Source organism: Oncorhynchus kisutch, linkage group LG6, assembly GCF_002021735.2.
Source record: "Oncorhynchus kisutch isolate 150728-3 linkage group LG6, Okis_V2, whole genome shotgun sequence".
Classification (NCBI taxonomy): domain Eukaryota; kingdom Metazoa; phylum Chordata; class Actinopteri; order Salmoniformes; family Salmonidae; genus Oncorhynchus; species Oncorhynchus kisutch.
In genome coordinates this window covers 76,591,452-76,715,390 of record NC_034179.2, presented here as the reverse complement: position 1 = coordinate 76,715,390, position 123,939 = coordinate 76,591,452, and the positions used below count along the sequence as shown (strand labels likewise).

At 42.4% G+C, this 123,939-nt stretch overlaps 9 protein-coding genes, 1 long non-coding RNA gene and 1 pseudogene across 21 annotated transcripts in view; 9 read left to right on the top strand and 2 right to left on the bottom strand.

The window, feature by feature from the left end:
• LOC109897369 (phospholipid phosphatase-related protein type 5) overlaps positions 1-9,915 on the top strand; it is a 52,322-nt gene extending 42,407 nt beyond the window's left edge. For 2 of the 5 annotated variants that reach the window (XM_031827655.1, XM_031827658.1), the window contains 4 exons: positions 1,855-2,105; positions 2,254-2,430; positions 5,387-5,514; positions 6,265-9,915. In XM_031827655.1, the coding sequence (XP_031683515.1) occupies positions 1,855-2,105; positions 2,254-2,430; positions 5,387-5,514; positions 6,265-6,373 (665 nt within the window). In that variant the 3' untranslated portion in view covers positions 6,374-9,915. Of the gene's footprint in view, positions 1-1,854; positions 2,106-2,253; positions 2,431-5,386; positions 5,531-6,053 lie in introns of all 5 variants that reach the window. The other 3 variants (XM_031827656.1, XM_031827659.1, XM_031827657.1) reach the window with 2 other exon arrangements.
• A 29,862-nt stretch (positions 9,916-39,777) lies between these two features.
• Positions 39,778-57,127, top strand: LOC109898645 (TLC domain-containing protein 4-B). Of its 2 annotated transcripts, none has more exons than XM_020493688.2 (7): positions 39,778-40,146; positions 42,809-42,961; positions 46,647-46,736; positions 49,551-49,609; positions 49,722-49,816; positions 49,988-50,061; positions 50,162-57,127. In XM_020493688.2, the coding sequence occupies exons 2-7, from the start codon at positions 42,816-42,818 to the stop codon at positions 50,496-50,498; spliced, it is 801 nt and encodes a 266-aa protein (XP_020349277.2). In that variant the 5' UTR covers positions 39,778-40,146; positions 42,809-42,815; the 3' UTR covers positions 50,499-57,127. The 2 variants fall into 2 exon arrangements, with proteins under 2 accessions (XP_020349277.2, XP_020349278.2); XM_020493689.2 differs by having other exon boundaries at positions 39,782-39,841.
• A 1,208-nt stretch (positions 57,128-58,335) lies between these two features.
• LOC109898641 (calponin-1) lies at positions 58,336-67,580 on the top strand. Its single transcript, XM_031827653.1, has 7 exons — positions 58,336-58,608; positions 63,273-63,394; positions 63,586-63,652; positions 64,272-64,409; positions 64,552-64,668; positions 64,858-65,004; positions 65,195-67,580. Exons 1-7 carry the CDS (start codon positions 58,549-58,551, stop codon positions 65,432-65,434), a joined length of 891 nt encoding a protein of 296 aa, XP_031683513.1. The 5' UTR covers positions 58,336-58,548; the 3' UTR covers positions 65,435-67,580.
• Positions 67,271-70,031, bottom strand: LOC109883308 (transcription elongation factor 1 homolog). Its single transcript, XM_020475330.2, has 4 exons — positions 69,926-70,031; positions 68,643-68,772; positions 68,459-68,529; positions 67,271-68,262 (listed from the first exon to the last, which is right to left on the bottom strand). Exons 2-4 carry the CDS (start codon positions 68,756-68,758, stop codon positions 68,198-68,200), a joined length of 252 nt encoding a protein of 83 aa, XP_020330919.1. The 5' UTR covers positions 68,759-68,772; positions 69,926-70,031; the 3' UTR covers positions 67,271-68,197.
• A 1,852-nt stretch (positions 70,032-71,883) lies between these two features.
• Positions 71,884-74,110, bottom strand: LOC116374469 (uncharacterized). Of its 5 annotated transcripts, none has more exons than XR_004210417.1 (6): positions 73,567-74,110; positions 73,171-73,380; positions 72,494-72,582; positions 72,308-72,381; positions 72,056-72,172; positions 71,884-71,929 (listed from the first exon to the last, which is right to left on the bottom strand). It is a non-coding gene; the product is annotated as an uncharacterized LOC116374469 (long non-coding RNA). The 5 variants fall into 5 exon arrangements; XR_004210419.1 differs by having other exon boundaries at positions 72,308-72,376; XR_004210416.1 differs by having other exon boundaries at positions 72,494-73,380.
• Positions 74,111-74,133: 23 nt separating this feature from the next.
• On the top strand, positions 74,134-76,813 carry LOC109883312 (transmembrane protein 205-like). 2 transcript variants are annotated; one of them, XM_020475335.2, is made up of 4 exons: positions 74,134-74,429; positions 74,932-75,040; positions 75,208-75,371; positions 75,550-76,813. In XM_020475335.2, exons 2-4 carry the CDS (start codon positions 74,941-74,943, stop codon positions 75,850-75,852), a joined length of 567 nt encoding a protein of 188 aa, XP_020330924.1. In that variant the 5' UTR covers positions 74,134-74,429; positions 74,932-74,940; the 3' UTR covers positions 75,853-76,813. The 2 variants fall into 2 exon arrangements, with proteins under 2 accessions (XP_020330924.1, XP_020330923.1); XM_020475334.2 differs by having other exon boundaries at positions 74,256-74,380.
• A 2,552-nt stretch (positions 76,814-79,365) lies between these two features.
• On the top strand, positions 79,366-89,879 carry LOC109883311 (ras-related protein Rab-3C-like). The gene is made up of 5 exons (XM_031827652.1): positions 79,366-79,634; positions 82,361-82,600; positions 86,867-86,985; positions 87,071-87,195; positions 87,408-89,879. Exons 2-5 carry the CDS (start codon positions 82,361-82,363, stop codon positions 87,593-87,595), a joined length of 672 nt encoding a protein of 223 aa, XP_031683512.1. The 5' UTR covers positions 79,366-79,634; the 3' UTR covers positions 87,596-89,879.
• Positions 89,880-90,807: 928 nt separating this feature from the next.
• On the top strand, positions 90,808-96,136 carry LOC109883307 (erythropoietin receptor). Its single transcript, XM_020475329.2, has 8 exons — positions 90,808-91,099; positions 91,472-91,607; positions 91,801-91,967; positions 92,070-92,221; positions 92,369-92,525; positions 92,665-92,752; positions 92,885-92,972; positions 93,141-96,136. The coding sequence occupies exons 1-8, from the start codon at positions 90,850-90,852 to the stop codon at positions 93,846-93,848; spliced, it is 1,746 nt and encodes a 581-aa protein (XP_020330918.1). The 5' UTR covers positions 90,808-90,849; the 3' UTR covers positions 93,849-96,136.
• Positions 96,137-99,416: 3,280 nt separating this feature from the next.
• Positions 99,417-104,439, top strand: LOC109883315 (zinc finger protein 653-like). 2 transcript variants are annotated; one of them, XM_020475338.2, is made up of 10 exons: positions 99,417-99,801; positions 100,034-100,071; positions 100,173-100,484; positions 100,626-101,179; positions 101,313-101,487; positions 101,648-101,738; positions 101,880-101,991; positions 102,164-102,278; positions 103,003-103,102; positions 103,323-104,439. In XM_020475338.2, the coding sequence occupies exons 1-10, from the start codon at positions 99,506-99,508 to the stop codon at positions 103,498-103,500; spliced, it is 1,971 nt and encodes a 656-aa protein (XP_020330927.1). In that variant the 5' UTR covers positions 99,417-99,505; the 3' UTR covers positions 103,501-104,439. The 2 variants fall into 2 exon arrangements, with proteins under 2 accessions (XP_020330927.1, XP_031683511.1); XM_031827651.1 differs by having other exon boundaries at positions 99,432-99,801; positions 101,633-101,738.
• Positions 104,440-105,664: 1,225 nt separating this feature from the next.
• On the top strand, positions 105,665-120,355 carry LOC109883310 (tetraspanin-1). Its single transcript, XM_020475331.2, has 8 exons — positions 105,665-105,909; positions 111,146-111,221; positions 116,107-116,322; positions 118,432-118,506; positions 118,807-118,914; positions 119,086-119,211; positions 119,573-119,665; positions 119,822-120,355. The coding sequence occupies exons 2-8, from the start codon at positions 111,165-111,167 to the stop codon at positions 119,879-119,881; spliced, it is 735 nt and encodes a 244-aa protein (XP_020330920.1). The 5' UTR covers positions 105,665-105,909; positions 111,146-111,164; the 3' UTR covers positions 119,882-120,355.
• A 243-nt stretch (positions 120,356-120,598) lies between these two features.
• Positions 120,599-122,344, top strand: LOC109883309 (WD repeat-containing protein 74 pseudogene; annotated as a pseudogene).
• Positions 122,345-123,939: the final 1,595 nt, after the last annotated feature.

Here is a 123,939-nt window from a genome sequence, read left to right as displayed (position 1 = left end):
TAAACAGCTTGGAACATTCCAGAAAAGTATGTCATGACTTAAGAAGCTTCTGAAAGGCTAATTGACATCATTTGAGTCAAATGGAGGTATACCTGTGGATGTATTTCAAGGCCTACCTTCAAACTCAGTGCCTCTTTGCTTGACATCATTGGAAAATCAAAAGAAATCAGCCAAGACCTCAGAAAGAAAATTGTAGACCTCCACAAGTCTGGTTCATCCTTGGGAGCAATTTCCAAACGCCTGAAGGTACCACATTCATCTATACAAACAATAGTACGCAAGTATAAACACCATGGGACCACGCAGCCATCATACCGCTCAGGAAGGAGGCGCGTTCTGTCTCCTAGAGATGAACGTACTTTGGTGTGAAAAGTGCAAATCAATCCCAGAACAACAGCAAAAGTCCTTGTGAAGATGCTGCAGGAAACAGGTACAAAAACATCTATATTCACAGTAATATTGACATATCCTGAAAGGCCGCTCAGCAAGGAAGAAGCCACTGCTCCAAAACCTCCATAAAAAAGTCAGACTACGGTTTGCAACTGCACATGGGGACAAAGATCATACTTTTTGGAGAAATGTCCTCTGGTCTGATGAAACAAAAATATAACTGTTTGGCCATAATGACCATCGTTATGTTTGGAGGAAAAAGGGGGAGGCTAGCAAGCCGAAGAACACCATCCCAACCGTGAAGCATGGGGGTGGCAGCATCATGTTGTAGGGGTGCTTTACTGCAGGACGGACTGGTGCTCTTCACAAAATAGATGGCATCATGAGGCAGGGAAAATTATGCTGGTCATTTATGAACATTGAACATCTTGACCATGTTCTGTTATAATCTCCACCCGGCACAGCCAGAAGAGGACTGGCCACCCCACATAGCCTGGTTCCTCTCTAGGTTTCTTCCTAGGTATTGGCCTTTCTAGGGAGTTTTTCCTAGCCACCGTGCTTCTCCACCTGCATTGCTTGCTGTTTGGGGTTTTAGGCTGGGTTTCTGTACAGCACTTTGAGATATCAGCTGATGTACGAAGGGCTATATAAATAAATTTGATTTGATTTGATGTGGATATATTGAAGCAACATCTCAAGACATCAGTCAGGAAGTTAAAGTTTGGTCGCAAATGGGTCTTCCAAATGGACAATGACCCCAAGCATACTTCCAAGGTTGTGGCAAAATGGCTTAAGGACAACAAAGTCAAGGTATTGGAGTGGTCAACACAAAGCCCTGATCTCAATCCTATTGAACATTTGTGGGCAGAACTGAAAAAGTTTGTGCGAGCAAGGAGGCCTACAAACCTGACTCTGTTACACCAGCTCTGTCAGGAAGAATGGGCCAATATTTGCCCAACTTATTGTGGGAAGCTTTAAATTGTTTAACCACGGTGAAATGTTTTGCGTAGCCTTACGCAAAACATTTCACCGTGGTTAAACAATTTAAAAGCAATGCTACCAAATACTAATTGAGTGTATGTAAACATCTGACCCACTGGGAATGTGATGAAAGAAATAAAATCTGAAATCAATCATTCTCTCTACTATTATTCTGACATTTCACTTTCTTAAAATATAGTGGTGATCCTAACTGATCTAAGACAGGGAATTTTTACTAGGATTAAATGTCAGGAATTGTGACAAACTGAGTTTAAATGTATTTGGCTAAGGTGTATGTAAACTTCCGACTTCAACTTTATTTGCATGTTCATCACTTCAGGTGATCATGAAGGCTTTTGCAATTTCACACCTCAGCTGATAACAGCGGCTCCCAGGTAGGCTGGGGGATAACTAAACTTCTCCTCTTTTAGTTGGCTGTCATTGCTCTCTCTCGCTCTTTCTCTCTTTCTCTCTCTCCCTCAGGGGTGTTCTCCTTCGGCCTGTTCACCACCACCATCTTTGCCAACGCGGGTCAGGCGGTTACAGGAAACCAGACGCCTCACTTCCTGTCTGCCTGCCGGCCTAACTACACGGCCCTGGGGTGCACATCCAACATGCAGTACATCACCCAGCCCCGTGCCTGCACTGGAAACCCCCTGGTAGTGGCATCCGCACGCAAATCCTTCCCCTCCAAGGACGCAGCCCTCAGTGTCTACTCTGCAGTCTACACTGTGGTAGGTTCTGGTCTGGGGAGTAGGAGTTTGGACAGTTTGATACACATGTTATGGTATACCACCCTATAGTATAGAGTTGATACCCAGCCTACAGTATTACAATTCCTGACAGTCCTCCTGGTCTCCTCCCCCTACCTTTCTGTCTCAGATGTATGTGACGCTGGTATTTCGGACCAAAGGCACTCGGCTGACCAAGCCTACGGTCAGCCTGACCCTGCTATGCCTGGCCATGCTGGTGGGAGTGGTCAAGGTGGCAGAGTACCGCAACCACTGGGCCGACGTCCTGGCCGGCTTCTTCACTGGAGGAGCCATCGCTGTGTTTCTGGTGAGAGGGAGCGAGGGGAGGGGAGGGGAGCATGGAGGGAGCTGAGGGAATGGTGAGGGAGAAGAGGTGGTTAGGGAAGTCATTATTCAGAGAGATGAGATGAGGGTGATAGAATGTAACAGTGATGTATATTGCTGACATTTTACGTTGATATTTAAGTTCATAAGCACAGGGGCTGTTAATCCTGGTACTTCTCACCATGGGATGAGAAATGTCACTCTCATTTCACTTACGGTGAGCTCCAAAAGTATAATAATGAGGAGTGAGAAATTTAGAGGCCTGAATTTCATACACCCCCCCCAAAAAATGCTACCCTTCCCTGTCATTGTAGTGGTACGAGGTTATTCATGATTCATTCTTGACTATCTTTAATCATGTTAGAATCCACATTAATGTAGAAGTGTTTAGAAACATATTCTATTCTTATTTACAATAAAAGTGACCCCAAAATGACATAATACATTATTTACCATTCATTTCTATAGGGCACAAAATAATGTGGAACACAAGCAAAACAAAGAGTAAATGCACCCAACAAGTTTGTAGAGTCACAAGCTTGATGCAATCATTGTGTGTTAGGAAAATGGGACCAAATACTAAACTTTTGACTACTTTATTACACCAGGCGGTGTCAGAGGAAGGCCTTAAAAACTGTCAAAGACTCCAGTCACCCAAGTCATAGACTGTCCTCTCTGCTACCGCACTGCAAGAGGCACCGGAGTACCAAGTCTGTGACCAAACTGAGCCATCGGTGGAGACGGGCCTTGGTCAGGGAGGTGAACAAGAACCCGAGTTCCTCTGTGGAGATAGGAGAACCTTCCAGAAGAACAACCATCTCTGCAGCACTCCATCAATCAGGCCTTTATGGTAGAGTGGCCAGACAGAAGCCACTCCTCAGTAAAAGGCACATGACAGCCCACTTGGATTTTGCCAAAAGGCACCTAAAGACTCACTCAGCATCACTGTCTAGAGGAAACCTGGCACCATCCCTACAGTGAAGGTGAAGGGATGTTTTTCAGCAGCAGGGACTGGGAGACTAGTCAGGATCGAGGCAAAGATGAACGTAGTAAAGTACAGACAGATCCTTGATGAAAACCTGCTCCAGAGCACTCAGAACCTCAGATTGGGGTGAAGGTTTGCATTCTAACAGGACAAAGCACACAGCCAAGACAACTCAGGAGTGGCTTTGTAACAAGTCTCTGAATGTCCTTGAGTGGCCCAGCCAGAGCCCGGACTTGAACCCGATTGAACATCTCTGGAGAGACCTGAAAATAGCTGTGCAGCAAAGCTCCCAATCCAACCTGACAGAGCTTGAGAGGATCTGCAGAGAAGAATGGGAGAAACTCCCCAAATACAGGTTTGCCAAGCTTGTAGCATCATACCCAAGAAGACTCAATGCTGTAGTCCCTGCCAAAGGTGCTTCAACAAAGTACTGAGTAAAGGGTCTAAATACTTATGTAAATGTGTTATTTCAGGTTTTTATTCTTTATACATTTGCAAAAATGTCTAAAAACCTGTTTTTGTTTGGCATTATAAGGTATTTTGTGTAGATTGACGAGGAAAATGTCATACATTTTTGATTAAGGCTGTAACGTAACAAAATGTGGAATAAGTCAAGGGGTCTGAATACTTTCCGAAGGCTCTGTACATACTGTATTACATACTGTAAGGAGTACTGGTACTCCTTGTATGTACAGTGGGGCAAAAAAGTATTTAGTCAGCCACCAATTGTGCAAGTTCTCCCACATAAAAAGATGAGAGAGGCCTGTAATTTTCATCATAGGTACACTTCAACTATGACAGACAAAATGAGAAAAAAAATCCAGAAAATGACATTGTATGATTTTTTATGAATTTATTTGCAAATTATGGTGGAAAATAAGTATTTGGTCACCTACAAACAAGCAAGATTTCTGGCTCTCACTGACCTGTAACTTCTTCTTTAAGAGGCTCCTCTGTCCTCCACTCGTTACTTGTATTAATGGCACCTGTTTGAACTTGTTATCAGTATAAAAGACACCTGTCCACAACCTCAAACAGTCACACTCCAAACTCCACTATGGCCAAGACCAAAAAGCTGTCAAGGGACACCAGAAACAAAACTGTAGACCTGCACCAGGCTGGGAAGACTGAATCTGCAATAGGTAAGTAGCTTGGTTTGAAGAAATCAACTGTGGGAGCAATTATTAGGAAATGGAAGACATACAAGACCACTGATAATCTCCCTCAATCTGGGGCTCCACGCAAGATCTCACCCCGTGGGGTCAAAATGATCACAAGAACGGTGAGCAAAAATCCCAGAACCACACGGGGGGACCTAGTGAATGACCTGCAGAGAGCTGGGACCAAAGTAACAAAGCCTACCGTCAGTAACACACTACGCAGCCAGGGACTCAAATCCTGCAGTGCCAAACGTGTCCCCCTGCTAAAGCCAGTACATGTCCAGGCCCGTCTGAAGTTTGCTAGAGAGCATTTGGATGATCCAGTAGAAGATTGGGATAATGTCATGTGGTCAGATGAAACCAAAATATAACTTTTTATAACTCAACTCGTCGTGTTTGGAGGACAAAGAATGCTGAGTTGCATCCAAAGAACACCATACCTACTGTGAAGCATGGGGGTGGAAACATCATGCTTCGGGGCTGTTTTTCTGCAAAGGGACCAGGACGACTGATCCATGTAAAGGAAAGAATGAATGGGGCCATGTATCGTGAGATTTTGAGTGAAAACCTCCTTCCATCAACAAGGGCATTGCAGATGAAACGTGGCTGGGTCTTTCAGCATGACAATGATCCCAAACACACCACCCGGGCAATGAAGTTTTTCCCTTTCTCTTTCCCTCTCTCTCTCTCTCTTCCGTTCTCTCTCTCTTTCTCACTCTCTCTCTCTCTCTCTCTCTCTCTCTCTCTCTTTTCCGTTCTCTCTCTCTTTCTCACTCTCACTCCTCTCTCTCCAGGTGACGTGTGTGATCAACAACTTCCAGCAGACGAGGCCCCCTCCCCCTCCCCCGCGGCCACAGCGCCCTGAGTCGGTGCTAGGCATGCCCATGGTGGCTCTGCCATGTGTGGAGAGTCCTCTCGAAAAGTTAAGTGGAACTCAGGTAAGGGGTGAGGGTGGGTGAGTGGCAGGGTTGCACACACAGGGGGGGGGCAGACATGCACCCCTTCTCTCCCCTTCTGTCGTCCCCCCAATCCCAAAGAGGATGTCCCCTCACAGCGCATCTCCCAGCACCACCCATAACCCTCAACCCCGACCAAAGCACAAGAACACCAAACCTTGTCTTTGAGCCAATAACCCTTTACTCAGAAAATGTGTGGCTCTTTAGAGGGAGCCGTTTGCAGTAGTCTCTTCCTCAGCATTCATTCACCCTCAGTGGTTGAAGCTCTGAAGGCCTCTTAGAACTTTGAAGTGAATGAGAAGTGCACTGTGAGCTCTTTAGATAAGGGAGAGCAGAAGGACAACCTGTTGGAAGTGTGATTCAAGGGAGTAGCTTTGAGATTGCTTGTGTCTCCTCTTGTCAGTCACCTACACTAACCCTCACCTGACCTCCTCTCCCCTGTCTCCCACCTTGCTCTTTTCCCTTATCCCTCACTTGATCTCTATCCTTCTATCTCTGTCACCAGCATCCTGCACTCTCCTCCTCCTGCCCTCCCTACCATCCCTACGTTCACCAGCCATTCTGACCAACCTTTGATCTGTTTCTCTTGCTCCTCACTCGTTTTTCTTTTTTTCATCACTCTTTCCGCCCCATCTTTCTCTCTCTGTCTCTTCTTCCTCCCTCTCTTCTCTCCTGTCCCTCCCTTTCTCTTTTTCACTCCTCTCTCTCCCCTGCAGACTCCGAGGGGGTCTCCTTTCACAGAGATCACATGACCATCAGCCGTATCGGTTCCCCGCCACCCCAGATGTCCTCATTCCGTCTCGCTCCATTTCCAGCGAAGTCTAGACCAGCCACACGAACATGAACACTCACACGAACACCACTGCGCCGCCCACCCGGCAGGCCGCTACTCCACCCTCTACAGATCCTACTCCACGCAGGTCTAAACTTTCAAAACACACGCACACAAACACAACACACACAGCATACTCAGACCTCTACAAACCTCCCCCTAACCTTGTCCAAGCCCAAACCCCTGGGGGAACTGAGAGCTCTCAAAGTGAGACTCACAAAGACTTAACAGCTGTCCAGCTGAACATTCAGTACAGTGTCAGGTACAGGTATGCCTCTTTCATTTTGTTGTTTTCAGAGGCTTCTTTTTTATTTGCAGACTTTTTAAAATTTGCTTCATTGTGTGAAGTACACATCTCACTGATATCACAAGATGATGTTTCATCTTCTACGTGCTTGTAAGGAGAAACTGTCAATCCATTTGACAACTGGGTTCCTTTGTGTTTTCAACTGTCTGCAATGCAGCCAGTCATCCTGAAACACTTCAGTTCATTTGTGTCTCTGTACACATTTAAGATGAACCCAAACAACCGCTGAATGAGCGCTCTCTGCTGGCTTTAGAGATCATTTTCAGTATCCTAGAATGCGCCAGTCATCAAATATCTGCACGAGTCAACAAACTCAAGTGAACAAATGTTTACGGACCAATTACTTTCTGTAGCAACTGTGGTACTTCATTACTGTACCTTCCAAATACAGCATAGAGACAACACACACAGATCAAGATCCTGGTAGGTCTACACGCACCGCATTAGCTCTCTGGCAGACCTCTCTTCAGCTCTGCATGACATTACCCAGATCAAAGGATACTGTTCATATCACTGAGAAGAAGACAATACAAGAACAAACAGGATGAAACTGCAGACGGTTTATTTTTCTCCGCTTTCGATTGGTTGCTTCTGCAGCAAGTCAGCATGAAATATATATATATATATACAGATTTGGTAAGACTGGATGAGACACATTTTGAAATACATCACAAGTGACAGGACATGAGCTTTGTACAGTACCAAACATTTTCTTTTACACTCAATGTATCTGGACAGGGAACCTTGGTTACCAAAGCTTTGTCATTGTGATGTCACTAAAATACTTGTTTACTTACACATCCCTTTTGCCTGGAATGGAACGGATCACATCGGAATGGAATGGATCACATCGGGTTCGAACGGATCACATCGGAATGGAACGGATCACATCGGAATGGAATGGATCACATCGGATTCGAACGGATCACATCGGAATGGAACGGATCACATCGGAATGGAACGGATCACATCGGAATGGAACGGATCACATCGGAATGGAACGGATCACATCGGAATGGAATGGATCACATCGGAATGGAACGGAACACATCGGCATGGAACGGATCACATCGGCATGGAACGGAACGCCACACTGGAAAATCAAGATTCCCTGTCTCTGGGCCGTAGAGAGATATTATTGGACTTTGCCTATTCATGTGATAATGTGATTTATTTATGAGGAGATTGATCGTAGATGTATTTATTTGATGTGTATATATGGTGTGGTTGCCACAAACAGTTTAATTTTGATTTGCACAGCCCTCACTCATATCCAGTGGTGTAAAGTACTTAAGTAAAAATACTTTAAAGTACTACTTAAGTAGTTTTTTGGGGTATCTGTACTCTACTGTTTATATTTTTGCCAACTTTTACATGTACTTGACTACATTCCTGAAGAAAATTATGTACTTTTTACTCCATACATTTTCCCTAACAGCCCAAAAAATGTTTATGCTTAGCAGAACAGAAAAATGGTCCAAATCATGCACTATTCAAGAGAACATCCCTGGTCATCCCTACTGCCTCTGATCTGGAGGAGTCACGAAACACAAATACTTTGTTTGTATGTGATTGTTGTAGTGTGGCCCTGGCTATCCGTAAATTAAAAAGATTTGCTTAATATAAGGAATTTGAAACGATTTCTACTTTTACGTCTAACTAAGTATATTTTAGCAATTGCATTTACTTTTGATACTTAAGTATATTTAAAACCAAATACTTTTAGACTTTTACTCATGTAGTATTTTACTGGGTGACTTTCACTTGAGTCATTTTCTATTAAGGTATCTTTACTTTTACTCAAGTATGATAATTGGGTACTTTTTCCACCACTGCTCATATCTCACCCTCCACTTTCCACTCCCTCCCACTGGCGTATGGTTTTCTTCCACTGTTTGGTTTTCTTCTTTGTGTTGTATCCTGACTATACTGTCACTGTGCTGTGGAATGTTTCCCTCTGCTGGACAACACACACACACACACACACACACACACACACACACACACACACACACACACACGAAAACGCTCATAAGAAAACATATATTTCATATTGACAAACTTACCAAAATACACACACTTTTGGACGAACATACACATGCTCACCCAACGAAACAAACAAACACACACACTCACTTACCTCTCCTAATCTCTAGCCTATACCTCCCCTCTTTTCCACTTTCTTACACTTAAACCTGTTAGTATGGTTTTGTAAATAGTTATTTTTTGTAATGAGAACGTGATTTTTACACAGACACCCCACTGCTCTCCTTACATTAAGTGGTTATGGAGAAATGGGAACATGAATCGTATCAACTGTATTACTAAAGACAAGAGTGTATGTAAAGGTCCTGGTCCACTCTAAATCAGGTCTGGATTGGACCTCTCCTCGTTCCAAACTGGCAGCCATTCTGCATCAAACCAGGTACCCTCCCGGTCCAAGGTTGGAGTCAACCGAAGATGGCCCGTGGTTTTATGCTAACAATAGAATCCCCTCATGGTTTAGTTTCTCTTGTAATAGTTCACCTGCCAGTCCATATTGGGCCAGTAACCGAAAGGTTGCTGGATCGAATCCCCAAATTGACAAGGTAAAAATCTGTTGTTCTGCCCCTAAGCAAGACAGTTAATCAATGTCATTGGCTCCCAGGGAACAGTGGGTTAAGGCAGCCCCCCATGCCTCTCTGATTCAGAGGGGTAGGATTGAATGCATTCAGTTGTACAGCTGACTAGGTATCCTCCTTTCCCTATACACCGAAGTCAGTGAATTAGGACAAAGTGCACGGTATACAACTATCACAATTTTGAGGGGGTCTGTTGCTTTTACATTTAAGTCATTTAGCAGACGCTTTTATCCAGAGCGACTTACAGAAGCAATTGTGGTTAAGTGCCTTGGTCTAGGGCACCTTGTCATCTCGGGGATTCGAACCAGCGACCTTTCAGTTACTGGCCCAGAGCTCTTAACTGCTAGGCCAAAACTGACAGCAGCTACAAAATACTACACAGATGGCTTGACTATGTTTGGGCCAGAATGTGTGTTCCTTGGTGCACATACAATACATCTGCAGTTTGATTTAGTTCTATTTTTAAAAAATAAGACGATAAATAATGCAGTAACAAAAGAAAAGTGTTCTAAGTTTTAACACTTCATTTCATCTTGTTACAACGTACCCTCTGTTTTGTAAAGATTTGTCGGATGAGAACAATAAATGAATATTGCAATAAAAAGGATGTTGAGTGTTTGCTCTTGCCTTTTATGAGGGCAGGACACATTCTGTTTTACTGTCATTGATTTTATCCTTTGACCAATCACAATGCTGATTGTTGCTCATATGTGGCCCAGAGTGTGGATCATAGCCAATAGGAATGTTTTATACTTTTTAATCAATGTTCTCTTTTTATTTTCTCTGTTGGACATAATATGGACTTCTGCCTTAGCAACAACCTCTAAAGGCTGGTGAGAGATACGTATTACATGTAAATCATTTATTTTATTAGTCAATGCAGATCTGCAAGTTCTGAGCTGAGCTCTAACCTCTGTGATATACAAGTTGTTTTGGATCGGTGTCCCGCTAGGGGAACAACTTCCGGTGAAACTGGAGGGCGCGTAATTCAAATAAATTCTAATAGTTCTTAAATTCTTAATTTTAAACATTTAGGTACATATGGGTCTTATATCGGCTGAAAGATTAAATTCTTGTTAATCTAACTGCACTGTCCCATTTACAGTAGCTATTACAGCGAAAACATGCCATGTGATTGTTTGAGGACGGCGCCCCACATCAAAATGTTTTTACATCGGCACAGGTTTCATAAATTCACATTGAAAGATTAAATATTCACTTACTTTTTGAAAATCGTCTACTGATTTGTCATCCAAAGGGTCCCAGCTATAACATGTAGTGTCGTTTTGTTAGATCAAATCCTTTTTTATTCCCAAAAAGTCTGTTTAGTTTTGAGTAATCCACTCGTTCAACTTGCAGAGAAAGAAATCCAAAAATCTACCCCTAACCTTTGATTCAACAAGTCAAATTACATTTATATTTACTCCTCAGACACCCTAAAATGTAATCAAACTATAATATTTATTTTGGAAAGAAGTATGTTCAATAGGAAACCGATTTTAGCAGTTGCGCAACTTTATCAAGATGCACAAAAACAAGACTGTGTAAAGACACAAGACTGTGTCCTCTTACAAAAACTGTTATTTCTTATTTGTGAGTCTGAAACCTTGAACATAGACTGCTGACACCCTGTGGAAGCCATAGGAATTGCATCCAGGGAGCTATTTTACAATATGACCTTTCTCTTGCATTTCTAAGAGGATGGTCCCTCTCAAAAAATAAATTCCGGTTGGTTTTTCTTTGGATTTTCTCCTACCATATCTATTGTGTTATATTCTCCTACACTATCTTAACATTTCTATAAACTTCAAAGTGTTTTCTTTCTAATGGTATCAATTATCAGCATATCCTGGCTTCAGGGCCTGAGCTACAGGCAGTTTACCTTGGGCACGTCATTCAGACAGGAAGTGGAGAAAAAAGTGGCCTAGCCCTAAGAAGTTTAAAAATGTCCTTATTTACCTCAGTACAATGTTGTTAATTACTCCCAGTAATGTCTAAAAACTAGCATACGTGCAAATTACTGAACAAGGAAACACTGTATTTTATGTTCTTAGCCTAATGGTTTCACAAATGGTAAATGTATGTTGGGATCAAATGTAGAATATATGTATTATGTGCAAGCTATCATGTGATAGTAATAACAAAGACCCTACAGACTGTCATAGCAAGGACTGGGCCTTATTGATTACGTCCGTTGACTATGCAGTGACAGTAGAAGGCCACAAGATGGCGACCTATATCAGATATTTCCACCGGTGCTATCACTGTGTTATTCAGAGGCAACGTACCTGTGTTAATAATGCAAGGTAAGCAATTATCAGAGTGCATCACTGATTACGAGGTTGTCATTCCTGTTTCTTCTAGGTGATGTTCCAATATCACAGCTGTGAACATTTTAAGGTATTCCAATGACACAGTAGCATTGGCTCTCTTAGGCTCGCCTCTTTTACTACAAATGTAGGTTTTAATTGAAATCTTAGAAAATAAACCTTTGACTCACAATGATTTCAGAAGCTTCAAGACCTTTTAGAATTGCACCTGCAATTTCTAAACCTGGGTGAGTTAATATAAAGAACCAAAGACTCCATGTAGAGAGGTTGAAAGACCCTATGAGGAGAAATGTTCCCCTCACAGCCGGACTCCATCTGCACTTCCTCTGGGGTTTATTCAGGATGATTTAAACCTGGACTGAGCGCTCTAAAGTGTGAACAATGTTCTGAATATCAGTTGAGAGTGTAATTCCATGTGTATATTCTGCTATTGATTTTTCTTATTTCTAAACCGTGCTAAATTCCTGACCTTTAACATACATAGAAGTTGTAAAACAGGTCAGATTCATATTTATTACGTTTAATAATGTCACACATTCCGGATACAACCCCAGACCCATACTGCTCAACCCTAAAGTCTCTCCAGGTGCAGTGACTTGAGGCAGCAGCAGATTCCCTTGTCAAAGAGGAAGTTATGTGTGATCAGATGAGTCACTCCATTGAGAAAGTCACACGTGTCATCATCATCATTAACTGAAGGGGGTGAGGCAGGCAGGATGAGTCATGATGGGGAAAGAGAGAGAGAGAGATGGTGTATAACACTCTACAGAGAGGAAGGGGAGAGAGTGACAGACAGTCCCGGATGTTCCGTGGTTGATAGATTAGGTGATAGGGGTATAGAGATATAGAAAGAGATGGAGGGAAGCTGATTGATGAGAGAAACCCAGGCAATGTTCTCTGACTTGTTCTTCAGTGCTCTCACTCTCTCTCTCTACACACACGCACACACACGCCAACTGAAGGTCAATATTGATTATAATTCTTTAGTTTGGCATATCAACAGCCTTACACTCTCCATTCTTGATACAATGAAATAGAAATGATACATTTAATCAATTCTGTACCTGCATGTAAAATGCAGAGAGTGAGAAGGAAATTGTAAGAGTATCATTATAGGCAGTGTGCAATGAAGTTGTCTCCAGAACATGACTAGCAATCACATTTACCCTTGGAAAAGCATGCGCACGTAATCAGGCTATGTTTAAACTCCTATCCAGTGGATGCACGAGGTTAATTAGTGTACATGGCTGAATCAGCCATGCAGGAAGCTCAAGAATCATGTTTGTTCAGATACATGACAGTGTAGTGTCCACGGATAATGCTCACATGAAGTATTTCAACATTTACACCGCCACCCTTTACACTGCTGTGATAAACAGAGTACACTCGCTACACCTCTCCTCACCACCCGCCTTTCTCTCTCTCTCCCTCTATTGTTTTCTAAATTTCTTTCTCTCTCACCATCCCCTCTCTCCCTCCCCTTCTCAAGCACAAGCACAAGGTACACACTTCCCCCCTCTCACTTGCGCATTATCTTTCCCGGAAATTGCATTTCCAGCACAGCTAGGGCCCATTATAAAGAGGGAGCGACATGCTGTAACCTTTTTAAAAAGCTATTAGTGATGCACCTGCCCCTCCCCCTTCCCAGCATCTCTCTCCACCCTTTTCTCCCATCAGCCCACTCTGCCCCCCCCCTCCCTTCCTTACAGTGTCAGTAATGTTATTAGCCTGTTTCTACACCCATTACCCTGATCTAACCAAACCCCTGGCCTGCAGCTGCTTAGGGAGCAGGGTACTGGGTGTACTGATAAAGTGGTTTTGGTGGAAAAGATGGGTAGAGAGAGCGAGAGAGAGAGGCTCCCTGGCAATCAATGAATGTAAACAATGAACTGTCTATCTCTCCATCCCCCCCAACCGATTTCTAGATATCTAAACACAAACAGCCAGTGTAACACCAGAGCACGCATCAAACATCACACAAAGGCTCCTAGAGGCAGCAGCAGGCGTACCGCGTCTCAGTACACAGCATCAGCACAAGTACATACGCATCTCTGCTGTTGTTGTTGCACAGTCATGTTGTAACAGACTGCAATGGACAACTGGCCAGTTACGAGAAAGATAAAAGGTAGGGCAGGGGGGAATGGAGAGCCATAGTGAGTGAAGAGGATGTTGAGACAAGCCAGACGCACCGACGGACAGAGACCAAATCCAATTGCATGGGCTGGTTCCAAGAAGTGGGAACAGAGAGTGGGATTGAAACTGCGAAGAAAGGAAGAGGAGGAGGATGGAAGGATAGTTTTGTGTATCAGGCGGAGCTACAGTCAAGAGCCCAGCAGCCCTTAGAGACAGTGTCACTGTTCTGTCCCATACCACCCTGGAGGGCATGATGCTGCACTCACTTCACCCCACTCACTGTCTGTGTGATGGAAACACAACAGTTTTACAGTTAACATATTGACCCACCCATGGATGAGAATGAGCAGTAGCTGGAAGTAATGTGTGGATTCATCCTCCTCACATTTCCCCAGTGTCTCTTAAAGTTGGCTAAAAGGCTTGAGTCACTCTCAGCCAGTGAGGCACTCTGCTGTCCCTACCCCCCACTCCTCCATCTCTCCCTCCCTCCTCTATCCCAGCCAGCGCCGCTGACACCCAACCCCACAACAGACGCCCTGCTGATCTATACCATGACATCATCAGCGTGAGCCACCATCAGAGCCTGTGGGAGAGACGGTGACCTGAGGGAATGAGATGCCTCTCTCTGCCTGCTGTTAATCTGACTGATGGCAGGATCAGGACCTCATCTCACACACACACACAGAGAGAGAAAGACAGAGGGAGAGGGAGAACACAGTAAGGTAATGGCCCATGAGCACATGCTGTCAGAGGAATCTTCTGGGTGTGATTCGTTATGTCCTAAAACTGAACATGCATCCACTAAGGACTAGAGATTGTTAAGGTGAAAGTCCACCACATTGGTACTATCAATGCAATACTCTTACAGAACAGGAAAGAGAGTCTTATGTATTTGGTGAAAAGCAAAAGTGTTTGATGGGATGACAGGTGGGAACAAAGGTGCCCTTGTGACTCTGCTTTACTGACGACAAACAGTGTCTGTTGTCTGAACTCTGAATGCAGGAGGAAGCATCGGAAGCATCAACCAACCAACCACAGACCCAGCTGGGGCTCTGCATAGGAACGTCCCTTGTCAGGCTACCAGCCAGTCAGGAAGTGAACTCAGGACAGAGGCCTGAGTTCCTTCCCTCCTTTTCTCTCTTCCTTGAAGTCATCTCTGATCCAATGCAGTTGGACCGGTGTAAACATGGATTGGTTGATATTTCCATGTCAAGAGACAGCAAGTAAATTGCAATGTGAGTCCATACCTCATGCTGTACCTCTAGCCGATCACAGACCAGACAGACTGTCAGGGTCTCTACGGGATCCACTTCCCATCTAGAGTCTTGGCATCTGGAACCAAGTAGTGGTGCTGGAAGCCTGGCCTACAGTGGGCGCAAAGGAGTCTGTCTCCCCAGGGGCTGGAGCTGGGAGTACTGGGGAGGCTCCTGTGGGAAAAAGGCTTCACAGTTGTAGTCAGAGCCAATGAGAGGAAGAGAGGAGGAGGTGAGCAGCAGCAAGCATCACACCTCATTCTCAACTGAACATTACACGTCTTTGCTCCTGTGTGTGTGCATGTCTTTCAATACAATTTCCTCTGTCATTTCAGCTGGGGGTTAATGTCAAGAAATACTCCAAGTAAGATGTTCCTGTAGGGGCCCTATGAAGACATTTCAGGGGAATGGTAGATGGCCAATAGGCTGCCTTATCCCTCTTCAATCTAACCATCCTACATTTGACTATGTGATAGAGCAAACTGAAGTGTTGCTTTGAGTTCAGTCCTCTCTGCTGATTGTGTTCAGAGTGAATGGGCTTGACTTTGAGTTCCCCCCAGAGCAGGTGGCGTCACTGGCAATGAGGCAAAGGGGGCTTTGATTTCTAAGCCAGTGGCTCAGTGCATATTCAAACTAGCCCTTTTGTTTGTGTTGCTCCCAGCCCTGAGTCAGACAGACATGCAAGGAATACAAATCAGACCTTTGACAGGAGCAGTTAACCTGGCTCTAAATATAGCTGCCCTGGTCGGTTCTGGGAGAGACGGAGCACAGGGAAGAGAGGGGGAGAGGAGTGGAGAGGAGGAGACAGAGAGCAGTGTGGAGCTCTCTGTGGGGCTGCTGCTCGTTGCTCTCTTTCTCTTTCTCTCTATCTCTCTTTCTCTCTTTCTCTCTCTTCTCTCCCTGAACTAGAATATGGAGGAAAGTGTAAGAGCAGAAACTACATGGAGAAATGACTGATGTGCTGTACTGATGTATCCAGCTCTGTGTGTGTGCAGGGACGTGCGCGTGCGTGAGTGAAAGAGAAAAATAGAGTGAAGGAGAGAGGAGGGAATGGGAAGCAGATTGACAAATGAAAGATAGGGAGAGTCTGTTTAATAAAGCAACAATCTGGAGGGAGCGAGGGAGCGGGAGAGAAGGATAGAAGGAATGAGAAATGTGCTCATTCCAACAGGGATCTGAGGAGACTGCAAAGGAGGAAAGAGAGGGGAGAGGGGGAGAGTCAGACAGAACACAACAGGACGGGCGGGCGGTTAGAGGCATACAGGACTCCTGTTCAGTACTCAGCTGTCCTCGCCAGGCCATTTGGAACTGCACACACCACAATGCCACATTGCCTATGTATATTTAGTCTCTTGGGTAGCAGATAAGAAAAGTGGAAAATCTCTTCACAAAAAAGGTCAAATATATGTTTTTAGGCATAGATTTGAAATAAAACATTTACTTTTTTCCTTCCATTGTGTAGGCAGATTTATTTGAGCCTCTGACAGTTTCACTTCAAAAATATTCATTTGTATCTCTAATAAATTGTGACAAACACACAATATCAACTGATTGACAGACAAAATCCATTGTTATATTTTTTAATGGCAGATCTACAGGCCAATGGGGAGCTGTGTAATAGCCAGATGCATAGAGAGCAGGCTATCCATGGTGCAGGCATGTGTTATCCCCCAGAGGATGAGGATGGTTTGGGGAGATTTGGTAAGCAGAGATCATAGAATTGAAGCTGTCTGTGTATAAATGCCACACCTGGAAATCATGTGAGATTAAATTAGAGTGTATACAACCCATCTATGAGATGTCACTGTCACTCACCACATAGCCTACTGTGTTCCTCAGACAACATGGAGTGGCCAATGCATAGGACTCTGCATGCACTAGCAAGACATATGCACTCATTGCAATGATATATCCATCATAGCCTCATATGTTCTGTATGTTATCCTTTATTAAAAATGATTGGGAGTTCCATAGAGCAGCGCACAATTGGCCCAGCGTCTTCAGGGTTTGGCCGGGGTAGGCTGTCATTGTAAATAAGAATTTGTTCTTAACTGACTTGCCTAGTTAAATAAAGGTTAAATACACATTTTAAAAATTAGGTCTTTATTAAGATATATTTAAATATTCTTTATTAGTCCTATAATTTATGTATATGTTTTAAAGTATAGTATACCCAGCATCTAGGTAACAGCCTTCATTTTATTTGGCCCCATGTTTTCTAAGCAAAAAGACCATCTTTATTTTTATTTTGTACATAGACTGTAAAATCACCAGGAAATCACCTCAAAGTGATTTTAATTTAGGAAGTCTTTTCCCAAGTATTCTCACGTATAAATAGAAAGGCATTTGTGATCGTATCCCACCAAAGGTAATCACGTTTTGAAATACTGTTTTATCTGTTTTGCATTCTTGCGGTCAATTTCCAGTGTATAAATTATTTACAACTATGTTCAGGCACCCCGACCATACGCTCAAGGAAAAATGGATGATCCCTGTTTTATAACCATGTTGTAGTGCAAGGGCGAGGTGGATCCTGAAATTATAACAGAAATGTCGATCAGTCTACCCTGAATCTAAATTCAGGACCATCTGTAATTTTAAGTTACAGGTAATTAACGCATACCACGGTCATGTTTAGGGCAAAACGGCTCAAAGAGGGAGGTCTCTTAGCAACATGGCACTAGTGTAATTAGTGTCCCTGGTGTGCAGTCTTATAATTCGACCACTTTTCTGAAGGTTACATTTGAATAATTGTCCTGCATTTTTAGCACCATTGTTTAATGTGGTTATTAATACAATGAAGGCAGTTGGTTGATTACAATAAAATGGTAGCCATTAGACTTCACTGGATTATTATTATTAGGCTATTATGACACAATCACAGTCATCACCAGCTCTTTTTGGCACTTATTACTCTCATTATCTTGATCCGTAGGCTATGCATCATGATGATGTGTGAGCGTGAATATATTTCTCTCCCAATCTCGAGTCGCCTCCGCCTCGCCCCTTTGACCACGTTTGAATCTCAACAATGGGAGGTTAGAAGCGAAATAGAATCAGAGAGAGAGAGAGAGAGAGAGAGAGAGAGAGAGAGAGAGAGAGAGAGAGAGAGACAGGGTGAGCGAGAAAGAAATGCAAGAGATAACGAAGGAAAAGGGTGTAAGCGTGTGGCTTCTGCCTTTCGGGTCTTTCTTCTTTTTTTCTGAAAGGGAGAGGCATTGGGATGGAGTATCTAGAGAGCGGGAGAGAGAGAGTTGGAGGGGGCGTTTCTCCTGGCTATGATTATCAGATATTTCCAATACATTGTCAACATCGTGTCGTCTACTTGAGTGGGGGAAACTGACAGGACTAAAAACAATTGGTGAGTATATGACATCTGAATGTAATATTTGGTAATGCTTTATATGTTCTCCTCTTGCCGACAAAATAACCAAATGGCTTACAATTACGAAATCACGAGGATTTAGATTGGTTGAAATGATCATATTCTTAACCAAACATTTGTGATCAATTGATCTTCATTGATACAGTAAGGAACAGTACTCTTAACTGGTTGCTATGTAGGCTACACGTGCAGGTAAATACTTGTTTGGCCATGGTAAAAGATAGCCCTCCATCATCAAGTGGGAAAAGCGCTGAGTGTTTGAAACGCATCACAAAGCCAACAGTGCTATGACTTCTCAAGCTATGTTATTCCATTTTACTTATCTGAAATGTAATTGTTTGATCTCAAATTCCCTTATAACAGGACCTGACTGTTTTTGTAAAGGCTAGTCTATGCATTCAGAGATAGACCTACGTGACTTGGTAGACTACCTTGTACTAAATTCGTATTCCTCAATAGACAGCTCAAGCTGTCACGAGCGACTTTATGAATGCATGTTGAGAGTGAGGCCCAGTGTATTGCCAATGATTTACTTTTACCATGTCTGTTTGTTTTTACAGTAGATTCAAGTTATTGTTTGTGAATAGAAGTTGATATCGATACAACACTCAATAACCTAAACCTTTGGAAAAGTTAAAGGCTTGCCAGTTGGTTTAAAATAATGCCACAAATGAAACAGGACTATCCATATTGAATATGTGTAGCAGGTGGCAATCCAATGCACAATTCAACACACCGATGAATGATATTCATTCACCTAAAACTTAACACTATATTTAGTCTTAAAGCTAGAATCCTTAATTGCTACATCATTTGTTTTTTTATTTTAAATGAATGATATATACCCATTGCACAGGAGGCTGCTAATAATGGCCAGAACAGAGCAAATGGAATGGCATCAGACACATGGAAAACACTCATTCTGCTTCAGCCATTAGCAAAAGTCTGTGCTCCCCAATTAAGGTGCCACCAGCCTCCTGTGACCCATTAATTATCTAAGAATGTAACTCATAAATGCCTCATGAGCTTCAACTGTAGTAGGGCCTACCCCATCAGAAACCAAAATATAAGCTTGTTTTACTCCATGTAAACAAACACCGTATAGCAACAAAAACACAAAACATGGTTAAAACTATCATTTTGATATCCTGGATGGTCAGCCCTTGCATCCATAGCTCTGACTATGAATTTGAGAGTGGTAACATTTCCCAAAGCACATCCCTCGACTTTTTACCAAAACTGAGGTGGGGTAGCTGCTTTGTTATTGTTTCAATTAGGTATTCAAGCTTTTAAAGAAATAAATATATTTTTTGCCACTACATGATTAACATAATTTCTTTAAAAAGAAAGGGATTGATGTGTCAGTTGTGTTCTTCCACAATCTTATTTAGAGTTGAATGATAATCTTTATAAACACTGTAACTATTTGCATTTGTCCTGCATACATTTTTTGGGTTGTGAATTGTCTATATCGCTTGATCACTATTTGTAAGTATCTCAGTCTCTATCTTGTATATTTCAATTCACTTTGAGGCAGGCAAGGTATTTTGTTTCTGTCAATCAATTTTTGCCCATTTAGCCCATAAAACTTCTAAGGTTTATCCTAGTGAGATACATAATTCAATAATGTGTGAATTATTACTCGAATGTCAGTAATATGAGCTTGGGACACATACTGCCTATAGACTAAATTGGATTGAATTAGTAGCATTTGCAGGGAACATTGTGAGTGTGTGTGTGAGCGTGCAAGTGTGTGTGTTTACGCATGTGTGTATATGCATGTGGACTGTGTGAGCGTGAGTGTGTGTGTCAGTCTCAGTGTGCAGTCAGTTTGCCCATAGGCACACCGGCCAGCATGAACTCCCTGAACTCAACCCTTGTCCATTAAATTCATATTGATTAAGGAGTAGAGAGAGACATAGAGTTCCGTCACATCTGTTTTTGGACTGGGCTTGAAACTGTGAGTGTACCTCCTCTAAGGAAGGAGATGAGAATAGAGATGAATAAAAGAAACCAAGGGAAAATAGAAAATGAGAGGGAAATTGACGAGTGTGTCTGTTTCTCTAAAAGCCAAACAAGCGGGACATCCATTCAGTAAACCAGCACAGATCTCTCCACTGGGAGCTGTCCTTGGTTCTGATCTGTGCTCCATCCCTCCTCCATCCCTTCCACCTTCCCCAACCTCCCCCCAACATCTCCCATCCCCCCTCCCCCTCTCCCACCCTGCTAATTGACAATCTCAGCCTCTCCATTTGGCAAGCAGTGTGTGTGTGGTGGAGGGAGGGGGGGCTAGGGATATCCTCAGAGGGCCCTGAACATACCATGTTGGGAAAAGGCAAGAGAGGGGAGGATCAAATCAAAATCATATCAAATTGTATTGGTTGCATACACAGATTTGCAGATGTTATTGTCGGTGCAGCAAAATGCTTGTGTTTCTAGCTCCAACAATGCAGTAACACCTAGCAATAAATAAATAAAAACAATCATCCAGAAAAAATTATTAAGAAATATCAGAACGAGCAATGTCAGAAACAGGAATATATACACTGCTCAAAAAAATAAAGGGAACACTTAAACAACACAATATAAATCCAAGTCAATCACACTTCTGTGAAATCAAACTGTCCACTTAGGAAGCAACACTGATTGACAGGAGACAGGCCAGTACATCAGGAGACGTGGAGGAGGACGTAGGAGGGCAACAACCCAGCAGCAGGACCGCTACCTCCGCCTTTGTGCAAGGAGGTGCAGGAGGAGCACTGCCAGAGCCCTGCAAAATGACCTCCAGCAGGCCACAAATGTGCATGTGTCTGCTCAAACGGTCAGAAACAGACTCCATGAGGGTGGTATGAGGGCCCGACGTCCACAGGTGGGGGTTGTGCTTACAGGCCAACACCGTGCAGGACGTTTGGCATTTGCCAGAGAACACCAAGATTGGCAAATTCGCTACTGGCTCCCTGTGCTCTTCACAGAAGAAAGCAGGTTCACACTGAGCACATGTAACAGACGTGACAGAGTCTGGAGACGCCGTGGAGAACGTTCTGCTGCCTGCAACATCCTCCAGCATGACCGGTTTGGCGGTGGGTCAGTCATGGTGTGGTGTGGCATTTCTTTGGGGGGGCCGCACAGCCCTCCATGTGCTCGCCAGAGGTAGCCTGACTGCCATTAGGTACCGAGATGAGATCCTCAGACCCCTTGTGAGACCATATGCTGGTGCGGTTGGCCCTGGGTTCCTCCTAATGCAAGACAATGCTAGACCTCATGTGGCTGGAGTGTGTCAGCAGTTCCTGCAAGAGGAAGGCATTGATGCTATGGACTGGCCCGCCCGTTCCCCAGACCTGAATCCAATTGAGCACATCTGGGACATCCTGTCTCGCTCCATCCACCAACACCACATTGCACCACAGACTGTCCAGGAGTTGGCGGATGCTTTAGTCCAGGTCTGGGAGGAGATCCCTCAGGAGACCATCCGCCACCTCATCAGGAGCATGCCCAGGCGTTGTAGGGAGGTCATACAGGCACGTGGAGGCCACACACACTACTGAGCCTCATTTTGACTTGTTTTAAGGACATTACATCAAAGTTGGATCAGCCTGTAGTGTGGTTTTCCACTTTAATTTTGAGTGTGACTCCAAATCCAGACCTCCATGGGTTGATAAATTTGATTTCCATTGATCATTTTTGTGTGATTTTGTTGTCAGCACATTCAACTATGTAAAGAAAAAAGTATTTAATAAGAATATTTCATTCACTCAGATCTAGGATGTGTTATTTTAGTGTTCCCTTTATTTTTTTGAGCAGTGTACATATTGTGTATGTATGTATGTATGTATGTATGTATGTATGTATGTATGTATGTATGTATGTATGTATGTATGTATGTATGTATGTATGTATGTATGTATGTATGTATGTATGTATGTATGTATGTATGTGTGTGTGTGTGTGTGTGTGTGTGTGTGTGTGTGTGTGTGTGTGTGTGTGTGTGTGTGTGTGTGTGTGTGTGTGTGTGTGTGTGTGTGTGTGTGTGTGTGTGTGTGTGTGTGTGTGTGTGTGTGTGTGTGTGTGTGTATATATATATATAACTGAACAAAAATGTAACGCAACATGAAACAATTTTAAAGGTTTTACTGAGTTAGAGTTCATATATGGAAATCAGTCAATTGAAATACATTCATTAGGCCCTAATCTATGGATTTCACATGACTGGGCAGGGGTGCAGCCATGGGTGGGCCTGAGAGGGCATAGTCTCACCCACAGGAGAGTCAGGCCCAGCCAATCAGAATGGGGTTTTCCCCACAGAAGGGCTTTATGACAGACAGAAATACTCCTCAGTTCCATCAGCTGTCCGGGTGGCAGGTCTCAGATGATCCCACAGGGGACGAAGCCGGATGTGGAGGTCCTGGGCTGGCGTGGTTATACGTGGTCTAGGGTTTTGAGGCCAGTTGGACGTACTTCCGAATTCTCAAAAAGGACGTTGGAAGCAGTTCAGGGTAAAGAAATGAACATTACATTCTCTGGCAACAGCTCTGTTGGACATTCCTGCAGTAAACATGATTAAAGTCAGATATACAGATATTACTAGCATCGAATAGTCCCCACGATATGCAACTTTTCAGGGAAGTCAGGAACCAATACACAGTTAGGAAAGCAAAGGCTAGCTATTTCAATAAGAAATTGGCATCCTGTAGCTCTAACTCCAAAAGGTTCTGGGACACTGTAAAGTCCATGGAGAATAAGAGCACCTCCTTCCAGCTGTCCACTGCACTGAGGCTAGGAAACACTGTCACCACCGATAACTCCACGTTAATCGAGAATTTCAATAAGCATTTCTCTACGGCTGGCCATGGTTTCCTCCTGGCTACCCCAACCCCGGCCAACAGCTCCGCACCCCCGCAGCTACTTGCCCAAGCCTCACCAGCTTCTCCTTCACCCAAATCCAGATAGCAGATGTTCTGAAAGAGCTGCAAAACCTGGACCCGTACAAATCATCTGGGCTAGACAATCTGGACCCTCACTTTCAAAAATTATCCGCCGCCATTGTTGCTACCCCATTACTAGTCTGTTCAACCTCTCTTTCATATCACCTCTCTTTCAGATTCCTAAAGATTGGAAATCTGCTGTGGTCATCCCCCTCTTCAAAGGGGGTGACACTCTAGACCCAAACTGTTACAGACCTATATCCATCCTGCCCTGCCTTTCTAAAGTCTTTGAAAGCCAAGTTATTAACAAACAGAATTCTGACCATTTTAAATCCCACCGTACCTTCTCCGCTGTGCAATCCGGTTTCCGTGCTGGTCACGGGTGCACCTCAGCCACACTCAAGGTACTAAACGATATCATAACCGCCATCGATAAAAGACAGTACGGTGCAGCCGTCTTCATCGACCTGGCCTAGGCTTTCGACTCTGTCAATCACCGTATTCTTATCGGCAGACTCAACAGCCTTGGATTCTCAAATGACTGCCTCGCTTGGTTCACCAACTACTTTTCAGATAGAGTTCAGTGTGTCAAATCAGAGGCCCTGTTGTCCGGACCTCTGGCAGTCTCTATGGGGGTACCACAGGGTTCAATTCTCGGGCCGACTCTTTTCTCTGTATATATCAATGATGTTGCTCTTGCTGCGGGTGATTCCTTGATCCACCTCTATGCAGACGACACCATTCTGTATACATCTGGCCCTTCTTTGGAGACTGTGTTAACAAACCTCAAAACAAGCTTCAATGCCATACAACACTCATTCCGTGGCCTCCAACTGCTCTTAAATGCTAGTAAAACTAAATGCATGCTCTTCAGCAGATCGACCCGCCCGCCAGACTAGCATCATTACTCTGGACGGTTCTGACTTAGAATATGTGGACAACTACAAATACCTAGCTGTCTGGCTAGACTGTAAACTCTCCTTCCAGAATCATATTAAGCATCTCCAATCCAAAATTAAATCTAGAATTGGCTTCCTATTTCGCAACCAAGCTTCCTTCACTCACGCTGCCAAACATATCCTCGTAAAACTGACTATCCTGCCGATCCTCGACTTCGGAGATGTCATTTACAAAATAGCCTCCAACACTCTACTCCGTAAACCGGATGCAGTCTATCACAGTGCCATCCGTTTTGTCACCGAAGCCCATATAACACCCACCACTGCGACCTCTATGAACTCGTCGGCTGGCTGCTACATATTTGTTCGCCAGACCTGTTTGGCTCCAGCTCATCTATAAGTATTTGCTAGGTAAAGCTCCACCTTATCTCAGCTCACTGGTCACCATAACAACACCCACCCGTAGCACGCGCTCCAGCAGGTATATCTCACTGGTCATCCCCAAAGCCAACATCTAATTTGGCCGCCTTTCCTTCCAGTTCTCTGCTGCCAATGACTGGAACGAATTGCAAAAATCGCTGAAGTTGGAGACTTATATCTCCCTCACTAACTTTAAGCATCAGCTATCTGAGCAGCTTACCGATCGCTGCAGCTGAACATAGCCCATCTGTAAATAGCCCATCCAACTACCTACCTCATCCCCATATTGTTTAGATTTTATTTTTTACTCTTTTGCACACCAGTATTTCTACTTCCACATCATCATCTGCATATCTATCACTCCAGTGTTCATTTGCTAAATTGTAATTACTTCGCTACTATGGCCTATTTATTGCCTTACCTCCATTTGCACACACTGTACAAAATTGTATATCGATTTTTCTATTGTGTTATTGACTGTACTTTTGTTTATCCCATGTGTAACTCTGTGTGGTAGTTTTTTTGTCACACTGCTTTGCTTTATCTTGGCCAGGTCGTAGTTGTAAATGAGAACTTGTTCTCAACTATTAAATAAAGGTGAAATAAAAAAAGTGACCAGTGTTCAACGATTGGGTAAAACAGTATGTAAACATGATTAAAGTGACCAGTGTTCAATGACTATGAACATATGGCAGAAGTCTCTAAGGTGCAAGTTAGAACAGTGAATAAGGTCAGTGGTGACAATTTAACAGTCTGATGGCCTGTTTTTCTGTCTCTTGGTCACAGCTTAATTTAGTATTTTTCTTTGGTACTTTTTACCCTTTTTTCTCCCCAATTTGTGTTTGCAGTTTTGTCCCATTGCTGTAACTCTGGAGAGGCGAAGGTCGAGAGCCATGCATCCTCCGAAACACGACCCTGCCAAGCCGCACTGCTTCTTGACACACTACTCGCTTAACCCGGAGGCTAGCCGCACCAACGTGTCGGAGGAAACACCGTCAAACTGGTGTCAGCATGCATGCACCCGGCCCGCCACAGGAGTCGCTAGAGTGCGATGGGACAAGAACATCCCGGCCGGCCAAACCCTCTCCTAACCCGGACGATGCTTGGCCAATTGAGCGCCACCTCATGGGTCTCACAGTCGCAGCCGGCTGGAACACAGCCCGGGATCGAACCCGGATCTGTAGTGATGCCTCTAGCACTGCAGTTCGGTACCTTAGACCGCTGCAACACTTGGGATGCCATCTTGGTCCCAGCTTTGATGCACCTGTACTGTCTCAGTCTTCCAAATCGTAGCGGGGTAAACAAGCCGTGGCTCGGGTGGCTGAGGTCCTTGATGATCTTCTTGGCCTTACTGTGACACCGGGTGCTGTAGATGTCCTGGAGGGCAGGCAGCGTGCCCCCGGTGATGCGTTGCGCTGACCGCACCACCCTCTGGAGAGCCTGTGGTTACGGACGGTGCAATTGCCATATCAGACAGTGATATAGCCCGACAGGATGCTCTCAATGGTGCATCTGTAGAAGTTTGTGAGGGTCTTAGGGGCCGAGTTTCTACAGCCTCCTGAAGTTCAAGAGGCGCTGTTGCGCCTTCTTCACCACGGTGTCTGTTTGAAGGGAACAATTCAGGTTGTCAGTGATGTGCATGCAGATGAACTTGAAGCTTTTAACCCTCTCAACTGTGGCCCTTTCAATGTGGATGGGGGTGTGCTCTCTGTGCTGTCTCCTGTAGTCCATGATCAGCTCCTTCGTTTTGTTGAAGTTGAGGGCAAAATTATTTTCCTGGCACCACTCCGCCAGGTCTCTCACCTTCTCCCTGTAGGCTGTCTTATCGTTTTGGCCACGCAGTCATGGTTGAACAGGGAGCATAGGAGGGAGCTGAGCACGCAACCCTGTTGGACCCCCGTGTTGAGGGTTAGCGTGGTGGAGGTGTTGTTGCCTACCTTCACCACTTGGCGTAGGCCCGTCGGGAAGTCCAGGACCCAGTGCCCTCCAAGCTTAGTGATGAGCTTGGAGGGCACTATGGTGTTGAAGGCTAAGCTGTAGACGATGAACAGCATTCTTGCATAGGTATATCTCTTGTCCAGTTGGGATAGGGCAGTGTGCAGTGCAATGGCGGTTGGATTTGTTGGAGCGATATGCTAATTGTAGTGGGTCTAGGGTGTCAGCTAAGGTAGAGGTGATATGGTTCTTACCTTAACTAGCCTCTCAAAGCACTTCATGATGACAGAACTGAGTGCTACAGGGTGATAATCATTTAGTTCAGTTATTTCACTTTCAAGGGTACAGAAACAGGGGTGGACATCTTGAAGAAATTGGGGACAACAGAATGGGATATGGAGAGATTAAATGTCCGTAAACACTTCAGCCAGCTGGTCTGCACATGCTCTGAGAATGCGGCTTGGGATGTCGTCTGGGCTGGCAGCCTTGTGATAGTTAACATGCTTAAATTGCTTACGTTGTCAACTGAGAACGAGAGCACACAGTCCTCGAAAGCGCCAGGGGCCCGTGTCGGCGACTCCATTTTGTTTGCCTTGAAGCGGGCAAAGAAGGTGTCTGCGATGTGGCTGGGTTTCCCTTTATAATCTGTGATTGTCTGGAGTCCCTGCCACGAGCCATTGAATTGCGACTCCACATTGTCCCTGTACTGTCATTTTGCCTCGTTGATTGCCTTACGGAGGTCATAGCTGGTCTGTGTTCCCAGTCACCTTGCCATGGTAAAATGCAGTGGTTTGCGCTTTAAGTTTTGTGGAAATGCTGCCATCTATCCACGGTTTTTGGTCTAGATAAGTTCTAATTGTCAGTGGGAATATCATCCTCTATGCACTTCCTGAAGAACCCCGTCAGTGAGTCAGTGTACACGTCGATACTATTCTCAGAGGCGACATTTCCCAGTCCACGTGATACAACAGCATAGAATCAGATTGGTCTGACCAACGTTGAACAGTCCTTACCACAGGAGCTTCCTGTTTAAGTTTCTGCCTATAGGTGGGGCGGAGCAGAATGGAGGCGTGATCTGATTTGCCGAAGCGAGGGCGGGGGAAGGGTCTTGCCGCCTCCTGAATGGGATAGTAACAATGATCCAGGGTCTGTGTTGCGCGTGTAGCACAGGATTTCCTTTATTAAAGTCCCCAGCTAATCTAAATGCGCCCTCAGGATATATGGTTTGCACATTCCAGTGTAGTTAGTTGAGAGCCGTCTCTGTGTTGGCTTGGGGGGGTATACACGGCAGTGACGATGTCCAAAACATTTCGGGAGGTAATGCGGTCCTCATTTGATGGTTAGGTATTCCAGATTGGGAGAACGAATCCCTGATGTCTCTCTGGAAGGAGATCCTCGCCCTGAGCTTACCTACCTTTTATTGTCCAGTGTATTGTCCAACAAGTAATATACTCGGAAGCAGTGGATGGTATGCATGCCGTCTGAGTCCGAGTAGGGCCCCACTCCTGACTAGGGCCCCATTCTTCTTTGACCTCAACATTTTGGTGCAGCCCCCAGGATGAATTGCGCCTGTCTCGGGAAGTTCAAACAAAGGATCCACGTTTCTGCTCAAATTTCTGGTGGGTGACTGCCGATCTAATATCCAAAAGTTATTTCCGGCTGTAGGTAATAATAAAATAAACGTTCTGAGCAAATAATGTAAGAAAAAATATTGCAAAGTTGGCTAGAAACAGGGCTACTGTATCTGTCCACACCATCTTGTCATGTGAAAATAAAACATCTGTGTGGTATTTGGGCTCCCCTTAGTATTGTAAAACATACATTGACATCTGTTTGATAATTGGCTTCCCTGGCTCCTCGGCTTCGGTCATGCTAAATGCAGGTTTGGTGGAGAGGAAAACAAAGGTGTGTTATTGTGCGTTTAAACTGATGGGGGAAGGGGCGCTAGGTTGACAAAAAAATGTTGTTTGGTAAAGGCTCCACAGGTTTCATATTTGCATACATACAGTACTATACTATTCATTGGTCGCATTGGTCAACAGTTATTATACTTCTTTACAAAGAAAGATCACTGTTGGTAGTCATATAAGAGACTACCCACTGGGAACACACTGGTTGAATCAATGTTGTTTCCACATAATGTCAATGTAATTATGTTGAACCAACGTGGAATACATGTTAAATTGACGTCTGTGCCCAGTGGGTATTGAATACTATCATACTGCCAAGCTAGCTTGTTACAGCCTTTCCACCATATTCTCTGAGCATTCTGTATGTTGTGTGGTGATTTGAGACAGAGACCCAGAAGCCATATTAGCAGCTTCCGCAATTTGTTAGGCGCTTTAGAGGGGAGCGGCCGTTAAATTGCATAGATAAATATGGTGAATAATTGATGTGATGCGTAGTGGGGAGCTGGTTTGGAGTGGCACTGATGCTCCTGGAATCCCACAGACTGTCAGTGGTAGATAGGTGTATAGCTGTATCTCCTCTTCTACTTTAGGTGTCCATACCCAGGATGTAGTCCTGTTAGACAGCCCTGTCATGTTCACAGTGTAGACATTATATTGTGTATATACCTCTATACAGTATAGGCATCAATGCAAATCATATAAACAGTTGCCTAGACTATATGTCATAAAGGGCCATATGTATACCTCATACAGTATGTTCCATGATCATGTACATGTTATAGATGGCATCTTTGGTTCAGGGCTACAGTACTAGCTACATCCCACTGGGGTTTGGGATATGGGAGACTGCCCCTCTCCATCCTTCCCTGTAATTCACTCTCCTGTGTGAGAGTCTAAGGCAGTTTTAAAGAGGGAGTGGAGCTAAAAAGACAGCTTTGAATTTCAGGCCTTGGAACCACAAGGATGCTATCAGACTCCTACCAAAATCCTCCCATTTAAACCCTTTCAGGGCTTTCTGTCTTCCTTCTTTCACTCCTCCTCCAAACGTGTGGTATGTCACATGCAGAGGTTTTTAGAATAATAGAGCTGGATTCATTCCTTTCATGTGCTCGCCTTTTAGCAGAGACGTGCAGAGCAGTGTTTTCTGGGTTTGATTCCCACTCCTTGAGGAAGCAAAGGCATGAGGATGTGAAGTCTCCTTATCTCCACTGACAGCCAATCACAGCTCATAATGCCAGTCCAAAGCCAGGCGATAGCAGGTCCTTTAAGTTTACAGTCTGCCTGTCCCAATAAACATATCTCTCACTCACTCCCTGCTCCCTCCTTTACACTCTCTCTCTTTTTCTCTCTCTCTCTCTCCACTTCTCTCATGTGTTCAGCGTGGGGGCCTGGGCTCCCGGCGCTGCGGGGGAAGCACACTCCTTCAGATGTGTGTGTGACTGTGGCTCTCACTGATAAACGCAGGGACAGGGATGGCAAGCCTCACAGTTTACACTCAGTCAGGGGCCGGGAATTCAAAAACTGCCAACTTTATTGTACCCTGGTGTGGTGTGACAAGGTGACAGCACACGTGAGCTTGCAGTTACATCACGTTCAACTGGCCTTTCAGTCACCCCACACTGTGGGATATGGATTAGATGTCAGATATGGACTAGATGTCAGATATGGACTAGATATGGGAGAGTTACTGTATTTGAATTCTATTGCAGGCATAGATACAGGTGATATAGAAGATATAGATACAGGATACTTATTCATTCATTGACTGTTAATTCCAAATTACTACTCCAAACTGAAAGACGATTCTTCCTTCCTTCTTCCAAGTTGTTTTTCTTTTTTTTCTCTAGGACCTGGACAATGTTAGCGGTAAATGAACCCCCGCCCACCCCTCCATCTCTTTTCCACTGTAATGGAGCATGGATGGGGAGAGGAGAGAGAGGAGAGACGATGGAGGGGAGGAAGTGGCCGGAATGTTTGCTCCCGTCTCGACCACGGGTATTCTTGGGTTGATAATACAGATGTCGATGTTATTGCTTGAGAATACGCGTAGCTGAGTGGAAGCCATTTTCCTCAACCAACCTTTCCTTCTGGAGTCATATAGACATACAGGAGCAACACCTTCCTCCAAAGATCAATCTTCACTTTTGTACTATCATTTGTTTTAAATGTTCTACATTATATGGACCCTTAGTGTTGATCCAAGCAGCCTCAACGCTGCCCAACACTCTCTCTCTCTGAGCTGTCTTGTGACCGGTACCTTGAGCCCCAACCAGACATTTTCTTCAGAAGGTAAGCGCCTCCCAGCCATACATCACATCCCTTTTTTGCTCTGATTATTCCTCCGCTTGACAGATGCCCTTATCAGAGGCAGTGCGTGGTGGATGGGGAATCCAATAAGAGTTTGTGAGGAAGTGGGCCTGGGCGACACCATACCACACATCAGAGGTCCAGCAGCAGCTCCTGTGGCTCGTGGCGAATAAGGTCACAGCCAAAGAGCAAATCCAATATCCAGACTGGCAGGTAGGAGCATGGACTGAATGCATTAGAGCACAAAGATAAATCTCAGCCTGGATGCTGTTTTCCAGGCTGGTTGGAGGTGGTACAGGGACAGTCAGACGGGCAGGTTGAGTCAGGGCAACAGGGAAGGACAGTCTAGGCTGAATGGTGTGGGAGATTTAACAAGCATTCCAACCAAAGATGTGTGTGTGAACTGGTGTATTTGTGATACAGTGATCTTGGTTAAACTACCTTTTTGTAACGCACATCCAAATGTCGACAGTATCATTGCCTTGCAAAATTACTCAATTTGTTCACATTTTGTTGTGTTACAAAGTGGGATAAAAATGGACTAAATTGTCATTTTTTTGTCAACAATCTACACAAAGTATTCTGTAATGTCAAAGTGGAAGAACATTTATTCTTCATTTATTCACCACTTCCACTTCTTCCACTTTCCCCTCCATCGTCTCTCCTCTCTCTCCTCTCCCCATCCATGCTCCATTACAGTGGAAAAGAGATGGAGGGGTGGGCGGGGGTTCATCAAAATGTGTTTATGAAAGGCTTAGTTAAATCACATAAAAAGTTACGTGGACTCTGTGTGAAATAATAGGGGTTGACATGATTTTTAAAGGACTGACCTTTTCTCTGTCCCCCATACGGTACATACAACATCTGTAAGGTCCCTCAGTCAAGTGTTGAATTTCAAGCACTTATTCAACTACAAAGACCAGGGAGCTTTTCACATTTTTATAAAAAACAAATTAGACGTTGAATGTCTCTTTAAGTATGGTCAAGTTAATAATTATGCTCTGGATGGATCAACAACATTGTAGTGACTCCACAATAATGGCCTAAATGACAGAATAAAAAGAAAAACACAAATATACAATATATTCCAAAATGTGCATCTTTTATGAAACAAGGCACAAAAGTAATACTGCAACAAAAAAAACATAGCAAAGAAATACACTTTTTGGCCTTAATGCAAAGCCCTATGTTTGGGGCAAATCCAACACAGCACCTCACTAAGTAATTGCCTCCTTATTTTCAAGCATGGTACTGGGGAGTTTTTAAGGATAAAGGGAAATAGGATAGGGCTAAGCACAGGCAAAATCCTAGAGCATAACCTGCTTCAGGAATTCACTTTTCAGCAGGACAATAACCTACAACATAAGGCCAAATCTACACGGGAGTAGCTTGTCAAGAAGACAGTGAATGTTTTTAAGTGGCCAAGTTACAGTTTTGACTTAAATCTGCTTGAAATACTATTGCAAGACTTGAGAATTGTTGTCAAGCTATGATCCCCAACATCTCGACAGAGCTTGAATAATTTTAAATAGAATAATAGGCACATATTGCACAATCCAGGTGTACAAAACTCTTAGACTTAACCAAGAAGACTCACAGCTGTTATTGCTGCCAAAGGTGTTTCTAACATGTATGGACTAAGGGAGCTGAATACTTGTGAATGACTATATTTCATTTATAACATTTGTATTCATCTTACATTTTTATATATTTTTTCAATCTTCCACTTTGACAGAGTATTTTGTGTAGATAGTTGACAAAAAAATGACAAATCAATTTTAATCTCACTTTGCAACACAATAAAATGTGAAGAAATCGAAGGGGTTTGAATACTTTTGCAAGGCACTGTACATGTACATTCATTTTCTGTTTCATTTTGTTATTAATACTTCCACTTGTTTAACTGCACCTGTACGTGGACAAGCAGAAGAGAACTAGTGGGGTTGTGTAGGGGGATCAAATGAATAACTTCCCTCCGTGGTGATTTTCATTTGAGTGTTTTTTTAATAGGGTATAATAAGATTATGTAAATACCTTGATTTCACAGTGGGAGGAGTCTGGGTCTCATCCATGTAAAGGGTCTTTGACAGCGTCTCTGTACTAAACACTGGAGACACTCAGCCAAGAGGATTCTCCACAGCAGCCCCTCGAGACAGCACTGACATGAGCTCCTCTCTCTCAGGGAGGTGTGTGTGTGTGTGTGTGTGTGGGTTCGCATGCACGTGTGATAGACAGTTGGCCTAAGGTTAGCACAAGCCTCCAGACTCTTTATTCCAGTCTCTTCCTTTATCCTTTAATTCATGATAGAACTTGATCTCTAAGCCCCCGCGCTCATTAACCATTTTAATAACTTAATTTGTCCCTAATAAACCAAATTCCATGTTGACCCCATGTAATGGAAAGCTAGAAAGTAAACTGCGGACTTGGCGGGTAAGATGCCCAAGATTTGGGTTTGTTTACTTAATTACATACAGTACTGTATGTATTCAGGATATAAATAAATGCTAAAGAGATTGCTCACACTGTTATTCCCTCCACTCCCATGGTCTTGCACTCAACAATGTTACAATGTCATATTTACTATTTATTTTTCTATTTTGGCTATATCAACTGACCATGTTTATTTTCTGTGCATCTTGCATGCTCTTGACACTAGCATATCACTAATGAGATCTACCGTGTCTACATCTGTGATGAAGCTGGTATGCTACTGTATATTGTTCACAACTAAAACAACACCGGACAAGTCTCACTGCAGCCTGTCTCTCTGTACACTTCTCCTAATAACCATCCCAGTGAGCAAATAGAACAGAGACTTCAGACTGGGAATAAATAAGGAGGTCTTGGATTTGCTGGGTGGGGATAGCTGTAATTTCCCCTGGATGGGTCACTCCATTACAATTACCCTGTAATATTTATCTAGACAAACAAAAGGCTGTGTGCGGGAGCAGCCGGCCGCAGGGAGGAAATCACTGTGCAATAAGAGCCCTCTCATTAGGACCCTGTCTTTATCATGGAGGAGCTCTTATGAGATGTGGCAGATTAGAGGAGGGAACAGAAGGCCAGGAGAGAGTAATGGAGATGATGACCGTTATTGCAATGATCATCACTATTTGTCATCTAACGACGCGCATGTTTGCACCTGTGGTAAATGAAAACTAACCGTGTGTGTGTGTGTGTGTGTGTGTGTGTGTGTGTGTGTGTGTGTGTGTGTGTGTGTATAAGAGAGTGGAAGAGTGGAAGAGAAAATAGTTTGCATCATTTCATGTATGTGTGTGAGAGTGATTGGATGCATTTAGAATGAACAAATAGATAAAGATAGAATTAAATAAATAAGATGCAATCACATGCATTGCTCTTGGTGCCTGGCAACCAGATCTCTTGGTTGCCGTGGCAACAGTTGCTACCAAATGTGAGGTGATTGGCAACCATGCCAACGAGGAGGGAATAACATTTGACCCCTTCTGCTGACGAGGAGAGGTGAGGGGGCAGAGGGGAGCTGAGAGAGAGAGCGAGAGGGGGGGATGGAAAAGAGTATATCAAATAAAAATGTAGATATTCATCTTCTGAAACCTCTTTCACACTCCTCCTTCTCAACCTCTCCCCTCTAGCACCAGCACACTTAACTACCACAGATACTAACACACACACGCTCCTGCTGCTCGCCTGCACACACACACACTCACACAAGCACAAACTCACACTCTCTCACTCAGTCATTCTATCACACCCCCACCTACAGACACACAAACACGTACATTATCTACTCAACACTATCTCTCACACATGCAAAAAACACACACACTCATACTCAGCACACCTGTATTCATCAGCAAGGCATTGTTTTGCTCCTGAAGCTATGTGAAACAGAAGGCAGTGTGAAATCATTATGTGAACTGCTCTGCCAAGAGGAGGGCCTCTCTCTTCCCTCTCCATCTCTCTATCTCTATCCTTGTTCTTCACTCTATCGCTCTTTCTCTTTATCTCTCCACTCTTTCCTCTGTCTGCATGGCTAAACTAATAAGTGAGTGAATAATGGTCTGCTAATTGCTGTGTAATCTCCGTTAATTAGCGTTGAGATTTTTCAGTGGCTGAGTGCAGTGAGAGAGAGACAAATCTAGAGTTACTGACAGTTGGACCCACAGACAGAAACACAGACACACAGAGAGAGAGAGAGAGAGAGAGAGAGAGAGAGAGACAGACAGACCAGGGAACAGATGAGTGAGTAATTTGATAAAGAGGTGAACATTACTATACATGTATATAGTTTTTGCTTGTTGGTCAGGAACCCTCATGAATATGTTCTTTATTCCTGGATAGTTTCCTCTTTGTTCACAGGTTATTCAACCAAGATGGGCAGAATATAGCACAGCAGTATGTCAGTCAGGTCAAACCTGCACATTCACCAGATACAGATAAAACAAATGAAAGTGCATAAACAGTACACAATGTCTGTTCACGATTCTCATTTAGATGTAAACCAAACACTGGCAGTGCTTTGAACTCTACACCTGACCCACATGCACCACAGTGTCTGGACTGGAGTATCTGCAGGTGTTTTGCACCAGTGTTTAGACTAGTAGATGTAGCTAGTGCCCCAGGGATGTAAATTAGCCTCTGGGAGTTGGGCTCCAGGTAAGCCAGGTGACAGGTGTGTGGGTGTCTTCAGGATGGAGAGCAGCCATCTCAGGCCAGATGTGCTGTCTGGCCTCATAACAGACCAGAGCCCAGCTGCTTAGATAACACATTGCGCCTTGTCTGATGGCTGCCCTTAAACTGGGCATGGCAGGCCTTGTGATAGACGGTAAACAGGGTTAAGTTCTGCTTGACATTCATTAGGGCAATAACAGGGTTAAGTTCTGCTTGACATTCATTAGGGCAAATGTATGGACTGAGATGTTGTTTGTGGTCATTGTGTGTGTGTCTGTGTCTATGTGACCTGTGTGCAATATTGGTGCTTTATATGAATGTGTGCTCTGCTTGGTTGTGTGTATGTGCATGTTTCTGTTAGTTAGTTGTGTGTGTGTGTAGGTGTTGCATGGATTAGATTGTGCATGGCACAGTACAATTTATGGCACCTTCTACTGCCCTCCCTTTCAGACGCCTCCACACACCCCCACACACAGAGACCTGGCAAAATCTGTACTGCTACACATCTCATTCCAACTGTTTTACATTAATAGCAGAATATTACATAATGTTGCATAAACTGAATATACACACAGAATGTATTCCTTTGAGATGAGGGCAAAGAGAGCAAAGGAGTTTGGTAAATATGGTTTATAATTTGTTTCTTTGCTATATTCACTTCTTACATCATGAAATATTGGTGCTCATAATGCCGAATTTCACAACCACAGGAGTCACTGACGACAATAAACACCTCGACTCCCTTCAGAGCTGCTGCCTGTTACTATAAGATAACAATAATGCCATCTTGTGTTCCTCTCCGGTACGACAAGGCCATATTTTGAAAGCTTTGTCTCGTTTTGGCCTTTGACCTTTATTTTTTAATATAAATTACAATAATAATACGGTAATATAGCATACAATTAGCATACATGTTCCTTATATACAGGTTTTGTGGACATTTTACTCACAATTTTGAGCTTGTCAAGCACTAAGCCCCAGGTTCAAACAACAGGGCCACTTTACTAAAACTGCTAATCTAATGTCATTATGGATGAAGTCAGCATATTCCAGGTTAGTTTGTCCTCGTTAAAATGCTATAATTGTTTCCATTTTTCTTTTACAAGTTAATTGGTACTTGCAATAAACTAAGGCTACTGATTAATACCCCGATGAGCTAATTAAACATACATAAGCTACGAACAGAACCTTTTATATTCAGACAGTAGGCTAACACAATTGAACATAGAGTTTGGTGTTGCATTGCTCACAAGTGACCCTTCCATTGTCTTTTCTGAACCACACACAAATCAGCTTCTTGACAAAAATGGCCATAAGAGAAAGCAGTGTTTACCCATCATTCTCTTATTTTGTCACGGTTGTTTCGTAAGTCCGTTTTTTCCCGTTTGTGATATATCGAGACAGTTATTTCAGAGCTATTATTATTTATATGTGTTGTTATCTGAGTTAGTTGGCAATGGGCATGTAATAATGTGTGTTTGAACTCTCCCGCTTCCTTCACACCTGCTTAACCTGCATGTCTTGTCACACATCCAGACACAATTGACACAGTTGCCTTCCAAAGGCATCATTATGCACTAACAAAGCTTTTCAAAATTCCCTCATGTTACCTAATTATGCCCATTAAGTGACCACTGACATTATGTGGTTATTTTCCATCAGCCACTATACCGACTTATTTTACTCCTTTCATCCCATCTCCTTTCATTCAGCCACATTGATACCCACTTACTTTCTTTGGCATAATTGAGTACCTTCTCCTCGCAAGATTGTGTCTATTGCAGAGAGATCTCATGGATCATCAATTCTGTCCCTACTGGGCAAAATAACCTGTCTCTTAGTCTCTACAGTACATATGATGCTCGTTGCACTATACTTTAATGATATAAAGTACTTTAGCTGGGAGGGGCCTTTTCTTTCTCAGCTGCTGACCTCCTCCTCTAGATGATCTTCCTGAAATCCAATCAAGTCCCAAACAGCTGTTTCCTTAGGCCACGGCCAAGGCTATGTATGTCTGTGTTTCTGTCATAGTTTTGACTCTCATCTCCTTTCTTCTTTTTCCTCTGAAAAATGTTCTCCTCAGCCTGCCGATCGACGACTTTCCCCTGGGCTGAATGACAACTATCCAGGACCTCTATCCTCTTTGCCAGTGACATCACACAATCCACTCTCTTTTCCCTATTCTTCCCCTGAACTTGACAGTGGTTCACTGTTCCTGTTGGCACACGCACAAAGATTCAGATAGTATCTTGAAATCTACTCTGCCCTCCAGCTAGTAGTGCTTAAGATTCATTGCTTATCATTACTGAGGAGGACACCCACAATTGACACAGCAGTAAGGTGACACATTCACTGGAGAATTTGGCTAGCATAAGCCTAGAATAGCTTCCTTAAAATAACTACTCTCATACACATATCATTATCATGATCTAATGGATTTAATTACGTTAAAGAAATATATGTTGCAAAAATAAGAGTGACAATGTGTGTAAAGAATGTGTTACTGGCAATTTGATTATGATTTTGTTAGAAATTACATGTGTTTGACAGCCTTGATTGTGGTAAACACAGCAACCTCCCATCATGCACCAGAAGAAAATGATTAGAATGGTTTTGACTAGATGATATACAGCTATGGATGAAAGTGACTTTTTTGTAGCAGGTTAGTAGAATTTAAGCTGCAGGTTAAGATAACTTAGAAGGTTAGGATAATTAGATGAAGTTTATGAAAAGGGTTAGGGTTAGCTAAAAATGCTCTCCTAACCTGTTACGAAAAGTGACTTACGTCCATAACTGTAGCCTATCTAGTCACAACTGATAAGAATTGACCTGTTAATACTACTGCTTAGTGCTGATAGAAACATGGTAAGACAACCAGGCAGCACTTTGGTGTCAATTATCTGCCAGTTATTCTACAGGCTATGTGCTCAGAGCAAGCATTGTGCATTTTAAATATAATTATAAAAACACATGCCCGGTAGAGACATCTGTGGTATGACCAAAGGTCAATGCGGCAATCTGAGGAATTCACATAGTTTAGCAGAAAGCAAACGTTATGGAATAAGCAATGTACTTTACCACTCTACTGTACCATAATGGAATGTATAGCATACTGTTTTCCTCATTTAGCTAAAAGCAGCCTTTATGGAATAAGTGGCTATATGTTAGAGGCCTGCCATAAGGATTTCCTTGATCTTTCTCTAGGCATACCGATAACAGTGGGCATGGCGAAGCACTGCCCTCACACAGTTTATGTAGGGCAAGTTTTTAATGTTGCCTGCACTCATGACCATGAAACCTCAGGAAGGGAAACCGTATTTCCCTTAAATTTGAAACTGAACATCAATAAAACACGTGCTACTCTGTGCAATATTTCACAATCAATAAAGTGTTAAATAACAAAAAAATTATACAAAATTATATAACTGTTTTTACAATCCTGAAGTAGTTTTAATTTCATATTTCCATTGCATATGATTGCATTATGTCTTCCAAGGATGTGATTGTTTGGAAGAATGAGTGGTGTTTAATCTGCTCTGATTAGCAGTTCATGTTTGGTTAATCTTTGAAGCCCTTGATTGTTAGCGATAGGATTACTTTCACCGGTGTCATCTGTCTCCATCCACTCTTTCAGCACTTCACTCTCTGTCACTGGATCTCTAGCCCAGGGCCTTCTATTTACAAGAAGGCTCTAATCTAGCCTACAATCAATGCCAAATACCTACGTGTCAACATGGGAAGTGCAAGGAACACAGGATGTTGGTGGCACCTTAATTGGGGAGGAGGAGCTCATGGTAATGGCTGGAGAGGAATGATTGGAATATCAAATACATCAATCACATGGTTTCCAGGTGTTTGATGCCATTCCATTTGCGCCATTCCTGGCATTATTATGAGCCGTCCTCCCCTTAGCAGCCTCCTGTGCTGGGGAAACCAGACAGACAACCTTGACTCAGGAGGATGACTCAGTAAGTGACAGCACAGAGCCATACAATGACAGAAATAACCCCTCCTTTCAAAATGCATTGGATTCATAATATCTCTGTCTGTAAAACCCTTTCAGTTTCCAATTATAATAAGTAAAATACACATGGAAATGTGCTAATATAAAAAATGTAGGCTTGATTTAATTGGCCTATGGCAAGTGTAAAAAATATGACCTAACTATTTGCGGTATATTCAATAGCTTGTCAAGCTGCCTGCAGTTCTTCGTGTTTTAGTTGTGGACATCTTACAAATGCAGGTTTCGTCATAGCAACGATGCTAACTAATTCTTTGTCATTGAAGAATATAACTCTGTAATGAATGTGGCCTTTGTTTATTGTGGGTGTGGCCAAGCCGAGGGGTGTGAGCTAAAGGGTGGGTGGTATCTGCGTGTACGCGTCACAGGTTAGTGCTAGCTGTCAATTGCTTAACAAAACGTCTACAACTTTATATTTTAGGCAAAACTTGAAACGCATGGTGGCAGGGAAATGAGCCTGGAATCCGCAATTATCTAGCTACTGTAATAGTTATGCATGAATGCCGCTGCTTTCGTCGTATATCCCTTTTCACGAGGACTTACACTAGAGAGCTAGCTAGTGGGCTACTGCTAGCTAGCTGACTTGCTAAGTTCGCTACCTAAGAAAGTGAAAGAAGACGGCAGCTGAACAGAAGCTATACCAACTTACTCAGACCTATGCGACTGATATCAGGTAGTTATTTATCTAGCTAGCATTTCACTTATTATTTTGTTCACAACACAGCGATACATTGAGCTAATGCACTGCAATTGGTATGTATTAAACATTTAGCTAGTGACCGCAATACGACCAATGAATACGACCCTGGTTGTGGCAATATTGCACTGCTTTCTAGTCAGTAGCTGTGCTCTCATAATTCGTGTAGCTCGCTTGGTTAGTCTACTTGTGGCTAAACTGGAAAGTGTGCTACTGGCGACAATTTTGCCGAAAATCGAAGGATTGTACACGTTTCTTGTCGTGCACACGTTTGCTGTGTCACTCGCGGCAGAGAATAAGGGACTGTGCTGACAAGTTATGCATGATGATGTAGCTATCTGCCTCTGCAAGAAAGAGCACTACACCAGACGGGGGAAGCTGTCCATTTACCAGTTATGATTTAATATCCTCATTATTTTTTAAACTCTAGGCCAGGGCAAGTAATTGTACTCAGTAGCACCATCGTTGGAGGATTTTTGTCTGCATCTCAAGATTTGCGTTATTAAAGTGGTACGGAAATCTCGTCACTTGTCAGTTGGCCTAGAATGCCAGTCGTAATGTTAGTCATGTGAGCTGCATTTAGACTAAAATAATATTACATTCATTGTATTTTTGCACATCCTGTCTTATAAAAACCTCAATTGCATATGCATTGCATGAGAGAGAGGGCGTTGTATATTTCCACTGGAACATGGGAACCGCTATTTGTGTTGGTCGATATACCAAAGGGTCATAGTTTGCTGACTACAGCATATAGTGCAGGAGAACAAGGTCAAAAGTGGATGGTGGTTTTCGGGTATGTGCGCCTTTGCCCTCATAGGCAGTCAGAACCAGCTTGCCATGTGAAGAATGCTAATGAATAATTGAAGCACATGCAGCATATGATCAGCATGCTCTGGAACAATGAGGCTTCTCTCAAACACTGCTATTTTATTGGTCAATGCTATCTGGATAATACTACAAATTCCTGATTGCTTACAGAGTTAGGCCTATTCCAGGGAGAGCTGGGGTTATTGTATGGGCCACTGCAGTAGCTAAACTACGGGTTTCCTGTGATGGTGTTGATCAGCTTGTCACAATGGCCTGTCCTCACATCCATAGACATGGAGATTGAAAAATTATTTTGCTCAGAGAACATGAAACTGTGGTTTGTAGTCGCCTATGTTAAACAGTACATGTGTTTGTATCAGGCTGAAGTGGCATTAGGCTGTACTGTACCAATGCTCCTTTGTACTAGAAACGTGTGTTGATTTTGACACTATAGACCCTGAGTGAACATGGGGTGTTCCCTATTGTCTGGCTGTCGCTCTGTGGGTCCAGTCCTATTTTCTATTCATTTAGGCCAGGGGTACTAATTTACCCTATGAGGTCCGGAGCCTGTTGGTTTTCTGTGCTACCTGATAATTAATTGTACACACCTGGTGTAACAGGTCTAAATTAGTCCCTGACTAGAGGGTAACAATGAAAAAATGTGGTGGAACTGTCTTTGAGGTCCAGAGTTGAGTTTGAGGGATGTAAGCCTATAGGGAGAGAGAACAGTTTGTAGTCATGACATGGTATCATGACATTGGATTTTGAGTATTAGAACCTACTGTACAAGTTTAAAGTGCCAGTTGGGGCAGAGGTTAAAGACTATTGGGCTTAGGTCTAGTGATATTGGAGAAAGGATAAACTTTCCAGTATCACTAGAATCTCCCTGTTGGTGACTAGTCATCGAATCAGTTGCCTTACCCAATTGTAATCGGCAGCACATTGTTTGTACTAGGATAAGCGGTTAGAACCTTAGAGACTATTGTTGTTGCTTCATCCAAGTAGCCAATTTCTCTGGATTTCAGATTCTTGTGGATTTAATGGTCCCAGATGCAGTTTTTTTGGAATGTTAGTATTGTAGTTCCTTGAGTACTCTGAGGGTCGAGGTGAGGACACATGACCAGCCATGGACCTCAGTCAAAGAGCCAGTAGCTCTGAGAACCTTTTGAGTTTACTGAAAATCCAATTCTTCATGAAACACAATCCCTCTTCTGGGAAAACGAGGTCAAGGGAGTGAGTGGCTGTTTCTTAGTACAGTGTAAACAAGGAGTGTGGACTCCAAGCTCTGTTGATACGATGTAATAGTGCTGCAGTTGATCCATGCCTGTCGTCAGGCTACTCAACTAGTCTCCAACGCTGGACACTGCAGGGCAATGACCCCTACACACAGATGCACATACACTGCTAGTTTCTAGACTTAGTCAGTCTTTCTACTTGTGTTTTTGCATCTCTCATCACAAATGTTCTTCCTCCTCTCAATAGCGTGCGTTCACCAACAGGAACCTCTAACTCCATCTTTACAATTCTCTTTTCTTTCAATTGTTAGCCATAATTGCACATTTAATCCCAGTGCAAAATATTTGTCCAATAATGAATTATATATTTTCTCTCGTTTCTGTTCTTTCTGCTCTGATCTCCTTTTCAATGGCTCTCTCCCTTGCCCTCCTGTCCCTCCTTTTCCACCCTGTTTTCCTCCCTTCCATCCTCCACTTCTTCTCTTCCGGCCCCCCTCTACATTCCCAGCTGCCAGTCTAGGGGTATTGTGTCTTCTGTACAGTAACGGTACATGCCTCTCACCCCGTCTCTCTCCTGGTGTGGTACACTGTAGGTGAGTGATGGAGACAAGAGAGTTGACTGTGGTGGCTGGCAGCTTCGTGGGGTTTCAGCTGCTCTTCTCCGTGGCCAGCCCGCTGTTCTCCTCAACCTTCACCCCTGGCTACGGCCGCCTGCCCTCCAACAAGCTCACTGAGTGGAACTCCAGGTACAATACCCTTCCAACAGGCCTCTTAAGAGGTTTCACATTATAGACTAGTACTGTACCGACTCTGCTGTAACACCTCTATCAGACATTAACCAAGGCACACTGATCTGAGGTCAGAAATGATAACTAGTTGAAAGGTAGGCTAACAAGTTAATGATTATGTAGATATTTATGTTCTACATTGCTCTTGTACTGGCTTTGCATTCAAATAGTTTTATTGTGCTGATACTTCATTAAGATTTGTCTGATTAGAGCTGATCTATTTACAATATTGTCATTTAGGTTGTCATGGGTCATCTTCTCAACTTTTCATAGTACACGTCAGGGGCTGGGCTTTGAATTCAAAGACCAGAAATGTGTAATTAGTTTGGGGTTAAGTTCAAAAGTTGCCAATTGGTGTTTGAAATGAGTTACTCCATGTACTGAATGGGATCTCTTCTCTGGTATCAGTTTGTCTTGAGCTGGTGGACTGTACTCACTATTACCACTGTTCCCTCAAAAAAATGTTGGCACTGAGCAAATTTCAGGTCTACTGAGTGGTAACTTGAACATTGTGAAAGTTCTGTGCAACCTCCAGCTCGTTTCTGTGAACTCTGAGGCTGTACCCACTAAGTTAAAGTTTTAACAATGGCCAAGTAGTCTACTGTGGCTATTTGATTGTAATGTAGAGCTACCAGAGTGGCCACCATCAAAAGCAATGGAGGAAATGCATCCCATAACATTTAAAAAATGGAAATGGCTGGTCTATCATTCAGCCTACATTAGCAGCCAATGTGTGGTGGTCAATGTAGGCCCACATTCCGTGAGACTTTTGAAAAAAAAAAAACTTGCAGGGCTTGACATTAACCTGTTAATCCACTTGTCCTTTGGACAAGGAGATTACTGAAAATGTTCTGGTGTTTGACGCAAGAAACCATTTTACAAAATAAAATGCTTTTCCATATCATTATGACAGAAAATCTGACAAATTATGCTACCCTCTGTCTATTGGCTAATTAACTCATTCAAGCCTGTCTCAAAATACAACACTGTCCCTTTAAGACAAAAAAAGCTCTTTACCTGACTCGCTTTTCAAAGATGTCTAGAAATGTACACGTTATGTGCTCTTATAGGAAGCAATCACTCCACCCATTATTGACTATAAATTCTCTATAACTAGGCTAATAACTAATTAACTAGCAAAGGATATGAACAAAATGTGCACACGTGGCTACATGCAGCTCTCGCTTTGATCTCAAAACAAGCGCATCTACTCACGAACGCTCATGCTGTAAACACGGTCCAGTTCAAAGTAAATACATGGCAATGGTCTATTTGCATATAGGCCTACAGCAGCTCTGATTGTTTATGCCGCACTGGTATTTGTAGAGTACGGGCTGAATAGTGCGTGTCAATGTAATAAAATCCTACTCCGATGTGTTCTGCCGACAACAAAATCTCTTGCATAGTTTGTTTTGGTATGTTGCATTGACAGTGGCTATTGTTGATTTGATCACAATTGCACAGTAAAGGGAAACTTTGATCATGTTAACAGGGAAAACTAGAACAGTGGTCACCCAACATTTTCCGAGTCAATATCACATTCTGAGTCAAAATGCAAGCCGAGATCTACTGCTCAGATTTGATTTTTTTACATGATTTAAAAAACGTAAGCCAATGTCAAGATCACTTTCTGAGTCAAAATGAAAGCTGAGATTTACCGCTCCATTTAAAAAAACATTACAAAATAAACTTGCGGCCCATGCTACATAGACCAATTAAAAACAGTACTGTAGCACTGAGGTTTGTGCAGTAATGTATTGTGCCTATAGCTTATCACCTCATATTGGCTTTGCTTGAATTGCCCATGCGTTGTTTTTTGGGCCATTTAAAAAATATATTTCAGAATTTGAGGAAGGCTATATGATCAGACTGGTAATAGATCCATTGTTGCATTACTTGTGAGGCACAGCTGAGTGAGCATAAATTTAAATAATTTGTCTTTTATTTTACTGGGCTGATGGTGCCCACATCTAATGGTCAATCTCTGTATAGGGAGAGAACAGCAGACTGATGGTCCACCTCTCAACATCCCTCCGCTCTCCCTTTCCTCCACTGACACTGACCAAAAAGGGACATAGTCTTCCAGCTGATGGCAACTCGAGTCGCACTGTTATTTCTGCCTTGTGCACAAATTCATGTTACTCCTATGAACAGAGAAAGTGAAATATTAAAAAGACCCAAGCTGCTAATAATAACAACAATGCAAGCCTATAGATACACTTTCCTACACATTCATTACTGCTGCAGTGCGTGTTGTAGCGCTGGGTGGAAATGGGAAGAACACATATAAAAGTGTTGAATACAAAGTGTTGACAGTGCTGAGTGAGAACTTTTAATGTGATCTCACTCATAAAACAGCAGCTCTTTGATATCTTTTTTGACAGTCTCTCTAGTCATGGGTTTTAAACATTTTGAAATCTCACAGTATCAAGTTTGCTTAGTATCAAAATAGCTTTCTTTTATGCCTGCTACCTTACTGCCATCACAGTAATCTGAGCCATCCGATTGGCTAGCGATAGGCCTATAATGCACTTGATTTGCTCTCCGGCCCCGCCGGGAAGGCAGTTTGTACGTTCAGCCACATGAAGTTCACTTACTTGGCACACAGGCAGCTGAATCGGGTGCACCTACCACCAACAGCCCGAGACAAATAAAATAGGAACACAAGGCTTTATTGTTGTTTTTTATAGAAAGGTTTGTCGACTAGGAATGCCTTGGAGATCGACCAGTGGATCGCAATTCACCTGTTGGTGACCACTGCTCTAGAAAGTTGAGAAAAGTTCAGTCTCGTGCTTCCCCCTGTGGGCTGATATTTCTTCTGCGTGGCAGTCCTGGGGGGGAGCTGCGCGGCAGTCCTGGGCCTCAGTTCATACAGGGGTCATGCACACTAAACACTGCTACAGGATGTGTGTACCATGGCATAACAAGCCAAAGGTGATGCACTGATAGTGGTTGAAGTTTGATTCAAAGTTACCCTTCATTGCATAACGGGTGTCAGTGTGTTATTTATTCAAGCTTTGCTTGTAAAGGTACACAGAGAATATCTACAGAAAGATGCACAGCAGAGATGTAACCCTGAGGCGTAGGCTAAGGAACACCTCACTAGCTAGAGGGAGGGAGGGGCAAGAGGAAGAGCAAATGCACTTGCCCCTTCTGCTTCATAAGAGACTGCCTCAAATTCCACTCTCCTCCTTGGTCATGGCAGTTATACGCTCTCAGATAGTCATGTTATAATGGTGACACTAAAAATAACAAGGTTCATTGTACAGTGGCTGGTTTGTGGAGCCAGCATTGCTAGGCCAGTGTGACTGCTGGTGTGCTCAGGGTCTGGGGACTGTGTGTGCGGATGAGGGGAGATAAGAGGCGTGGTAGCACTGGAGTTCTCTTCACTAGCCCAGATAAAGAGTCCCAGAGGTCAATGAAACCTGAGTAGTTTTACACACACGATTCTCCTTCAAATGAGTTCCATTGCCAAGGTTCCACACGGCCCCAATGAGGTTTCTTCATTGTGTTCTCAGTGCTATAAAGGATGTTATTGTTATGTTACTTGATCTGTTTATTAGTATTACTGCTGCCGTGGTGCTAGTCTTGCATCATTCTCTGCCATGGCGCTAACTGTCCCTGTTTCTGTGTGCTTGCCCAGATTGGTGTCCACTGTCCATGCTCTGATCGTGGGCCTCTTCTGTCTCTACATCCTGTGGTTTGATGATTCTGTCAACGCAGACCCCGTCTGGTAAGATGAACTGCATTACTGTCTGCTTTCTGTCACTCTAGCAGCCATGGCTACTAGCCTACCCCAAGAGGGTGGGAAGGATGATGCTGCCATTCCCCACTGTCAGAGAGAAATCTCGGTGGAGTCTCCAGAGGTGTAGATTCAGTGGATTTGTCCTTTCATTGTCTTTTCTATGTTCTCTCTCCTACTGCTGACTGTGTGATTACGTCATTGTATCCTGAAAGAGAGGAATGGTAATTTCCCCCTATCCCTCCCTCCCCTCTCCCTTCTGTTTCTGTCTTCTACTCTCCTCTCTCCTATTTCTCTGTCTTCTACTCTTGTTTCTCTCCTGTTTCTCTTCCTCTCTTGTTCTGATCAGACAGACCAGAGTCCTGCCAACAAGGCTCCTTTTCATAGCAAACAGCAGCCCAGTCTTCAGCCCCCCCTCCCCTTCTGGTGACTGTCTCCCCTGACTCCCCCCCCCACCCCCAGCAGCACCCTGCGTCTCTGGCTGTCTGATCAATACAGCACTTCCCTCGCTCTCATTGTCTGTCTGTCGCTGATGGAGCAGAGAAAGGGGGTTGTGAAGGGCCAATGGGGAGGAGTCCTGCCACCCCCCTTCATCTGCTCTGTGTCCAAATGTCTCACATTTAGACTACTCTCTTTTTCCTTCTTTCTTTGTTGTTCCTTTACTGTCATAGGGTTTGTTTAATAGGGGTGTAATTGTTGTACCCTCCCAGCCCAAGCCATGTTGTCTTGTTTTTTTCCTTTGTTTTGGTCTTTGTCTGTGTAGTATTGGTATTGGCATATTGTCCTTTTGTCTCTTATGTATTTGCTTTCCTGCCCATCTCTTTTAGTTTCTTAATTTTCCTCTATTTAGACTGGTAGCCATGTTATTTTGCTAGCGCAGTAGCTAGTTCCTCTTATTGCAACACTGAATGGCGTAAGCATTAAATCATCAGACAATCTGATTTGCATTACAGCATCATTTAGACATGCCACAGACTGGCATTGTGCTGGGCTTCACAGAACTAACCGCCCACAAAACCTGCATTGTGACAGATTCAGCTTCTCGCAACGTCACTCTGGCTACCTGGGTTTTGTCATCGTAATCCAATCAATCCAAATCGCTTTCCAAATCCGCCTACCTCAAATCGGTTTATCTGAGCTTTAAAAGTGCGATGTGAGCAGAATACAGACTCAATTGGTTTAAAACAATAGTGCTCAGTTGGTTGATCAGAGTTCAGTGATGTAACCCCAGGTGTGGTTTACTGTAACATTAAGATTCCTTTATTGGTCAAATGCACACAAGGTCCAACTGAACTGTGACTTCTGCTTTTTAACCCAACACCTCCAAAAGACCAATACATACACATAAATATAGAGGTTTTGGAGAGGTGCAGGGGACTACCACACTGGATGCCCGGGGAGCTGTTGCTGGGGGGGGTTAAGTGCCTCGCTCACGGACACAACGGCAGACAATGGAATCTAGGATTTGATACCAGCAACCCTCCGGTTAACAGCTCACTTCCCGACAGATTTTTCCCGGCACACCTGGGATTTAAACTGGCAAACGTCCGGTTGCTGGCTCGCCTCTAACCGCTAGGCTACCTGCTGCCCTGCCATACCTGGATCAGTCATGGAATCTGAGAACCTTTGAACCGATCCTGACCCCTCCTGTTGATCTATCTAAGTTCATCTCTTAGCTTTAACAGATACACAAGTTTATCTACGAATGTCTTTGATTCTCTATATGGGTAAATAGATTATTAGGCTTATGGGTGGGCTCCAGGATGTACAGTAAACATGAAGTGAAGAAACGATTGGCTGCATATGACATTGATCGTGGCTACATGAGTGGGGTTCAGAGAGGATGTTGCACTCAGACATACCCTGAACGGGTACGTTGGGGTGAAGGTCAGTAGAGGTGAGGGAGGGCGGTGTCACGTGGCGCCCCCCCTCTGATCCGGTGAGCTGTCACAGAGAGCCATGACCCTGCACTCAGCAACAGGATACCTGTGATGGAGAGAGGCCAAAATCAGATCCAATGTCACTTTACTGAGACGGACACACATTAGGACCACAGTCACTTAGCAGATGCTCTTGTCAAGAGCCTCTTGTGCTACAGTCCACTCACAGGCCTAGGCAGTAAATGTGGCCCATGTGATACAGTGATCTGATAACCATGGCGTTGCCAAAACCTTGTCCGAACAACTGAGTCGTACAATCCACTCCTACAGTCGAGAACCGTGGTACTCACTCTTACAGTATGAATGAATGCAGGCTACTGCTCACATGTACACACATCCTGACACGTATTTGTCCATGAGCACACAATCACACAAGGGTACAGCAGGCAAACGGAAACACACTCTCTGTGTGTGCGCACAATGCATTTGTCAACACAGTGCTGTTTAAACTGGACCTTCCCTGGACACGGGTATCTCAGTAGTAGCAAGACTATGACTCATGACATGGCCATGAGAAGAATGTGCCTATTTGAATGCTAGAGAAAATATTGTAGGTGAAGTTTCATTTTTTTATTAGCTCTCATTGGAGACCCCTGCAGTAGACTTCACTAATACAGTATGTAGAATGTTTTGTGGACTTCACTAATACAGTATGTAGAATGTTTTGTGGACTTCACTAATACAGTATGTAGAATGTTTTGTGGACTTCACTAATACAGTATGTAGAATGTTTTGTGGACTTCACTAGATTTCTGTGAAATCGTAAGTAGCTTTTGTTTCTGTTTTACTGTAGTTTTACTGCATTAATCTGTAATGTGGCAACTGTTATTCTGAAAGAACACTTTGTTTTGTTTTTGCTGTACAGGGGGGAGCCTGGACTAGTGAAACTTAATGTGGCCATAACATGTGGTTATTTGCTCTATGGTGAGTCTCATGTTTATCCTCTTGTATAACAATAAGCCATCCACATTTCCCTGTAGACAGTAGATGAAAATAATAAACTGTGTGCTAACTACCCACTTGTTGTTCTGTGTAGACCTTGTGCTTCTGGCCACTAACTGGAGCACAATGGGGGACAGCTTTTTTGTCTGCCACCACTTGGCGGCGCTCTATGCATATGGATATGTCTTGGTGAGTCTGGGGGAAAACCATGAGCACAATGGCTAATATTAGATGGCTCTTTGGGTTTTGTTATTGAAATACTCACGTCTTCTTTCTAAAGATGTGTTTCACATTTACTCTGTTTTTAGTTTATTTCTGCCCATGTCTGTTTGTGGTAATACGTCTTTACGCCCTCTGCAGTCTCGTGGCGTGCTTCCCTATTTCGCCAACTTCCGTCTCATTTCAGAGTTATCCACACCTTTTGTGAACCAAAGGTAAGCTAGCTCCACTTTTACTATATATGAATGAATACTCCTGTTTATCAGTCCCTACCTCTGTCAGTGTTGACATTATTCCGTTCTCATCCACGTATAGGTGGTTCTACGAGGTGCTGAAGTACCCTCGCTCGGACCGCTTGGTTGTGGCCAACGGCATGGCCATGGCAGTGGTCTTCTTCATGGTGCGCATCTTCGTCATGCCTCCCTACTGGGCCCGGGTGTTTGCCACCTTCGGAACGGAGGCCTTTGAGCGCTTGGGCATCGGTGCTCAGGTGGCCTGGATCACATCCTGTATCGCCCTGGACATCCTCAACACCATCTGGATGTACAAAATCGCCCGCGGCTGCTACAAGGTCATGATGGGCGCCAGTGGCAGGAAGGCCAAAGAGGTCTCCCCGCTCAAGCAGAACCATGTGAATAACCACACAGATTAAGAGATACTGGCCGGAGGGAGGGGGGGATAGACAGACTCTGTGGAAGGGAGACAGGAAGGACTTCAAGGGCTCTTATAGCCCCTGCTAGCTCCAGCCTTGCTATTATCGCCATACCTGGAAATCATGCAGCCGAATGGGGTCAGGTCCTCATCCGATTCAGCCTCGCAGACTGGTCCCACACTAGCTTCTGTACCTCAGTGTTTCATCAATGGTATGGTGGTACCCTGGCTGGGTTTGGTTGGAGATGACAGAGTAGCTGTTAAGTACACTCATTATTGTTCAACTTCAACCCAAACTCAGTCATCTGAAGTGCCTGTGATGGACAGGTAGAAAGCAATAAAAGAAGAAACCGTACTCTGGCTCTGTCAGACTCCCTCGCCCATCATCCTTTACTTTTTTCAGTTCCCTGACCCGTCCACCCAGAGGGGAGCCTCCTGCTTTTCCCTCAGAATAAGGACCTCTTAGTGTGCTAGTTTGACAGACCGAGACACCACAATGCCTCTTACTGCATTTGCTGATGGCCTCCTTTTTATGAACACCACCTACATCGCCAGCAGACCGGTCCCCCTCTCACAGCAACAGTTCAGATGCACATCCAGGGGAAATGGAGACAGGGATGTGGGGATTGGCTCCTACCGCTGCTGCCAACTCTCCGGAATCATGTTTTTCATTGGACGCTTTTGCCTCATCTCGTCCAGGGTCTGGCTGTGCTCTGTTTGGGTCTCAGTTATCCCATTTGTTCCTCCTGTTACTCAACATCAAAACCAGGAATTGACATCAACGCGTCTTAACTTCACTACACTATCATAACCCTCTGTTACAGCTGAGCGGTTAAATCCATCCAGTTTGATGCTTCTGTTCTACCTCTCCCCTGCCTTATAAAGATGTGTCAGTCCCTCCATATGAGAATAATCACAATGAGTTGTTTTCTCCTTCTGTAATGATGTTTTAGCCTTTGGAAAGATCTCATCCATTATCTCTAGTATCTCTCTAGTGGACTGGAAAGGACGTTTTCTCTGTTTCTCTGGAGATTTTCCCAGCCACTTCAGTGTAACACTACTTTTAGACACTAGAACAAGTGTTGTGTTTATCTAAGGTACCTCTGGGGATTTTAACTTCCATTTTTCTCTATTTTCTGTGTTCTATTGAGAACTGAATTTGGAACAAGAGCAGGTCCCTTTAGGGGGGGGAAATTCTCCTGTTTTAGGTGCTGTTCTGCCTACAGAGTGGCAGCCATAGGAATGCTGGAAATGTGATGTTCCCAATCGTTTCTTTAGATATTCATGTAAGATCAATTATGAATGACCTATCTGACAAGAACAGCCATACGCTGGCAATGTTGTACTATATGTGTAGCCATGTAAAGTCCTACTGTATTACTCAGTTGGAAATCTTCCTTTCAAATCAAGTTGATTTGATTGATTCAAATCACAGAGCTTGTTAAGGAAATGTTGGATTATGATTTATACTCTAGATCACTAAACAGGATAAATATGAATTGCATTAATCTATGGGTTCCTCTGCACTTCATTTTAATCAGTGTATTTGATGTTTTTCACCCAGCTGTATTGAGTGCATGTTAAGTGTTTTGTTTTCTGTCCTCCTCCTGTCCCTAAAGCGTTGACGTCGTTTGGGACGGGGGGTCTGAAATGTTTGACTTTTCACTGTGGAATGAAAGCACACTCCCCATGGTGGAGCAATAACCTTTTGAGCCCCTCCATGTACCACCGAGGAGGGTTGTATTGTCGTGCCTTTACGCAAACAGGAAATCTATTGCAGTCCGGTAGAGATTAGCATGACATTTTAATGTAAAACTGCTGTTTGTTTTCCTTTTTTCTCGCTATTGTAATCTCTTCTCTCTATGTATATTTTTGTACCCTGCACAATAATGAATCCAGACCAGTATTCTCCAAAGTTGACCCCTCTGTAGGGCCTGCTTGTTTTTCTCCTGAATACGGGAGCGGGCCCCGATTTCTAAATGTTGTGGTGGTTCTAGTGGCATTAGGAGGAGTGGGAAGTGGCCTAGAGGCTGCTGGTTATGATCAGAATGAAGATGAGATTGGAAATGTAATTATTGTTTGTGTAGTTATTCAGCTACTTCAGCTCTGTTGAGAAGCTAGTGAGATTCAGCGCACTCTTTTTCACCCAGTCCTCCAATACGTCAAGCTGTGAATAGAGCAACATGTTTGTATCATTCATCAGTCAAGAAAACAGCTGAGTACATGTGTAGCCTGATGATGAGATTTCTGGTTCACCAGTAGGCTGTGGTGTGCATTTAAGTCTGCTTCGGATGCCTGTGAGAGAGGCTGTACTTCTGCACAATGTCCAATGTTTGTACAAACTATTAGTTGGCTGTGTAGTGTTTGTCACTTGACTTCAGTGTGTCTGTGGTGTGTTGAATTGCAATGTAGACCTCTGGGTGATTTTTTTAAAAATAGTTAATGTTTTGGTTTTTGGAAATGAGGAAGTGACACGGCGGTTTCTGTAACATCATGCCCGAGTGCACTTGTATCTGCAAGAAATAACCGTGTGGCCTTCTATCCCGTTTGAAAGGCTAGCATTGTGTATTAAGAGAAGGTACAGAGGGTCTCAGGCCCTGGTGAGAAATGAGAACATGTTGTAGCTCCTGGAAGAACTGGTAGAACTGTTGCATTTCAGCTGCATTTCATCTCTTTTGTAAGGTTGAACTTAGCAGCGTCACAAGACTTTTAGCCATTTGATACTAAATGTCATGGATTAGCCAGAAAATAACCTTTGACTGAATCAATGAATTCTTGCCCCAGCTTTTTGTGGACTCTCTCGGATAGTCCTGCTTCACCTGTGGAGCAGATCTGTAGAGCGCAGCAGTCGCATCCTTTCAGTCACAAGGAGGTGCGGAGATGGAACAAATTAAGTCAAGAAAATAACTAATATTCATGATGGTGATGAAACGAGTGAACATGAACTAATGAGGAAAAAAAGCATAGATCAAATGTTGCCAGTGGATTTTTTATTTTTTCATTTTAATGCAATGACATTTGTTTATTTTCTGAATATTTTAAATGTGAAAAGAACAATACACGGGCCTTAGGGTCCCTGTCTCAACACCATGTGATTTAGTGACCACTACTAATGATGTTGTTGTAGCACTGAAAGTTGAAACTTACTTGAAAGTTTTGCTCTTCAATAAATTTGAAGACAGAAAAAGCAATAGTCTCAATCATTGCTTTTTGGCTTCAGAGTATCAATTCAAACACCATTGACTTTCATGTATTTTGTTTACACTGGTGCACACAAATAGACAATTTTATGAAAATACTGCATGTTGGCTGCATCGTAGTCAGAATGCGTACAGCAGTGTTAGAAGGCTTAGAACTATCCAAGGTTTGTCTGGCTCAGTCCAGTCTAGCTAGTCCATCACATTTTAATTGTCACATGCTTCGGAAACAACAGGTGTAGACTAACAGTGAAACGCTTACTTACGGCCCCTTCCCAACGATGCAGAATAAAAGTAACACGAGAAATAAATACATAATGAGCAATGATAGTTTGGCTGTATACAGGGGGTAGCAGTACAGTCTGTGCAGGGGTCCGAGGAAATGGAAGTAGATATGTACATATAGGTAGGGCTACTGAGTGGCGCAGTGGTCTAAGGCACTGCATCTCAGTACTAGAGGTGTCACTGCAGACAACCTGGATGGAATCCAGGCTGTATCACAACCGGCCGTGATTGGGAGTCCCATAGGGCGGTGCACAATTGGCCCAGCATCGTACGGGTTTGGCCGTCATTGTAAATAAGAATTTGTTCTTAACTGACTTGCCTCGTTTAAAGGTTGCATTCAAAAAATGAAACGGGATAGTGACTAGGCAACAGGATAGATAATAGTTACCTGTGTGAGAGGGTGCCAGCTACCGCTCCTCTTCTGCCCGTTCTACAGGAGTTAGAGAGAAAGAAGCATCTGAACCACTGTTTGGCTCTGATAGAATCCAGCTCTACCGTGTGCGCCGGTCAAGGGGCTGGGTCACAGACTGGGCCTGGAGAGCGTTACCAAACATGGTCACATGAGACTCGAGGAAAATCTCTTCTGCTACACACACACACTATGTCACCTACACTAGTACACAACATAAATGCACAGACGTCAGTGCTTGTAATGTAGTCTGACTGAATCTGCAAATCTGGTGCTGCTTGGATCACAAATCTGTCTGTTTACTGTAAGTGGATAGTGTATTTGAAAACACTGATTCAATCATTTAGGTCTATAAGTATTAGTGAAGTCTCCTTTTCCATTTTTCCATAGCATCTTTACAGCTTTCAGCAGTTCCATTCAGTAATCAAGCTCCCCATGTCTTTAACCAGCACTATTGAGCAGCATATTGTTACATTAAAGTAACAAATGCAGTATTGGGATGTTTGAGGAGGTATTTGTGCAGTAAGCTTTCCCAGACTTAAAAAAACTACTCTGAAATCAACATTCCAGACTTCTGAGAGGCTATGAAAATAACCCTTTTTTTTTTTACAAGGTACTTAAAACCCTTGACAATTCAGTGGGGATTTAACATGACTTTTAACCAGTTTATTAAATAGCACTTTGCTATCAGATACTATACACAAACACTTTATAAATGCACACAGACACTTGGGTATTAATTCACCAAAAAATGTATTAGTCAAGCCCATATTTTGTTTCAACTTTCAGTCCTACTGTACATAGACACCCCAAATTATGATGCTAAGAACCCAGCCTTCTGAATTCTTCTCAGCCTAGGTTGAGGAGGCCTTCTACCGTAAATAGCCAGACAGAGTTGATGAGGGTGTGGAGAGGGGGGAGCTGGAACTTTGGAAATGCCCCTCTACCATCCAGAACAGCAGTTTTCTGTCTCTCGCTGCTTCTCCATGTTTCTCAACAGTTCCAGCTACACACGTGCACATTATTTCTTTGCTTTGTCAAATATTATGACTTGCACAATTTGTCTGCCTCTCTTGGATCTCGTAGCTCTCCCGAAGCCTCAGTCTTCTCATCTCCCTTTGCCTGAGCTCTGTTTTTAGCCTAGGTGTCCTTCCTACCAAGGTGTACCCTCTCTAATGGCTCTTTTCTTGTGTTTCTAATTCAGTTTGAATTTAAAGTTGTAAAGTTATCCAAACCTTGTCATCTCAAGACCCCAGCATGTTAGCGTTCAAATAAACAGGCCATCATAAGAGGTTTCCAATCTGGAGGTGTGGATATGTTCCCTATGCTTCCTCTCACTGTACATGACCCACAACAGACCCACTGCACAGCAAACATGTAACAGTAGTTCATTATCAGTTTGAGGGATTCCACTTTCACATCACATTACATCTGGGCTGCTCCAGCCAGTTACGGCCCTTCCTTCTCCCATCATGCCCAAATAAAGTGTCCAAATTCCTCTCATGTGCCTCTTCTCTCCTTGAGATGTTTATAAGACCCTTGCTTGGTCCCACACTCAGCTACTCTCTCTCTCTGTGCTTCTGTATTTCACTGACAGTCTGTTTATGGCCACGTTACACAAGGCTTCACTATAATTTGAGTTTGTCATCACAGTCGCAGCCTCATACCTAAAGTAAGACTTTAAGGTGAGCTTTAACGGGGCAATCAGTTATTACATCCTTTTTTAGACATAAATGAATGTTTCCATTGATTCTTGAAGAATGTAACTTAAATGCCTCATGAGCTTAGTTTTAATGTCTTGCCCCCATCAGAACCCCAAATATAAGCCTGTTTTACTCTAATGTTTGTAAACAAAATCAATGTAAACAAACACTGTATAGCCTCAAAACATGGTTAAAACTATAATGTTGATATCATGGATGGTCAGTCCTTGCATCCATAGGTCTGTCTATGAATTTGAGAGTGATTACATTTCTACAGCTCCATCCCTCAGCTTTTTACCAAAACAGTGGTTATTTTTTCAACTGCTGATTGGCCCTTTATGGTGTATGAGTCCTATCTTCACAAACCAGCTCTATCTAAGCTTTGCTTAGTGTATCTTTTTCTGGTCATTGTTTGTTAAAGTGTGCACTCTCAGATTCACAGTGTTCCTCAAACTCTTCATGACTATGTGCTGATATTAAACGTCAACTATTGGGTTATAACGTAGTTGTTAACATTGTTAATGGTGCTCAGTAGTTAGATAGGTAGCCCAGTAAGAGTCTAAGCTTCATAACCTCTTGGTTTATACACTATAGACTATTGTGTGTAAAGATGTCTGCCAAACTCAAACGTCTACTACCACTACAGCTAGCCTATCAGGTTGAAACTCATTTATCGTCAAAAAATGTGTGACCTTTTCCACACAAATGCAGTGCAATTGCAATCGTCTGAGCTGAGGCATTATGACTCTTCTCAACCCAAATCATTTACTTTTATAATGTTGGCAGGTCTGTGATCTTCTAGAAACCATTATAAAACAGGTATTTCACCGCTGGTGGAAATAGCTCATTTGTCTTTGTCGCAGGCAGAGAAAGTACACCTGACTTCCACTCTTCTTCATTTGAGATGCCCTGCAAAAAAAACACATTGGTGTCCCAACGATATGCTCCAACATGTAATTACACTGTAACTGGAATTAGTCATTAATTGTCCATCATTGTCTAGGAACCTCCATATTAAAAACCACTTGGAATCATGTGAGCTTTGCAGACCGTTTCACTGCTGCTCTACCATACTACTCTTGGCATTTTATCATCAACTTGATTGATTTACAGTAATCCTGCCTGTATTGTTACTGGGTCAGGGTGTTTGAACTCAACTATTCCAGCATTCCCACAGCCCTCCACCATAACCCCTTTCCTCATCCTCCATCCCCTCATAGTGCTCTTTCCAGAACCTTCTCTTCATGCCCTGTCTGGTAACGCATTACCACCATATGTACGTGAGAGTGAAAGTGGGACAGGACTAATAGCAGTAGGGTGAATCATCCTGCTGCTCTCTGGGGAGCAGTGCTGCCTGTTCCCCTTTGACACTCCACAGCCCGCTGGCTTTGCATTCTATTCCCCTGTCATCTGCCTGTGGACGAGCAGAGAAGTGGAGTGAAGCACTTTTTTAAAAGTAGATTGTAGTATTTAGTTCCAAGTTTGTTATGGAAAAACCAAGACAGGAATTGTAAAGCATCAGGGTTGAAAATGGTAGGAAGAATACATATAACATGTTAATCACTACGTAAATACATTTGGGATACATTTAATGTATTATTATCAGGATGAATCATATTGCTATTCATACTGAAATAATTTTACATAAGAAAGTGATCAATTAAATATGCTCAAGTGAGAAAGTATCCATTTAGCCTTTTCAATATCTGCTTCCTTAGCCATCCTTGACCATGACCATAATTAGGGTTACACTGGTCTTGAACCTCTTTGCCCAGCAATATAAACCAAGCTTCTTCAGGTTTATGATGGATGGGTCAATACTTTCAGGCCTGAAAAATAATTCTGTCATATAGGATCTACATCTACAGCAATGAAACATCTTGCAGCATGTATAAATATTACTTTATAATACTTTGTATAAATATAAAGTTAAATGTGTAATTCAAAAATCTAAAGGTCTGCATTGACCTGTGATTGTGAGGTAGACCCTCAACTATTTAATAATAGCTATAGGTCTATGAATTTGTGATGTGCTTGATATTTATTTCATTTGGTAATTGGGATGCAGTAAAATTAGGCAATTGAAAAGGATCCTCCATCCAACATCCAATTCCTCTTAAGGTGGAAAAAGTGACACTGAGCGAGTCAAATGCCATACTGGTGACATCACCCAGAGGAAGAGGCAACGTCGGGATTGGATGGTGGCCCTAGCCAATCGCGCCGCACTCCAGAAATCCACAGATGGGAAGAGTTTAAAAAAGATTGAGAAAAGTGTTGCAAAGTGGTCCACAGCCTCACCAGAGCGAGCAAGAACGTTACAGAATCTGAATCCGTGGGTCTGTCATATCCATTGGAGTCCAGGGAGAAAGAGGACTTTGCTGTGGGTTTTCTCGTGCCAGGATAGAGGGGTGTATTTCACCATTTTTAAATCTCCTCTGTGAATAATCAAAGATAACTATGTCAAAGAATTTCAAAGGTGGACCATCCTTCGGACTTTCTGCTGAGGTCAAAAGTAAGGTATGTATCTCGCATGTCATGTGGCTTTTCTTTTAATTAAAATTAAAATAATGGGGTCTTTGCGTAATTGACATCAGTGGGCCAAGATAATGCTCGCGCTCAGGAAGGTGCACACTTGACGCTCGCATATCTTGTCACTACGTGCATCTTCTCAGATGTATTAGTTGTAGGGGAACCAATGGTATATCGAGGGCCAATAATATATTTTTGCTTTCTGTTAGGATATTTTATCGAATAGGCTTTTTGGACTGTCAAATTGGACTGTCAATGGTGATCATAGGTCTAGGGCCTAGGCCTATACTGATAAATGGCAGCCTACCGTTCTTACAGTTGACTTTATCGTTTAATATGTGAGGGCATCCAAACCAATTGTCTCTGATTCACAACTTCGAACTGGGTCATTTAGATTACAGGTGATATCACCTAACCTGTCTGTCACAGAACACAATGACATAATTCCTCCCAGATGAGCCAACAAGGCCTGATTTCAAGGTGTCTTTAGAAGGCTACCAGTATGTATATATTTTTTAAAGGGTCAATCTGTGATCACTACATTCATTTTGGACTTTTAAATTCATGATACCCATTGATTCTTGAAGAATATGACTTATAAGTCTTTCATGAGCTTAGTTCCTTGTTCTTACCCCATCATCAGAACCCATCAGTGGTTACATTTCTACAGACCCATCCCTAAGCTATTTTACCAAATCAGTGGCGGTTTGTCCGCTTTGTTATTGTTTGAACTGCAGATTGCCCCTTTAAAGTCTAGGCGAGAACTAAATGAGTCACCAACACCAACCAAGAGTATATGGACCAGCTACTGTAGGCCTACCATGTAGGCGACTGTGCTATCAACATCCACTAATGTTTGGGAGAGATTGTATTTTCAGTGACAGTGCAATAACAGTGATGCACGATATGTGTGTGTGTGTGTCATATCTGCTGACAACCCATGTTCAGCTTGGGACACAGCATGACTCTGCCAATGGGATCAAATAACTATCCCAGGATATTCCAGAACTCCCAACTCCATGTCTGTCAATAACAACTGAATTTGCTATCCCTATCATCAACCCTATCACGTTGGAAGAGCCCTTTTTCCTGCATACATAGTGGTTTCCTGTCCATACTTTTATAGGGGCACTCTTCAAACAAACATTTCCTTATACTTGGCCACCATGGTCATTAGTGCTGTAGTATAGAAATAGGTCATATTCAAAAGTGTATCAGTCAGTATATATATATATATATATATATGGCATGACATCCGATGATAGCGGATATGCTCCAGAGACTGATAGACAGGTACGTCAGCAACCTAAACCTCCTTTTAAGGTGTCCCTGAGCTCTGTCTTACAACCTGAGCAAGTGTCTCTCTGTAAACAATTTACACTCCAGTGAGAAATGACAAAACACTGTTGAGGCAGAGGAGAGACAGACAGAACAAAGCCCTGTGGATTCACTGGAATGTCAACCTTCAACATGATTGTTTGTATCCAGGGGTGAAAGTAAATGTAATGTATTCCCGGGACAGGGACCTTCTGTGTGTGTAGAATAACATATATAGAATCCCTATTAATTTAATAGGATCTCTACAGGCCTAATAGTGAAGATTTGTCCTTTAACTTTTAAAATATATTAGCCTACCTTTTAATGTGGCATTAACATGACCTGTCATGTGTTTTCATCTGAGTGTCAATCGATTACTTCAAAACGCTAATGTAGGCTAGTTTTTAAGCTATATTTAGATATTTTTCTGCTTTTTATTTTGTTACATTTGTTAGTCAACTTGTCTATAATTAGATCCTTACAGCTCCTCTTCTGTCATTACTTGATGCTCATCTAGAATACTAGATAAAGCCTTGCTAATGATGGCATAAATCGATAGAATTATCAGTGCATCATCTACAATCTATACTGAACAAAAATATAAAAGCAACATGTAAAGTGTTGGTCCCATTTTCCATGAGCTGAAATAAAAGATCCTTGACAGTTCCATATGCACTAAAAGCTTATTTCTCTAAAATGTTGTGTACAAATTTGGTTGCATCCCTGTTAGTGAGCATTTCCCCTTTGCCAGGTGTGGCATATCAAGAAGCTGATTAAACCACATGATCATTACACAGGTGCACCTTGTGCTGGGGACAATAAAATGCCACTAGCAGTTTTGTCATATAACACAATGTCACAGATGTCTTGAGGGAGCATGCATTTGGCATGCCGACTACAGGAATGTCTAACAGAGCAGTTGCCAGACAATTTAATATACATTTCTTGACTATAAGCCGCCTACAACGTTGTTTTAGAGAATTTGGCAGTATGTCGAACTGGCCTCACAACCGCAGACCACATGTAACCATGCCAGCCTAGGACCTCCACATCCACCTTCTTCACCTGCATGATCGTCTGAGGAGGGGGAGTGGAGGTGCTGAGGAGTATTTCTGTCTGTAATAAAGCACTTTTGTGGGGAAAAACTCATTCTGATTGGCTTGGCCTGACTCACCAGTGGGTGGACCTGGCTCCCGAGTTGGTGGGCCTATGCCATCCCAGGCCCCTACCTAGTCATGTGAATGAATTTATTGCAATTGACTGCTTTCTTTTTATGAACTGTAACTCAGTAAAATCTTTGATATTGTTGCATGTTGCGTTTAAATCTTTGTTCCGTATAGGTGACATGGTTAAAGTTTCTCTTTCATTTCTGCTTCTCTCACGAAGCGAGGACGTTTAGGGACCAGGGAGATTTCCAAATGACATCTGTTTGACCGGTTTAAAGGAAATGAAAAGCTGTGAAAACGATCCAACATGTTTCTGATAGTATTTCAGTTCGTCTTGGAAGCATATTTAATGTGGCTGAAAATGAAATACTGTCAGCTTTTATGTAGCTGAAGAAAATTGCACTTTAAGGCTACACAACAGGTCCCTAAAAGCCTCAATCTCATTCTCTCAAGATGCTGAAATAAATAAATTGTATTTCTCCACTCCTGTTCCACTTAATTCTGCTGGATTTAACATTATAATAGGTGACATATGAGGCCTACAGTCAGTGTCCAGGCTTTAGTTACTATTCCAACTATTACGCCTCTCCACACTAAAATTATTCCGGCATCCATACAGCAGTGCCTTTTTGATACATGCAAAGATACATCACTTACAAAACACCAAAAAGTGTTCTGAATGACATTCGGTGATTGTCCTTCATTAGGCCTGCACAATCTTGTAACCTGAATTGATGTGTATACTGCTGTCTGCGTGCATCTCAGTCTTGGCCACTCATCTCTGCCTTATCAAAAACGTGAGTGTTGTAGTTGAACCACAATGCATTTTGGAGCGTATTCCACAAGTTTTCAAGTCCATTCAAGTCCATAATTTTTTATGCGAATGACATGCGGCATGTTAAATAGTGTGATAGCCTACAGTTTTCTTTAAATCTGTTTTAATTATTGTGATAGGTTCATGTTTTACCGGTATGACGTAAACCCACTCGTTATTTTGCCAGTACTCCATACTGGACCGTTCCGTCTTACTTTCACCCCTGTTTGTATCAACTTAAACCATTTTATTCCTTATTCCATGGCCTACGATGATTTAATTTATATTCTCTCCACTGAGTTCATACATGAAAAACACTGATAGAATCAATGGATAGGTGCCAATTTTGGCATCAAAGACTTGTACATTTTTAAATAAATGAACCAGTTCTGATTACATTCCTGACCTCCTGACACAGTTAAATGAAACTCTGACCAAAATACCTTGGCTGGATGCAAGTGCTGTCTGCAGGTCTTGGCATCTCATTATCAGATGTGGTTTGCCTGAGTAGATTGCCTCACTGTAAAAGTACAGATTCCGGAAAACCCAGAGGGAGAGAGGGAGCACAGGGAGGAGCAATAGGGTGAGCTGTTTCTCCCAAGTTTGGTGTGATGGACTGGAAGCTACGCAAACCCTGCTGCTTTGAAATACCTGTTTGTGTTGGCTCCTGGTCTCACAAGCTCTCTCCCAGACTGTGAGTGAGCAGAACATTCAGAAAAGGAGAGAGCGCAGAGCGAGAGGGGGGCTACAGACGAACCATAGAATTTCTGGTATTAGGGGGATGCGTTTGTGCCAATAGGGAGATACAAGGAAGCGGAGAATCAGTGTTTCTCCATGCAGGAATGTCCCCTGGCCATTTTTCATTTTCTTCCTGTTGTTTTTTAACTCTAATCTTCATCTTTAGGTTTTATTACAATGGGTAGGCTTTCAAAGGAAAGTGGAGAGGAATGTTATCCCTCTGTTACAAGATGAGAAAGGAAAAGGGAGGAGGGATAATACCTCTGATGAATATCATAGTTCAATTACTCTTTTACTATAGTTACAGTTTGTTGTAAGATCATTTGTATTTTTCAGGTAGCCAAGCACCTGTCACAAGATCATTCATCATGCAGAACTGACAGTTACAAGACATTAACCTGAGTGTCTGCAGATGTTAGGATGCAGTCAAATGCAACACATTTACAGTGCATCCGGAAAGTATTCAGACCCCTTCACTGCGTTGTTTTCGCTTTGTCATTATGGGGTATTGTGTGTGGCGGAAAAATAATAACTTAATCCTTTTTAGAATAAGGCTGAAATGTAACAAAATGTGGAAAAAGTGAAAGGGTCTGAAAACTTTCCGATTGCCTCTTCAGTTGGCCCAGAAGTATGACCCCCAGAAGGAGGAGGAGCTGAGGCTGTGGATCCAGGACGTAACAGGCAAGAAGATCGCTGATCCTTTCATGGAGAACCTAAAGGATGGGGTCATCTTGTGCGAGTGAGTGAGCGATACTCTCCTCCTCTGTGGCCGTGCAGAATGGCAGAGCATATTGTGTGTCATATTACTTTCTGTTGCTTCCAATATCATTCAGTCTCATTCATTTCCCCACTGTTAATGATGACTGTGCCACTCAAAGTCAGAACAGTATTTTGACTGTTGTTCTGTGCTTTCTCTTTCCTTGTGTATAGACTTATCAACACACTTCAGCCAGGATCTGTGAGAAAGATTAACACTTCCCCTCAAAACTGGCATCAGGTAAGCTTGTTCTGAGACAGAATAAATGTTTCTATATTATTATATAATATCATGACGTGCAGTAGGCTATAGTTATTATAGATACTTTGCATAGTATTGAGCAGCATAAGCATGCCAAGAGTCAGTAGTTTTTTCCACTCCATACCTTTCATCCACTGAACTCGCTGAAATATGTAACCAGATAGATAGTCTTTTGCTTGGCATAGTGTTTATTTATTTACATTCCAAGCTGCAGCTACGTTGTTTAATGGGGCACATCTACGCGTGCGTCTTCAGATCTCTTTATATGAGACTCAAAAAGAAAACAGCACTTTTAAGTGTTTGTTGAGACACTTTCAAGAATGATCCATGACATACAATGTTACTAAGAATCAATGCACTCACATGTGGTCCCTTTATCGGGAATAAAAGAGAAAAATATTATCCAACTGGTGAGTAGGGCTTTGAAGAAAAGCCCACACAGCTGACCATTCTGAAGTCCTGAGTCTCAAATACAATGACTATTTAAAGAAACATGACAATATCAAAATAACAAATAACTCAGTAACTGGTGTCCTCTTTGTTTGTACTCAGTGGACCATTTGTTCTTGGCTAATTCTTCTTTCTTTTCATTGCCCAGCTGGAAAACATTGGCAATTTTGTACGAGCCATCACAGTTTATGGTATGAAGCCATACGATTTGTTTGAGGCCAACGACCTGTTTGAGAATACCAACTACACCCAGGTCCAGAGCACACTCATCACCCTGGCTGGAATTGTGAGTGGAAACCCATAGAGGAATCTCAGTACATTGTACAGTACTGTATGTAGAAAGTATTGTCAGTGGCATGTAATAAACCTACTTCTACTTCACGTGAGGATCCATAATCTGTTTTTCTAACCTTCCCCTCTTTCACCAGGCCCAGTCCAAAGGTTTCCACTCCAAGCATGACATGGGAGTGAAGTATGCAACAGCACACCAGCGCCGTTTCGCCCCAGACATGCTGAAGGAAGGGCGCAATGTCATCGGCCTGCAGGTCAGAACAGTCTTTGTATCATATACACCTTATACACTAAGATATCACTGTTATTACAGATGTAATATAAGTAGTAGTAGCAGCATGTTATAACATACCTTCATTTGTTTTTAGTTTGGCCGATAGGATTGGTTTAATGGTATTATAGTTCAGGCATAACCAGTGCACTACCTTTGCCTGTCTGTCCAGATGGGTACCAACAAACTTGCCAGCCAGAAGGGCATGACATCTTATGGCACGCGGCGTCACCTGTATGACCCGAGGGGGGGAATGGAGAACCCTCTGGACCAGTCCACCATCAGCCTCCAGATGGGCACCAATAAGGGTGCCAACCAGGTGGGGCACCATTTGATTTCACAAATAGATATTCTCTGGTAGAGATAGAATTGACTAACATTCTGCACATCTTGGGAGTTTTCCCTCTCTCTGCCTATCATGAAAGCAATTAATATATAGCAATTCATATATAAAATATGACACTTTGTAGCCTATATCTAATCATCCCCTGCTTTTCTTCCTCTCTCAGTCTGGCATGACGGCCCCTGGCACCAGGAGACACATCTATGACAAGAGTCTGGGCTTGGAGGAATGCGACACCTCCACCGTCTCACTGCAGATGGGCACCAACAAGATGGCGTCCCAACAGGGCATGACCACATACGGCCTCCCTCGGCAGGTCTACGACAACAAGTACTGCTCCAACCCTGATGAATTCATCAACAACGGGGAGAGGGCTGAGTTTGACGGTACTATGTACTATGACTAAAGAGAACAGGATAACCCCAGTCCACTCTTCTCAATAACCCCTCTCCACCAGCAAGACCACCCAAACTGTTATTTACTGTTTTCATTATCCTCATCCCTTGCTGTTTTCTTTGTGATCAACCATTCAAATAATTGTTGTCCTTTGAGGGGATTCATGCCTGGTTCAATCTTTTTGACCTTGTTTTTTAAAATAAATTTAATGTAGTGGCCCACACCCCTCTCTCCCTTTGCAATGGAGATTTTTCTATTCAAATACGGTCAAAATAAATACTAAAAATACTAATAATGTCAAGAGACCCATTCCTTAATCAATCATTTTTTATTGATAGATATTTTATAGTTTATAAAGTTTAAGTTTATAGTTTAAGCTTAAACATTGAGAATACAGGAAAAAGTTCATTGAATGGAAAGAAGTGACCGACATGTTGCTGTTAACCTTTAACCCCTGAGGAACAGGAGTCCGCTCTGGGATTCAATCCCTCTGGTTGACTCGGGGCCCAGAGAATCAGACTGAGTCTTCCAGGACACAGGGGCATGGACTAGAAGCTTTGATCAGATGTATTCCTTATGACTTTGCCTGTGTATGCACGTCTGCACTGCGCTGACATCCCTGCTCTAGCTCACAGGACTGCCAACCAGCCATTTTATACCACAGATGGAATGTTTTTTCTAGTATTCTTTAAATCATTAGAAGATCAGTAGTAGGGTTCTCAAACCTGATACTTGAATTAATGTGAGCCCCTAAAGGCATCGTGAAAAGCCAATAGATTTTAATATTTGTAGTATTATAAGCAGTATTCAACACGTCTCGCATACTTCATTAGTGGTAAACAATGCAGATGAAATTTTAGCCACTGTGTCAGCTATGTTAATGTGGATGTCACATAGGCCAGTTTGCATGAGACAAGTTATAATCCCTCTATAGTTTCCATGTCACACAGCTTTAATATATTGCTGCGCTATTTGCACTTTGCATCACCTTGTTGAATATGTACATGGATAGAATTGTTTATGACTAGAAGAAAGGGGGATAAGTCAGGTCATTGAGAGCCATAACATCTGCACACTGTTATACACGAGATAACGGTCTAATTAACGTCCACTTAGTCATACCTCAATACAGCAGACCCTGTATCACTAACTACTACATGATATGGGGTACCCACCGCAGATCTTGAATGTAATGTGATTTTGAGCACTGCAAGATGTGACAGTCATTCTGTGGATTCATGAAGTAATCACCTTGTACCAGCAGTCGCAAATGAATAGCATTAGTCTGCAACATATTTATGCTCGGGATAATGTAGCCTAACACAGCTGCTAATGGTTTAAACATTAAACTGTGCATGCTTGACCAAACCTTTGAAAAGCAGGCTTGTTTGCTTGCTAAGAGGTTTGTTCAAGATCAGACACTTCCTGTGTTGCACCTGGAACGTTCCACAGATCACATCTCTATGACTTGCATGCTCATGTACAAAGCATGGATTGGATATACCTTGTCCAGATTGCTTACAGGAAGGAAAACAACATTTTTTAAATTTGGGTGAACTATCCCTTTAAGATACATTTGAAAGGTCTTGATATCGGTTACTGGGTGGTATTGTGATGTGTTTTTAAATAGAAGGTATTGGAGATAACGCTATATAACAGAGTCCCCCCTGAGTTTCTGACCTCTGGAAATTATAGTGATGATTTGTCAAACTTTTGAAGGCTTAATACTTTAAAAGGAACGTTGTTTGATGCTGAGCTCATAATCTGAAGGCCATATTGTATTTTTCCCCCCTAGATTAGTGTGCCATCTAGTGTTTAACATTAAAAAAAAACTACATTCCACAGATTTAAGGTAAAAGTCATATGCGCCACAAGAGGTGTCTTTTATTAAAGCACCTAACTTATTCTGTATTGTCACATGTCCAATAGCTGTATACGAAGTCAGTTGTGCATTAAGAAAATATTTTTAGTTTAGAATGAGAGCCAACAGTGCCTAGCCAAAATACAATTGGCAATATTACCCTCTGGTCTAAAAATGTGTGTCAATGTTGTTCAGACTATCAATTGTTCAGTATTCTGAAAATCTTGTATTTATTTGGCTTTCACTTACAATGAAATTAGCTGCAATACAATAAATCACATCAAAATTACAATTATTTAATTGGGGTTGTGAGTGCAAAACTTGCCACCAGGCCATATCAGATTATTTTTCGTTCATATTTGTTCTAGATATTTGAACCATTTCAGCAGTATGTGACAGATGCAGTTAGGTGTGAATTACATTGATGTGTTTATTGATCAAGTCATTCCCATACAAAAAAAACATAATTGAAATAAAAATCATGACATCAAACAAAAAACTACAGAATCACCCCTTTTAAATTTTTACAAATATAACCTACTTGCTCCAGTAAAGGGGGACATGGCAGTTTGGGAAAGTCTAAAGACATATCCACCAACAGGCTTGCCTGTAAAACATAACAAATGATGAGGTGGTTTGAAACTTAGTGGGATTCTCAAAGATCAGGACCATTGGGACATTTCATTGCCCTACCCACATCCCACCCTGCCACAGAGAGGGAAGACAGGAAGTGTATCTTTCTTCATATCAAATCCATTAGTGTGTAGACACTGAAGATTTCACAGTGTTATCTGTCTTTGTTTGTTCTCCACAATCACTACTTGACAAGGCCCTGGCCCAGCCAGAGATATGTGACCCATCATAGGGAATGAGGGGTGAGGTCAGACAGGAATAGAGTCAGGGGGACCACTGCTACTGATTGGCTGCTTCGCAAGCATCTATCCAATCACTGTAAACATCCACTGGTTCTGAAAGATCTGGGGACAAATGTCAAGGAAAAGTTCATCTGGGAGGTACAGTTGTAAAGACATTGCTTTTATTTATTTATATATATATATATATATATATATATATATATATATATTTTTTTTACAAATGTACAAGCCAATCTGTGAGCTATATGGTGTGTAGATAAGTGAATATAGTGATCCAATCAAAGAATCAAAAGGATACAAGTAATGGGAGTCTGGAATTCTTCCAAGCAGACGGTGCACGATATTATCCCTGTGTTTCGAGTGCGTTCCCTGAAAAAATAAAATAAAATGTGCATTTGGATAGGGTTTCAGGATATGTATCAACATGTGATCATATTTTACAGCGAGACCATATACTGTTCAACACAACCAAGTGAACGTACATTTTGACATCACAGGACTTCTCGTGGTTACAAAAGGGACAGGTGAATTGGGTGTCCAAGTTACCCGTCAGTTTCTTTTTGGGAGGTGGCTTCCTCTTTGACTTTCGGCGTCCCATTCTCGATGTATAACCTGTAAAATAAAATAGCTACATTTTTCGGAGTTTACAAAACAAGTTCTGTTGACGGTCAAATTCAATAAATAATTAGGTCAATCTTGTTAGCTAGCATATATTATAGCTAGTGTATGGTGCTGATATTCATTTGATTTTGGGCAGTCATGCTGCGTTCATCTCGTAATTTGGAAAAATACTACTTGTAAACTGGGAACAACGAATGTGTGGGTTCATGTGCTTTGAACTCGTTGAGAATGCTGATTGCCGGTTAATGGCAAACAAGCTGTGTCAACCATGAACGGAAAAGTACAGCTTTCACGCTCATATACATATTAGTGTTATAATAACACTTTTATAAATCATGTTTTGTTGTTGAATTGAACTGCTGAAATTGCTCTTATCGAGGTATTGGCCTTAGTAGTTGATGTCAGAGACAGAGTTCATCATATGCGCAGTAGAGCAAATTGGAGCACAGGGATGACAGACAAGTTTCCCATTAGTAATTACGAGTTGGAGGTGCGTTAATTTATTTTCCCCAGCCCTATGCCCCTATTTGCAAATGTACGAGATGTTATAAATGCATCAATATTCTGCCGCTATAGACCATCTGCTAGTACGCATGTGCGAGCTAATACATCACGCTTGTGTAAACAAACATATTTTTAACCGTATTTTCCACATAAATTCAAATTATATTTTATTTCCGATCATTTAGTCAGATGTCGACGATTAACGTTACTTTTCTCTTGTTGGGGCCATGTTCACACTACACAAGAGTGTAGTAGCTAAATTCCCCGCCATCGCGCATGGACTTTTTTTTTTTAGCTTGCAGCTATAAAATAGGAGCTCAACAATACTGCCTTTTATACAAAACGTCCTGCAAATTCTACAAGTCCATTTCCAACAATATTGTTAATTGCATGAACAGTTTATTTTGGGATGATTTCTGAAGAGGCAGCTAGATAGTAATAGCTAGTAACGTTAGAGCGCGAGGAAAACAAAGTTAGCTTGTGTTAGCTAACTAACGCTGGATTTGTAATATGCTAGCTATGCACACTTTTTTTTAAATAGGAGAATCACGCATGTAATTTAAAATCGTGCCGGATGTATAATTAATTTGTTTGCATGTTAGTCATATAATCAAACCCGCTGGATTAAGCATTTTCTTACCAGATAAGTGACCCAAGTAATGACGCTAACAAATAGAAATTGTATCCGGAAATTATTCTGAACTCTTTCATCTGATTGGAAGATTAAGGCGCTTTTTAGGGTTGTCATTGGTCAAACAAATTATCAACCCGCCTCTCAGAATTTATAAACCTCTTTGATACAATCCCAAAATAATTACAATATATACATTGATTATGCAGTCTACCACAGGAGACTGCTGAGGGGAGGACGGCTCATAATAATGGCTGGAATGGAATAAATTGAAGGGTATCAAAAAACATGGAAATAATGTATTAATGAGTTTGATTACCATATAATTTATTCTGTTCCAGCCATTACTATGAGCCTGTCTTCCCCAATGAAGGTGCCACCAACCTCCTGTGTTTAATAGTCTACAGTACATAAATATTGATGGGAAAAAAGCAGCCTTTTACCTGAATTATTGATAAAGAAATGTGTTGAATGCACAAAGCTCAAACAGAAAATAATTGTCAGTGTAGAACACATTTTATTTTATTTGGCAGTGAGACAAGGTAGGGCAAAAGGTAGATTGAGGATTCCAGCTATGAACTTTATTTCCTTCTGCAACAGAGACAAAATGAAGAATGAAGAATTCACTTCTAATGTGGTTACCCTTATTTTTTTATTTTTTATTTCACCTTTATTTAACCAGGTAGGCTAGTTGAGAACAAGTTCTCATTTGCAACTGCGACCTGGCTAAGATAAAGCATAGCAGTGTGAGCAGACAACAAAGAGTTACACATGGAGTAAACAATTAACAAGTCAATAACACAGTAGAAAACAAAGGGGGAGTCTATATACAATGTGTGCAAAAGGCATGAGGTAGGCAAATAATTACAATTTTGCAGATTAACACTGGAGTGATGAATGATCAGATGGTCATGTACAGGTAGAGATATTGGTGTGCAAAAGAGCAGAAAAGTAAATAAATAAAAACAGTATGGGGATGAGGTAGGTGAAAATGGGTGGGCTATTTACCAATAGACTATGTACAGCTGCAGCGATCGGTTAGCTGCTCAGATAGCTGATGTTAGAAGTTGGTGAGGGAGATAAAAGTCTCCAACTTCAGCGATTTTTGCAATTCGTTCCAGTCACAGGCAGCAGAGTACTGGAACGAAAGGCGGCCAAATGAGGTGTTGGCTTTAGGGATGATCAGTGAGATACACCTGCTGGAGCACGTGCTACGGATGGGTGTTGCCATCGTGACCAGTGAACTGAGATAAGGCGGAGCTTTACCTAGCATGGACTTGTAGATGACCTGGAGCCAGTGGGTCTGGCGACGAATATGTAGCGAGGGCCAGCCGACTAGAGCATACAAGTCGCAGTGGTGGGTGGTATAAGGTGCTTTAGTGACAAAACGGATGGCACTGTGATAGACTGCATCCAGTTTGCTGAGTAGAGTGTTGGAAGCCATTTTGTAGATGACATCGCCGAAGTCGAGGATCGGTAGGATAGTCAGTTTTACTAGGGTAAGCTTGGCGGCGTGAGTGAAGGAGGCTTTGTTGCGGAATAGAAAGCCGACTCTTGATTTGATTTTCGATTGGAGATGTTTGATATGAGTCTGGAAGGAGAGTTTGCAGTCTAGCCAGACACCTAGGTACTTATAGACGTCCACATATTCTAGGTCGGAACCATCCAGGGTGGTGATGCTAGTCGGGCATGCGGGTGCAGGCAGCGACCGGTTGAAAAGCATGCATTTGGTTTTACTAGCGTTTAAGAGCAGTTGGAGGCCACGGAAGGAGTGTTGTATGGCATTGAAGCTTGTTTGGAGGTTAGATAGCACAGTGTCCAAAGACGGGCCGAAAGTATATAGAATGGTGTCGTCTGCGTAGAGGTGGATCAGGGAGTCGCCCGCAGCAAGAGCAACATCATTGATATACACAGAGAAAAGAGTCGGCCCGAGAATTGAACCCTGTGGCACCCCCATAGAGACTGCCAGAGGACCGGACAGCATGCCCTCCGATTTGACATACTGAACTCTGTCTGCAAAGTAATTGGTAACATATACATCAATTTAAGTGTGCTTATTAATTAGATGATAACATGAATTACTGTTGTCAGTAATAGATGAGAAACAGCAAATAATGTTATTTGTGTGCTTTCATTTACCTGACAGACACACTGATTTCCACTTTGATCTTTGGTGTCATTCCTTTGGCACATGTTCCGCTTTGCCTGAATCTGAATCGGCTGGCATAACCCTCTGTCCTATTCGTTCAGTTCGGCCTAGTATGCGATGAAAGAGACCATGCACACAGCAATGAAAACTGATCTCAGCAAACAGAAAAATACACTTTGTATTTCAATGCAAATGCTGTATCTTTTGTAGATCAACAGAAAGTTAATTACCAGATATCTTACCTGTTTTATTGGGAGCCTTGCCTTTCGATATTGTTATAGTTTGAAGCTTATTCTGTAACTCAGAAACATCTGATCTAGGGGAGAACACTTGTTATAAGGATGCATCATCATAATTCCTTTAGGAATAGCAGTCTGTCAGATTGCTTGCCATGCTCGTCTACTCTAACCTCAACCCAGAACTTTCACCTTAAATTTGACCTGAGCATGTCCTGAGGCCTCTGCAGTTTGAGTAAGTCGTCCTTCATCTGATAGCTGTCAATCATCCTCTCCAAGCACTGAAAATTGAGACAGATAGATACATATTCCAGATATATATTCCAGAACATGTCACATAACATGAGATAAGCTTCAGCAGTCCAAATCATTATAACCCATGTACAGTTCAGAAGATTGTTTCAAGTGTAAAGTTTGTATCATTTGTTTGATGAGTGAAATCATTCAGGTCAAAGTGATTTGGGGGAGAGAAATGTGAGCTCTGAGCTCTTATAGTATTTGCAGTATTTCTCTGTCAATCTGCGCATAGTTTCGTCTCTTAGTTTTTCTAAAAAGGAAAGGAAAACTTTAGTAAGGTTTATAAAAAGCCTCCATTAGAACAACATCATGGAAGGGGGTCTTGTTCTGAAAAACATAAAATCAAACTTGCTAAGCAGGCCATGAAAGTTGTGGACTTCCTCCCTTTAGCTCAGCAATCTGCTCCCACACGACTGAAGAAACAGACAACATACACAAAAAAATATGGAGAGGGAATTACATGTTATTACTGCATTATCCCACTGAGCTAAAGTCTATTTATCATCATGCAAGTGTAGTTCACCAAAGTATCCCCACCACACCACACTTCAGACTGCCTTATCCAGATCTACCTGTGGTAGAGTTCCTGAGAGTTGTGGTTGATGGCAGCCTGCCTCTGGATATCTGAGGGGTGAGTGCTGGAACAGGAGGCTTGGAGAGTAGGACAGGAGCAGGGAGAGTGCGCAGGTAGTGGAGCTCAGTGGAGACCTCACAGCCTAGGCCCTCAAAACGCTCCTCAAAGTGCTGGGCGGCAACATGTGCAGCCAAATGGTGCACCTCGGCTGGAGGAACGAGGACAGGAGGACAGTTTATGTCATCTTTAAGTCCTTGTTATGACAGTGCTATTTAGCCCTTATGACAGGGTTCAACTCAAGTAAAGAGTAACCCATGCATTCAAAAAATAATAATAATCAGGGAATCAAGAGTCAGGTGTGTTTCAGGCGCGATTGTGTTGTGTCCTCCCTTACATTGAAGGACTGCCATGGTATTGAGATTCTGGGTTCTCTCTGCCTCGTGCATGGACAGAGTTTTGCACAGGGAATCAATAGTCTACAAAACAACAAATATTAATTGAAACAATATCCCCTGAATAAAACAGTAACCAATATAAGCCATCAAATAAAACAGTAGACAATCGTGAATATGGGAAGAATACAACATTCTACAGGAAGCAGTTAAAGACACCTTGGCTTGTGTTTCAACCTCTGACCTAATTCTTTCCACATCTCGGAGAGACTCCTGAGATTCACCTCCTGCTACTAGAAGACAACTCAAGAAAGTCAGTGAACAATGACCATGCAGTATTACACCAGGCATTGTCAAGTTATGTTACTTTCTGATGATCACATTGACACAATAACACTTACAACACCTTCAGCGGGAAGGGGTGGTGGTTCACACTGAAACAACAATCGACATTGTATTGAAAATAATTCTAACAAACTATTTTGGTACTGTATGACATTGAGTGCCAAATGTGTTTTCTACTCACCAAGGCCCTCTTGTCCTCCATGTCAACTGGTCTGAGCTAAGTTAATTGTAAGTGGGTGGATAAAAACGGTGTCACAATGACAAGGCGGGGATACGTTCTATCTCATTGATAATTGGTTTGTGGGTTATAGTTTAACGTAATATTTATTTTGTGATAATGTGATTTGTAGATATTGCTTGGGGGGCGTGGTTAATGGCAATTGACGTTTGAGAGAGGAAGTGTTGTTCTAGTGTTCGATCTACGGGAGTTGCGAAAAGAGTGTTTCCCTTCAGTCAACATACCACATCCAGGTAGTTATTTTTCAGTTGATTTTTTTGAAGGAAAAAAGAAGACAAACAAGTAAGAAGCCACTTTCCTCTCTTTGGAATGCACTGCAACACTACATGCGCGCAGTTGTGTAACTCACCTAGCGAGCGAGTTACTATGGGTTGTCCTAACGACATTTGTAGTTTATCTAACAAATGCCATTCCACTCATGGTTTCCAATTCCCAAAATGCGATATTGAATTAAGTATTTAATCCTCAACAGTATCATTTTTAGATTTTTTGTTAGCTAGCTATCCAACTTTGAAGTATTAGTCTTTAGTAAACAGGTCAGAACTCTTATCTCTCGAAGCCACTATCACTTGCATGCTAATCAAGCTTGCACGTGTAAACGGACCACTTTCCAGTCATCAAATGATGCTGTTTTAAGGGGTTTCAAAAGGTCTTTATTGAATTAGTGATTTTGGGTTAGGATGTTTTTGGGGGGTTTTATGTCCCTAATGCTGTAAATGAATGTTTCATTATCTGGTTTGCTTGCTAACATTTATCTGGGACTTTTTCTATTTTTGTCCCCCAGATTAATACCATGGTCACAGAAGGGGAGCCTACAGATTTGGTGAAAGTGCTGCACCTGCTGGTGCTGTCCTTCGCATGGGGAATGCAGTTGTGGGTCTCCTTTATAGCAGGTGATGATATTGGGATCGATAGGGGATGAGCAGAGGAAATCTGTTAGATTGTAGGGTTTTGCTAACACTTGAAGTGGCATATCAAAAGAAGCCAAGATTAAGAATTTGAGGCACCGTATTTGTCTCCCCATTTCTCTCATTTACATTATCTCTTTTCCCACCCACAGGTTTTACACTGGTGAAGCAGGTAACACTGCACACCTTTGGGCTGGTGCGAAGCAAGCTGTTCCCTGTCTATTTCTATTGCTTACTGGGCAGCAACTTTGTCAGCCTGGCTGTGTATGCAGTCTACCACCCCAGAGAGCTGCTGGATTGGCACGAAAGCCTGCAGGTTATATCACATTCTATTTTATAATTGAGGGCAGGATTCAATCTGTACTGGTGAAGCGTTACAGATTGCGCAATCAAAATGTTACGATTATTTCCGATTTAGATAATGGTTGCATCTACATTATAGATGTCACCTATGTCATCGACAATTCTGAATAAAAATTGTTCTTCCCCTATAGATGGCTCTGTACTTTGTGGCAGTCATCATGGCAGGTCTAAACGCACAGTGGTTTGGCCCATCTGCCACAGAGGTCATGTTCAAGCTGCGGGAGGTGGAGCAGGAGCATGGCCTGGGGAACCAAATAGGGATAGGGAGCCAGAGGGAAGCCTACACCAAACTCAGGGAGCAGGATCCCAAGTACAAGGCCTACAAGAGCACCTTTGGCCACTATCATGGCCTGTCCATCCTATGCAACCTGATTGGCTTTATCTGCACAACCACCAACATAGTGTACACAGCTCTCAATTTACACACCATTTAGAGATTGTGTATATGTGAGAGGATGTATGTATCAAGTGTCTCAGAGTAGGAGTGCTGATGTAGGATTTTTTGCCTTTAAAGCACAATAAATAATATTACATAGCTCTGGAAAAAATCTGAAAAGAAGTGATTGGTCAAAAGACCAATTAGTGGGGGAAAAAATATCAGAATTGGCTGCCTGTGTAAATGCAGCTTTAGGCATATTACATATGGATCTTAGTTCAGCGCTCCTAATGAGACGCTTGATGCATACGGCCCTCAAACATAACGCTTAACCATATTTTTTTAAATGTGCCTTTTTAATCTAATTGTTTCACCTGTCAATAGAAAACAGCACACAATGTCAAAGGATTTCTGGTCTTTCCCTTGTTAAACCGGGAAAGGATGAATGTAATAAAGATCGATTTATAATTTTCAGAAGTACACCTAAAAAAAAAAAAGTGTTAATGTTAGTGATCCTCTTTCCCTACAGTTATTGTTTATTATACATTGATGTACTTGAAGGGTAGAGCTGAAGTAGAATGTGCAGTGATCCTGATAATGTTTTAAAACGGAGGTTTAACACTCACACAGAACTTGAAGATACATTTTTTTTTTTTGAAAAGCACAAGCTTCCGGACTGTTATGAAATGATGGGACATTGTATTGCTTATGACTTCCACTAGAGGGTACTGTCTGCAGAACTTTTTTTTTACAATCATTAGGCAGATATTTTTTTACAATATAACATTTAGCTCAGGGTTGTTGCACAGAATTATGTACTGTGAATAAATCACAATTATGGAAATTCCTACAAATAATGAATTCAATAGCACCAATAATATTGTTAAGTTATTTTTGATGTTGAAACAAGAAAAAATAAAGTTCCGTTTGAGTTGTTACCCTTGATGTAATCAGGAAATACACTCTCCTACAGTTTGAGTTGTTACCCTTGATGGAATCAGGAAATACACTCTCCTACAGTTTGAGTTGTTACCCTTGATGGAATCAGGAAATACACTCTCCTACAGTTTGTGTTGTTACCCTTGATGTAATCAGGAAATACACTCCTACAGTTTGAGTTGTTACCCTTGATGTAATCAGGAAATACACTCTCCTACAGTTTGAGTTGTTACCCTTGATGGAATCAGGAAATACACTCTCCTACAGTTTGAGTTGTTACCCTTGATGGAATCAGGAAATACACTCTCCTACAGTTTGAGTTGTTACCCTTGATGTAATCAGGAAATACACTCTCCTACAGTTTGAGTTGTTACCCTTGATGTAATCAGGAAATACACTCTCCTACAGTTTGAGCATTTTCTTTGGAAAATCAGGTGCAATACTGGGTCAATAACATGCAACATATTGAGACCAGACCACACAGTTAGTGCCCACCTCTTGGAACAGACGGGTTCTAACTTCATTATTGTGATGGACATCACATTTATTTTAAACAGCTTTGAATAAAAGGACCGACCAGTGCTTTGCTGGCAAGCCTGGGAGGAGAGGGATGATGTCTTAATAAAGTTAGAATATCACTAATGGATAACTGGACAGAACCCAAAACTAATGGTGTTTCAGAGTGAGTGAAAAAGCTTCTAGTCTGGTTGTTTTAGCTGCATGCATGTATGTATCTTTATTAGCGTTAATGTCAAACTACAATGTTGAGATTTTGACTCAGAATAGTTTGTTTACAGTGGCAGATCAAATAAAAAATAACATGTATTTATATAGCCCTATCAGCTGATATCTCAAAGTGCTGTACAGAAACCCAGCCTAAAACACCAAACAGCAAGCAATGCAGGTGTAGAAGCACGGTGGCTAGGAAAAACTCTCTAGAAAGGCCAAAACCTAGGAAGAAACCTAGAGAGGAACCAGGCTATGAGGGGTGGCCAAGTCCTCTTCTGGCTGTGCCGGGTGGAGATGTTCAAATGTTCATAAATGACCAGCATGGTCAAATAATAATAATCACAGTAGTTGTCGAGGGTGCAGCAAGTCAGCACCTCAGGAGTAAATGTCAGTTGGCTTTTCATAGCCGATCATTAGGAGTATCTCTACCACTCCTGCTATCTCTAGAGAGTTGAAAACAGCAGGTCTGGGACAGGTAGCACGTCCGGTGAACAGGTCAGGGGTCCATAGCCTCAGGCAGAACAGTTGAAACTGGAGCAGCAGCACAGCCAGGTGGAATGGGGACAGCAAGGAGTCATCATGCTAGGTAGTACTGAGGCATGGTCCTCCGAGAGAGAGAAAGAAAGAGAGAATTAGAGAGAGCATACTTAAATTCACATAGGACACTGGATAAGACAGGATAAGTACTTCAGATATAACAAACTGACCCTAGCCCCCCGACACAAACTACTGCAGCATAAATCATCATGATGAAACCATTTAGTATGGAAAGAGAGTGACAGTGTCATAGGATATCTTGTTTAGATTCCTTATCATGCATATACTTCATGTCTCTCAGCAGTCTGGGCCACTCCTCTTGGATCAGAAGGAAATACTTACTCTTGAGATGTCAGACAGGCTTAAGTGGCACCAGGAAATAGCATTCTTTGAACTCCAGCAGCACAAATTCACCTACTCTCTGATTAGGAGAGATTTCAAGAGAAATCTCTCCCTATGTAATTAGAGGTAAACCAGGCCACCAATTCTGTAATTTCTTTGTTTACTTTTCAAAAAAAGTAAAAGACCAAATTATCTACAGATACAGGTACACCACAACCAAACTCATTCACTCCCCATGTTACATTACCCAGATACCACAGCAGGTCAATGAGCCACAAACTGGTGGTGTTGGTATGGTGGATATGGTGCTGCTAGAAGTAAGCCGTGTGAACTAGAAAACAAAGTACCCTTCATGTGCAGTAGTAGAAAAAACATTTCACACACTGCTGATTTCTGGAAAAGTAGTGACTATGTGCTAGTGTCAAACAGGATTTCCAGAACTCGGTGCACGTTTTATTTTTTGCCCTAGCACTGACCATCAAAGCCGTGGTGGCTTTGATTATTTGAATCAGCCGTGTAGTGCTTGAGCAAAAACCAAAACATGCACCTAAAGGGGGCCCTAGGACCGAGTTTGGGAAACCCTGGTCTAAAAGACCAGGAAGTGTCAAGGGTGTACACTTATTCACTCATGGAAATTATTCTGATTTATTAACTGGTGGATGCTTTTACAAAGTTGGCTTACCATATCTGTACGAAAATATTAACTTACACAACATTTTAGAATCTAAACCCAGTGATCTCATTAGTGTATTTCTAATGATCTGCAACTCTCCATGATCAAATGTTGAGTTATACTCAATAAATTATGAGGTTGGCAGACTGCAAAGCATCTCCAAAATTCAGACCAGAAGACCCAGCTGAGAGTATTCCCTATTTTATTCAACAATTTAATACACATTAACATAAGTCAAACACAAACATACTGTATATGCTGCCTTGATTTGCGAAAGTTCTCATTTCGAAACAGGCTAGAGCTGAGTGAGGGATCATAAAGTACAGGAAATTTTCTCTCTGGAAGTGTGTGAGAGATTATAGCTGTGTGAATACTGTCGTGTGAGGTGGCCACTACACTGTCTGCTGCGCTCTCGAAGGGTGGGTGCTCCTTTGTACACAAACGAGATCCGGGAGCTGCCTGTTCTATTCCGCAAACGCTCAGAGGAAAACGGTGAGGCAGAAAGCCGTGGGCGGAAAGAGAATTCAGGTTGTTGAAGACCCTAGGGAACTTTCACTCTTCACTTGAAAGGAAATAACATTGAAGGTTAAAGTCAAAGAATTTCCTTTTCCATAGATTAGGTAAGTGGTTGGAAAAAGTTTGGTAAATATTTTCTGCGCCTTTGTCCAGCTTCCTTCATGTACAAATATAAATAACTTGCTGGGCATTGTATTCTCGTTTACTTAACTCAATTTAATGTACACTGGACTTAGTTTTACATGTTTCTATAATGTGACAACAGGTTTTCGAGTCATCGCCAATTAATCCTCGAGGCTCGAGCACCTGGTGCGATTTGATGTACGGACGGATTTTCTTCACCCGCATTCTCTGTATAGAGTCTACTTTGGCAGTTCTATATCATATAGAGATATAGCGGTCACACTCTAGGCGGCATGTGCCTTCTCCCTACAGTTTTCAGCCATTAGCTTCATCCATGACTACCTCATGTGAACTAAAATCCTGACGCTGTGTTTCAACGTTTTGAAACGTCAAATCATCGCTTGCTATGTGGCATTTGCATTAGCGAGAAAGAATTCTTTAAATAAAAAAATGCACAGATCTATGCAGCTATGGGTGCCTCCATCTGACAAAACTATACCTCCCGAGTTACGCTTACATACAGGTGTTCAGAACACGCTCCATGGCTAATTAGCACAGGTGGTCGCCTCTTATCTTCAGTAAACAAGCTCTGTAACATGGAGATATGGCCTTGTGGGAACACTAACCACAGGAGGTTGGTGGCACCTTAATTGGGGAGGACAGGCTCGTACTAATGGCTGGAGTGGAATGGTTAAAATACATCAAACACATAGGTTCCATGTGTTTGATGCCATTCACTCCTTTCCAGCCATTATTAGGAGTCGTCCTCCACTGACACTAACCCTATCAAGGTGTATCAATTCAACCTTTTAAAATTATTTTTCACTGGTATGAAAGATAAGGTCCTTATGCTTCCAAAACAGACGCTTGTTAATGTTCAGATTGAGCATCGGGGCTCTTAACAAAACTCCCCCATACAGAAGATGCCTTTGTCCAATAACTTATGTGTAATGTCATGATCAAGGGCTTATAGAGATGGTGAATGGACACTTGACAACTTTCAATATGATGGGTAGAGTGAGTGAGTGAGTTGACACAAAAGTATCGGCCTACTTATTGTGCTATTCATTTGAGTTTGTCCAGGTATACTGAAACCCCTACAATTTACTAACCTACCTCCTTCACCTGTGTTTATGACCATTCTTTAATAGGGAACAGACAGCTGCCAACCAAGAGTTAATTTCCTATAACAGCTAGGGACCTGACTCCGTGCCAGCTGAGAGACCACACTAGGCCTATTCACCATAATGGCCTCTATTTGTTTTACAGAACTAATGCTTCTCCAATGCATTAAAAAATGACTCCCATTTCAACTCTACTAAGTGGAGGCCTGTTCTGTGATGACAGTGATGTAAAATCCGTCCCGTCAGAGATGTACCCGATTATTGTGGCAGATGGTGGCATGCCAGTATTAAATTCATCACCCACTGGTCAAAGTAATCTAATACTACTTGTCCACAAAGAGTTTTGGCCATGTGTTTCTCAACACCTCATCATTCAGTGACTTTGGTCTCTAATATCTTAGAATAGTTTGGACAGTATGACTGCAGCATTGGGCTGGATTATATAATATTATTATTGGATATTGAATTGAGTGATATTGGATATTGTAGGCTACTCATTGCCTCAGCAGCACAACAGTTGTCACAGATTTAGGGTAGAAAAACAGTTTCCCCAAATATTATTTTGCCTTAAAGACTTGAGCCACAGTGTAAATGTGCATGATGTGACCAGGATTTAGCAGGCTTACGTTCTGAGGGGAAAACAACATTTGATCCAATGGGTTTCCCGCATATTCTTTATACACAGTGTGGGACCTATGATCCAATGACTTCAGACCCACAAAGCAATGGTCAGATGAAAGTTTGATTGGTGCCATGTGATAGGGGATTATAGTAGACCTGCCTTTTGCACAGAATCTTTACAAAATCGTTTTGGCCTGTACATCATGCATTTGCCATATTTAACACATTTACTGCACAGGTCATCCCCCATGTTAAAAGTAAGGGGCAGTGACTCACTCTCACACCCCTATAATCTCTGTGGGCACAAACATGGAATCATAGCGATACAGCTTCAACAACAGATTTTCCTTGCCCCCCAATAGTGTCTGTGGACCGTCCTCTACATTCCCCTTTGTTGTTAAATATCACTACATCTTAAGATGGACATGCTGAGCTAGCTGGCCTGGCCCATTAATTGGCCTGTCGGTTATGTTCTGGACCGGTCTCCAAGGAGACAGTCCTCATCAGAGGGAAGCTGTGGTGTGCAGCCCTGATTGATCAGCTGAGGACGAGGGGAGAGACCATGGACTCTCTTTTCACGCCCATTCCTTGCAGTCATTACACCCACTTTTAGGAAGGAGTGACAGACACTAAAAGGTCTTTATGGTGTGCAACTTGATACCCAGTGGCAGATGCTTGCAGCCTGCAAGTGACTGAGTCATAATAGCTATGACGAGCAGGTTTTAAATTCCCCACAACCCTTCATTACTGGATCATAACAATTTAGGGGACTGGGCCTGGCCTGTTGATTTTACCTACCAACTGTTGGTATGAAATTGAAAGACTCATCAAATGTTATGTCACATGCGCCGACTACAACAGGTTACAGTGAAAGGCTTACTTACGAGCCTCTAACCTGATGATTGTGTTTAATTCACACTGAGCTGTAGTATCACCTCTCACACCTCTGCCTTCCCTTCTAGATGGCGTCAGTGAATGACTCTCGCCTTCAGCAGCAGCCTGCCCAGAAGGATGCGGCCGACCAGAACTTTGACTACATGTTCAAGCTGCTGATCATTGGCAACAGCAGTGTGGGGAAGACCAGCTTCCTGTTCCGCTATGCTGATGACTCTTTCACCTCAGCCTTTGTCTCCACTGTGGGCATAGACTTCAAGGTCAAGACCGTCTTCCGCAATGAGAAAAGGATAAAGCTACAGATATGGGTGAGTTAGCCTTATGCATTTTGTCCCACATGCCAGCTATGGTCTCTAAAACATGATTGCCACCTTTGTGCCACGTTTTTGCCATCATAGTGGACTCTCATACACATCCCATCAAGAGGAAAGTTGTCTTCTGTATTAAACCACAATATAAATCCATAGGCCAAATCCTTTGCTATTGAATTGAGTTTTTCTGACAGATGGCTGATAATTCTATAGTGGGTCAATCACCAACTTTCATCTGCAAGGCCCTTGCATTTTACACAGTTGTGTAAAAATACTTTGAAGTACTACTTAAGTTGTTGTTTGGGGGTACTTTACAATTAATATTTGACAAATTTTACTCCATTTTATTCCTAAAGAAAATATGTACTTTTTACTACCATACACTTTCCTTGACACCCAAAAGTATACATTACATTTCGAATGCTCAGTCAGGACAACAATATGGTCCAATTCACATGCCTATCAATATTATGCCTCTGGTGGACCCACTAAACAGAAATACTGCATTTTTAAAAGATGTCTGAGTGTTGGAGTGTACCCTTGACTTTCTGTAAATCATGCCATCGGGTTTGCTTAATATAAGGAATTAGATTTATAACATGTCATTTTTTACCTTTACTTAAGCATGAAAATGTATTAGTTTTTCCACCACTGTAATTAAGTACATTTAAAACCAGACGCTTTAAGACTTAAGTAGTATTTTACTGGGTGACTTTCACTTCAGTCATTTTCTATTAATAAATCCTTTTGTGACTAGGGGGCAGTATTTTCATTTTTGGAAAAATAACGTTCCCGTAGTAAACGGGATATTTTGTCAGGACAAGATGCTAGTATATGCATATAATTGACAGCTTAGGATAGAAAATACTCTAAAGTTTCCAAAACTGTAAAAAATATTGTCTGTGAGTATAACAGAACTGATGTTGCAGGCGAAAGTCGGAGAAAAATCCAATCCGGAAGTGCCTCATGTTTTGAAAGCGCTGCGTTCCAATGCGTCTCTATTGAGCAGTGAATGGGCTATCAACCAGATTACTCTTTCTCCGTATTCCCGAAGGTGTCTACAGCATTGTGACGTAGTTTTACGCATTTATGTTGAAGAATACCCGTAAGCGGCTACATTGCGCAAGTGGTCACCTGATGGCTCCCAGAGTGACTCTCGCGTAAAATACAGAGGTAGCCATTATTCCAATCGGTCCTACTGAAAAACGAATTGTCCCGGCGGATATATTATTGAATAGATATTTGAAAAACACCTTGAGGATTGATTATAAACAATGTTTGCCATGTTTCTGTCGATATTATGGAGCTAATTTGGAATATTTTTGGCGTTTTCGTGACTGCAATTACCGGGTGATTTCTCAGCCAAACGTGAAGAACAAACGGAGCTATTTCACCTACAAAAATATTATTTTTGGAAAAAAGGAACATTTGCTATCTAACTGGGAGTCTCGTGAGTGAAAACATCTGAAGCTCATCAAAGGTAAATGATTTAATTTGATTGCTTTTCTGATTTCCGTGACCAAGTTACCTGCTGCTAGCTGGATAAAATGCTATGCTAGGCTATCGATAAACTTACACAAATACTTGTCTAGCTTTGGCTGTAAAACATATTTAGAAAATCTGAGATGACAGGGTGATTAACAAAAGGCTAAGCTGTGTCTCAATATATTTCATTTGTGATTTTCATGAATAGGAATATTTTCTAGGCATATTTATGTCCGTTGCGTTATGCTAATTAGTGTCAGTCGATGATTACACTCCCGCATGCGGGATGGGTAGTCACTAGAGGTCTATTAAGGTATCTTTGCTTTTACTCAAGTATGACAATTGAGTATTTTTTCCCACCAATGATTTTACCCTCTGTCTCTCTTGTATGTTTTTCAGAAAACTTGGTTTCTCATCTCAAGCTACTGCAATGTGTTGCTGCTGCTTGTACCACATGCTCTAGAAACTAAGGCTGTGTTTGGACAGGCAGACCAATTCTGATCCATTTTCCACTTATTGGTCTTTTGACCAACCACAGATCTTTTCACATCAGATCTTTTTCAAAGCTGAACTGATTAGTCAAAAGACCAATTAGTGGGAAAAAATATCAGGTTCTGTGAAAATACTTGAATTACAGAGCTACCAGATTTTTACAATTTATTTCTCTTTAGCCTAGTCCCCTGATGTCTGAAAGTGTTTCAAAGCAAACTATTTCCATGTACAGTGAATGATGTTTAAACAAGACAAACATCCTATATGGTATTGTATTCAATCAAGATGAATCAGCAGCAAACGTGTCCACACCAATGTACACACCAAAACCAAGCTGACTGACGCACTAACCCTGTTTCCACATAGGACACGTGATTTGGCTTAATGTCGTCAGTGGTGGCTGGGATCACTGAATGCCATCCGATGAGCATCCAGTGATTTTCAAATCAGAGAAGAATGAATCCTTCCTCAGTTTGCCTCATACATTGGAGGTGTGGAAGTAGCAACCATGTTCAATAAATGAGCCCTGGCTTCGAGAGCAAGTGTACAGTTAATGAACAACCCTATTTGGATGGCGTTTAATCTGCAGCGTCCTGTTTTCACTCAAACCCTCTGAGCCTCACCAATCTATGAAGGGTGTACAGGTGGTGCGCTGTCCACACTGCTGCAAGCTTTCCTCCGCGTCTGTGGCATGAAAGGCTTGAATTTGTTTTTTTATCATGGTTTTAAAAATGAGTTTAATTTGAAGCCTTCTATAGAACCATTATGGTTCTACTTCCTCAACCTGAACCATACTGTTTATTCTAGGAGGATACACCACATGGCAATATGTTAACTGCACAATGACACACCTGGTGTCGGAACCACAAAGCCCAGGGCTTAGAGTGTGTCCCTGCTTTGTGTGGGCGGCAGGACCAGGTGACGCATGCTGAGAAGGGTCCTAGTGACATCAATGGCTCTGACCACCAACCATTTTACACTTATTGTCATCATGCATATGCTTTTGGACAGTATTTTCTTTACTTGGTGTATAGATAGTTGTGGAGACAGTGTATTTGGTTAGTGCTACCGTAAGATCCATTACGATGCCAAATATTTGATCATGTCTGCACATATCAGATAAGATATGCATCTGGTATCTTTCATTCATAAATGAAACAAATGACCCTGAGATGACGCAGACTCTCCTTCTGGGTAAGGTCATTTAACAGAAGTACACCGCTGCGGATACACCTCCTCACACACTTACAGAGCACTTGTCTCTCTAGCCCGGCACCTGCTCTAAGTTAAGAACAGCTCTATTTCTTGCAATCTCTAAATCGGTGGCAGTTTGTTCGGGCTGACTACCCTGCACACTATTAGCCCTAATGAAACATTCATAAAACACCCACCCCACTATTCAGTGATGTGAAGTCCTCCAATGCAAATGAGGGACCCAGGCCAGGTTACCAAGCGATGGCCAAGGATCGTTGCCGTGCCAATTTAATCCCCACACCTGCTTGACTTTTTTTCACGTTAACCTTTTCTAGGGAAGCAACTCTGACATCACACTCAACCTCTACTTAATTGAAAGGGGCGGCAGTGTAGCCTAGTGGTTAGAATGTTAGTAACTGAAAGGTTGCAAGTTCAAATCCCTGAGCTGACAAGGTGCAAATCTGTCATTCTGCCCCTGAACAGGCAGTTAACCCACTGTTCCTAGGCCGTCATTGACAATAAGAATTTGTTCTTAACTGACTTGCCTAGTTAAATAAAGGTAAAATAAATTTAAATTAAAAAGATGTTTCCGATAAACAGCTTTGCGGCACCAGAGAGCTGTTATCGACATCTGACGCTCTGTGTTCTTTTTGTTCTTACTGGGTTCTTGTTAGTTTTTGTTAGTGGGCCAGGGTTTGTTGTTTGACAAGATGGACATGACAAATGTAGACATTAGTCTTTGTTTAATCATGTATCTGACACTTTAATTTCTAATAGTCTGAAGTTGACAGTGGCTTTGGGTGGGAAGGTTTAGGCTGATAGGACAATTTAAAGAACAAGGCACTATCACAGAAGTATGTTTATTAATGTCAAATATCAATTTTCTATTTACATTTTTTATTTTTATTAATTGTAGTCTTTTCTAGACCTACTGAATATTTACAAGCGTATACACACACACTCACCTCTAGCATCTCAAGTCTGTAGGCCTTAGTCAATATTGCCCCCTTCTGGTCTCACAAAATACCACAGAATGTAACATGTTCCCAAACCTAACCTGTAAAGAATGACCATCCATCATGTTCCCCACAGGACACAGCGGGACAGGAGCGCTACCGTACCATCACCACAGCCTACTACAGAGGAGCCATGGGCTTCCTGCTCATGTATGACATCACCAACCAGGACTCCTTCAACGCTGTGCAGGACTGGTGAGTGAAAGGTTCCATCATTTCCATATTGACCCTGCTGCCTTCTCAGACTGTGTATTCGTCTACTCTCACCTCGGTCATACAGGGCAACTCAGATTAAGACATACTCTTGGGACAACGCACAGGTGATCCTGGTGGGAAACAAGTGTGAACTGGAGGATGACAGGCTAGTCCCCACAGAGGAAGGCCAGAGACTGGCCGAAGATCTTGGTGAGTAGTATCCACGACAGCATGCAGTCTTCGCAAAGACTATACACCAAGAGGTCACACTACCACAGCATACTGACCTCATGAGAACACACTTACACACAGATATAACAGGGGACACCGAACACTTAAGTCTAAATATCTCATCTGCTTTTCTTGAAATCTCTCCACAGTAAGTAATTACTCTACTCAATTTCCCTGTCTCTGTCTGACAGGGTTCCAGTTCTTCGAGGCCAGCGCCAAAGACAACATCAACGTGAAGCAGGTGTTTGAGCGGCTGGTAGACGTCATCTGTGAGAAGATGAACGAGAGCATGGGCGGAGATGCCAACCTGTTGTCCAATCACAGGAGCACCAGTCTACAGGACTCGCCTCCAGAGAACCGTGGGGGCTGTGGCTGCTAAATCCCGCCTCACTTCTCCTCACAGCCCCACAACAAACCCTGGCACTGTGCGTGAAGTATAGAGAGTACACCTCACAAACTACACCCCAGTCTCACACCCCCTAACACAGCCACTACAGTGAAAACCATAAAGCAGCCAGCTGAGATAACCATTGGTCCCCTCCCCTCGGTCCATCCAGCGTCATCCCACATATCCCCTGCTCTAGTTTCTGTATTCCCTGAAAAGGCCCCATCTCTCTTGTGTACTGTGGCCTTCACCCCCTGGTCATTATTTTAGGTCATTGTGTTCAGAGTTTAATTAATGAAAATATAATAGTTTAAGACTCAAACAGAGCAGAAGGTGCTTTTGTTTTGGATGCCCCCTGGCTAGGTGCTCTGCTTCGAATGTATTCATTGGACTAAACTTCTCAGAATCCAAAACCGGACACAAAACAGCACCCCAAAACCTGAAAAAAAATATCCAAATTTTTGCTGTCATATCCTTGATCAAAATCTATATGTAACTGTAATTAATGAAATCAGATGACATCATCCAGACAATCACAAAACGGAGTTATTCTGCTGCTTTGGCCTTTTGCTTCCTTATTCCCTGACCTCCATGCTTTACTCTGTGACACTGAAGATGCAATTTTGCCATGTCCTCAGAATAATTGTGCACTACTATTTCTGAGACTTTCTTAATTAACCACTACTGCTTATGGGAAAGAGAAGGTGAAAAGTATGAGATTCTGCTCCAAACAATGTTAGAGCAATGTTGTGCTCTAGGATGTTTGTCTGGGAGGAAGTCGTATAACACTAATGACACTGACACGCGTCATGTGATCTGCTCTGGCATGTCCCCGCTCACCCCTCTGTGCTCCCTTCCTACTCATTGTTCTTACACTTTCCAACCCGATTGCACCAGGCTTCAACAGTGTCCTGTAATCTGGATGTGCCAGTGTAAACTGCCTGCATTACTTGCATGATGTTACTGTACTGTTCTTACATCTAAGTTACTGTCTATGAAGTAGCCTAATTAAAGCGAGGTGATTGGCCAAGCATGACACCCATGCTAATTAATTTTCCAAATCATATGCTTAAACAGAAAGACAAATGGTGCACCTAAAGCATGTACAGTACATTCCATTGTACTGCTTGGATGGCTTCAGTAGAAAAAATATGCATCTCTCCAACTGGACTGGAGAGACATGCATCTATCTCCCTGTTCTCCGGCCCTCTGTTACTCACAGACACTGCCATTTCCCCATCACTAGCCCCACACTGTTCACTGGTCCTCTGTTACTCACAGACACTGACATTTCCCCATCACTAGCCCCACACTGTTCACTGGTCCTCTGTTACTCACAGACACTGACATTTCCCCATCACTAGCCCCACACTGTTCACTGGTCCTCTGTTACTCACAGACACTGCCATTTCCCTATCACTAGCCCCACACTGCTCACTGGCCATCAGTTAGGGTCAGGCACGGTCTCGGCGTGATAGCAGCCTTATGTTTTTACGCCAAAGCACTGCTAAAGCTGAGGGGTTGGGTCAAAGCCCGCCAAAAGTATTCATGAGCGCCTACTCTCTCCCATTGCTTATCACAAAGACACTTATCCACCTGGATGCACAGCTGATGCTGACTCGCTGTTTGATATTAGCGGGCTGATTTGTATCAAGTGATTTCCCCTGTTCATCTCCTACCACAAGCAAGTGGTCTCCCCTGTTCATCTCTTACCACGAGCAAGTGGTCTCGTTGTGGTGTGAAACATTTTACTGGAGACTTAACTGTTAACCTTTTATAGCTGTGTTTAAACACTATACCCACATTACATCTGCATTATGCCCAAGTTGTAAAGCTTTCTGGCTGGTTGTCAGTGTATTTAAATAGGGTTTTTCTTTCTGCTGCTGAAGGTAACTGGATTGAAAGTGGTGAGGTTTTACTGAAAGTCCCGAGGAGGACTTCTCTAAATCACATGCTGATGCACTGATACCCAGTTTATCTAAATACTTCAATGTCAGTTGATTAAAAAAACATTTTTGGGGATAATTATGTTCATCTGAAGTTGTGAGTCATTTTATCCTTTTATTTTTTTTCTGTGGAATTGGTTAGTTTTGTGTAGTCTGGCATTCCATAGGTTATATAGGAGGTTTGTTATACTATTAAGGGGGAACTATACTGTTGTCTTAATGTATATTTGTTTTGTTCCTATTTAAAGCTCTGTTTGATGGAAAATCTTATTAGAAAAGGCATATACATTGAATGTGTTTATGAAAATAAAGACTTCATTACAAAATATAAATGCTGAGTTGTTTTATTGTGCAATCCTGATGCTAAAATCGTTTAGATGATTAGAACTTGTGAAAGCACAACATCTATGCATTTAAGCAGACAAAGGCTTGAGACCCATGTTCTATGTGGTTAGGTTAGTCTTCATGGTGATACCATCTATAATTTATGGCCTTACGTCCTACCTCCCTTCCCATTTGGAGGGGGGGGGGTTTAATCTAACGACACAGAAAACCACACTGCCGTGGTACTCAACAATAAGAGGTGCCCTTTCCTGTCACCTACCAGTTACCCACATCCTTTCTGTGTCCTTTGCAGTTCATCTACTTGCAATGTTTTGCAACCTTTTTATATTTTTACATCATACTGTAGTCTTACATCATATACTGGTGCCTATCAGTGATCTTCCTTAGTGCCAAATGAGAAATCCTCAGCCTGAGCCCACTAAAGTCAAGTGATGTAAGGCCAGGCTAAATTACATTCAAATGATGTAGGGTTGGGATGAGCCTAAACGCCCCCATGCTTATCACGGGACACTACCCCTTGCAATACAGATAACGCAGGTCGAGCTCAAAAACATGGGTGTAGGTCAGAGATAAGAGACCGTTTATGCCGAGTTGTGAGTTCACTGGCTCCATGTGTGTTTTCAGTTATTAGGCCTACCCTATTACCTGTGTATGTCTGCCACGTGCCTCCTTTGTTCCTCACAATAAGGAACCTCAATTATGCATGTCGAAAAAAATACCCACTACAACTAAATGCAGTTGTCACTTAGAGTTGTGTTGTGACCCTCAGCTTTCTCCGAGGGTCCTTGTGGTTTGGGGGGACATATTGTTCCAATGGAAGCATGTTGTAACCTTACTCTAGTCCCGCCCACAGACATGAGTGAAAATATTTTGTATGCTCCACCTCTACAGTTGGGTTTGAGTAAAAAGTAAACAGCTTGGCTTGGACACCCGCTCACACCTTATCTCCTGTGATGCATGCACAACTGTGTTGCACTATCCATAGTATCTCAGAGACAGACTGTCACGAAGCGAGATGGAGAAAACAGACGTTGGGAGCTGGTTGCCTACCAGTTATGCAGTACAACAGAACGCATAGGCCGCTTTGTTCTCAGAGGAGACAAAAAGATGACAAACAATAACCTGAATAAGCTGTTGGCTTTTTGTGTATTATTTTGCACTCAGAAAACATCCATCGTGCATGGTGCACAAGCTTTGGAAACTAAAGGTAGGACACATTTTCCCAAATAGCCTACTTGTTTTCTTCACCTTCTGTAACACAAGTGTTTACAATTACAACGCTTATTTTCAATCATGTTATATTTTGTATTTCAACATAATAGGTTTGATGTTTTAGATTTGGGTTAAGATAGACAGGTTATCAATTGTCAAAATTTTGTGTGTTTCCTTGCACAAGTTGGTCAATTTAATAGCTGTTAAAAATAGTTATAATAATCACTAATCATCAATAGTCATTCCTCTGGAGCTGTTTGGAGACTTACTTTAAGTCTTCACCTGTGTTTACTAAATTGTTCAAACCAATAATGCCACAACACACATTTTCCTTGTGGACTAAGACTTCCCTCCCTTGTCCACACAGTGTCTCTGCTGCTCCACGCTGAGCCAGAGAATCCAAAGTGCTTTGCTGAAGGGATGTCAGACCTCACCTGCTTCTGGGAGGAGGATGAGGAAAGGGCTGGCTCTGCTGACCAATACTCATTCATATACACATACCAGTACGTCATGATCAGGCAAAGCGTTCAGTTAATAATTGCTGCTACGTGTACCATATCCTCTCACCCTGTCTTGGTAGAGGGTAGCTACTTGCTATGAACATGTGTTTTGAAGAATGATCACCTCAATTTTCCATTTAGCCTAGAAACTTGATACAAAGCGTAAACAATCCAAAATGTCGCTCCTCCTCTGCAGGAATGAGAACAGCAGTGAGTGTTCCGTAACTGCCCTACCAGCAGCAGGTGGCAAGAGGCTGTATTTTTGCAGGTTGTCCCAGACTCAATTATTTGTGCCCCTTGACATCCGGGTGTTTCGGGACGACCTGCTGATCCACAACCGCAGTCTCTTCATTGAAGTTGTCTGTGAGTTATAGAGTTTTGGTTGTGGGTGACTTTTGGGAACTATTCCATTCGTTTTTTCTCAGGATTTAGGAATGACATTTTCTTTTCATGTCTGTGTGTCAGTCCTGTTAGACCCGCCTGCCAATCTGACATTGACGAGTACAGGGACGCAGGGGCAGCTGAAGGCCAGCTGGCTGCCTCCCTCTCTCAAGTACATGGGTGACAGCATGATGTACGAGGTCAGCTACGCCATGGCAGGGAGCCACATTGGAAAGGTATGAACAACACACACTCATATCAGAGGTAGAAGTTTGTTACCAGACAAGAGAAACGTTTGAAGTTCTTGTGAATAATGGTGCCGTTCCTTTCTTGGCCTTTGGCAGAGATGTGTCAATGACAATGCATTATCATCTCGTCTTCAGGTGGAGGAGGTGCAAGCCAGCTCTGAGCTCATCTTGCGTGGTCTGCAGTCAGGCACTAAGTACAAGGTGCGCATTCGTGTCAAACTGGACGGCATCAGCTACAGCGGCTACTGGAGCGCCTGGACTGACCCGGTACTGATGGAAACAATGCCTGGTGGTAAGCTTCAAACATTCACATGGTCACCAAAATAATGTGCTTGTCTCATGAGCTAAACATCTTTGTTCTATTTGTGAGGGATCCCTCCCTTGGATTTCATCCCTGGTGTAACCTTGTTGATGTGTTATCTTATTTGCAGACTTGGACCCTCTCATCGTGTCCCTGAGTCTCATCATCTCTCTTGTCCTCACCCTGCTGTCTCTCCTTGTGCTCATGTCTCATCGCAGGTCAGTTACCATAAACAACAAGTTTCCAATGTTCTTAGTCTACCACTGTAACTACACTCTTTAGTGATCTCCTTTGTAGAGACATCCTCAGTGGTGTATTTATGGAATAAGACTGTACAATATTGTCCTCAGGTTCCTGTTGAAGAAGATCTGGCCAATCATTCCCACCCCTGAAAGCAAGTTCCAAGGCCTCTTTAAGGTTTATGACGGTGACTTTCAGGTGAGACAAATAAATCCAGTATTATTCTTCGTATCCTTGGAATATGAAACTCGGTATGAAGTACCCTGTGCAGTGCTTATCTATATCCTTTGTGTGTATCGTAGTCTGTTCATCTTGACTCAATATTAGTGCAGACTCCTGAACCTCTCTCATTTGGTTTGTCAATAGGAGTGGTTGGGCCACAGCACTGGAGGCTTATGGTTGAGGCCAACCTACTTCTACTCCGAGGAATTCCCTGCGCCACTAGAGGTGCTCTCAGAGGTTAGCCTTGGTCCCGTCTTACCCAGCTCCGCTTTGCCGCCCAAGGCCTCAGAGGCACTTGGTGAGGAGGAGGATGAAGACAAGAAGCTAAAGAGGGTGGATCCTGCATTGATGGAGGGGTGGAGAGAAACCCCCCAGGAGCACTGGCCGATGGACCAGCTCCGGGCTATTCATAGGCACCCTGCACCCTGGACCCAGTCTTCTCTACTGGAGTCCCATGATGCCTATGTCACCCTCAATGCTCAGAACCACAGTGTGGAGGAGCCTCTGGACGACATATTGGAAGAAACCTTGCCCCTGCAGGTTCTCTTTGCCTCTGGAAGGACATCCTCTGAATCTCGATCAGACTTGTCCTCCAATGTCCAACAGAGCTCAGGATCGGGCCGCCTCTCGTCCCAGTCCAGTTTTGAGTACCCAAACCACACCTGGCCGTCCAAGGGCCCCGGGTACACATACATGGCGGTGGCCGACTCAGGCGTCTCCATGGATTACAGTCCGATGAGCTCGAATAAGATCGATGACATTGGGAAGGGAGTTATCTATACCAATGAGTACAAGAACGAGATCCCTGCACACAGAAGACCCATAGGTTCGCCCATTCACTTTGCATTCTGAATTAAGGCTAAGCTATGTTACAGGCTATGTATGAACTGAGGCTTAAATGTCCATTGAAGCTGAAAAACAGTTGGGATGTTTGGCCAAGGCTTCTACATGGACTCCATCTTCTTGTCAGTGGAATGTAAAAAGCCAGGGTGTAGGCTACTCTCATAACTATGAGATAACAGACAAAGCAACATTTAAGCTCAAAGGCTTTGGTGAGGAAAAGTCAAAAGTATCCCTGATAAGGATTTCATACTTCTTTGGATGTCACAAGCTCATTCTCACAATATCCCGTCAATCAGAAGGCAGCTGCTTGAGAAATACATGACCAACTAAAACACTCTAAAGCTGATATTATAAAACACGTGTAATGTGTATATTCTTAAATCACTGGATCTTGTAGGTCAATTTATAAGGTTATTTACTATATTTTTATTGGAATAACTAGATAAAGTTGACACTTAAATTTATAAATATTGTGTTTGTCTATTGTGTACTGTACAAGAGTATCACTAATATGTAGCCATGGTCTTAACATGAAGCTCCTGCGAGAATGAAGAGGTACTGTAGGATGTGCAGGAATGTGTTTAGGCAATGTGTCACATTTCAGTATGATGCTATTGTACACCTCTTGCTTGCAATGGATAGATCAACAAAGGTTGTAAAAGTCATGATGGTTCCAGTGTATGAATGTGTGTATATCTGTCTAATTGTCACCTCATTGAATCTTACATGTTATCATACATTTTGAGAGGCCATAATTGCTGAAACTGTAAATAATTCAAATGTTTTTTTTGTTTTTTTAATAAACACCAGTTTGTTGAAAATGTAGGTAATTCCTCCCACCCAACAAACAAACATTGTGATTTGGCTAAATGCATGGGTAGATTGAAAAAAGCTTGTCACATTTTAAGTTGTCCATTGGTAAACAATACAGTTGTATATATAGGCACATGTGAATATGACAATTCAATGTGGTAGGGTCGGCACACTCAACTCTGACCCTACAAGGTCCGGAGCCTGCTGGTTTTCTGTTCTACCTGATAATTAATTGCACACACCTGGAGTCACAGGTCTAAATCAGTCCCTGACTAGTGGGGAACAATGAAAACGTAGTTGAACTGGCTTCGAGGTCCAGAGTTTAGTTTGAGGGTGGTAGAGTATCGCAATATTCTTTCCATGGCAAAACTATAACAAAGCAGATTAAACTCTTTGGTCCTTTAAAAGCCTGCTATATGTAAAATATTATGCGCTATAGCTTGGAAAATAAATAAATGTGGATGACAACAAAATGATTTGTTTCCAGCATTGGGGCGGTTTTCCTAAAGAAGTTAAATCTGTTTCATGTTTTGTTTCTTTGCCAAGATAGGGGTATCGTCCCGTTCCTTAGAATGTGGACAGTAGTTGAGTAGCCTGGGCATTGGGGAAAAGGGTATTGGACGTCATAACAAGTGAAGTTCACAACTTTCCTTATATGACTGACCTAGATCTTAGCATAATGAGATGAGGTTCTGATCTGTCCAGATAAGATGAGGAGCACAATCCCCTCACAGAACACAGGTATAGAACATAGCCTAGTAAATAAGGGGAAATCATTTAAAAACAACCCATGGGAAAATTTGTTTAGAATAAAGGCTCCAATCAAACATGTTTTGTTTATTTTTAGTTTACTAACATTTGGAATATGAATTAGTTCCTAATTTGTCTATCTTTAAACCCTTTGCTTTTCAGTGATTTTTTGTGTTCATTTCTAAACAAACTGGTGAATGTTTCCTGACTTTTTCATTAAATGTTATGATAATACTGTGATGATTACCTATATGAAACTTCTGACAACCTATCATTTCTGTAACTCTCTTTATGGTCAACAAAAATGTCAATATAATGCCTGAAATATAACATAAATGTTAATCAATTCTGATGCGCTTCTATATTTGATATCTTCACAATATTTTTATTTTTTTGTACTAATACGATTTAAAAAATGTATGGCATTAAAGCAAATTAAATGTTATTGGTCACATATACATATTTAGCAGATGTTATTGCGGGTGTAGCGAAATGCTTGTAAACTGTGCACCATTTGATGTACTTGTTGTCCTTTAGTTGAGAAAAATGTGGAGAGACATTCTAATTGTCCCTGACAGCTAATAGTTATAGATGGTTTCGTTGTTTAGCAATAAAACCGACAGGTGCCCAACTATGTGGCAAAATCGACAGGGTTGGCTTAGATTGTTGACAACATGTACACTATATTTTGTCTCCAATGTTTATTGAAAACATAAATAAAGTTGTACAATGAGCACTTGTTGTCTCAAATACATAGTTACAGTTGATGGTTAGCTAGCTAGAAATGTTTTGCCATATTAGCATAGACGTGACATCAGTCAAAACAAGACATGGTAAGATAAAACTAGCTGAAACAAGCCACTTAAGATTCCCCACATGGCAGTTTATTGTCATTGTTGCTAGCTATCTGGCCACCTAGAATGACAACAACATACGGCCTTCTGCCCCATTGAAGCGTGCGCATCGTTTTCGTGACGTTCTCTGCTATCCCGTCTATAGCATCAGCCTAATCTTCCCTCTACAAATGATCTTAGAAAGCACCACAGGCACAACGGTTAGACAGAAAAGTAATGTAAAGGGGAGTTGAATGGTTGAATGTGAAGTCACATTGTGTAGGAGAGAAGACAACAGTGCAAGGGAGGAGAACAGACTAAAAATATATTGTGCCAAAGCAGTCAGGAACGGTACGATTCAGTCGGAGGAGTGGTTTAATTCACACAAAAACTTTGCTGAAAACTTTTTGTAAACACTAGTGAAAACCATTTTGTGCATTGGAAAAAAACTGTTCCCATTGCATCTCAGTCTTTGGGAATGCAATTGTTTGATATAAGTATATACTTTTTTTTGAATGTCTTTTATTTCTTCCTCGTCCACTGTGAAGTAATTTAATAGATTTCAAACCATTGTAAACTCCATTGAGCGATTGGGGCAAATGACCAGTCGCCGTTCTCGTGCCAGACTTGAGACCTCCTCATCCTTAGCAATAGGGTCTTCTGTGATCCCAGCACCAGAAAGGTAAACATGCCACGTGTCCTGTGGTCCTGCTACAGCAGGGGCAGAGTTCCAGTCCTGGTCCAAGGTACACCTAACCTGAAAGTAGCAGTCTAACACTGAGAGGACAGGGTCTGAGGAGTACCCACCAGCATGCCCTTCACACTCGGACTGGAACGAGGCTATGACCCGATAGGGGGCCAGACTAGCGTCTCTCTCGTCCAAGGTCTGTGAGGGAAATGCATCCGTGTATACAGCATACAGCAGAGCAGAGATGTGTGCAGCAAAGGACTGTTCCGCCAGCTGAAGGCCACCACTCACCCCAGGCCCGCGCAGGTAGCTCTCCAGTCCGTCCACGATGATCAGCGACGGAGGGGCAGCAGATCCAGAGGCTGATTCATGTAAAGAGGCAACGTCCTGAAGCTAACTTGATTTTCTGCAATAAAGTCATGCCAATAATCATAACTGTTTGCTTAGGAATTTTCAGGAAAACATTTTCTCCCTCTGATTTTTAGGGAGAACTTGGCAGTGGGCCCATCAGGCATGTTTTGTGCTGATAAGTGATGCACATCTCTGTGACTGTTAGGGGTACTTAGAGTGGGCTCTCTTATCTTCTTAGGAGGCAGGATAGTGAGAAGAGATAAGCATCCATCATTAGGCCTACCTCACAAACAAAGTACATACAAATGTATAATTGACTTGCTGCATATTCCAATTGAACATGACACCAAATAAAAGTGCTTGATGTCATAAGACATTGTTAGGTCAGTGGGCTGACCAATGATTTCAATAGGGAGTGTGGTGCTGTGTGTTATGTTATGTCATGTTTATCAAGGTAGTGCCAAAAAAACACAGCTGCTGGACCAAACTAGATAGGTAGTTTTTATTACACCTTTATTTAACCAGGTAGGCAAGTTGAGAACAAGTTCTCATTTACAATTGCGACCTGGCCAAGATAAAGCAAAGCAGTTCGACACATACAACAACACAGAGTTAATACGGTAGAAACAAGTCTATATACGATGTGAGCAAATGAGGTGAGATAAGGGAGGTAAAGGCAAAAAAAGGCCATGGTGGCAAAGTAAATACAATATAGCAAGTAAAACACTGGAATGGTAGATTTGCAGTGGAAGAATGTGCAAAGTAGAAATAAAAATAATGGGGTGCAAAGGTACAAAATAAATAAATAAAATAAATACAGTAGGGAAAGAGGTAGTTGTTTGGGCTAAATTATAGGTGGGCTATGTACAGGTGCAGTAATCTGTGAGCTGCTCTGACAGCTGGTGCTTAAAGCTAGTGAGGGAGATAAGTGTTTCCAGTTTCAGATATTTTTGTAGTTCGTTCCAGTCATTGGCAGCAGAGAACTGGAAGGAGAGGCGGCCAAAGAAATAATTGGTTTTGGGGGTGACCAGAGAGATATACCTGCTGGAGCATGTGCTACAGGTGGGTGATGCTATGGTGACCAGCGAGCTGAGATAAGGGGGGACTTTACCTAGCAGGGTCTTGTAGATGGGTTTGGTGACGAGTATGAAGCGAGGGCCAGCCAACGAGAGCGTACAGGTCGCAATGGTGGGTAGTAGATGGGGCTTTGGTGACAAAACGGATGGCACTGTGATAGACTGCATCCAATTTGTTGACTAGGGTGTTGGAGGCCATTTTGTAAATGACATCGCCGAAGTCGAGGATTGGTAGGATGGTCAGTTTTAGGGTTGTTAACACCGTGTCCAAAGAAGGGCCAGAAGTATACAGAATGGTGTCGTCTGCGTAGAGGTGGATCAGAGAATCACCAGCAGCAAGAGCGACATCATTGATGTATACAGAGAAGAGAGTCGGTCCAAGAATTGAACCCTGTGGCACCCCCATAGAGACTGCCAGAGGTCCGGACAACAGACCCTCCAATTTGACACACTGAACTCTATCAGAGAAGTAGTTGGTGAACCAGGCGAGGCAATCATTTGAGAAACCAAGGCTGTCGAGTCTGCCGATGAGGATGTGGTGATTGACAGAGTCGAAAGCCTTGGCCAGATTAATGAATACGGCTGCACAGTAATGTTTCTTATCGATGGCGGTTAAGATATCGTTTAGGACCTTGAGCGTGGCTGAGTTGCACCCATGACCAGCTCTGAAACCAGATTGCATAGCAGAGAGGGTATGGTGAGATTTGAAATGGTCGGCCTAGTAGTATGTGAATAGCTAATTACCTTCAAATTTTTGGGGCTCAGGTTGGACATGGATTCTTGTAATGATCCTGGAAGGCTCTGAATTTGAACCTGAGTAAAAAATGAGACTTTGAGCCCCAATTCAGAGGCAGCAGTCACCGCTGCAAGTATCAGCAACTAATGGTTGATGCTACAGTCTCCGACCACCAAGGCACTGTATTTTGAAATCCTTTTTTCCATTGTGTTGGTTAAATATCCTAAAGACAAGGGTCAAAATATCGGTCATATCTTTATTTAGCTATCTATCCACATGTATGAACTTGGTTTATCGTTGATAAAACGTTCTGCTCAATGCATGATGTGCAAGGAACATTTTCGTTTCCCGCCAAGTGGTTTCACTTCCTGTAAGACAACTTCCGCTAGGAATGACAACAACAGACAGCTGTTGTCAAGATGGCGGATGGCTATGGAGGAGAGGAGGGTCCCCTGGACGCTGAAGAAGCCGGGGATCAAATTAAATCAATTTCGAGGCGTTGTAGAGGCCGTCCCAGGCTCACGGATTCTGACCGAGCACAAAGACGGCTCGAGTCCCGCAAGAAGTATGATGTTAGGAGAGTTTATCTTGGAGAATCTCACAAGGTTTGGAGTGAGCTTCGCCGGCGAACGAGTTTGAGTGACGCTGGACTTGCCGAGTACCTAATCCTGCTCAACTCCACGTACGGGGAGATATACCGGCAAAAATACGGAGGGTAAGTTTACGAATAATACATCAAATCAGAATATCAAACTAGCTAGTAACTAATATTGTTTAGCTAGTTTATTCCCTCTCTTGTCATCTGTTAAATGTGAGTCCTTTCCCCAGGCCACCTCCTTCAATCAATTGGGTTAGCTAGCTCGGGCTATCAACTCAATAGTGCTTAACGTTAACACAGTATCCTCATGCAATAACGTCACTGTCATATTTATATTCCTGGCCGCTAGGAAGACAACCCCAGAAGTATGTACAAAACTGAAAATAGGTAAGAAAAAACACAACATTTGATCCATTTGCCCATAAAGAAAAGTAGCCCTACATGAGGGATTGATACATTTGTCACTGGTGATACTTATTTTCTTACAGGGAAAAATGTGAGAGTGTCTAGCCTTTGTAGTATGGTGACCTGGTACCAGGATCACTCCCAGACCTGTCCACATGAACCGCAGCTCAGAGCTCTGGAACCCCAACCTGGATTCTCCACCTCTGCTATCTGGCAGTGTGATGCTGACCATTCATTTGTGCAGCACCTCTCCTCACCACCAAGAGGGGCCAGTGAGCTTGAGATGGAGACAGAGATGGAGGAGGAAGTTGACAGGGACACAAGGACAGAGGAAACTGGAGGAATCATGACCAGGAGGAGGAGGAGAGAGACAGATGCCCACAGACAGCTCACTGGTAAGAGATACAGTACATTCAGATACTAAGTTGGCTTTTAATTGTTCTGGGTCGCATGTAATTGTATGGGAACCACTGATTTGACAAACCAGGTAACCTCTATTTAAATGCATCTGTATTCTGTACCCTTGTCTTTCCTAGATGCAGGAGGGGATTTGGAAGTGGCCGGAGCCGGAGCCCCGGTGACTATGGATCAGGTGGAGCAGGCCACAGCTCTCAGCCAGCTCCCAGGGATGGAGGCCCCATCCAGGGACACTCCACTGATGGAGCATCTCTCTGAGAATCAGTCTGTCTGGGAGATGGAGGTGGTGATGGAGGCAGGCAGACAGCAAGCCCAGGAGTCTGACGAGGAGGAGACGGGTTACAATGCTGTAGGGGAGGACATCAACCCAGAGGAGGAGGCGGAGGACCTGAGAAGAGACAGGGGAGATGAAGGAGTGGGTACATCACAAGATGGCTACGAGTGTGTTGTAGTGACTGCATCCTTAACTGACAGACTGGACAAAGCCGATGAGGAGGACACCACACAGACATTGGGTGACACAGTTGGTGTAGACACTCAGACCATCCACCATCCAGTCCCAGCTTCTATGCAGGTGCCTGGGCAAGGGGAGCTATTTGATTCTCAGACACTACAGACTGTGGGGACCACCTGTGAGATACCAGACCAGCGAGGAACTCTGGACGGTTCTCAGGTTTAAAATACTCATTAGTAATTTGTCTTGGAATTTTATCACACTCAAGTAGCTGTCGTTCCTGAAAGCACTGCCTTTATATAGTAATATTAACATGTAGCCTATCCTATGTCCCTCTGCCTGTCATTTGTAGCTGATCATCATCACTGGCCCCAGCTATGAGGCTTTGGCATCCGAGGGCATCCAGCTCAACATGGGGGGTGGAGATGTGGAGGAGGTCACCTGCACTGTCATAGAGGGCGTGGCTTACAACCAAATGTGCCAGTCAGTGGCAGACTTTAAGACAACAGAGGAAGACTCCATCACAGGTACTGCTGGCACAGTATTTTAGCCTTTGCTTACGCCGACAGACAATGCATTAGAATATGCTGTAATTGTTGTATATGTTGATTTAAAGGATACTGACATTGACAAAAATCAATGATGAATAGCTTGCTATTCCAATGGTTTGAGATATTTTTCTCTCAGGCCTCAGTGACAAGGAGCTGCTCCAGCCCAGTATTGAGTCTCATGGCTTGGAGCCGACCTGTGAGAGGGAGCTACAGAGGGGCCTAAGCAGGTGAGTGGCCAGCATGGAGAATTATGGGGATCACATCTGTAGAGACAAACTTATATGGACATGTCATTTTCATTCCCATCTTGACTTCCTCAGAGCACTTCTGTAGACGAACCACGGGCATCACTGCCTTTTCTATTTCAGATGTAGAAGGAGCAGACGAGGTCCTGTCATCGAGGCAGACGGAATGCTCAAGATGTTCCACTGTCCGTATGAAGGCTGTAGTCAAGTCTATGTAGCCATCAGCAGCTTTCAGGTAAATAGGCCCTTTTAGGCACTCTACACTTCAGCTTTTGCCTTGAGTTGGAACACCTTGACCTTGTTGTGCCATTAAGTTACGAATAAAGAAAATAGAAATGCACACATGTTGCTGTAACTACCATGCTACCATGCTGTGATTCATAATATCTTTTTTATGTTCCATGCAGAACCATATGAATCTGGTTCACAGGAAGGGGAGGACCAAGGTGTGCCCCCACCCCGGCTGTGGCAAGAAGTTCTATCTGTCAAACCACCTGCATCGCCACATGATCATCCACTCAGGTGGGCACAAAAAACTCTAAATCTGGGCTATACTGATATACTGTACATTGGCGCATGAGCTAGTAGTAATGTATTCATATGTATCCTGCCATGATGTCTACTGTATAATGCAGCTTTGAATGTCAACCTGTCTCTAAAGCTAATGGTTTTGACCGCATGGAACTTTACTGGGTGATGCTTCACAATCGCCTCGCATCTAACCGTGCTGCCCGTGAAATGATTGCTGACCTGATTGTAAAATCTCCAAACATTACACTGGTCTGTAGAATTACCAAATACAATGGCTGTTAAATACACAGACTGCTTTCAGCAATATTGTCTAATGGGGATTCTGAATCACTTCCAAATAAAATCTAATTGTTGAGAGCCCCAATCAGCAGAGAGGCTAAATGAGTTGTGAGCTGTCCTGGCGACTCAACATTACAAGCATCTGAATTCTGCGCCTCCAGACCGTGCCCAACCCCAACTAACTTTGTCCCCTCATTTTTCAACTAAGTTTGTCACAGATGCCGTACCCCCGCACATTGACTCAGTACCGGTACCACCTTTATATAGTCTCGTAATTGTTTATTTTGTAAATATTTTCTTAACTCAATTTCTTGAACTGCATTGTTGGTTAAGGGCTTGTAAGTAAGTATTTCACTGTAAGGTCTACTACACCTGTTGTATTCTGCTCATGTGACAAATAAAATGTGATATACATTTTTCATCAAACTTTGTGTAGGAGTCCGTGACTTCATCTGTGAAACGTGTGGGAAATCGTTCAAAAGGAAGAATCACTTGGAGGTTCACCGGCGCACGCACACAGGAGAGACGCCCCTTCAGTGAGTGAAACACTTTGATCACTCAAGTTTTTACTCCCAGACGGTTTATTTCATTTTCTCTAAACATTTTATATTTTGGTTTTGTACAACATATGCAATTTTGTCTCACAAACAGAAATGACTACATTGCACTCCTAAAAACACTTTCTGCTGATTTGAATCATCTTACATATTCCCCCTTCATCTCATGTCTCAATCCACTCCTCTACCTCTTCTGCAGGTGTGAGATCTGTGGGTACCAGTGTCGCCAACGAGCATCTCTCAATTGGCACATGAAGAAACACACCCCCGAGGCCCACTACAACTTCACCTGCGAACACTGTGGCAAGAGGTTTGAAAAGCTTGACAGTGTTAAGTTCCACAAGTTAAAAAGCCACCCAGACAAACAGGCAACATAAGGCGCAGTGCTGCTGGAATGTGCACTAAATATCAACTGGTCAGGGTCAGACCAGAAAGGGACTGAATCTGTCGACACAAAGAACAAGAGAAGAAGAGTGCCCATAGAGGCAGGTATGCCTTTTTGGGGAAAGAGCAGGTCTTTTGAATAAACACTCTAAGGACATTGCTTAGACTCGCTCACTATAATGGACTTTAGACCCTGCTCTCAAAGCTGTGCTGGACACAGCCTTTTTAGAGCTCACAGAGACAGCCTAGCTGTTGATATTGTACATTTCAGCACAGTTGTTTACATAATGTGCTGTATGCCTCTAAACCATACTGTCTAAACCATATTATTAACATATCCATAGACTCTTTCTTTTTTATTCACTTTTATACACTTGTCATCCACAGTTGTAATGTACTTGTTGGAAAAAATACATGTACATGAACTGATGCCTGCTGGTAAAATGCCAAAACTAACATAACTTACATATTCATGGGGAAATGATAGTTACATCTTGAGTAGTAATTGTAACAATGTGCATATGGATGTAAAGGACATGTCAATGGATTCAAAAAGAAGAGTTGTGTTGTCACACAAGTGGGTTGCCTACTTTGAAATAGAGAATTGGTCATTTTTGTCGTTGACCTGACCAAGGAGTAGTCTTTTTGTGTGAAAGTCTTGCATCATCTTTCAGGTCTGTCTGTTGTGCTGTGTGTCTATGAACAGAGTGATGTTGTCTTGTGGTTCTAAAATGGCAAATGTAGTTTTTGAAAACCTTTTTTTGTAAAGTTCCAAAGCAGAATCGCTAATTTATAGTTATGTTCTTTTCCTGTTTTCTATATCAGTGAAATTATCAATGTAAAATATGTGAATATGACCTAAATAGATTCTGTACATATTTCTGGAAGATACATTTGTTTGAGACAAATGTAAAATAAAAAAATGAGTACTATATTGGAGTTTGGGATTGTCTGATGTGGCAAGGAAAGGCATAATGTGAGCGTTGTCACACTGACACAAGGAACTGCCAAACACATTTTCAGTGCATTGTGGGATGAATATAAGACACATCAGGTATGTCACCAATGGCTAGTATGACAAATGTTCTAATTCATTTCATTGATGATGAGTAAGTCAAGGTACTTGAATGCTAATGCTCTAACCTGATATAAATGGTCATTAGACTTGATATAAATGGTCATTAGACTTGAGCTAAAATCATATACTCACCACAATACTGTATTAAAGTATCTGTCCAGTGTTTCCATATTTCTATTAAATATGACCTAGGGTAATTACAATATAAGTGAAATAGTTTTACTTCCAATTTATTTTAAGTATGTTAAAAAGCAGCTTTTCTGTGTTGGAATGACATCATCCTCTGAGGAAATACAAGCATTTTTGACACAGTCTGTTTGAGATACAGGTTTGAGGTGGGTTTTATTCAAGTGTTTTTTTCCCCCCTCCAATTAATGCTTTGGCCACAAGAGTATAGGATGAGTCAACAATGTAATTTGGGTACGAGTTAAGAGAATATTAACTTTTACAAGTTAGGTTTTCAATGGACAGTTACTTTAAGGTTAATGTTGAAAAATAGATAGGCAGTGAACTAGTCAATTCACAGAAGCTTGCGACTCCATAAGGTTCTGTTTCAACAGGCACTGTTTCAACTGGTAGGATACTGTTTGATTGCTTATCATCGAAGGTGGTGAATTGAAAAATAAAAGTTAATCTGGTTATTATACATTTATTACAATTTACCTCCTCCAAATCCCTCCATCACTGTCACTCTGGGTATTTTTAAAGCTCAACTCAGATTCCTGCATGATTGTGAAAGTCTACTTTTCATTAGAGGCTGTCATGGGAAGATCTAGGTCAAAGTCTGAGCAAATTTCTAATCAAGAGAAACATTCCGACTGATGAATTATCCTATGTCTACAAAACAATGCTTTCAATGGAACTCACATAGTAAGGTCTTATAGTATGTTAATTAAATAACATTTTCTTAACAATCCATAGATATATTCTTTCTCTGCATCCATACCATTCACGTCTCCAAAAGCCCACTTTGATATACAGTGATGCCACAGGTAAAAATGGTGATAGAATGTGCTTATGCCTGTGTGTATGTAGCTGTAACATTGCTGTGACACTCCCTCAGGTGGTACTTCTACTCCACAGGGAAGTGAGCTCCTTGCCTCTGAAACCTGAATCACTCCCACCTGTTTGCCTCAGCACGCCCCTCCCTCACTGTTTATAACCAACCTGCAGCCACCGAGAAGCACAGGAAGAGAACGAGAGAGTTTGTGTGTAGAAGAGAAAAACGCAGTACAGGTCACTCTCCGAGAACACAGGTAAATCAGCCTGTTTACTGACGCCCACATTCGCTCTCCCAGCAACAGCCTCCATCACCCCAGTGAAGGTAAGGCCCAGACTCCCTTTCTTTCTCTGAGTCTCAACGAAACCTGTTGTACCACTCCACTGTAGGGTAAACAATTGTAAGTGAGAATAACAAGGGTTGACTCATCTGGTTGTTGAAAATGCCCCATAGAGTAGTAATTTGATGTTGTGTTTTAATATTATCCTGTAGTCGGGTGCAGTGACAACATGGATTCCAACAATTCATTATTTGTTCCTCTCCTGAGACCTTGACTCAAGCCTGTAATTATTCCTCTCTACAACCAGGTTTCCATCCAACCGTTTTAGGCGAGTAAAGTAGATGTCGGATTAAAAAAGAATGTACCGGCCTAATGGCAACAGAACATTTTTCGGTAAACTTTCAAAATGTGGACAAAACAAAATACGCTAGACAAGATGAGACCTTTTTGTGTCGGTAAAATGAATTATGCGAGAAATGTAGGTGGAAACGCTTTTATGCGCAAATATTGAAATAACCATCATGTCGAAGTAAATTTGGGAGTCACGCGATGATTTGTAGTCCCCCACTACGATTTGTCGGAAAGCATGAACTGTATTAGGTTACAGATCAAATAAATCAGGATGAATTTAACACGGTTGTGATAGTGAAAGGTGCTGAGCTTGATGCGCCTTCCCAATAAATATCGAGGGTCTTATTATGGTGACATGATAATCGATGTTTTGCTGCCATTTAAAAAAAAAATCTCACTCTTTTGTCCATGATAATCTCATACGTACGCTTTAGCACGTGCCAATACAAGTGGACACTTACTATAGAGCCCCACAATGGAGGCGTCATAATGCCCATAAAAGCTAGCGGTCAAACAGGAAAATGGTTCCAATTGTTTTTCCACCATTCATTTTTTTTCCATAGGGGATTTTTAGAAACACGTGTTTCATGCTGTGGTACTTTATGTTGCTTAAGGCACCTTTTTTTTGTGAGAACCATCAGTAGAGTTAAATGGAATGGAAACTTGTTTAACTGAAAAATATATCTTTATGTGCACTACGTTGCATGCATAGCCTTTTATTTGAAGCAAGCCAATTTGATGGAAACTCATCTCTGCAGGGAAAATGCGCATAGTTTATATGCAAATTTTAGAATATTCGAATGAAAATCTGTCGCCAATTGGATGGAACATAGCTCATCCTTTTAGATTTGTCCAGTGTTTAGAGTTTTAGCACGCTCAGCTCAGACAGAGAGTCTGACTGGGTTGTCTCTCTGAGTGAATTACTGTATATACTCTTCCTGACAATTATTTAGATTTGTCATGATGGAATATTTTCATGTATTACCATTAATCCAAAACCCCATAACTCAAAGCACTACCCTAGGGCTCATGAGGAAACCCACCTTCAACAATGTAATCCTTCATACATTTCAAACTTTCCCATTTTGGAGTAGACTACATGTTAGGAATTGTCATTGAACCATATTAGGTCAACTGTTACACGGGATGACGGCTGACTGAGATAAAGCTTTGATAAATATGATGTCCATACTTTCTTTCCTCTAGTCGTTAATTGGCATGTTCGTCAACAGACATTTGTTATCTTGATCATCATTCCGGGAAATGTTTGTCACCAGGTGTGTCCCCACTGGCTTCCTTGTGGATGAATTCATTATCCTAGTCTTCATGACTGAATACCACATTACTCCTAACATGATATCAACAAAGCTATGCTACTCACTGTGTCATTATTCAGCAGCTTAAAGAATACTTGCCTGAAATTCACCTGATCATTGATTTATTTGTTACGTTACTCTTGTCTAAATTCTATTCTCATTTAGCTGCTTTGTGTTTATTGCATTTTAATTTTCAAAGCATGTAAAGTCCTAAGGGCCATAGCTACTGTATATTATACTCACCTTTGTCTTTGTACTGTGTGTTGATGGCTCTTGGCTGGGATGTTTTCTTAGTCATTTGCATGTGACTGTGTTTGTTAATACATCACCAGGCTAACTATGGCCACCGCTGTTGCCCATGGCTTTGTGAAGGTAGAAGATGAGTGACCACTTGCAGGAAACCCTCTGGGAATGAAAGGGGGAAAACCAATTCAGGATATGTTGCTATGTGCCCTCTGGCCCATTCATGAGTAACCTGATGCTCATGGCTAAACATTGACACGGTGATAAACATCCTGACGTTTAGCATCCATCTCTCAGTACTTGTACTGTATGCCGATGCCATTTCACTCTTTTTTTTTAATTTTTTTTATTTCACCTTTATTTAACCAGGTAAGCTAGTTGAACAAGTTCTCATTTGCAACTGCGACCTGGCCAAGATAAAGCATAGCAGTTCGACACATACAACAACAGTTACACTTTGATTGAACAAAACATAAAGTCAATAATACAGTAGAAAAAAAGAAAACAAAGTGTATATATACAGTGAGTGCAAATAAGGGAATTAGGGCAATAAATAGGCCATGGTGGCGAAGTAAATACAATATGGCAATTAAACACTGGAATGGTAGATGTGCAAGTAGAGAGAAATAAATAAATACAGTATGGGAATGAGGTAGATGGGTTGTATACAGATTGGCTATGAACAGGTGCAGTGATCTGTGAGCTTCTCAGACAGCTGGTTCTTAAAGCTAGTGAGGGAGATGGGGAAGCTTCAGTTATTATTATAATTTTTTTTTTTGGGGGGGGGGATAAAAAAAAAATATATATATATATATATATATAATAAAAATTGCAGTTTGTTCCAGTCAGTGGCAGCAGAGAACTGGAAGGAAAGGCGACCAAAGGAGGAATTTGCTTTGGGGGTGACCAGTGAGATATACCTGCTGGAGCGTATGCTACGAGTGGGTGCTGCTATGGTGACCAGTGAGCTGAGATAGGGCGGGGCTTTACCTAGCAGAGACTTGTAGATAATCTGTAGCCAGTGGGTTTGGCGACAAGTATGAAGCGAGGGCCAGCCAAAGGGAGCGTACAGGTCGCAGTGGTGGGTAGTAGATGGGGCTTTGATGACAAAACGGATGGCACTGTGATAGACTACATCCAGTTTGCTGAGTAGAGTGTTGGAGGCTATTTTATAGATGACATCGCCGAAGACAAGGATCGGTAGGATGGTCAGTTTTACGAGGGTATGTTTGGCAGCATGAGTGAAGGAAGATTTGTTGCGAAATAGGAAGCCGATTCTAGATGTAATTTTTGATTGGAAATGCTTAATGAGTCTCTTAAAGAGTCTGGAAGGAGAGTTTAGTCTAGCCAGACACCTAGGTATTTGTAGTTATCCACGTATTCTAAGTCAGAGCTGTCCAGAGTAGTGATGCTGGATGGACAGGCAGGTGCGGGCAATGATCGGTTGAATCGCATGCATTTAGTTTTATTTGCATTTAAGAGCAGTTGGAGGCCACAGAAGGAGAGATGTATGGCATTGAAGCTCGTCTGGAGGTTAGTTAACACCGTGTCCAAAGAAGGGCCAGAAGTATACAGAATGGTGTCGTCTGCGTAGAGGTGGATCAGAGAATCACCAGCAGCAAGAGCGACATCATTGATGTATACAGAGAAGAGAGTCGGTCCAAGAATTGAACCCTGTGGCACCCCCATAGAGACTGCCAGAGGTCCGGACAACATGCCCTCCGATTTGACACACTGAGCTCTATCAGAGAAGTAGTTGGTGAACCAGGCGAGGCAATCATTTGAGAAACCAAGGCTGTTGAGCCTGCCAATAAGAATGTGGTGATTGACAGAGTCAAAAGCCTTGGCCAGGTTGATGAACTCTAAGTACTCTATCTGGGACCGTATAAGAAACACACTTATGGATACTTTAGTCATAACATCAGAAAGACAATGACACATGTCAATCAGAAACTCCTTGACAGAGTTCACTGTCACACTACTGGTGCTACTGCCACAGAGTGCTATTGGTTTGTTATTGCTGTTATTAAGAGTACAGTACAAACCGGCTGTCATTTAGTCACTCAATCACTGTTCCCACCCTATAGGGTCATATGCAGACAGACCGTCCTCAACACACATAGAGGTAAAGGGCACCACACTGGGTCATAGAACAGAGCAGGATGAGATGATCCATAGATGGTTTAACTTGCAAAACGGGACAGGACATAAACCTGCGGTTTGTGTGTGTGTGTAATGGTCTCCTGTGTTTTAATAGCCCTCTAATTGACGCGAGGAAGATAAAGTTCCTTACAATTTCCTTGTACAGTTGGACACTGTTCTCATCTGAATATCAGACCACTTTGAACATTTTGATAGCTTTCTTGTAATTAGATGACTTTTTTACATTCAACATTTTGTGGCCCCAGGTGGAAGGGTTGTCAGACATCGAGTGAATTACTGTGAATACTCTTTCTGACAATTAGGCTATGGGACTGGTCAGCCTCTTGTATAATTTTAATCTGTTTAGGGGCCCATTGTAAATGACAATGCAGTGGGACATGCTGCCTTGTCATTGCCTTTGTACTTTCCTTAATTCTAAAGCAAAGGCTCACTTAACTCTCATTGGTGTTGGGAAAGTGTACTGTACAGTAAATGACATGACATTAGTACAAAGAAAAACAAGGGTGCTCTTGACTGTTCAAGGACGATACGGTGATAGGGAGGATAAGTTAAGTGGCTGGTGTTTTTCCCCACTCCTTTCTTCCCACGTCTTACTGTAGATGACAAAGGGCTGGTTTCCTGGTAACAAGTCAAAGACAGCAAACAGCATCAAGGAGTGTGTAGAACTGTTAATCCGTCATCTAATTAGCCAGACATAACAACTCATTGCAAATGACTCGGAACAACTCTGCTAGAGTAGTAGAGAAACGCTTTGTCTCTGTTTGACAGAATATATATTTGCTTCCTTAGTGACTGATTGTGTCCACAAAACCATAACTGTCACCTTCCAATATCATTCAAATGTTTATTCAGGTGTAGAAGGGTTTGTGGTGTAAGTTTACAAGATAAGATTGTGACCAAAACCCTCAACATACAATTTCCAAAATGTCATTGATATAGAACATCATAAGAACTACATAATTTAGCTGTTTTGTTAAGATGATACTTCCCCATTGAATTAAAGAGAACCTTCGGTCATTATGCTTCCTCCTCTAAACAGGCCTATAGACAGTAGGCTACAGACATAGGCAGTAGATTTAGACTTTTGACCTCTGATCTCATCTTAATGATTCAGAAGTCTCATTGTTTAGAAATTCTTTCTCATCATTACCATAGATGATTATTCATAACAATGTTCCCTTTCTCACCCTTTCCTCTTTTCTTCCAGGCAGAATAATTCATCAAGAATGGGTTGCTTCGGATTTCTCAAAGTCATGATGTTTGCTTTTAATGGCATCATCTTTGTAAGTTGGAGATGTTTTCATCTTTTTAAGTAAATTATTGCTGATAATAGCAGAGTTCAGTTATGCTTCACAATAATGAATCTGCAGGCAATCAGAACACTCCTTATCACTTACCACTTCTTATTCTGTGCCCCAGAAAAACAGTATCTAAATTGCAACATGAGAAAGTTATGAGACCATGAAACAAAAGGACAGACATTTGTTATGGTTTTACTACTTTTTATGAGACCGACATATCATTTTGGACCAGATAAGATTAGGCACAGAGTAGAATAGCGTGATGTGCTGCCAGCCAAATGCAGCATGAATGTCAGAGAATGCGAAGGAGCTATTAAATAAATAAAATTTAATTTTACTGGAAAATACCTATGTAGGCATAACAAAATAAAGATGAAAGGAGAAATGTAGCATGTATTCATTCCTCTTGACTTTTTCCACAATTTTTTTGTTACAGCCCGAAATCAACATGGATTAAATCGATAAAAAATCTCAACCATCTACATTACAATACCCCATAATAACAAACTGAAAACATGTTTTTAGAATTTGCCAATTTATTGAAAATTAAATACAGAAATATCTCATTTACATACACTTCCATTCAGAAATTTGGGGTCAATTTAAAATGTCCTTGTTTTTGAAAGAAAAGCATTTATTTTTTTTGGTCCATTAAAATAACATCAAATTGATCAGAAATACAGTGTAGACATTGTTAATGTTATAAAATTACTATTGTAGCTGGAAACGGCTGACTTTATATGAAATTTCAAATGAAATGTATTTATATAGCCCTTCTTACATCAGCTGATATCTCAAAGTGCTGTACAGAAACCCAGCCTAAAACCCCAAACCGCAAGCAATGCAGGTGTAGAAGCACGGTGGCTAGGAAAAAAATAGTATCTCTACCGCTCCTGCTGTCTCTAGAGTTGAAACAGCAGGTCTGGGACAGGTAGCACGTCCGGTGAACAGGTCAGGGTTCCATAGCCGCAGGCAGAACAGTTGAAACTGGAGCAGCAGCACGGCCAGGTGGAATGGGGACAGCAAGCAGTCATCATGCCAGGTAGTCCTGAGGCATGGTCCTAGGGCTCAGGTCCTCTGAGAGAGAATTAGAGAGAGCATACTTAAATTCACACAGGACACCGGATAAGACAAGAGAAGTACTCCAGATATAACAGACTGACCCTAGCCCCCCGACACAAACTACTGCAGCATAAATACTGGAGGCTGAGACGGGAGGGGTCAGGAGACACTGTGGCCCCATCCAATGATACCCCCGGACAGGGCCAAACAGGCAGGATATAACCCCACCCACTTTGCCAAAGCACAGCCCCCACACCACTAGAGGGATATCTTCAACCACCAACTTACCATCCTGAGACAAGGCCGAGTATAGCCCACAAAGATCTCCTCCACGGCATTATATGGCATATCTACATAGGCATACAGAGGTCCATTATCAGCAACCATCACTCCTGTGTTCCAATGACACGTTGTGTTAGCTAAGTCAAGTTTATAATTTTAAAAGGCTAACACGGAATCCAAACCGGCTGCACGCGTGCACCATCGTGCATACATTTATTTTGTCCCCCCACACCAAATGCAGGTTACAATATCAAAACAAACTCTGAAACAATTACATTAATTTGGGGACAGGTCGAAAAGCATTAAACATTTATGGCAATTTAGCTAGCTTGCATTTGCTAGCTAATTTGTCCTGAGATATAAACATTGTTGTTATTTTACCTGAAATGCACAAGGTCTTCTACTCCGACAATTAATCCACACATAAAATGGTCAACCGACTCGTTTCTAATAATCTCTACTTCTAGGCCTTTACTTCTCTTGACTTTATATTGCGATTGGCAACTTTCGTAAATTAGGTGCAATACCGCCACTGACCTCGTTCATCTTTCAGTCACCCACGTGGGTATAACCAATGAGATTGCACGTGGGTACCTGCTTCTATAAACCAATGGGGAGAGGCAAGACTTGCAGCGCGATCTGCATCACAAATAGAACTGACTTCTATTTTAGCGCTTGGCAACACAGACGCTCGCGAGCAGTGTGGGTGCAATAATTGAATAAAATGTATTTTGCCACGCTCGCTCACGCGACGTGAACGGTGTAGTCAGCCTGTAATTGATCATTAGAAAACAATTGCAAAAGGGTTAGCACAGCTGAAAACTGTTCTATTTAAAGAAGCAATACAACTGGCCTACTTTAGACTAGTTGAGTATCTGGAGCATCAGCATTTGTGGGTCCGATTACAGGCTCAAAATGGCCAGAAACAAAGCACTTTCTGAAGCTTATCAGTTTATTCTTGTTCTGAGAAATTAAGGCTATTCCATGCGAGAAATTGCCAAGAAACTGAAGATCTCGTACAACACTGTATATTACTCCCTTCACAGAACAGCTCAAACTGGCTCTAACCAGAATAGAAAGAGTGGGAGGCCCCGGTGCACAACTGAGAAAGAGGACAAGTACATCAGAGTCTAGTTTGAGAAACAAACGTCTCACAAGTCCTCAACTGGCAGCTTCATTAAATAGTACCCACAAAACACCAGTCTCAACGTCAACAGTGAAGAGGCGACTCCGGGATGCTGGCCTTCAACTAGTCTACAGAAGGCCAGTTGTATTGCTTCTTTAATCAGAACAACAGTTTTCAGCTGTGCTAACAATTGCAAAAGGGTTTTCTAATGATCAATTACAGGCTGACTACACCGCGCACGCCAACGACCATCTGCATTGCCAAGCGCTAAAATCGAAGTCAGTTCTATTTGTGACGCAGATCGCGCTGCAAGTCCTGCCTCATCTCCTCATTGGTTTAAAGGAGCAGGTACCCACGTGCCATATCCTCATTGGTTATACCCATGTGGGTGACTGAAAGACAAACAAGGTCAGTGGCGGCAATGCACCTAATTTATGAAAGTTTCCAATCGCAATATAAAGTCAAGAGAAGAAAAGGTCTAGAAGGAGGAGAGATGACTAGAAACGATTCGGTTGACCATTTTTATGTGTGGATTAATTGTTGGAGTAGAGGACCTTGTGCATTTCAGGTAAAATAACAACAATGTTTATATCCCAGGACAAATTGGCTAGCAACAGCAAGCTAGCTAAATAGGAAAAATTAGCTAGCAAGTGCAAGCTAGCTAAATTGCCATACATGTTTAATGCTTTTCGACCTGTCCCCAAATTAATGTAATTGGTTCAGAGTTTGATATTTTAACCTGCATTTGGTGTTGGGGGACAAAATAAGTGTGCACGCACGCAGCCGGTTTGGGTTCCGTGTTAGCCTTTTAAAATGATAAACTTGACTTTGTTAACACAACGTGCCATTGGAACACAGGAGTGATGGTTGCTGATAATGGACCTCTGTATGCCTATGTAGATATGCCATATAAAGTCAGCCGTTTCCAGCTACAATAGTCATTTACAACATTAACAATTACTACACTGTACAATGTCTTTTGAACGATAGTGTAAGTATTCACACCCCTTTGATATGAGACTCCAAATTGAGCCAAGGTGCATCCAATTTCCCTTGATCATCCTTGAGAGGTCACTACAATTTGATTGGAGTCCACCTGTGGCCAATTCAATTGTTTGGACACGATGTAGGAAGAAACACACCTGTCTATATAAGTCCCACAGTTAACAGAGTATGACAAAGCAGAAACCTTACCATGAAGTCCAAGTTACTCTCCAAGATAGACTTGTGATGAGGCATATATTTGGGGAAGGGTATAAAACAATTTCAAGAGTGTTGAACATTTTCAAGAGCACAGTAGTCTCCTTAAATATGGAACTACTCAGACTCTGCCTAGAGCTGGCCATCCGACCAAAATTAACAACCGGGAAAGGACCTTGGTCAGGGAGGTGACCATGAACACAATGACCACTCTGACAGAACTACAGTGTTCCTTGGCTGATAACCTGCCAGAAAGACAAGTCTCCACAGCTCTCCACAGCACTTCACCAATCTGGGTTTTGTGGGAGATTGGCAAAACAGAAGGCGCTTCTGAGAAAGACACATGACAGCATGCCTGGAATGAAAGACTCTGAGATCATAAGGCAAAATATTCTGTGGTTTGATGAGACAAAAATTTAATTATTTGGCCTGAATGCAAAGTGCTATGTCTGGAGAAAGCCAGGCACAGCTCATCACCCATCTAACTTCATCCCTACCGTGAAGCATGGTGGTGGCAGCATTATGCTATGGGGATGCTTTTCAGCAGCAGGGACTGGGAGACTGGTAAGGATAGAGTGAACAAGGAATGGAGCTTAATACAGGCAAATCCTTAATGAGAACCTGCTTCAGAGTGCAAATGACCTTAGACTGGGGTGTGATTTACATTCCAACAGGACCATGACCCCAATCATATACCCAAAGCAACGCTGGAATGCTTCTGAACAAGAATATGAAAGTCCTTGGGTGGCCCAGCCAAAGTGTTGACTCAAGGGTGTGAATACTTATATAAAGTAAATGGGATTTCTGTATGTAGATGAGGAGAACATTTTTTACTTTGTCTTTATTTAACTAGGCAAGTCAGTTAAACAAATTCTTATTTTCAATGACTGCCTAGGAACAGTGCGTTAACTGCCTTGTCAGGGGCAGAACGACAGATTTGTACCTTGTCAGCTCGGGGATTCAATCTTGCAATCTTTCGGTTACTAGTTGAACGCGCTAACCACTAGACTGCCTGCCGCCCCTTAATCAATTTTGAATCGAGACTGTAACAAAACCAAATGCGGAATAAGTCAAGGGGGAAGAATACTTTCAGAAAGCACTGGATGGGCATGTTAGGTAAGACGAAGGGCAGCAGTTGATGTGTTCTTCATTGAATTAATAGAAACCACCCAACAATGCTATGCTCTCTTCCCCCAGTTGGCGGGCGCTGCCATCCTGGGCGTAGGGATCTGGGTGAAGGTGGACAGCGGCTCGATCCTGGGGCTCCTCAAGGGGATAAAAGATGCTCCAGCGGAGATGAACCAGATCCTAAACGTGGGCTACCTGTTGATTGCTGTGGGGGCAGTGCTGCTGATCATAGGTTTCCTGGGTTGCTGTGGCGCCATGAAGGAGAGCAGGTGTATGCTGCTCCTGGTAGGTCACCTCAAACATGAGCTCTTCAGTATATGTGCTATTTTGTCACCAATGTGATTGACACTGACTCTGTGAACAAGCTTGATTGTCAAGCTCCTCATCTCTCCTTTCAGAATTTTCTACAGTAGAGTAGGTAGCTACACGGATAAATGAAACATTTCAAAGATTTTACTGACTTACAGTTCATATAAGGAAACCAGTCAATTGCAATAACTTCATTAGGCCCTAATCTATGGATTTCACATGACTGGGAAGATGTGCATCTGTTGGTCACAGATACCTTAAGGAAAAGGCGTATTTCAGAAAAACAAGTTAGTATTTGGTGTGACCACCATTTGCTCATGCAGGGCGACAACTACTTTGTATATTATTATGCTTTTTTTTAAACCTTTTTTCTCCCCAATTTGTACTTAGTTTTGTCCCATCGCTGCAACTCCAGTACGGACTCAGGAGAGGCAAAGGTTGTGAGTCATGAGTTCTCCGAAACACGACCCATCTCGACACTGCTCGCTTAACTCGGAGGCCAGCCGAACCAATGTGTCAGAGGAAACACCGTATAACTGGTGACTGAAGTCAGCGAGCATGCACCCGGCCGCCACAAGGAGTTGCGAGATGGGACAAGGACATCCTAGCCGGCCAAACCCTCCCCTAATCCGGACGACACTGGACCAATTGTGCACCAATTCATGGGCCTCCCAGTCGCGGCCGGGTCCAACACAGCCAGGGAACAAACCCGGATCTGTAGTGACGCCTCTAGCACTGCGATGCAGTGCATTAGACTTCTGCGCCACTTGAGAGGCCCTTCCTTTACATAGAGTTGATCAGGCTGTGGAATGTGGCCTGTGGATTGATGTCCCACTCCTCTTAAATGGCTGTGCGAAGTTGCTGAATATTGGCGGGAACTGGAAAAAGCAGTCATACACGTCAATCCAGAGCATCCCAAACATGCTTAATGGGTGACATGTCTGGTGAGTATGCAGGCCGTGGAAGAACTGGGACATTTTCAGCTTCCAGGAATTTTGTACGGATCCTTGCGACATGGGGCCGTGCATTATCACACTAAAACATTAGATGATGGCGGCAGATGAATGGCACAACAGTGGGCCTCAGAATCTCATTGTATCTCTATGCATGCAAATTTCCAGCGATTTAAAATGCAATTGTGTTTGTTGTCTGTAGCTTATGCCCACCCATATCATAACCCCACCGCCACCATGGGGCACTCTGTTCACAACGTTGACATCAGCAAACCTCTCGCCCACATGACGCCATCTGCCCGGTACAGTTGAAACTGGGATTCATCTGTGAAGAGCACACTTCTTCAGCATGCCAGTGGCCATTAAAGAGGAGCATTTGCCCACTGAAGTTGGTTATGACACCAAACTGCAGTCAGGTCAAGACCCTGGTGAGGACAACGAGCATGCAGATGTGATTCCCTGAGACAGTTTGTGCAGAAATTATTTGGTTGTGCAAACCCACAGTTTCATCAGCTGGTCCCGGTGGCTGTTCTTAGACAATCCCGCAGGTGAAGAAGCAAGATGTGGTCCTGGGCTGGCGTGGTTACACGTGGTCTGCGGTTGTGAGGCCGTTTGGACGTACTGCCAAATCCTCTAAAACAATGTTGGGAGGCGGCTTATGGTAGAGAAATTAACATTACATTCTCTGGCAACAGCTCTGATGGACATTCCTGCAGTCAGCATGCCAATTGCACGTTCCCTCAACTTGAGACATCTGTGGCATTGTTGTGTGACAGCTGCCCATTTTAGTGGCTTTTTATTGTCCACAGCACAAGGTGCACCTGTGTAATGATGCCGTTTAATCAGCTTCTAGATATGACATCTGTCAGGTGGAAAGATTATCTTGGCAAAGGAGAAATGCTTACTAACAGGGAAGTAAATTATTTTTTGCACAAAATGTGAGAACTAAGCTTTTTTTTGCATATGGAACGTTTCTGAGATTTTTATTTCAGCTCATGAAACAGGACCAACACTTTGCATGTTGTGTTTATATTTTTGTTCAGTATATATGAAATGTGTGCAAATGTACTGTAAACAGTTTTCTCAGTCCAACCACTCAATCTCTCTTATGGTCTCCTTTTCCTATTTCTAGTTCTTTGTGATTGTGTTGGTGGTGTTCATTGCAGAGGTGGCTGGAGCAGTGGTTATCCTGGTGTTTAAACCCTTGGTAAGCGTACATGGTGCCCATTCACTCTCCTCATATTGCTAAAGGGGGTTAAAGACTGTCTGTGGAGAATTTGATAAAAAGACTACACTCTTAGAAAAAAAGGTGCTCTCTAAAAGGGTTCTCATAGGCAAACCCTTTGAAGAACCCCTTTTGGTTCGAGGTAGAACCCTTTTGGTTCCATAAGAACCCTTTCCACAGAGGGTTCTACATAGAACCACAGACTGTTCTACCTGGAATGCTACCTGGAACCTTTTGGAACCCTTTTTTCTAAGTGTGTGTGATTTGTGTTATGTATTTCAGGCAGGTGAGTTGATTGAGAAACTGGGCACCAAAGTGGTTCAGAACATTAAGAAGGACTATGGAGAAAATGTAGACGTCACCGCTCTCTGGAATGCTACTATGGATACGGTACTTTACAATATCCTGCTGGCCTGTTTTAATACCTTGGAAATGACATATTAGGCCTACAAATAATGTCTCAAATTACATTGTAATTTTTATATGCTTGTGTATTAGAAAGCTTATTCAGTTTTGTCAACAGAATTGTTCTAATATGAACTGTCTCCGTGTCCACTCTAGCTAAAGTGCTGTGGATTCTACAACTATACAGACTTCACTGGCTCTCCATTTGAAATACGCACCCATCTCTATCCTCAACAGTGCTGCCACGGTGCTGTTTTCAGCTCCTGTAATGATACAAGTGCTGTATGTTCATGTTTTAAGTATCCCTATATTTCTGTTATTACTGTGATGTCACTCTGTTATTAGTACACCTGCGCAATAGTCTCACTGTTGATGGAACTGGCCTGAGTATAAGGGTGACGGTGTACGGTGAAGTAAACGTTGTTAAACTGGAACCTAGTCGTTGTCATTTTGGGTTAACACTGTAGTCAGTGCGGGTCCAAACTTGGTACGAGATGTGAACTCATCACCTCAAGTTAATCACACTACATCCATACTCAAACTCATCAATGGAAGGCCCATTTGAGAATGTAACACACTTTACAGTTGAACACCCAGTGGCCTCACCTGTCTAAATCACTATTACATTTGTGTGTCCCCATAGACGATCACTGGCTGCTTCCCAAAGTTTAAGCAACTGATTGATGAAAACACTATTGCCATTGTTGCAGTGGCATTGGGAATCGCTGCCCTTGAGGTACTGTTGACTCCTTCCCTCTGTCTATTTCAAGGTCACAATCTCATTGTTTTGAAATGCCACAAAAGTAATGTGATGTGTTCAGTTTCGTACAGCGGGCTTTGTTTAAAAGTTTAGCATAACCAAAGCATTTATTTACTGTTCCTGTTTCCCTAGATAATGGCGATGGTTGTCTCCATGACTTTGTACTGCATAATAGGCTCAAAGAGTGACTGAAAACCAGTGGAGGAGGGAGGGCCGTAGAGTCATCTGCCTGGATGGCATCTCTGGACACTCCTTGGGACAACTACCAGGGTGGATGCATAACAATCTCTGAAACCACCAAGGCTGAAGAGAAATCTAAGGAAGCTTTGTGATAAGGAGAGGCGCCCCACCACTGAGCCAGTTTAAATTAAATCCTGTACAAGATGATTGGATATGGAAAATGTCTATTTGTATTGAAGTCTTTTATTGTATACATATTTCACCTAAAAATGATGCTGTCTTACATTTAGATTGCAGCAATACATTGCGTCCTAACTCCATTCCACTCTGCACAGTATCATCAAGATTCATATTATAATAACATTATCAATTCACTGTCAGGACATATGTGCCACTTTTTATAATTTTATTAATTGATTTTCTACAGATGCTACATGCTCTGGAGAATTAATAAAAAGGTTGCAACTTGCAACGCTCTGAAAATAAGTTTAACTGATTTATTGCATTGTAACTGGGGCGGCAGGGTAGCCTAGTGGTTAGAGCGTTGGACTAGTAACCGGAAGGTTGTGAGTTCAAACCCCCGAGCTGACAAGGTACAAATCTGTCGTTCTGCCCCTGAACAGGCAGTTAACCCACTGTTCCTAGGCCGTCATTGAAAATAAGAATGTGTTCTTAACTGACTTGCCTAGTTAAATAAAGGTAAAAAAATAAAAAAAAATAAAAAAAATAAACTTGTATAACGGCAATATTTTTAAAAGTACGTTTGTTTAACTCATGTTTTGGTATCAAAGGCACACATCTTTCCTAGTCCAAGTTCTCTCTAAAATAGTTCAATCTGTGTGGTGTCCATCTGCTGTTTGAATTTCTTTCTTTAGTGTCTGTTCAGAAAGGATGCAAAACGGAGATTCACCACAGCACAGAGAATAACATGTTAGAATTTTTGTTTTGTTGACAATATTTTTGTTCTTTTTCATGACAGACAAAAGTCAAGTGTGCTCAGTATGGGTGGGATCGGAAACAGGGATATTAAAAGGAGTGAGCCTATCCAAAAAACAGGCTTTCAACTTCTGAGATGAGCGGCCCGAGCCTGGACCAGGAAGTGTGTGTCGTAGGCTGGGGAGATCAACATGAGACTGAGGTACTGGTGGGGTCTGAATGGCACAGTGAAGACATTTAGCACAGAGAAGGGCATCTTTGCTGAGACCAGACAGTGTGTGGAGAGCACCCAGGGCAGGTTCACAGGACTTGCCGTCAGACAGTGCTCTGATCACGTGTGTGGAGACTGGACTGCTGAGGGTCTGGAAGGAGGGCAGGACAGACACAGTTGAGAGAAATGCTGGGACGAATGTTTGTCGGATGTGACCGACTCCCTCGCAGCGCAACCAAGTGGCCACAGGAGGGAAGGAGAATGACCTAAAGGTCTGGGATCTGGAGAGTACTGAAACACCCATTTTCACCTCCAAGAATGTATGTAATGACTTGCGAATGCCAGAGTGGGTTAAAGACATGGCCTTCATCCCAGACTCGATCGTCACCTGCACAGATTGATTCACCACCAGGTGCGAGTGTATGACCCAGCCTCTCCCCAGAGGCTACCGGTTCTGGAGGCTCATTTTGGGGAGTACCCCCTAACAGCCCTCTCCCTCCCTGCCAACCAAGACTGTTGTAGTGGGCAATACACATGGAGAACTCGCCATCATAGTTTTGCAGAAAGGTCTGGTGCGTGGGTGTTTGAAGGGAATGGCAGGAGTGCGGGGGCTTCAGTGCCACCCCTCTCCCTCTGGTGGCTTGGATTACTTTGAGAGTACACAGCCTGGAGGACTGCTCCCTACAGCACAAGGTGTATCTGAAGTCACTACTCAACTGTGTGCTTCTGTCCAGCAAAGATCTAGAGCTGAGCAGATCAGCAGTAACCGGAGATGTGAAAGAAGAGGAAGCTGAAGTGGATGAGGGTGGGACACTATGGAGATGATAAAAGACCAGGCGAAGAAGAGTGCAACAGAAGAAGAGGAAGCCGTAGTTACAGGTGTAGAGAAGACTACGAAGAAAAGAAAAGTGGTCAAATGACCCACAGTGGAGAGCTTAAGGAAAGGGCTGTGCTCTGAGAAACGCAGAAGATCTAGAGGTCTGCCAAAAGTCTGTGTTGCAGATGTACAGAATGTTTTCCTGTTGAGTCTGTACTGCAATAGCTGTAGTTTTCCTTTAAACTAAACTCACTCTGGAATTGTTTGCATGCCCTTCTATACCAACTTCCTTGAAATGTAGCTAACATAAATTATTTTATATATATATATATATATATATAATTATTTTTGGCAACAAAAGTGTATTGAATGTACAATATCCCCAGGGCTATTACAATATCTTATAGAACTCTGAACATGATCGGTTATTGTAAGTGTGTGTGTGTGAGACAGTGCAACGCCCCTAATAAAACGACCGATGACGTCTGGTTTCAAATTTTCAAAATTAAAACACAGCACAGAGTTTTTATTAATCACCCAACTTCTTGCAAATTCTTTAAATAATAGTCCTGTACAAGGTATTTCCATAGCTGGTAAAGAAATTATTATAAGCCAGCTGGCTGACGATACTACACTTTTTCTGAAAGACGCTAACCAAATTCCCATATCGATCAATGTGATTACAATCCTTTTCCAAAGCGTCTGGTCTATATCTTAACATTAAGAAATGTGAACTCATGGCTGTCAAATATTGTGTGACACCTTCATATTATGGTATTCCAGTAAAAGAAGAACTTCCATATTTAGGCATAACCATTACAAAGGATCAGAAGTCTAGAGGCTTACTAAATTTTAACGCTCTTATTTAAAAAAACCAGAAGAAACTAAATCAATGGCTACAGAGGGACTTATCTTTAAAAGGTATAGTCCTAATAACCAAGGCTGAAGGTATCTCTAGACTAACATATGGTGCTCTATCTTTATACCTTGACCGTAAAATAAGCAAGGAGATAGACCAGATGCTTTTCAACTTTCTTTGGAGAAACCGTACCCATTACATTAGGAAAACTGTTGTAATGAACACTTATGAGAATGGTGGACTGAATTTTCTGGATTTTACTACTTTAAATAATACTTTTAAGATCAATTGGATAAAACAATTCCTAAGAAGACCCACTTCTATCTGGAATTTGATTCCTCATCATGTCTTCTCTACTTTTGGTGGCCTTAACTTCATGTTGTTTTGCAATTATAATATTGACAAAGTTCCAGTGAAACTTTCTGCTTTTCATCGGCAGGATTTCTTGTCATGGTCCTTAATTTATAAACACAATTTTCCTCCACACAGATATTATATATGGAATAATCTGGATATATTGTATAAAAATACCTCTCTGTTTTTAGAATATTGGTTCCAAAATAATATCCTATTGGTGAGCCAACTGGTAAATGCAGAGGGTCTTTTAGTCAGTTATAAAGAATTCTTATCACTTTACAAGGTCCCTGTAACACCTAAAGATTTTGCAATTGTTTTAGATGCCATTCCCTCAGGTGTTGCTATGTTATTCAGGAACATGTCAAGACCTGACCCTCAGAGCCTACCTTCTGTTGACCCTGTTGACTCATCAGTAGGAAAGATTTGTTTCTCTTTTGGTCCATTCAACAACAGAGCTATACGATCCTTCTTTCAGCAGGATGTTGTATCTATACCTTATGTCATGCCTTATTGGAATGGATTTATTGATAATATCTGTTGGAAAAAAGTTTGGATGTTGCCACACACATACCTACTTGTTAACAAAATTAAGGAAGTTTCCTTTAAAATTATTCATAAATATTATTCTGCCAACCACTATATGAAGAAGTTTAAGGAAAACATCAACTCAAATTGCTCCTTTTGTAATGACCACCCAGAAAAAGTTGTGCATCTTTTCTGGCATTGTATGCATGTAAGAAAACTGTGGCAAGACATCAGTAGGTTTATAATTTAACACATTTATGAAGATTTTACACTATTGTGGAGAGATGTACTGTTTGGATTCTTTACATACAATAGAAATAAGCGGAATCATTTTTATGTAATTAATTTCATTATTCTTTTGGCCA

Coding starts and splice junctions, on each gene's coding strand:
- LOC109883311 (XM_031827652.1), top strand. CDS start 82,361: ATGGCGTCAGTGAATGACTCTCGCCTTCAGCAGCAGCCTGCCCAGAAG. Junction 82,601..86,866: donor GGATAAAGCTACAGATATGG/GTGAGTTAGCCT, acceptor TGTTCCCCACAG/GACACAGCGGGACAGGAGCG. Junction 86,986..87,070: donor TTCAACGCTGTGCAGGACTG/GTGAGTGAAAGG, acceptor TCGGTCATACAG/GGCAACTCAGATTAAGACAT.
- LOC109883312 (XM_020475335.2), top strand. CDS start 74,941: ATGGTCACAGAAGGGGAGCCTACAGATTTGGTGAAAGTGCTGCACCTG. Junction 75,041..75,207: donor GTGGGTCTCCTTTATAGCAG/GTGATGATATTG, acceptor TCCCACCCACAG/GTTTTACACTGGTGAAGCAG. Junction 75,372..75,549: donor ATTGGCACGAAAGCCTGCAG/GTTATATCACAT, acceptor CTTCCCCTATAG/ATGGCTCTGTACTTTGTGGC.
- LOC109883308 (XM_020475330.2), bottom strand. CDS start 68,758: ATGGGACGCCGAAAGTCAAAGAGGAAGCCACCTCCCAAAAAGAAACTG. Junction 68,530..68,642: donor AAGTCCTGTGATGTCAAAAT/GTACGTTCACTT, acceptor TTATTTTTTCAG/GGAACGCACTCGAAACACAG. Junction 68,263..68,458: donor ATTCCAGACTCCCATTACTT/GTATCCTTTTGA, acceptor ATTTGTCCCCAG/ATCTTTCAGAACCAGTGGAT.
- LOC109883310 (XM_020475331.2), top strand. CDS start 111,165: ATGGGTTGCTTCGGATTTCTCAAAGTCATGATGTTTGCTTTTAATGGC. Junction 118,507..118,806: donor TCCTGGTGTTTAAACCCTTG/GTAAGCGTACAT, acceptor TATGTATTTCAG/GCAGGTGAGTTGATTGAGAA. Junction 119,212..119,572: donor CCTGTAATGATACAAGTGCT/GTATGTTCATGT, acceptor GTGTCCCCATAG/ACGATCACTGGCTGCTTCCC.
- LOC109883307 (XM_020475329.2), top strand. CDS start 90,850: ATGCACAACTGTGTTGCACTATCCATAGTATCTCAGAGACAGACTGTC. Junction 91,968..92,069: donor TCTCTTCATTGAAGTTGTCT/GTGAGTTATAGA, acceptor TCTGTGTGTCAG/TCCTGTTAGACCCGCCTGCC. Junction 92,526..92,664: donor GATGGAAACAATGCCTGGTG/GTAAGCTTCAAA, acceptor TCTTATTTGCAG/ACTTGGACCCTCTCATCGTG.
- LOC109898641 (XM_031827653.1), top strand. CDS start 58,549: ATGTCAAAGAATTTCAAAGGTGGACCATCCTTCGGACTTTCTGCTGAG. Junction 64,669..64,857: donor GCAATGTCATCGGCCTGCAG/GTCAGAACAGTC, acceptor CTGTCTGTCCAG/ATGGGTACCAACAAACTTGC. Junction 65,005..65,194: donor CCAATAAGGGTGCCAACCAG/GTGGGGCACCAT, acceptor TTCCTCTCTCAG/TCTGGCATGACGGCCCCTGG.
- LOC109898645 (XM_020493688.2), top strand. CDS start 42,816: ATGGAGACAAGAGAGTTGACTGTGGTGGCTGGCAGCTTCGTGGGGTTT. Junction 42,962..46,646: donor CTCACTGAGTGGAACTCCAG/GTACAATACCCT, acceptor GTGCTTGCCCAG/ATTGGTGTCCACTGTCCATG. Junction 49,610..49,721: donor ATGTGGTTATTTGCTCTATG/GTGAGTCTCATG, acceptor TGTTCTGTGTAG/ACCTTGTGCTTCTGGCCACT.
- LOC109883315 (XM_031827651.1), top strand. CDS start 99,506: ATGGCGGATGGCTATGGAGGAGAGGAGGGTCCCCTGGACGCTGAAGAA. Junction 101,992..102,163: donor TAGCCATCAGCAGCTTTCAG/GTAAATAGGCCC, acceptor TGTTCCATGCAG/AACCATATGAATCTGGTTCA. Junction 102,279..103,002: donor CCACATGATCATCCACTCAG/GTGGGCACAAAA, acceptor AACTTTGTGTAG/GAGTCCGTGACTTCATCTGT.